This window comes from Amia ocellicauda, chromosome 10 (assembly GCF_036373705.1).
Source record: "Amia ocellicauda isolate fAmiCal2 chromosome 10, fAmiCal2.hap1, whole genome shotgun sequence".
Lineage (NCBI taxonomy): Eukaryota > Metazoa > Chordata > Actinopteri > Amiiformes > Amiidae > Amia > Amia ocellicauda.
The window spans coordinates 22,346,725-22,490,903 of NC_089859.1; the positions used below are offsets into that span (position 1 = coordinate 22,346,725).

Here is a 144,179-nt window from a genome sequence, read left to right on the forward strand (position 1 = left end):
GAGCTTCAGTTCCAGGATTTTCTGCAGTCCCAGGAGCTTCATTAAGGAAAGAGGGAGGACTTCCTGTCGAGGCCGCCATCTGCGCAGCTCTCTCCCCACAGCGGGAGCGTGAACCTGCTGCAGAATCGCAGACACCCGGTGTCAGGGCTGTCTGGACTACCAGAGCCTCAAAACAAAGCCACTGGAGTTTAGAGGAGAAAATCCATAAGTGTTATGGTTACAGCAGAGTATTAATCACACAATAGGAAACAATAGGGATGTTGTCAGACAGGGAGAGAAGTCCTGGCACTCGCGCAGCCAGGAAGCCCAGCCTGGAATGTGCAAAGATGGGGTTTGTAACACTAGCCAGCTACCTTATTACCCAACAGTAACAATCATTGCCGTTCTTCTACTTTCCGAAAATTTGGCATGCAAAGTTACCGTTGAAGTGCCTAAAAAGAGCAATTTTACCAAACAAAACTAAAATGTGTGTTTGGTAGAATGAGATTCCTGTACCAATTTCATAACAAATGCTGCAATTAAAGTATATAATTTTGTGAAAAGATCAAGCTATATGTATGGGGAAGTGACACACTCGCAAGCACATCATTCAACAAATCACTTGGTCTTGGGTCAGAGACAGCTATTTAATATCTCTGTCCTTGTCCAATTGCAGGGTTAATGTTTTTCGACCGGAACTTTTTTTTTAATTTTCGAATGAGACCCCATGGATGACTAAACTCTGAAATGTAATTCTGCAAGGAAATATTTCCTGACTGTCACAATGTCTCTTTTCCTTTCCTCTGAATCGTGCATGTTAAAAAAATAAAGCAAGACCTTATTCACTGTATTAACTAAAATTGCTGCGTAGAAATGAATTTGCTAGGATATACATAATAAACAATATATATATATATATATCTGTTTGTATTATACATCCTTTGAAATAAGTACATAAATACATGAATGAATGAATGAATGAATGAATAAATAAATTAGTGAATACATAAATAAATAATAAGGTTGCCAAAATTTGTCTAAAAAGGGGAAATTGTGTATAAATTGTATGTTTTTAGTTTTGTAAAAGGTATATCTTGCACACAATGACATGTATAGTTAATGAAATAACTACCTATTATCTGTTTGCTGTTTATTTGATGTTATTTGATATGTCAGAACAGGATATCATCAATATGTGATAAATGGAGTCTCCAAAGAATAGTTCAAAAGCACTATGTTAAATCTGAGCACTTTTAATATGCAGCTTACACTGTAGATTACTTAAATCCCCCCACCCCCAATGAAAAAAACTATTTTTAAGCAAGACATAATATTAAATTACTATTTTCACATCAAGATGCCAAACAACACACTTTAGTATCTCCCCCCATGGGTCTAACTCAAGACCATTAAGTTGTTTTTATGCGGGTGAAAGCTCAACTTTATGTGTTTCCCTGAATTAATCAGAGAGTTTCATGTCAAAGGTCTATAAGAACGACTCCTAATAAAGGAAAGATTGATTGAAGGAAGACATTTTTTCAATCATTAAGATTCAGGGTGTTTATTTGTTCTCCCAACCCGAAGGATGCCAGGTGGCTGTTGGCAAAATGAACAGGCTGCCCAATCCTGCAGCTCTAAAGGTAAGATTTGAAGCCAATGATTCTGAAAGACCTGTAAGCGTGTTTATGATGAAAAGACAATTTCATGGCACATTTTTCTTGTACCCCTTTAAACAAATAAACACTCTTTGTTGAGCAATCTTTCACATGCTGAGTTGCAGTTTCCCTCGCAGATGTATAAACCAAGGCGCGCTAATGAAAGTTGTTATTGTTGCCGCTCTCCCTACCATTTACGAATGCTCCGTAATCAGTCTCAGCAATTGGTATTTATTTTTTAAACAATTATGCCAAAAGCTCCAGTCAACAATCAGTCTCTGTGTTTCGTGTTGTTTGCATTTACTATATTAAACTCTCTCTTCCTCTCCACGAAAAGCAATCGTTAGCGTGACATGAATCATATGCCCAAAAATGTATGGTAAAGACTATTATTTTATTTATTTTTTAGTACAATTACTAATACAAGGCTTTGTGTAAAGTATTATAGACTTACAGAGATTAATGCAAACTTAATATATTTTTTATGTATATAAATTCACCACAATATAGCACACATATAGCCATATTCAAGTGGGAATCAATTGCGATTAATAACAATGATATGGATAGTTGCTTTAGCAGTTTCCTGTAAACATTTGGACAAGTTTATTCATGTCTTGCTGTCTTCAGACTTGTGACTTTGTTGACTTCACACAGAAACATTTTCCACTGAAAAGAGAAAAAAGACACAATAAATAATATTGTCAGGCAGTACTAACACAAGTGTGGGGAATGTCACCGATGTGATGGTTATATGAAGAGATATTGTATTCTGTCAGAAACTTTATACCAATATGTAAATATTATTTCTACTACTAGTTTGTATAATAATACTAATACTAATATAGTCTTATCACCGGTATGACATAAACGTTTAACATCTAGCTTCAGTCAGTGCATGCATTTGGTTATTTTGCATTTCAAACTAACTGACCAGCTTTGCAGATTTCAATGACTAAGATTTCATGCATGGTGGCCAGAGACAAAAATAAAAGTGCAACACAGAATTATTTGCCTAGAGAAATTTCTCCCTAGCAAAGCATTAAAAGCTCCCTAGTATATTGGGTGTTCTTGATACCGTTTTTTAAAAGTTTACCATTTCTTTATAAAGATCGCCAAAATCTTCTCCGTGCACTGTAATTGGTGAATAATTTCCACTCTGCTCTAGCCCTGATTGGCTGAGACGGTCTGGGAGGTTTACGATTATAAATAATGTCTTTCAAGAGTTGGACTGCAGGCAGAGGCTGCTGGGAAATGGGTTGGCAAACTTCCCTCTGGATTAGACGTCCCTGTACCACATATGGTGATAAGGGGTCCCGAGCTGGGGCACCGCAAAGCTCGGCTCTGTCCACATCATATTCGTGAGAGGTCCCGCTGCACTTTATTGTAAGAGCAGACACTTTAACTACTGTGTCAGGACTAAATGCAGCACAGGTTATAAACACACTCCTCTTTTCGGCCTAAATTCCACCATCCCCGATTTGAACTGGTGCCAGTTTCCTATCCCCTTCCCTGTTGGACCCGTTCCCATGGTTTTGCTGTTGTGTGGCCTCTCGCTTAACAATGGTCCATCCCAGAGGTGGCTGCACTCTACTGTGGAGTTGTTATTTCAGCTGGAATTTTATTGCAAGGCATATTTGAGCATTTGCGATCTGTAGTTTTGATGAAATATATATATATACACAAAAAAACATATTTATATATACAGTAAGAATAATCGCTTGGAAAAACAAGCATTGAAGGGAACTGAAATGTCCTGGTCAGAGTCAACGTGGGCATCGTGGTTCTCCGTTTCTGATCTCTTCTGCTCCGACCTCAGGGCGTTTGTTGCCACAGTCTCTGCAGGTTGTTCCTCAATCGTTAGACAGAGCTCTTCTATAACGTAATAAAAACGTGTGCCAGTTCCTTAATATTGAAGGATTTTGTTAGGCATAAATGTATCTTAAAACCCCAAATAGATGTGGCAGGATTGCTGACTTAATTCCTACTAGAATGTTATAAATAAAAAGACAATATTAAAATTATATATTTTACAAAATCAGTATTGTTTTTTTTCTAAATCCGTACATAGAATGTATTTTGGACCTTCTGGCAGAATAACTCAACATGAAAACTCAAAACCCTTTGTACATAGTAGTCGTTCCTCACTTCCTGTTTTGCTGTTGTTTGTGTAATCAAGCCCTCGTTGCATGTTTTCCCCGACAAACAACTTTATTGTGGAGTTGAACCCTCGGTGGAGATCTGGTGCGAATGTGGCATAGCTGTGGTGTCTCTTGTAAATAACTGTACGCTGCGAGCTGATGATCAAACACAGCAGAATCGTTCATTTTCCTCATAAATGAGCTGTAGCATGCAACGCCACTATGTTTACATTTCACTAGATTGACCTTTTATAGTGTCTGATTAGTTGGAAATGTGCTAATTACAAAACCAAAATTATAACATTCACACTGATTATTTTATATTTTACTCATGGCATGTTTATATGTCATAAACACTATGCGGCTTAGTCAGCGTTATCAGGACTTAAACGAATGAGCGGATGGAGTTCAAAAGTAAATATGTTATAAATCTATATCATGTTAACTATCACGTTGTTGTAAACAATTTGAAAATGTAAATTTGTGGCACCTTTGACTTAAAACAGGGGAAGCATTCTTTGAACTGGGCTGCTCTCCACAAGAAAGGAGATCTGGGGAAAGAGAGTCAGGGTTTTTATGGCCATTGCTATTTTATACCATCTGGCATGTTTTAATCAAATAAATTTCAATCACTTAAACATGTTAAAGTTGAAGGCTGTTTATGCCATTAAAGTTTCGTATCGCCGTAGCATCCACATGCAGAACTTTACTGCATTTTACTGCGCATGCATTTACTGCGCTCTGCTGCCAGAGAAGAAAGTTTAGCTCAGTAAAAGTGTGTTGATAATTATGGTAGTTTCATATTGAGTCTATACAGTTAGTCGTATCTGTACATTTGTATTTCCATTCCGCTGAAAATTCAGAACTTGAGGAAAACATGAGTATTAAATTAATTAAATTAATTAGTATTAATACATTAATAAAATTATGTGCATGTTTTCTTCCTCATTTGTTTACCTAATCCAGTACACAAGGGTCATAGATTCATAGCTATGCAAATTAGACGAAGTAATGTCTCCATGTTTTTTTGGGGGAAATTGTGATAATTAATGTCACATTTACATGCAGCTGGACTTGTAAATAGCTTCTGTTTCTTACATCACCATCGTACTTCTGTTAAAGCTGCCTTATAGCCTCGGAGGTTTTGATGTTTTATGAAGAGTTTTATACAGATATATTGCATGGATCACCTTTTGAGGTCAGAACACACTGTGCACTTAAAACGAACGTCAGGACAACAGAACAAGTCACCTGCATAGTTGAAAACCAAATACAGTAAATTAAAGTGTTCACATACTTCCTTAAAAACCGTCTGTACAGCGACAATTGCCTGCACAAAGCCATTAAGCATACGATCCGGCTGTGGATTCAAATCTGCAAATTGCTAGGCATGTACGGATCGAGCTCAATCAGCTATTAAAAACAATATTTGCCCATTGGATGAGTGAAGAACACATTTCTAAGTCATACAATCTAAAGCAAAAGCTGCTGCTGAAAAAGTTTACAGTTTGCATTACAGAGGTGTGGTTTACATTTGGCCTAAGAAGCTAACGACATTGTTAAACAGGGCAGAGTTACAAATGAAATAAAAAGTTTTAGTCTCTTTGTATATTTTATGCAATGGTGTACATGTGTTTCCTTTGCATTATAGACCACTTTATATATATATATATATATATATATATATATATATATATATATATATATATATATATACTTAATTGATTTGCTCTCTGGCAAACAAAATTTGAAGTTCAATAAAAAATATTAAGGATTAAGGTAAACCACAGCAGGATTATGGAATACATGGGAGTTTGTGGTTCAGAGCAGGGGAGGGAAATGTTGCCACTTTGGTGAATCACAAAAGGGAAGGGATTTCTGTCAGGTACACTGGTGAAGGAGAGAATTCAGGGTAGAGCCTCCACATCAAATGACAAGTAGTATCCTGGGTAGTCAGAAACACTATAGGACCCCGATACAGGTCAGGTAATATAGGATGGGTATTTATTTATTTATTCATGTGCAGTAGAGTTACTCACAATCGTAAGGAAATTGACAAGTTGTTTGACCAATTGACAAATGTCTGAAAGAATATTCTAACAAAATTCCTCACACAGAGAGGAGTGGGAATGTGCCCAATACACTTTAAACACATCATGATAAACTCACATCATCTGTTCGTTTGTGTCTTCTGTGGACACTGGTTTTCCGTCTCCGTGAAGTGGGAAGCATTTAAAAGCCTGTAAATATCGAGAACAATGCAATTAACCCAGTTTCCTTGTATTTGAAATCGTTTTGCCGAACATGTGTGAGCTGCGCTTGCAGTGGTGCCTGGTGTCAGATGAAGAATTTGTTCAGGTTGTTGTTGTGCCACCCAGAACACATGCAGTAAAGACTACAACAAATCAATGTCCTAATTAAAAGTTGGCATGAAAGTCAAGTTTGTAAGCCTTCTATTCTTCTAAAAAAAACAGTTTTGGAACAAAAGAAAGATTCTGCCATTAAATTATATATTTCCAATAATAATAATAATAATACTCATCTAATTACTTACAAATTCTTATTACATTTTGATAAATCTTAGCATTTGAAACAGACAATATCTCACCCCCTGGCCTGGCTTTTTTTTCTAGCATATATCCCCAGATTTATTACTGTGTGTAGGAGCGAGGGCATAAGCTATCCAGCTCTCTCTTCCTCTGCGCTGAACTCCTCTGATCCCCGGGTGCTGGATGTGGGACTCGTTGTTAGTATGCAGGGTCCCATTTTAATCCGGAAGAATTACACGGTCAGACATTACCACATCATATTTTGCGGTGCATAGTTTGGGAAGTGCTATTACATGGCCCAAGATGAATGTCTAATGACGTAGGGCCCCATTTCTTACATCTTTAATTAGATTAAGTAGAAGTCCCTCTATTCTCGGCCTTAAATTTGGCATCTCTACCTTCGCAGCACAGTAATATCTGGTCTCGGAGTAGGAAATGACATAGACATTGGTTAGAAAGTATTCTGTTACACCCAACAGTATGCTGACAAAATCATTTATATAATATAGACATTAACTAACTTACGACCTAGGATTTATGGCAAAGTTATATAAAAAGTACGCACCAGACCAAAACTATGCTGGCTGTGGCCTGCGAGACACGAGGACAGCATCTGAAAGACACATTGACACTGGGTCAAGTCAGGAACAGCAAATTAGAAGACACGAACCATAGGGGATCAATAAATTTCACCCAAGCACAGGACTACATTCAGGGTTGGGTAATTGTAAGGAAACTCCGTGCCGGTCCCGCAGTGGAGCCCCTGGAATATCTCTGGCTCTCTGTGTGGAATAAATTTCATCCTTACCCAAGTATGCTTCACCCACAATCACAAAGCACTGCTGCAGAAAGACATCTTTGTGTTGCAGGTGCGCTTTGGTGTAATTCCATTATTAGAGGCTCCTCTGGGATCATAATCTATCCTGTAATCACTAGAAACTGTTTTTATTGTAATTTAATTGATTTGTCTGCCAGAGCGTAGAAAGAAACAGATTTTTGTTATTCAATTACATTTTTAAATGCACTTTAACCATTTCTTGTTCAACGTCTTGGATCATGGCATCCTTTTAAATATATACAGCTCTGGAGACCACTGCAAAATTATCAGTTTCTCTGGTTTTACTATTTATAGGTATGTGTTTGGGTAAAATGAATATTTTTGTTTTATTCTATGAACTACTGACAAAATTTCTCCCAAATTCCAAATAAAAATATGAATGGAATGGAATGGCTGCCATACAGGTAGAGATGCTGATTTATGAAAAAATTGCAGTGGTCTCTTAATTTTTTCCAGAGCTGTATATTTACGTAAACATAAACGGCGAGGAAGTAAAGTAATAGAAATTGAATTAAAACATGCTTTTTGCCAGACAACTAATCCTCCTGCTTGTTCAGCCTATCCCGTGATCTGGTGAATTCTCTTTGAATAGCTATATCTTCCATCAGTGTTGCGGTGCAGAGAGGAGGAATTCTCTGCATGTGGAAGTCGCTTTCTGATGCCTCTGGTGTTTCATTGTTACTCACTGAAACAGCACTACAGTGAATTCACAGGTGACTGTAATAGAAAGTATTTATATTCAGGGAACATCCACGGGGAATGTGCGCATCTAAATAATTTTTCACCACTTACATGTGCAATGGGTAATATATTTTTCCTTCATGAAATAGCTGTGAGCTGGAGAAAAATGGGGATAATTGTTATAGAGCAGTTATACAAATCAAATCCTCAATAAACAGCACAAAATTGTACATTTGATATGAATAATAGAATGATATATAAATAAAATAATGTTTAAATGCTTCATAACCCAGAATAAATTAACAGAGCATGAATAGCATCTGAAGAGTTAGATAGTGACTGGCTTCTACTAATTATTAAAGGTATGTCTTCATTTATTTATTGATTGATTTATTAGCAGACGCCCTTGTCCAGGGCAACTTACAAAATATACATTACATGAATAATTAAGTACATTTGTAAACTACCATTTGTGTAACTTAAGCCTAACATGTAATTTAATTTATAAGATGAAATTGTCAGTGTTTTCTATTAATGTTGGAATAATTAAGAATGAATTAGGAAACAATCTAATATGTGTTTCCAGTGGACATTCTGGTCTAGTTTACTTTTTTTCTTTTTTTCTTATTTTCGTTTTTTAACAAGAAGAATATCCAGTTCACAGTCTGCAGTAATCTGCAGTAGTACCTTAATACCATACTGGAAATACTACCAGAAGTATTGGGGCTGCAGGAAACGAAAAAAGTGATATTGCTCCAGCTCAGCAAACAGGCAGAACTCTTCTCCGTCGATGATCTGAGGGGTTAAATGTGTTTTGGTGCAACGCTGAACAATTAGTTCTGTGCTGGGACTCGGTGGTTTCTGAAGCAGTGTGTGGGTGCTGTAATTGAAAGCCGGGGTGTTTTTTCCATTGTAGTGGCTCCATCGCTGCGCTGTGTGCACATGTGCTCCCCTACAGATGTAGAAGCAAATTAATGTCAGACTCTTTGGTAGGAGTTCAAATTTCCTGGAGGTGTTGGAATGTCTGTTAAAGAGAGAGAGAGAGAGAGAGAGAGAGAGAGAGAGAGAGAGAGAGAGAGAGAGAGAGAGTTGCACTTTCTTATTTTTTATAGTCTAGTGTGTCTCGTTTTTTTCCAGGATCATCCCGGGTTCGACTCCAGCATGACTGTATAGATTTCCACACACTTGATCAAATATGCTGATTTTCCCAGCGCCACCTCCACTTACACTACCACAAAAAAGTCAAGGATGTCTTTGTACTTTTTACAGGGAGGAAGTTGAAAATGCGACCGATCCAGGTCTGTAAATCACTCCTGGGGCTCTGCTGGTGCTGTCTCGGAGTCGGGACTGCTCCACTTTTCTCAGAGGTTAGGTTTGCTTCACTTAATGTCCACTGATATATATTTTCTTTCATTAAACCGGATGTTCACAGTGAGAGTAGTGAAGGGTTACCAAGCGCAGTGACAGTCGGACTCCAAGAACAGAAGTCTGACCTCTCATGTGTTAAACATATTAGTAAGACAGCAGACAGCAGACGTGACAGCAGTGTTGGGCTTTGAATAGGCTTGCTGTGGCTACCCCAAGTACAGTATAGGGTTCCAAGTGCTACAATGCCCAAGGAAAGATTTTGTAAATGACTTTTAAGTATTTACTTCAGACTTCAAAGAATCCATTTTATTGCTTTAACTACTGGGACTTACGCAACTAAAAACTGGATGGCCAATTGCCACAAATAAGGAAATATAAGATTTTCTTTTTTGAATAAAACCCATTTGTGATCGTTAATGTCGACAGTCAGATCTGTTGATAAAGTGTTGATTGAGAGTAATGTGTTTAGCATTTGTTTGTGATGGAAAAAGCATGAACTCTTACCTCAGTCAATGTATTTGGACCAGTAATACAATACAAAATGTATGCTTTGCCATCTTATAATGTAGTAATGGCTACAGAGAATTGTTTACAAGCCCTATTGTTTTAATACTGAAAAATAAGGAAGTCCTTCTAACAGACCTGTAACTCACAGGCACGTGTGAACTTCAGTGTTTGTGTGAAACGTTATTCATGTCATATCTCTCAGTTCATTGGTGTCCATCAACAATAACTGATCTACTCTGTCATGATACACTACTTTAATTCCTCAACAGGTCAAGAACTTTTTACCCAATTATGTTCTAGAGATCATTTGGAGCATTTTCATAAGTCTTTCATGGGTTATTCATTAGCTGGTTCCTGCACAATTAAGAGCAATTAAGGAACAGCATTCAGCCTGTATTGTAATTAAGAGGCATGTGCACAGGCCAGACTGAGACAATGTAGGACCGTCCGTGGTGTAAATGCAGTATAAATAATACTTGTCTTGACAGTGAGCAGTTCACTTGCCATATATTTTCCATTGGATCCTATTCTTCAATACAACACGCGTGTTCATGTTAAAAAGTGAAGGAAAACATCTCTCAACAATCTGCTTTGTGTCGTATTCAGAGGCACTTCACTTGCTGATAGGCTTTGTTTGTTACCACATTCAACGAAGCCACCCTGCCCACCTCTTCAGAGATTTTAGAACACAAATAATCATTCTCTAATGATACTTTATGCCACTGCGTGATATAATTACAAGCAAATGAGAAAATATAATTGGACCTCCTACCCACTGCCTAGGGCCAACCTGACACACCGGCTACAAATACGAGATGTTAAAAAGCCGCAGATACTGTGACAATAGCACGCTTTGCCCACTACCCACAGAGAGGTTGTCAGGTCTGATACCCTGCTGCTCAGCTCCTAAAAACAACAACTGAATAATAAAAAAAAAAATCACCTCACAAGTGGAATTGTGACAGCTTGGTGCAGAAAATGTGGAAAGGATTAATGTGGCATGCAAAACAAATCACTCCTTAAGTTGAGCTGAGAAAGTGTATTTTAAACACACTCTGTTTGAAGAAACGCAGGGGAAGAGTCGTGGTAATATACAGCCTGCATGTGTTGCTGGTAAACCCACAGGGTGTTTGGAAAAGGTAATGGCCCATAGGGTGTAAATGCTTTCAAGAACTTTCTTCCACACAGATGTTTCACCAGCCTGTTTTCTGCAGACAAGGAATTTCATCTTAATAGTTGTTTCAGTTCTTACATGTTTAGATTCATGTCATTAAGTATCACTGCCCCTCACACACACACACACATAAATATATACATAAATGCATTGAACACTTTTAAACTATTTTAATACAGTGCATTTATTCACCTTGAATATGATACTTAACACCTTTGAACAAAAATGGCTATAATGAATAATCATCTCTCATTTTTCGCAAAGGCGCAGTTCTTTGTATATATATCCAAGTGTAAGCATAAGAAAGTTAACTAAACAGTACTTACACTTCAGAAAAGTGCGTGTAGCACATGCGAGAGATGGCGCGCCGCCAGGAGAGCGCACGGAGGGAGTGAAACTCACAAACCATTAGTGAAGACTCCTCTGCATCTGTGTAACCCCAATTTCTGTTGAGGTAATTTTCTGCAACACTTTCGCCTGATTAATATGAAGCGTGCATTTTCTCTCGAATGTGGCCGAGTTAATATGGAAATCAATCTCAAAAGGCCCGGGCTAGAATCATGCATTTAAGAAGGAAAAGTTCCATAAACACAGTGTGATAGAAAACAGTGCGTGCATTGTGTGAAAAAGCACCCAACTTTGTTTATTCCTTGTGCTGTGATGAATAAGATATGATCCTTTCAATTAGACACTCTGATTTACACCCTTAAGACTCAGAGTACAATCTGTTCAGTTTCAATCCTTTTCAAGAACAGAAATGTGAACGATATCTGACATTAGGCATATCTGGGCCTTTTTGCAACTTTATTTTAACCAGCCTTCACTTGTATTCAGTGCTCTCAGCTAAATACTGTATAATCCGATTTGCCTTTTTAATTACTCCTACATTATGCCTAGATCCTGACAAAGATTAATGTGCTCCAAAAACTAAATCTTTTTCCCACTGGCCACTTCCCAATTCACGTCCAAACCCTTTATAATGATGGCTGACGTTTCCATTCCCAGGATGCAACACTTCATATTCATTGAAATTAATTAAACATGTCTCTACCGTTCTCATGTCTTTATCTCGTTGTTGTAATTTTTATGAACTAGAGAACTGACTACTTCTGAGGTGTCTCTTAAAAAAAGTCAAGGAAATGTATCAAACGATGGTTAAAAACCCACAACCAATACCGCAACTATGAAAATATACTTCCACATATTCCTTGGTAGTATTTGTATTATTGTAAACTGATTAAGTATAAAATTAATGGGTCTGTGATTCAATGGATCTATACAATAATCCCCTTTAAAGCCTTATTCAAACATTACACTCCTGTGGAAATTCAGTCTTTTAAACACTGAAAAATGACTTTGCTTTCTCTTTCAGAAAACATTGTGAAATGAGCAACAATAATTGATTCTTAAATACTGGAGCATCTTTTAGAATAAACATTTATTTTACATTGGATATCTAAAAAACTATCCTGTCCATAACAGTAGATGTTCTTAATCGTTATATAAAATATGTATAAAAATAATAATATATAAAATATTTCCCATCATGAAAATGTTGAAACGTCTTGCATTATATTTTATCCATTTATTTAATATTTTCAATGGATGTCCAATTGTTTGTCCATACTTTAATATGTCTGAATGTCTGCTGTTAGATAATTGAATTTGAATTTCTCTAAATGTAAGTGTTAAAATGGTTCAAAGAAATGGACATCATTATTCAAGTGATCTTGGGCCATATTCGTTAAACTTTTAGAGTTGTGCTACATTAACACCTGTTTCTGGTAATGGGGGGAAAACACAAAGAAGTGAGCAATCAAATCAACCTTTCAGAGTGCGAATGTAAGTGAACCAAAGTCAACGCAATACTTTTTGTTCCATTAGGTGTTTGTTCTTCATCTGTTAAACCCAGGACAGTAAATCGAACATGATGTTTATGAAGATTTAAGAATATGGGCCCTTGTGTTTCCCATATGCTAAACTGCACTAACATTCTCTACACAGACTTCATAAACAGTTCTCTTTCCCCACCATGTTTCCAATTCTGTTCTTTAATCCTGTAATTATCCTTAACTCACAGAGTCCGTGATTAATGTTTTGTATACTGGCATATTTATACCCACTTCATTTTTATGCCACCTTCTTTGAGAGAAAGTTGGGGCACTAATTTGGGCCCAATACAGATTAAAGCACATGTTTAACAAATATAATATGATTATTAGTGGTGATTATAAGTGCTATTTAAGGACAATTCCCAGGGAAATACATCTGTATTCCAACATGTGGTCTTAGTTAACAACAGCAACAATTCATCATTTGTTACAATAAATGGTATTGGTAGTAATATGTTAGAACACTCCTGATGCAAAGTGGCATAATTCCGTGAAGAATGAACATGTTTATGGTATGTATACAAAATTAAACTAAAGGCAAACCACGGTTTGAACAATACAAACCACAGAGAAAGATAAAAAGCCCTTTATAAAAACCCAATGTATGGGCTGTCAGATATCCAAAGAAAATACATCTCTCCATAAATTATGACTTTTAATAAAATACAGCATTAAAATGTATAGAATGACACGCATTGCTGAAAAGTATGATATACGGTATCTGCACGTGTTTATGTATTTATTATTAAGGTGGCTTTGATCTTCTCTCTCTCTCTCTCTTCGTCCACTCAGATCTCTGGAGCCGCACACACGAATGCCTTGTTAGCAGTCGCATGGATGGCGCCCAAAGAAAACGAAATCTTTCATTGCTGATGGCTCAGTAGGACCACTTGTCTTTCTGGGCAGTGCCCCGCTGTGGAGAACCGCACTCAGACACAGAGCTCAAAGGTCAACACACATTAAAGATGGTAATGTAGGGATCGAACGGTTTCAAATGAATTCTTATCCATGTAACCCAAATAAATCTGTTAGGCAACTTAGTTATTCTCCTCCTATAAAAGACTGAGCACACTGATTGCAGAGTAAATTAAGATCAGTATATGCGAGTACCCTGATCATCAAATCTTGCTGCCCATTTTCTGTTTTCCTAAAGAGAAGTTGATTAACGAGGTGTCTGTTAACACCAGAACACACCAAGCATTGTGCCTGTTAGTTTAATAAAGCTCAGCAGTTTCTCTTAGAAAAGACGGTATTGTTTTACTGCTGTTCTCCACTGCATTACGTTTCCTAAAGCCCATTACAGGGGAATCCTGAACGAGAAAACTTTCCATTTGTCTCCACAAAAAATGTGACCTAATACTTTCTAGTATTGCTTAATTCTGGGAATCCCTGATCATTTTCTGGCCTTGCTCATAGATTTTTGTAAAGAAATATTAGAAAATATATTAGAATCATTTAAAAGACAAAAAAACATTAAACAAATGTACAGCAGTAATAAAACATTAATATACACACTTAGTGCTATAGTATTTATCCCACCAAACATTAAATATAAAGTAAGATTAGAAATCAATTCACACAGTGCATTTTGAGTAAAATACTTCAAGATTCATATTTATTTGTAGGCAGATATACACTCACCTAAAGGATTATTAGGAACACCATACTAATACTGTGTTTGACCCCCTTTCGCCTTCAGAACTGCCTTAATTCTACGTGGCATTGATTCAACAAGGTGCTGAAAGCATTCTTTAGAAATGTTGGCCCATATTGATAGGATAGCATCTTGCAGTTGATGGAGATTTGTGGGATGCACATCCAGGGCACGAAGCTCCCGTTCCACCACATCCCAAAGATGCTCTATTGGGTTGAGATCTGGTGACTGTGGGGGCCAGTTTAGTACAGTGAACTCATTGTCATGTTCAAGAAACCAATTTGAAATGATTCGACCTTTGTGACATGGTGCATTATCCTGCTGGAAGTAGCCATCAGAGGATGGGTACATGGTGGTCATAAAGGGATGGACATGGTCAGAAACAATGCTCAGGTAGGCCGTGGCATTTAAACGATGCCCAATTGGCACTAAGGGGCCTAAAGTGTGCCAAGAAAACATCCCCCACACCATTACACCACCACCACCAGCCTGCACAGTGGTAACAAGGCATGATGGATCCATGTTCTCATTCTGTTTACGCCAAATTCTGACTCTACCATCTGAATGTCTCAACAGAAATCGAGACTCATCAGAGCAGGCAACTTTTTTCCAGTCTTCAACTGTCCAATTTTGGTGAGCTTGTGTAAATTGTAGCCTCTTCTTCCTATTTGTAGTGGAGATGAGTGGTACCCGGTGGGGTCTTCTGCTGTTGTAGTCCATCCGCCTCAAGGTTGTACGTGTTGTGGCTTCACAAATGCTTTGCTGCATACCTCGGTTGTAACGAGTGGTTATTTCAGTCAAAGTTGCTCTTCTATCAGCTTGAATCAGTCGGCCCATTCTCCTCTGACCTCTAGCATCAACAAGGCATTTTCGCCCACAGGACTGCCGCATACTGGATGTGTTTCCCTTTTCACACCATTCTTTGTAAACCCTAGAAATGGTTGTGCGTGAAAATCCCAGTAACTGAGCAGATTGTGAAATACTCAGACCGGCCCGTCTGGCACCAACAACCATGCCACGCTCAAAATTGCTTAAATCACCTTTCTTTCCCATTCAGACATTCAGTTTGGAGTTCAGGAGATTGTCTTGACCAGGACCACACCCCTAAATGCATTGAAGCAACTGCCATGTGATTGGTTGGTTAGATAATTGCATTAATGAGAAATTGAACAGGTGTTCCTAATAATCCTTTAGGTGAGTGTATAAACAAGTGTATAAAAATTTCAGATAGCAGTATTTATAGATTTATCTGTGGTTGTCTGCATTATTTTCAAAAGAACCGGTCAATAATGATATTAACAACAACAACAATATTAATAAAACAATGCATCTTTAACATGAGCAATCTGTCAAACTGCAAGAACTGAGTGAAACATTTCTGCACATAGATGTCAGTAGTTTCTGAAGGGGCTTATTACCAATAAAATACAAACAGTAAAAACATAATTGATAGCAGATTATAATTTTACAGATCCCCCTAACCTCCTCCTCTTTACTCCACCAAGCCAGAAAAGAAAATAAGGAAAATCACTGATATACAAACACAAGCCCCCAAAACGTCCTTCATATTTTCTGGGGCTTAAATTCAAACCCAACCAGCAGGCAGGAATGTCGACACCACCGTTTGGCAACAGTCTAACTCTCAGACAAATGAGTTTCCGCAGTCATACATTTCCACTAATAATAAGCTGTATAATATACCTGAGTGGAGGTTTTGATGCTGACACTCTGAATAAGTTGCTATAATGTGTTGTGTGCTGTCCCATATTTAGGATTAATTCATAATCGTCTCATTCTTCGCACAGCACACACTGTTTTATACTCTTGAAGCTTGTACTTCAAACGGGAGAGAGAGTACAAAAAAAAGGGAGAGTTTGGCTGGTTGGTGAACGACCCTGGATTAAACTGGCTCTATGTTTCTATGTTTTAAACTATGTGATGACAAAAAGTAAGACATTTGTTTGTAACATAAAAATAATGAATTTTTGTTTGGTTTTTCAGTGCATGAGGGGTAATGTCTGTTATTTTACATACATTTTTCTTGTACCTTCATGTTGTTAATGCAATGCACACAGCTGGACTGCAACACCGAACAGTCCAGTCCAAGGAACCACAGGTGAATCATTTAGACTCAATTCCTCTCGCCTACAAAAAACCCAGTAGCTCCAGAAACCAACTTTAAATCTGCTCAAGCTCTTGTGTATCTGACTGTACTAATAATCAGATCTTGTTTCACGATGACTGGGACTGGGCCAGAAGTGTGGCGTGACGGTCAGGGCTCTGGACTCTGGAGCAGAGGATTATGGGTAACATCCCAGGTGGGTTTACAGCTGTTGTACCCTTGAGCAAGGTACTGTACCCAGAATGCTCCAGTACAAACCAGGCTGTATAAATGGGTCATTGAAAGTAAGACTAATCTGATACATTGCAAGTCGTCCTGGATAAGGGCTAAAATATAATAATGAAATGTCTGTCATATCATCAAACTTATCCTAACATTGTCCAGGAGAAGAATCACAACATCGAGAGCTGTGACCACATATCACCCCTCAAATGAGTCTCTTCCTGACTATAAGACATCTCTATTGTGTTTGTCCGATGTACGCGGACTGTTTGGTTTGGACACTTCTGTTTGTTTTGTGTAACCAGGAAAACAAAACCAGTGTTTGAAGCTGTTTTTATTTTTTCCTTCAGCGTACTACTGCTTTGTAGTCTTTTTATATCCCTCCATGGCAAATGGGCATCAGCTGTGCGGACAGCAGCTGTAAACCGATTATCCGACGTGTTGGCAACAGCCGGGACTCTGGGGAGCGAGGCGAGGGCCGTGATCAATGACCGATCTGTGGTCCGGTTATGAAAACCATCCTTCAATGTCTAGACCTCGGAGACATAAATTCATTATTTTCATCCGGGCTGTGTTCTCACCACTACTGGAAATGCAATAAAAACCCCAGAGGTTATGAGGTGTGGTTGACTGGGCGACAGACATGGGCCGCTTTCAAACTGCAGTCTGAGACACAACACATGACAATGGCAAAGATTTCAGTCACAATCTGGTATGAGAAGATATACTGACTGTACATGGAATTAGATCTTACCTGCCAGTAAATATGACAAGAAACAGTCCATAATGACATTATAATCCAGGCAATTTTCATTTTTAACCCTGTCAGTTACAAATGATTGTTGGGGGGAATAATACAATTCGTCACATGGTCTATATTACATCATTCTCAACTGAGATATGTTTAAGCTATTTCATAAAATATTTACAAACATACATTATATACAGTGTGAATGGGCCACAAACCCTTCCTACTGTCTGTATAACATTGAAACACAACTGGAGTGCAATTCGTCCCCCCTGTGGGACAAAACGATACAGCACTGTCAGTTTGTCTAGTCTTTCTATGTTTTGACCACAAGATGGCACCAAAGTCTAAGAAATTAAGTGATGGAAGCCGAAGTAATGTCTCCCTTTTTGCTCAGTGTTTCCCAGCAAAGACAAAAACTAAGATAATAATGAAATAAACCTCTCATTTACTATCTCTGAACACATCAGAATTGCAGGGTCTGTGCATCAGGACAAGATTAAGTACTAAGATCAAGTAGATGTGCTTTCAGTTTAAAAAGATGGGAAACATGGTACTAGATTACTAATGTACACATTTACATGTTTTGCCCCGTGAATTTGCTAAATTAAATTAAGAGATCATACTTCCTGACTTTCTGTCATTTTTCCCCTTCTATTTTAGGTGATTATGTTAGTTTATTAATTGCTTTCAGACTCCCATTCTTTTTCTTTTTATATGCTCAACAAAACTATGCCATCGACACAATGAAGACCCGTCTGCCAGTGTTGTAAAACAAGTTCAGAAGAGGCCAAAGACGGGCAGCGCCGCAGCTTGCATATCCACAGGTGTTGTAAATCCTTCTAACAATGGCCAGAATGTGCATCAATTCCTGCACAATTGCTTCGGAACACTGTGACGGACAAAGGGAAAGTAAAAAAGCTGGGATAGATACTAAAGCTTTCACACGTCAATGTACAAATAGCCCTGCAAAGCTAGGAATTAAAAACCGGAAAACACGCTTCCTCACGGCAAAGCTGTTGGATCATGGGCTTTATTCAAATGCTTAAGTGAAGTGTGAAGTCTTTGATCTGATGGCAGATCTAGGGCATGTCTTAGAAACAAAGATTTGTTTTATTGTGTCCTGACTGTCCCCAGATAAACTGTTGTCTGCAAAATCGGGTAGATTTCTTTTACTTTTACATTAATCACTGAAGGCTCAAGTTATAATACAGCCACGTCTTCCTTAAAAAGAAAAAAGGACCAAAGACATAATCAGTCATAACCTCAAAATAGTCACCCCAAAAATGATTTTACCATTATGTCAGTCACCATCATTAAGGTCAAAAATGAATATATTGCCAGGCTGACAACAGATTAATTATTGGACCTATAGACTGCTGACTTTATGTTTTTGATAAGTGTGATATACTGTGTGGGAGCCTTTTATCAGTATTGCCCCCACATGCAAGAGATTAAATTCCCGCAAGTTTGGGCTCCACATTTCTTGCAGGAAACCTCATACTTCAGTCATTTGTGTAGGGTAGTGATGTATAAGAGATAAGTGATGTATAAGTGGATAAGAGAGAGAGAGAGGTTCTTGTCCACAGACAGAAAGAGAGAGATAGATAGAGAGAGAGAGGGGGGGGGGCTTAATTCCCCTCAGAAATAGACTGTGTCTCCCAACAGAGAAAAGTTTGAGCTCTGCAGTTCTTTTAGGAAATGCATGCACTCCTGACAATAAATGAGTCTGTTTGTGCATACGTAGATATGTGAAGGCATGCACTGCAACACAAACATGTACAAGTATCAGTGAGAGAGAGAGAGAGAGAGAGAGAGAGAGAGAGAACAGAGAAGTTTATTTTGTGCAAGAACACAACAGGTCCTATTCACTTTAGCTACCCAGAACATTATCTATGCACCCTAAGTGTGTAATTTGTGTTAATATATTTTATACAAATTCATTACCCCTACCTAGAGAATTAGAAGAAGGCTCATGCAGAAATAAAGTTAAATAGTACTTCAGTGATCTTAAACTCTGAAATGGGTCAATTTGGCCCACAACATAACACAAGGTGTAAGTCAAATCGTATTGGTAGAGATCCATTAATTCATAAAAGCAACAGTTCTTATACCTGGACTTTAAGAGAAAACATATGTATTTAAACAAAAACAGCAAAAAAGCATATAATTCATACAAATTACTCCTGAGGAGACAGTTATCACACATATATATATATATATATATATATATATATGTGTGTGTATATATAGTTTATTCAAGCTTTCTGATTCTCCTCTGTTTTTCTATTACATATTAATCCATTCCACAGTGATTCATTTGTTGTACTTATATAGGTAGTGAGGAGTGTGTGTCATTTGGACAAATGTGCATTAGATGTTCTAAACTGCATGTAGAATAGTGCTTCTCTCTTAAACCACTTTTGGATCAATTATTGCATACATTAATATATAGTGTATCAAATATAATAACTTTTCCAATTAGTCAATGTTCGGCAAATGTTCAGACTGGACTTACTTCACAGAAGAACCATTATCTGACTCTTTACCCCAAGTCTCAACATTCATGTACTGAAGAGTTAGATTTAAATAGAGGAACAAAATAAGGCATCCACATTCAAGACAACATTATATAATGACCAAGACTATGTAAAACAGTCCACTAAATATTAGATCATCTAATGCTTTTATACGACAAACATCTGTCCAGTGAGGGCCGCGTTTCTGTCCTTGATGAGAGACAAAGCAATGACAGAGGCATTTTCTACGGCATCGTTCCACTTCTCAGCATCCTAAAGAAGGAAACAACAACACAAGATTAAATTAGCAATACTTAAGGAAAAGTAGAGAGGTGTTTTCTCTCTCATACTTCAATATGTTCTGAAAACAGTTTAGATTCAACGGTGAGAACAACAATATGCTGGTAAGAAAATGTTGGCACAATTATTAACTTGAGCGAATGAGATGCGATTAATTGTGCTTAATGTTTTGGAGATGAAAACTATCCCTTATCATGCAACCTCCATCTTCCATTGTGGCCCTAAAGCTCTTGAAAATCCCGACTTCCAGGAACGAAAGGATCCTTCAAGAGATAATCCTATAGTTTTAAGTGTTTAATGCATCAGAACTGCAACATGCCAATAAAAACCATTTTGCATTCTAAAATGTAAAGATTATTAAGTATACAAACATTGGGTTTATCTTATATCCTATGGTATTTGATACTAAGATGAAGCAACAGTTGAAAATAGTAATTTCTAGTGTTTGGGGGCAAAAAAAAAAAGAAAAGGTTTTGCAAATTATAGCCCTTTAGGTTTAATCTGCTGTGTTAAATGAATGCTCCCTTTGTGGCTTTATAACATGAGAGGAATACAATTCCTTAAAGTTTACGACTCACAATATTGTAAAGACCTACTGAAACCACACATTTACCGCATTGTTTTAATGAGACAAGGAATGTTTGCTATCCCCAAAGGAGTTATTTTGAAAAGCATTACAACTACTGTTGTGGTCACTGTTATTTTGTTTAATTTAATGTTGTCGGGTTATTTTTATTTTCCTCCCCATCTGCTTGTTTTGGCAATGCTCCTAATGATTCACACATCGTTGCTGTAGGTTCAGATGCAGTTCTCCTGTAGTTCTCACCTGGATTTAAGAGTTCCACTCAATTTGAATGTGACCTTTTCCTTCTGTGGATGTATCTACCCAACACTGTTAAACCCGACTGTATTCTGCCCAGAATCAGTTCTGCTTTGTTCATAAACAATCCAATGTTACTCATTTTATAGTCAATTGATTATCAACGCTATAAAGAGCTTTTGTTGTGCTAGGTTCCAGTGCAGATTGAAACTGCTGAACTCTGAAAGAGACATGGAAAAACTTAATGTTTAAAAGAGACTATTCTCTCATTATGAATATGCTAACAAGTTAATTAACTGGGTTCAGTATTGCCATCCTTGTCAGGGGACACTAGTTCTCAGATGGGAATCAGCCAGTTCAGACTGGTCAGTGATGTCATATCCTATGTCCATCAAATCCACCTGTCGGTAAAATAATCTTCTCTACTTCATCCCTTCAATACAAACAATCAGCTTGTGAAAAGAACAAAAATATTCAAGTGCTTCATTTTAACATAGAGTGACGCAACAGAGTGCACTAGCAAAACAAAACAGCCTCGAACATCCGGATCATAACAGCAAAGTGTTTTGTGTTCGCTGTGTTGCTTTTTGATACTTGTACAAAGATATAATTATGAAACTTTTAATTCATCACACCAACACCAACCAACAAATTACTTTTAACATATACAAAACATACGCGGCATCTGATCACTGACACATTGTTTTCATTCTGTATATAATTATGTATTTTATCCATCCTAGTGGGTATGAAATTAAAAAAAATATTAAAAAGATTTCCAGTTGAATATAATTTTGAACAACTTTATATGTAATCAAACATGGATATTTATTTACTTTTAATATTTGACTGCACATATTCAGATAATCAAAGACTGGGAGCATTTACTGTTCACCGTTCCTCTCTTTATAAAAATCTATGATCATTTAAAACTACGTTGTGCTTAGTGCTGGGGGTTTATGACCATTAGAACTGTATCACTAGAATTAAAATAACTCTGTAAAATACAAAAAAAGAGGGTCCAGTACTCTTTAACCACTAATAAGAAACAGTTTCCATAGCTAAATGACAAGGATTTTCCACTGCTAAGACTAACATTTTAGTCAAAAAGCTGGATAGAACATCACCACTCATTTATTGATTAAAGAAATACAAAGTTATAATTGAAACAAAATATGATTGCTTTGAACAACATCCAGAATGTGTAATTTAGGAATTTCCTTTTCTTCAAAAATGTTTTTTGATTTAGATTTGGCCCCGGCATTTATACATCAAAGGCGACAAGGTTTCCTGTTTTCTTTTAAATGTATTGTAGATACCGTTCTTTTGCTAATTACTAGAATGCAACAATGGGTGGCAAGCCAATACATCTGCGAATACTCAACAAAGCATGGCGGCATTTAGACTCTTCCGCGATAATGTCGACTCAGTGTCCTCCATTACATAGGAGATCCACATGGTGTCTTGCCTGTCTGGTGCTCATGTTGCAGATCTCCCTAAACTAGTAGACGGGCTACTGGCCAAAGCCGGGGGAAATCCACAGGTCATTGTCCACATTGGAACCAATGACACAGGAAAAGAAAAGGCAGAGGTTCTGCAAGACAAATTTTAAGAATTAGGAAAGAAACTAAAGAGCAGAACCTCCACGGTAGTTTTCTCCGAAATACTTCCGGTACCACATGCATGGCCAGGGAGACAGGACCTGTACAAACTAGTGGGTCTACATCTAAACAGAAGGGGGGCTAATAATGCATTGGGAGAGCGTATGTGCAGAGAAATTGAGAATTATTTAAACTAGGGACCAGGGGGGCAGGGAGCTCTGACAATGGGAGATGTACCACTAAGGAAAGAAAACAAAGGGAAACTGCTAGTAGGAAAGTCCTGAAATGTTTGTACCTCAATGCCAGGAGTATAAGGAACAAGATGTTAGACCTAGAAGCCACAGTGCTGGCGGGTGACTATGATGTTGTAGGAGTGACAGAAACATGGCTTATGATGATGGGGATGAATACAAGTTGAAAGGATACACACAGTGTAGGAGGGACAGGCAAAATCAAAGCGGTGGTGGGGTAGCATTATATGTCAGAAATGGCATTGAGGCAGAAGAACTCAAATTAGATCCCAGTAATGAAACTGAATCTTTGTGGGTCACACTTTTGAATAAAGGATCCGGAGGATTAGTGGAAGGAGTGTGTTACAGACCACCCAACTCAACCCAACTATTCAGAAAGATGTTGCATTGTACAATGTAATCAGGACAGCATGTTGCAAGGATGTGTCTGTTATAATGGGGGATTTCAATTTCCCAAACATAGACTGGGAAAGCCCAGTTTGAACTACAGAAGCAGAAATAGAGATGGTTGAGATGGTAAATGACTGCTTTCTAACTCAATTTGTCAGGGAACCAACCAGAGAGAGTGCATGCATTGACTCGATCTTTTCAAATGATCAAGATTGAGTCAGAGGGACACTAGTTAGAGAACCAATGGCAAATTGTGATCACAATATGGTTAGCTTTAAGGCATTCTTTCAAAAAACAAGCACCAAGTCTAAAACAATGGTCTACAATTTTAGAAAAGCAAACCTTGAAGGTATGAAGCGGCACTTAGAAGAGTTAGACTGGGGCACACTGGATACAGATTCAGTTGGAAATGGATGGTTATATTTTAAGAATATGCTATTGGAAGCCCAAGACAAATTTGTACCAAACTTAGCTAACTGGGGACCACAAAACAGTGGCCAAAATGGTTTAATAGAAGTATGCAAAAACATATCAGGAGAAAGAAAATGTTGTATAGAGCATACAAAAGTGATGAAGACGAAACAAAATAGAGATCTTAAGAAAGGGATCAGGAAAGCAAAGAAAATATAAAGAAAAACTAATGCAAAGAGCTTTTTTCAATATTACAACAGCAAGCGGTCAATAAAGGAGGAAGTGAAACAGATAAAGGCAAAAATGGAAGTATCTTGGAAAACGAACAAGATGTGGCAAATGTTCTAAATAAATATTTCTACAAAATATCTGTACAAAAGAAAAAAAAACTATAACATGCCACAGGCTAACAACCAGTCCAGTCAAACCCTAAGAGAGATCAGGATAAATGAGGAGGAGGTACTAAAGGGACTAGCAGAATTAAAAACAAACAAATCACCTGGGCCAGATGGTATATTTCCAACAGTACTTAAAGAAATGAGGGAAATTATTTATAGGCCGCTAACTCTAATATTCCAAATGACACTTAGAACAGGGGATGAGCCAACTGACTTTAAGATGACAAATGTCACACCAATCCACAAGAAAGGGAACAAAACTGAACCAGGAAATTACAGACCAATCAGTCTCACCTGCATCACCTGTAAAATGTTGGAGAAAATGATTAGACAGAAAATCAAAGAGCATCTTAATGAAAACCATATTCATGGAGATAGTCAGCAAGGGTTAAAACGAGGCAGATCATGTCTTACTAATCTATTAGAGTTTTTTGAACATGCAACTGCAGCTGTAGATCAGGTGAAAGCATATGATATGATATAGTTTTTGATAAGCTTTTGATAAGGTTCCACACCAAAGACTGATCCTCAAATTGGAAGCTGTAGGCATTCAGGGTAATGTAAGTAGATGGATTATGAACTGGTTGATGTATAGAAACAGAGGGTGTCGATTAGAGTAGTTGCTTCTAACTGGAGTGAGGATGTTAGTGGAGTTCCACAGGGATCAGTACTAGGGCCTTTGCTTTTTCTAATCTATATTAATGATCTGGACTCTGGGATAGTTAGCAAACTTGTCAAATTTGCAGATGATACTGAAATATACTCGGCAGCACAGGTTATTCAAAGGGACTTAGATAACATTCAGTTGTGGGCCGACACCTGGCAGATGAAATTCAATGTGGACAAGTGCAAGGTATTACATGCAGGTAACAAAAATGTCCACTATAATTACACTATGGGAGGAATAGAACTAGATGAAGTAACGCATGAGAAAGACCTAGGAGTCTATGTGGACTCCTCACTTTCTCCATCCAAACAATGTGGGGAAGCAATAAAAAAGGCAAACACAATGTTAGGGTATATTGTCAAAAGTGTAGAATTGAGAACAAGGGCAGTGATGTTCAGACTGTACAATGCACTAGTTAGAGATCATCTGGATACTGTGTGCAGTTCTGGGCTCCACACTTCAAGAAAGATATCGCTGCTCTAGAGGCAGTTCAGAGGAGAGCAACCAGACTTATTCCAGGTCTGAAGGGAATGTCCTACTGAGAGACTGAGGGACCTGAACCTTTTCACCCTGGAACAGAGGAGACTACGTGGGGACTTGATTCAAGTCTTCAAAATCATGAAAGGCATCAACCACATCAAACCAGAGGAGCTTTTCCAGATCAGCAGGGACACACGCACCCAGGGACACATATGGAAATTGGGCTTCAAGTCATTAAAGACAGAAAACAGGAGACACTTCTTCACACAGAGAGTTGTCACAATCTGAACAAACTCCCCAGCGATGTGGTTGAAGCTGAAAATTTGGGAACATTCAAAAATAGACTGGATAGGATACTTGGATCACTTATTTATTAATGGACACCAAACGAGCACAGTGGGTCGAATGGCCTCCTCTCATTTGTAAACTTTCTGATGTTCTTATGTTCTTACTGGCAGAAGAAGGGTTAGCGGGAATCAGATGCCACGGGATATCACACAGGACTTGCTGAATTCTTTCTGTGAGTGTCTTTCTTGTTCAGTAATCATCTGCGCATTTGTCCCCTGAGAAATCTAAGCATGCAAAGTCTTTTCATCTTTCAGCTTTGGTAACATAACATGCAAAGAACAAAGTCTTACAGAAAAGACGAACATGAAATATGAAGGGAATGATAGAGAGGGAAATAACAGTAGTATACAATATTAATGAAATGTGGAATTCATTGTCATGTCTAGCTTTAGAGAAAATATGTTAATCAGCCAGTAATACATTTGTTTCACAAACATAGAAATCAGACAAATACAAATTATGAATCTGTTTATGTTAAGATGGTGATCACATGGTACGTACAACTTGTAACCCAGAGAAATTTAAAGAGATGTGTCAAAGCCCAAACCCCAGACCTCAGGATGGGGTCAAGATGGCAAGAGGAAAGGATCTAAGTGACTTTGAAAGAGGGGTCATTATTGGGGCACCATCGGTACTGGTCTGTGTGGAAAAAGGTGATATGGCCAAATGAGTAATCCTTCACCATATTCACAAGTGTGCGAGTGCATGTGTGGTGACACCAAGAGAACGGTACAGGCCTGACTGCTTGACCCCTACAGTGAGGGGGTCCGGAGGCTCTGTTATGCTGCGGGGGGCATTTTCCTGGCATGGTTTGGGTCCACTTGTCCCCTTAGAGGGAAGGGTCACTGCAAATCATTACAAAGTTATTCTGAGTGATCACTTTTATCCTATGGTGACACATTTCTATCCTGATGGGAGTGGTCTCTTCCAGGATGACAATGCCCCATCCACAGGGCACGAGGGCTCACTAAATGGTGTGATGAGTATGAAAATGATGTGAATCATATGCTATGGCCTTCGCAGTCACCAGATCTTAACCCAATTGAACACCTACGGGAGATTGTGGACCAACGTGTTAGACAGCGCTCTCCACCACCATCATCAAAACACCAAATGAGGGAAGATCTTTTGGAAGAATGGTGTTCATCCCTCCAGTAGAGTCCAGAGACTCGTAGAATCTGTGCCAAGAGCATTGAAGCTGTTCTGGGGCTCGTGGTGCCCAACACCTTACTGAGACACTTTTTTGTTGGTTTTTCCTTTAATTTGTCACCCGTCCGTATATATGAAGGTTGCCAAGAAAGTTATGTCCCACTTTTCTTCCTGTGGGAATTAATGTTTTAAAATGTGGGGGACCGCTGTCTGCGTGACCCTCGTATGTATTTAAAGAAAATAGCATGGAAGCGATGGAATAGACTTGTTTAAATAAAATAATGAAAAGAATATCACACATCTGTTGTTTCTAATCAGTGTTTTATACACCATGCTGATTAACACGGTTTTCTCTGTCTTCAACAATGGAAAAATCAACAAACCACAGGCAATGATCTACACCCATCTGTGTCTGTCTTCTCTAAACACATGGTTAGGAGCAGCCCTGGTGTAAAGCAGGTGGCCTCACAGTTGCTCCAGTTAAGGCACAAAGCAAAGTCCAACCTGAAACAGTGAGAAGCTACACACCGGCCCCTTTGCCCACAATATTGTTCTGTTTAGATCCGTGAAATGTTTTGGAGAATATTTCACTTTCTTGAGTGTCTCTGACAAGAGTTTACAGGTCTGCTTCCCATTCAAAGTCCGCTATTATTTAAAATTCCTTCCCAACATTGTTGCTGAGATGTACGACAAGGAAAAATCAAACGTGGATTTTAATTGTGTTATGTGTTCTCAAAACATTTCTCTGGCAATATACAAACAGGTAAAATTACAAACAGCTTGTTTAGGGGAAAGAGATTACAGAAACCCTAAATCAACACACACTCATACACAACCAACAACACTATTGTTCTTGATACAAAAGGCAATATATGTACCAATATTAGTTTACACTTCTCACAAAAGAAGTACAAACTGCCCGTGAATGGGTGTTTGGGCTGATCATTTTGTACTGAGAGGTACTTTATATATGTGCCTGTTTTTTAGAGACATTTCTCTTTCAGGGACCCTTCACTCTATTATGCCTCACAGACGATAAAATGCTCCCCAGACAAAAGAGCCGTCTACGACTCTGACTAGGAACCAAAAATAACCAAGCGCTGTGAATGGAAAAGACCAGGAAGAGCAAGTGGAAACACGCAGAGTGTCCTTCACCCCCAGCCGCCACTGAGCGCAGTGTGAATGGAAATGCACTCAACAACGAAGAAGAGGGAAGAGCTTGGGCTACATCTGATGTTTCTAGGCAACTCCAATCATCAACCATTCACTTACTCGTTCGATTACTGTCTCTCAAGTCTCATGAATTGCAATGATGAAGTTCTTATGAAAAATGCACTTCTCCGATTTTCCGAAGCCAGCAAGGGTCAAAATCAGTACCTTACTAGCCAAGGAATTGCTAAACATGCCTTCAGGTCACCTCCTCTACAAAGGCTTCATGTGGAAAATAGCACGTTTACACTCCCCACAACTTAAACAATATGAATATAGCGATCCAGTTCAAGTCCAGCCTTATAAATCACATTGCAACTGACCTCTGATCTTGCCTATTTGAAAATCATGCCGGCATTTTCTAAAGTGATATTTAATTAACTGATTGATGGTTTTTAAGCAGCACAATTATGCATAGTTAAGAGCAGCACAATTTGTAAAGTATTTATGTGTGTAGTGTTTCAGTGTAGAGAAACACAAAATACAATTTTACATGTGAGAACATCAGTTTGTTTCAAGTGCTCCGCTTAGAAACCGTTCACAACATAGGCAACTATAAGGTAGACCTTTGCTGAACTGAATGACGAATAGCTGATGATACAGAGTATTCTGGTTGGATAGAGACTGACTTCATAACAAGATTGAAAGTATATTTCTTCTTATTTAAAACCACCTGTACAAAAACATTGAACAATATTAATTTTCTATGAATTGGGATGATAGTTCAGTAGCTATCCATCGTATTTAATGTGAAGCTTGCCGTACAGCCTGGATATTTTCTGTCTGGTAAAAGACTGACATTCTTTACAGGCTGAAGTCACCGAAGGACCAATTATCTCTTCATAGTCATGTGCGATTTGTCTCTGAAAATTCAGCAGATTCATAAAGAATAAAAGCACAATGTTTATCCCACCCCCCAATAAAATCAGACACATGTTTGTATTTCGCCTTTCAATGACTTCTCAATGGCAAGTAGAGGAATGTCTCATTATAAAGGGTCTGTCTTTAATTACAGCGTTGTCACTAACAGACAGACGTAGGAAACAGACTGTTGTCATGACAATGAAAACAGCGCTGATGTAGTCTCCATAGGAAAATTTACTTCCACGATAGCGATTTAACAAAAGTGACAAGTATGGTATTCACAATTATCTCATCGACATGTGAAAAATGTGTTTAATCTTATTTTTTTCATGCTGACAATTAACATCTTCTGCGCTGCCAGATTACTTGGCCAATGTGAAATTTATTAATTAGCATGAACTGTGTCCACAGATCCTGTTTGTCATGGCTGTGGATGTGACACACGCACAGAATATTACAACCCAAAATGTCCTGATGTCTGGAAAATGATGCATTGATATAAAACTATAAAATATTTTTTTAAATAACAGATCTAAGTTTCCACATAAAATAGGTGGCCTTTGACTAATATTTTCACAATGCCTACAATGCACAAAACGCACAATGCAAGTTAAAAGTTGTTGTAAAGAAAAAGAAGAGGGAATACAGACCACACAATAAGCAGTCCTTGGTTTATAGCATTACTAAATGGCATATGTGCAATTATCTCTTCCTATTTTTCCCCAGAGACCTACAACAAAGATGAAAAATGCCAAAGTAGGCAGAAAAATCCTTATTATTAAAAGCTCTTTGCAACAATCTACATTTAAATCACTAGAGTTGATCACAAGTGTAGTTTTTTCACATCCAGTTATAATTGGTCTGTGTGCTTCTATGTGGCTGCTTCCCCACACATTATTACTAATTGTAATAACTACTATTAACTATTCCTGTAAAAACTGCTTTAAACTAAACCCTTAATAGCGATTGCCAGTAAGTTTATGGGGTAAAGCTCGTTAGTATCACATGCCAAAGTCAGAACAAATTCAAACAGATTCTTCAATATTGAATCAGAGGAACCAAAGCTGGGATGAACATTAACCTTGTAAGGGCAAAAGATCATAATCAGGATCAAATTCATTTTCCTCTTTTTAATGAAACTAATTATTTGGTTCTGGATACAACAGATGTTTACTGTGGTGTTTGGAGGATAAATGTTATTCTAACACATGAACAGAAACGAATAGCCCACATTATGTATGCATGTGCAACAAGAAACACATTAATTAACTGAAACAAAATGCTTCCCAATCCTCCTGTTTCACAGCACACACTCTGTAAACCTGTACCAAACCTTAGGTCTAGCATTTCAATGTATATTAACCAGACCTCTCTGTAAAATAAATAAATAAATAAATAAATAAACGTGGCTTTGCTTTTATGATGCCAAGACATTTGTATTTCTGGTCACAAGAGGGCAGTGCAATCCTTGAACAAAATACTAGACTAGATACTTTACTGTCCAGGACGTTCTGGATTCACAGTCCTAGGAGAGTCCATTCCCAACTGACTGTGAAAATCACAATATGATAGATGGATTTAATAATAATAATAATAAGAAGAAGAAGAAGAAGAAGAAGAAGAAGAAGCAGAAGAAGAAGCAGAAGAATTATAAGAATTATAATAAAAATAATGATAAGAACAAAAAAATAACAAGTACAAGAATAAGAATAAGATGAGGAATAAGAATAAGAACAAGAAAAATACAAGAAGATGACTCCTAAATTATAAATAATCTACAAAATATAGCTAAGTCAAATACCACAGACGATGACATCATCAGCTGGAGAGCAATAGAAATGATAACATTTAACAAGGGAAAACGCCTTTGTCTGTCTGAAGTTTATATGTTTAACGTGCGTACTCTATCATCCTGACAGGATGGGTTTCTCTCAGTCTTCAAAGACCCAGACTGTTTAATCTTCTCCAAGTAATTTCCATTTTCTGATGCATTAAGGAAACTCACTTTAATGAGAATCGCATAAAAGTTGACTGTGTTGGATAAACGTCATTTTAATAAAATACAGCCTTCGTCTAGGTTCACACAACATTGGTCCTACTATGAGTACAAATAACTATACTCACAAATGATACCATGTTAAAAGACATTAGTAATTGACCTTTTGGATATTTCCTACAAGTTTTAAAACCCCAAAGTTGTTTTTTTAAGCCTCAAAGGACATCCTACTAGTACAATATGTTCCATTCATTCACCTAGTGTTATATGTACCTTAATTATATTGTTATCCTTTAAAAGATACATTAGCTCTCGGAAAAGACGATATGCAGCAAAGTGTTTTGTTTTGGCGGTTTTGAAATCCAACTGGATGTGGTGCCTGTTTGTCTGTAATCCTGATTACCTGTCATTTCCATTCAGCCTCATTTCATCTGAAAACGACAGATTGTGTTGGAAGAGCCTTGTGCTCTTTATCCTCCTTTTGTATATGCACAAGGTACTTCATATTTCTTGGGCAGGATAAACGCTGCTCTATTGAGTGGGTGCAGTTGTAAAGTTGTCTATTGACACAACTGCATTCTTTAAAGATTAATCAGTCAAGGTGGAATGGAAATGCACTTCTACGGTATCTGAACAAGTTTCCGTTTTTTGTCCGTGCACATCGTCTGTCTATAGAAAGTGCGTCTGTTAAACCAAACAGAACAGTTATCTTACAGTACCTGTGATTTTAGGAATAGGTGCTCGCATTGTGGAGTACACTGCAAACATAACTTAATCCAACAAGTATTTCGGCAAAGAAAATAAAGGGAGCCAGAGTTTCCGTCTGCTCTTTTGAGGGAGAAGATCTCGCTTAGATAAATACTTCACACATTGTCTTCGGTGACTGATTGCTCTGTTTAAACCTGACACCAAGACAGGAGTGTTTTCCTTTACCCTTAAGTCTCAGTAACAATGATGATGATGACTAAGACTGCCACCACTACTACAAAAAATAATAATCATAATAATAATGATAATAGTGGATGGGTGAGTACCCATAAAAAGGCTTGATTCGTCTCTCTCAGACAGGGAAGCAATGAAAGAGTATCTTAAGAGGTCTCCCAAACTGACTTCAGTCATCTCCTAATACAGACAAATACAGAAACATCCCTGTGTACAACTTTGTATCAAGGCTATCAAAATAATGTTTATAACAGACCCAAACAACAATGTTAAAAGAAACACTTTGCCAAAAGGATTTAATAGACCACATGATGTCTAGTGTAGATTTGGAAAAACCCATTCAACAGCACTACTTCAAATAATGTGGTACAATACTTAAAATAACAATAATAATAATACAAAACATCCAAGAAACAACAAAATACATAAATGCAGTGTTCCAGAGTAAAACAAAATTTAAATGGAACTAAGATTATTGAGATAATATCATACATTTCTCAAGCACAATCTATGTTTGCTGAAAAAGTGGCATGGCACGGTAAGTAGATTATACACAATTGGGTAGATAGTAGGTAAACAGAAGAAAAAATGCAGACTAAACTACTGCTTTAAGAAGATGAAGCAAAACACACTATCAGTCGATCCCTGTCCTGAATCACAAATCCTTTCCATACATAAAGGGGAACCACAGCTGTCTCTGTACAACTGGATTGAATATGCGCTGTAACATCCTTTCTAGCTATTACAGTGACAGAGACATTTTAATTATTTGCTGTATGGCATAATTATTTGCATAAGAATCTGTCTAAGCAGAGGTTACTATTGCTTTTTTGTGGATATAAGGAAATAAACAGGCAGAGAGAAAAATAAAGATATATCTGCAAGCCTTGTAGATGTTTTTCAAATTGATACCAAAGTAGTATTTATTTGTGTATTTTTTATAATGGTAAATACTATTGTTGTCTTTTGTGGGTGGTCACATCAATGTCCAAGGAGTAAATATTTGTGTATATTCAGAAGACAAAACATACTGACAAATATATCTCTATGCGGCTACAAAGATAAAGAATATTTAGCAAAGGTTAGGTTTAATTTGTAATTAACGATACTGCCAATGTTAATATAAGTTTCTTTTGGAATGTTTTTTTAAATATAATTACTTTAGACTGTGAAGTTATTTTTTGTAAATGCTGTTTGGGTCTCTTTTTTTATCCAAGCAATCAAAGCTGAACAAATAGTACCTCAGACAGTACATATAAACTCATAGTTTAATTCAACACATACCACCTAAATACTTCACCAAATACAAACAGAACCGATCAAGTTTGATATTTACCAAATGTGACCACAATTGAATCCATCACAATCCGGAGTACAATACCTCACACACTGAGCGGAGACGGACGGAAAGTACCAGGATGTGCGCCTACGAGATTGCACTGGACATCGTCAGAGTACGACATTAGTCTGTAGGTCAAGTCTACGTGTTTTGAATTAATTTAAGCCGCCTGGTGAGAGAGAATGGGTACCAGATTTGTGAAGCTTGAGGTGACATCACCCAGGACCAGACCAGTTGTGACATCACCCAGGACCAGACCAGTAAGAGAGAAGACCAGAGTGATCACAGCCCCCATATTAGAAACATAGGGACTACTCACAATTAAAAACCCATTTCACTGAAACCTGTCATTTTAAAGCCCCTCAGCAGGCCAGGGATTCAGTCCATGTTTTTTTTAATTAGGTGTGTATATTTTTTGTGTGTGTATGTGTTATGGGGGGGTGGCATTCCTCGGCCCATGCTTTCAATGTTCTCGTGGCGTCCTCATTGCTGGGCCGAGCAGTGTTTCCACTCAACCGTCTCTGCAGCCCCTCAGGTGCGAAACTCGATCACCTCCCGACCGGCAGTGACATCAGGCCGGAGGCTCACTGCGGCCCAGATAATTAGTTGTGGAAGTTCCTCAGCTGTAGTGGAATGTCATGTTATTTATTTGAGGAAATTAACAGATAAGGGTGCAATCTGAAAGTAATGCAGTAGCTCTTCGTATCGAAAGTGTTGGGAAGCACGAGAGTGTTTGAAAATGTCCTCCCCCAAGCTTCGGTGTGTTATCATATTTAATTCCCAGGGAGGAATCTGAACATATTTCGGTGGTAACAGGTCAGACGCAGAGAGAGGTTGTGTTTGTGTCTCTGCACACACAAAGTACAGTAACCCCTCTGGAGAAGGCAGACGTTTGGGTGTTTCATTTCAAGAAATATCAAAATATGCCACTGTAGCGTGTTCACGGGCCAGCGGCAGAGAGCCACTGTAATGCTTTTTGGATGCTCTTAACCTGATCTCAAGTTCAACATTCCTCCTTCAACATCTCTGACAGAGAGGAAACAGCCATCAGGTAAACATCAGGGCTCTTAGGAAGAGGATTAAAGCTCTATACATCACTGTGACATCTCTTTTCACCTCATGACAGACTGCAATGTGAAGCGTGAAAGGATTGGGTGACGCTTCCTACAAGTTTGAATATAAAGCAGAATCAATCCATTGATAAGGGATAAAATCACTTTAAAAAGAAAAAAGAAAAGTCAAAGATCGCATTACTGTTCAGTACACATGACAAAATACAAACTGGATATGCAGGTATTAGACGTGTGTTTTCAATCATATTCTGATAGAATTGGGTTGGGTCAGTCTGTTCATTGGGTACATTTTAAAAGAGGGAATGAACCGGAAGGCTGAATACAATCAAAACACATTCATAAGACATGAAAATAAAAGTGTCTTAAGTCACTTTGAGGAGGATACAGGTATGGGATTACACAGTCAGTCTCACTCCATTACCCTGTGTTTAAGCACCAACCAAAACAGTGTCTGAGATCTCAAGAGCTCGGGAGGAAGAGAAGCTGAGAAAGGATAAGCCCATGTTGTGAAGAATAAGAAAGAGATACAGAGTCTGTATTTACACGCAGTCTTCAGCTCTGATTGTGGTTTAATGCTCTGTATATTGTCACAACACTGTTTTAACACATGTCCTGCACCATCATCAAACCCTGGCACTGAAAGTATAAAGGGATTCTTCTTCATAAGGGTAGACGTGAGAGATTAAACCAAGTATATACCTACAAAATAATACTTATTGAAAGTAAATCGTTACACGTACCATGTTCTCAACGCGGATCAAGAACACATGCAGTAGACTGGATAATTTACATACTGTTTCAGTAACTTATTTCTGCTACAATTTGAATTTTCTTTTCTTTGCTCGAATGGTTTCTTGACTAGATGCTTAGGTGCTTCACGGAGAGCTTTTATTCCAAGTAAGGTTTCATTTTTAGTTGAGGACCCGTGCATTCCTAATGTTCAATGAGCATGTAGAGAAAATTGATCTGTTACCATTAAACCAATAAACAAATCAAACAATATTTTAATTGGACATCTTGTATGTGCATTCTGGAACAAACAGGTTTCGATAAAACCTCAAGTATGATGCAGGCGAAGCACACGTGATGGATTAGCCGATAAATATACATATAATTTATATTTTTTACTTCAAACATCCCAATTTAGAGTGAAATATTAGACGTGGGTGTTTCCGAGGAATAATAAAGGGTTTGTTATTGTAAGATTCCTGGCTACGCATTGTAACTAAATGCATTTTCACATGTTGTGTAATCAAACTGTAATCCAATAGCTTAGTAAAAAGCAAAAATCTGACACTTTTCTCTATGCAATATAAATGACCACCATGCATTGCTATGAAGAAATACAGGTGGAGAAATAAAGGTTAGAATATAACCCACAAAAGGGTAATTGCATGAAACTATGAACCTAAAAAAACATACGATACTACAAAATGTTCGCTTATATATGGAGGAAATTCAACATTAAAATAATTTTTAGATACTTTTGACGCATAGATTTTTTTTATTTTTAAAGCATAAATGTTAATTCATTTGAGGGGTCCCAAGCTTTTAAGTCATTACTGCTGAGCTTTGAATTGAAAATTAAGTCAAAGCATGGTTTGAAATCCTCATTAATGTGGTAAACAGCAGACAGTAAAAGCCTTTAAAGGCTACACAATTTACTCTGCACTGACTCTGTTTATTTCTAATTGGGAGTGTTGAACCACAAAGGAATACCACAAAAATGCTTATAAAACTATGTTCTGCACTTACATGTTCCATAAATCTTGTTACATAATTAAAATAAAAAGCATACACATATATTTATATACATATATATGCAACCACTAGAAATCAATACAGTGGCATTACAAAAGGATACACAACCCCCTGTCTAAAGTCAGTTCAATCAACTGCAATTCTTTTCTCTTTCTTCTATTTCTCTTCGCTGAATCAGTGTCTACAAACTGTGGAAATATATCATTGCTAAATATCTATAGCTTAATTAACAGTATTTATGAAACTAATCACCGAAGTTTCAAACAAAGTGTAAATACTTCTGACTGCAGCTGTCTGTCTGTCTGCACATGCACACGCTGTAACATCCTTCTGGTGGTCTAAAAAAATGTGCACCATGATAAATCATAAGTGGTTGTAAAGCATTTTTAAACCCCGCTTAGACCTTATGACTCGAAAACATGGAATTATTCATAATTATAGGGAATAATTATCCCAACAGGAGTGACTGAACAGTAGTGATTTCAATAGATTTTTTTTTCCAAGCGTACAAAAGAGAGTACGAGCATTGCCTCCAGTACAGCTGCAAGAGTAGACAAGACCTCAGATAGAGGAGGTAAATGTTTTCTCTTTGTTGTGTCTTTGAGTCTACAAAAGGACATTCCTAAGCACTATTAATATAACTAAGTGTTTTCAAGGACTCTGCAACTTGTGCGTATAAAGAGAAATGCATACCTTAGTGTAATTAAGCAGCAGTCCATAAACTAAAATATTTCTCTCTTTCACTTCTTTTGCAAGTTTCTTGATGGCGCTCAGCTCATCCCAGGTCTTGCTGAAAGACATACATTCAGACAAGCTCAAATGCATCTATGGAAACATAAAAGCAACCAATTAGACATTTTTGCAATAGGAAAAAACAAAACAAAAAAAACACTTGAGGATTACAAAATGAAAGCCAATTAAACCACATTGTTCAAATCTCATATGATCATTTAAAACAGAGCACCTTATTTGTATTAGATGGTTGTCAGGGGGCTGTGGATGTTAAATCTGTTCCTGTTATGTTTTGATTGTCAAAGTCAATGACTAGCAAGAGTGTGAGATAAGATCAGTTGTGTCTTTGCGATAATCCTGCTTGTAAATTTTCATCCATGTATCTGTCCACACCACTTGTTTACTCAGGCGAATTTGCCCACATGTATATACATCAGCTCTTGTAAGTTTGACCTTTTCCTTTCCTGTCGGTTGAGGATCCCCTATAGCAGGGATATGATTTGTGAACCCTTTACAGCACAGACAGTTACAATAACTCTCCGTTAGATAACTAGTCGTACTGGTGTCTGATGATATTTTGTCATTAGTCAGGAAAAGGTTTATCCTCTCAGGTTTGCACTTTTTGCCCAAGTTGTTGTCTTCCAAGAACTGAACAGAAATTAATGTACATGAACTATATATAAATGGGAAGTATTTTAGGTACATTTTCCTCAAGCACATACAGACAAATATTGTTATAGTTGAGGTTAAAAGATTTCTCCACAACTTAATCATCTCATGATGATTAGTCTTCAGCCAATATTATGACAAGGAGGCCATATTATAAACACCCCCTTTGCTTTGTTTCAGGCACCCTTTCTAACCTGAGGAATAAATATACTCAAGTTTCATGTCCTGTGGCTTTACAATTGTTGTTGATACCCATATAATCAGGCTACTGCCTAATATCCTTCATTTACTGAAAACGTCCTGACCCTCTTCCTGTTTATGTGGGTGTGCTTTTCTGCCGTGAGTTACCGTAAAATTATGTAGGCTAGTTGAAAACTGAATTATTGTTTAATAAAATTAGGCATTTTCTGGGTTCTGACTGTTGCAGTACTTTTAAAAATGTATTCGGAGGCAGCACACATGCTTTCACTCAAATATGGCAGAAAGTCAAACCCAACTCAAAGTCTATAGGCAGGATGTGCATTTTTGCAGTGTTTTAAAAAGTTAATTAAAGTGCAAGCACGATCTTCAGCAAAGTGCAACATAAGCATAATCAATGTATACTGCATGACATTTTAACTGACTGAATTGTAGTTATTTCGAGGGAGGTATTCTGGAAATGTACCAAAAGCCTAATGCTTGCGGGTCTTTTGTGTGCTTTGTTTTGGTAATAATACTCTTGCAGGGTGAAAAAGTCACTTGTACATTAATAAGAAAATAAAGTGGTCTACACAACACGATCGCTTTTGTCTTTTTGTTATGTATATATGTGGGATCCTTTGAGAGTGTATGTGGAAACAATGTTTTCACTGTTTTAATAAGAGCCATGATTAGACCGAAACAGGAAGGTAGCGTTCTGATTTTGGTGGCAAAAACAACACTTAAATATATATTGTCAGGTGTAAACTGGAGATTTTAAAGGCTCAGAAGCAAAGTGGAAGGAATCTTCAGTCACAAATCTGGGGTATGAGAGTTTAATTTTTAAGAAGAAACTTATATTCCTGTTCAAAAACAGTATTGTGCCAGATGTTGCCTATTTATGAAGATGTACATTAAGGTGTAAACATAACGTGTGGGAAAGGAAGGCAAGGCACACAGCAGACTGTAGGTAAGTAGGCAAGTATGTTCTGTTTTGATAAGAAGAAAAATCAAACTTCACAGCATTCCTTGGGCTTTACTGGCTTTCTAATATATTCCTAAACCAACATATCTCACACAAGATGTAACACAAAGCAAAGCATGCATTCTTGGCCTCGACTTAAAGATTGGGAAGTCATGAAATGACATGTATGGACCTAAATTACACTTCACACACTTCCACAGGACTGCTTTTAATTTGCTCAACATGTTTTTGATTAACAAATCTCATATGTAATGCACTGTACTATTGCTTATTTTGCTGTAATTTGTTATCGACTGATTACCAAAATGTACTTTTCTGAAGGTATATCTTTCTGCTGAAGGATATATTTGAAATCAGACCACAGACCACACTGCATGAAGGATTGGTATCAGCGGTATCCAGGCATTTGAATAATTCTGTAAAATTACTGTTAGTATTACGCTTTATGTATCCTATGTTTGCTGCATCACACCAGCGAATCTTTGGTTCAGCTGAGTGATTTTTTATTCACATTCTCCAGTAGCTGGAAATGTCTTTCGACCAGAGCATCTACTTACCATGATAAGAACCACTGGATAGAGCACGGGCAGAGCTGTATTTCCGATAGTTTCCACTAATTTATTTATTTCATGAAAGGAAGAGCTATTTACCTGTGAGGAGGAAACAAAAATGTTTTGAATAAATGGAGAGAAATGGCTGATATTTGACAGATTTTGTTTGTGCATGAAATGGTTGTACACTTTAGCAAGCAAAATAAATCTCTCAGTCTCACAATGCTTTGTTTTTTTCAGGACTTTTAAGTGCTTTATTTGCTTGGGTTATTATAATGGTCCCTATTTTGGATGGTTCAATACAAGCCTTTGCCATCATAAATAATTGTGCAGTCTTAATGCATCATAAACAATAGATCGGTACATATTTTCGTGTCCAAAAAACTGTTGTAAACTTACAGATATATATATGAGATTGTAGTTCTCCAGCACTGTACTGGGAGAGGATCCATCGCTTCCATGCCACGTCGATACAGTGTCTACCTGCTTCATGAAGAGAAGAGAAAAACTACAATTTATTATTTGAATAGGAATAAATTAATATGCAGAAAACAAAATATGAATTCAGTGCATTATAGGAGTATTATCCTACTGCATAAGCCAAACACATTAGGTAACCACATTCAACCTATTCCCAGCACATGTGACAGGCCGGACTCACACATGGACCGCCACGTCCAACGTCTCCTCTGCAGGTGAGCACACATCTGTCAGATGCAGCAGTTTGCCTGAGGGAGGTCCGGGGACAGAGATTTCCTCCAAGCCTGCACTGCAGTTGCAAAATCTGTGAACTCTGTCAATGTCTTCATCACGATCCCCCGTGTATAACAGTACACACTCAATACCGTTAACATATGTGTGGGTTTGGGAATCATATGCAAAGGAATGCATGAGATAACTTTAAAGTAACCCTGTAGATGGAGGAAAACAGGCCCTTTCTTTCAATTTTAGAGCACATCTCTGCATTTCTGTTGTATTGCTTAACTCATGAAATAAACAGAGGACATGGATAGTACAGTATTTGCCTTATAAACGTATGTTGAGATGTAGGATGGGAAATAACTGGTAAAATGACATTCAAATATCATAATAGCACTCTTCTATTCTCCTGTAATGCTTATGTACTGGAAGTTATTTGGGAATTAGTAAGAAACAAAACAGCAAACTCCCTTAAAAAAAAAAATCTCTTGCAGGGTCAGAGAGTTTGGCCTACAAACAAACTTAAGCAACTACAACCAAAACAAAGTGGATTTAAAATATGGTATTTTAATACAAAACACATGGAAATCTTGAATTATTTTAGAAAGATAACAGCATATGGGTTTCAGTAAAAATCCATTTAAGCACAAAAAATGTAGATACATGAGATTGTATCTTCTGGCATAATTTAATGCAGGTTGTGTGGGGAATTGACAAAGAAAACAAAAACAAAACCTGTAGATGTTTCTTTAAAACCAGCTGGGCAGAGCACACATAGCAAAGAGAGGTCTGGGTCACCTTACGACCCAAATTAGTGTCTGAATTAGAACTTAAAACATCAAAGTTCGATGAAATTGCATTCAAAACCATCCTATGGAATAACCCCTGTCTCCCGTGCACAGAATGCTCGCAAAAGTCTCGTCTACAAATCCGGACAGAGGACAGTTGTCATTTACACTTTAGTGTGAAAAGACATTTGCCTCGTTTGTTAGATTTCTCAGTCGTCTATTGTTTCTACTGCTTAATTAAGACATTGTCATTATATTTATTTTTTTGTCTATACCAATGGATTGTCCCACAAGGGTTTCTGCATTGTCCTTCATATGCATACCAGAGTTGGGGTCAATTTAATTTAAATTGAAATTAATGGGCTAATTCCAACTCAAATCTTATACTTTTTTGAATTGATCAATTCCAATTTGAATTCTTAATGATTCTTGTAATTCAAATTCATGAATTGGATTGTGATTCTTCTAATTGGAATTGAATTGGAAATGTGAATGTTTCAGTCTTTGGAATTGGAATTGAATTGGAATTTAGACATTTTAAGCTGGAATTGAATTTGTAATTGTCAATATCTCATACTTCAGAATTTGGAAATGCTTTTCATGTGCCTTGTTTTAATCATTTTACCATTTTACCCTTTTTAATCCATTATGATTCCTCTATAATGATGTATTATCTGTTCTTAAACTATTTTATTATGTAATAATTGTGTTTTCATCACATTTTTCAATTATTTAGACAATACAATGTCTACAAGACAATGTTTTATTATTAAAATTACAGGCAAATGCTTCTCAGCAGCAGCAGGTCAATTATTCCTGGCCTCCTAGCAAATGAGGAATTTCTATTATCTGAAACTCAGCCAATGAGCTCCTCATCCACCTAATAGACACTCATACAAGACAGTGTCCTAGTCCTGCCCTCTTGTTGGGAAGGATATTTCACAAGAACCATCTCAATTACTTGCAATTACCCACTGTTCTAAAACGTACTATATAAGGACCTACCTCGCTCTCCTTGTTTGTTGGGTAGAAGGATTGTGGTGGTTTTGACTGTGTTAACATATAATTTTTTTAAGGATTGCTTGCGTTTTTGATTTGGACTGTTACTGAGAACCCTGATTTTGTGATTGAACCTGAACTGGTTGAGGACCCACTGCCTACCAATTTGGACAAACACTTTCACAATGTCAGAGAAGCCTCTGGTGTTTGATCACTTTGACAACTTAAGTGATGGTAACAAAGAAGGAAACCATTAAGGATTAAGGAATTGGTGTGGGATAAATATCGAATTGGAATTGAGTTTGCAGAATTGATCCGTATTTGGAATTGAGATTAATTGAATTGAAAAGGAATTTAGGAAAGTGTTTTGGATAATGAACTGATTTGATGGAATTTAAAGGGATAAAGAATTGAATTGGAATTGAATTAGTGGAATTGACCCCAACCCTGATGCATACAGCATAATCCAAAATTCATTTATCTTGTATTGAAGCAGACCATTTTTGTGGGACAGGGCGGGGACATATACGTGTTAGCTTTAATCCTACCCTGTATAAAAAATAAAAATAAAAGTGCTGCCTTATATTAACATTATAACATTCTTGGAGGGAGAGGGTGGAGCACCAGAAATAAATTACCCCTATCACAGAAAACGTTTCCCCAGGAAAGAGAGATAAATAACTCACTATCCAAAACAGATATAATTAGGTCAAGTGATTCAAGCAAAAACTAAGATAGTGGAAAAACTCTGCATTTTAGCGTTCCTTCGGTTCAAAGCCGGAAAAACACTTCGGTCACCCGACTTAATCACTTCTGGATTTAAGGTCAATTAACCCCAAACTACAGAAAATTATTCCAAACGAACCACTCTTCATTTCTGGATAAGACTCAGAGTTCGATGCAAGTTATGCTGTGCATCTATAAAAGGTACGCATTGTTTTAAAATGTGAACATACAGTAAAGAAAATGTCAGCATTTAAATACAAGAAGTCTTAATTCATTTAACAAAAACTGGCATTTAAATGAGAAAAAGGTTGACCATTTTTCAAAAGCATTGCAACACAAAACATTGAAATGAGCTTGTGATTTTTCTGGAGTGTAACTGGTGCAGCTTAGAAGATTTCTCACACACACAAGCTCGGCAAATACAGTTGTGGGTTACAGGTCCCAAGGTGGTCCGTAAAAATTAATAACTATGTCCTCCAAGGGAACAAGAACGTCCTGCTTTTCTGACCTGGGTCATGCTTTTCAAAGGTGTCTATTGTTTGGTTTCCTGGACCGGGTTCTGCCCAAAAAGCCAGGGATGGAGTTGCCGATATGTCAAAGTTGATTAACATCATTAAATTACATATGTTAACATTTAGAGGATGTGCCAATAAAGATCAATGGAATATTGCTGTGTGGAAAATAGTTTGCACGAGTTCGAATCATTGTGTGCCATGTGAAGACCTGATCACCGCAAGACATTAGCATCTATAATAGTCACTGTTACAAAAATGTTCAACTGACGTTCTTTAAACATGTTGCACAGGGATCTGCTGCCACCAAATATCAGTGTTTAGATCTATATGAGTGTCGTGTCTGTCCGTGCATTATACTAGTCAGCACACTTTTCATAAAAATATACTACATTCTCAAAAACAGAAAATAGTAAAACCAAAATCTGAATAAATGAGAACTCTGAATATTTTTTTTCCATCTAAGAAGAAGCTCATTAGTGTTGGAGCATGAAATAGCCGCATCTTCCAGGCTTTTACTAACTCTAATAATATGCAAGAGAAGGCAAGAGGAAGTAATCCTGATGGAGTTAGGAAGACTTAATTGGAAAATAAATATATTTAAAAAAAGGCCACAGATGTCTCCTGGGTAGCCATCCAAATCAGGCACACTGATCACAATATGTGGAATGGTAAACACAATCACCCTGACCTAATCGGAAAATAAAATAAAACAAATAAATAAATACTCATCATTGAAGGTATCCATACTATACCATGCTTTGTGCTAATGTCTTCTGAAGGCAGTGAGTCAAATGGACAGCCTCTTGGTGGACACCTGTGATAACACAGGCTCTCTGGGATAGATTTTCTGAAAGAGAACATGAATAGCTTCAGATGTTTCTGTGTTTTGTTTTGTTTTAAAGCTAAACCTCATTTGAGAAGCACATTATATCTATTTGATGAATAGAAGAAGAAAAACATTCCCCTTCGAGGGGACTGATAACATTCTGGCTGGGATTCCTAATCACCTCAAAGGTGAAAAGTGCAACGAGGTAAGTTCGCTTTTAGACAAATACAAATTATATAAAATTACAGAGAACGATGGGAAATTGAAATTGTGGGATCTTTATGGCATTAACATGCCTAATAAAAAGCTGTCCTACATTCCACAGTACCATAAGTCATATTAAAAATATCATCCAATTTGCATAGAAACACACAGAAACATATAATAAGACATTTCGTAATTATCCAAATATCCAAATACACACAATTGTTAACCCTAACACAAAGGCTGTGTATTGCCCTTCGGTATTTCCGTGGCACTTGTGTCATATGCTTTATGAAGAGTAGAAAGGGCATTCAAATACTGTATATAGTTTGAATCAGATCACAATCGGATGATTAATTTTCCATTTGCTTTGTGCTTTGAGGGATGGCAGCACCAGTAAGTAGGATATAATAAGCATATGGCATAGATATCTACAAATCGTCCACCTCATTATACACAATACACATCTGTTTGCGAGCACTAAGACTTAAAACTGCCTTCATTTCCAGTTCATAACATGTTTTAGCATTTTGTCTCCAGGCACAGGCAGATCCATTGCATGGACTTTTCTTTCCTGAAATCACTAGGAGAAGTTACATTCAGTTTAGTCATCAAAAGCACGAGAAACCTCTAATGTAAAGTACACATTGGACACCTATTTTGTCTGTCTGTCCCACTGACCTTTGTCCTGTGTCTTTTAACAGAGTGTATCTGACACCAACAGCGCTCTGCTATAACTGAAAAATGTAATTCAATGCTCTGCAATGTGAGTTAAACAAAATTGTATACAATGGTTGTAAAACTTGTTTAGTTACTCCAGCACTACACAAATCAATCTGCCTATCTTAGGTTTACACCAACAGGTTTTAGAAATGCGATTCAGGCCTGATTTAACTGCCTTGGTGTTTTCATACTGAAGGAAGCTGCTTTGAGAGGAATGTTGATGTGTTTTATATATTAATATATTCCTGTTTATCTGCTGCAAAAAAAATCTCAGAACCCATAAATGTAATGCAGTGCTTTATTCTTTCATTCTTTTGTTACTCCTTCACCTGAAGTGCATCGGTATACAATGGATGCCCTTATTTTATTTGTCAGGGTTTAGATGGATTTCAGGAGGTCATCTTAAATACAATCAGGGGAACAACTCAATATTACAAGGTGTTGAAACTTGTAATCGGTTTTGTCTGAATGTAAACGAGGCATAGCCACTCACTTAAATAAACGCAAATGCTTTTGAGCCCTAAACATAATATTAGCACTCGAATAAAAAGAAAATCCTATAGAACTACTTGAGTATTCACTGAATTGTTTCACACTGAAGGGTTTATTTAAATACACCTGGTTTCGTATTTTTTCTTTAAAAATATGTTACCATTTATTGAAATCAAATGAATATTTCTTGGTATCGGGGGAAGATACTGTTCTGTGCTCAAATGATGCGTCTCTCACTGTGGTTTTATCTGTATGTTTAAAATTGGCAACAGCTTCCCAGAGAAACCACTTTTAATTTCCCCGTCTTTAATGTTCAGCCAAAGGTAATTATGTTTTCAACAGGGGAATACAAAACTAATTTTAAAGAAAAAATTGTTAAGCATTTCAATAAGTCTGGAGCAATATTTACTTATAAAAACCAAAATGAACATTAATTATTGCCTGATTTTTTTTTTAATGCTTGTTGTCTATTGCATTTCCTTCATCTGTGGCTACGAGACCAATAAAAAAGTGATGTTTAATCTCACAGCAAAGGTCTCCCAAGGTACAGAGAGAGATGAGCATTTTTGTTTTGTTTGGTTTGCTTTGTAAATACCTGATATTGAGAACCATAGTCCCTGGTTCTATTACTGTTCTATTAAGTGTTGTACTTAAACGTGTCTTTCTCCTCTTAAAGCACTTAAACTGTACAGAATGAAAAACCCAAGCCCTCTGTCAGCCCAATACACTGAACATCTGAAATCATTTAACGGAACGGAAAATTCAACAAACGAAGGCATTTAGGAGGCAGGATTTCTGGAGCTGCATATTGATACAAACAGCATTGAAGACTTGATTAAACCATTGTAATTGGCAGCTGTTTGCTAAAATATTAATTATAATCCTGTAATTTAGTTGGATTGAATTGTTGCTCTGTTATGGTTTATGATTAAATGGTTCAGGTAAAAAGTTAAAAGTCAATCAATCATATAAGATACGTCGAAATTAGATATTGGTCTATTTTTGAAGCAGGTAAAGTGAGGTCGTCACATTTATTTGCAGATTTTACTTAATTTTTATGGGGATTGAAGTGTGTATTTGGAAATCCACACTTTTCTCACAAAACAAAACAAACTGTTCTCTCTCTCTCAGAGTAAAATACCTGATGTAAAATAGAAACACAAAGGTAAAAGCAAATCAGTTGTAGCTCCTATTTACTTTGACACCAATAACAACTTGTGCTTTAAGAGCTCATTTAATGTTCAACACTCAGAGAATCCAGTGCTGATTTTAATGAACAGGTTCTTCTGCTTTTAAAGTTGGCAGGGTGATAGTCTGAGAGTGGATCTGCGCACAGTTCGAGGGATGTCATCTCGCCTAACAAAGAGCGGCTGTTATGCTGTTGTCAGCCCACCCAGCCCTGCGCTGCGTGCCCGGGCACCCGCTCTGTAAACACGCTCTCGCGCTGCCAAGACTAACACTGTTCAGCTTGGTTTACATAAGGAAAATAATAAACGGGCCGTGCTGAGAGGACACCACGGGAACATGGAGCCAGAATCCTCCTCACTCTCGAAGTGGTTTAAAATTCTTCACTTGACGTCATCTTGTGTTTTATCTACCCATGTCATATTTGATGAAAGAGTAAATAAAATCAAGCTTTCTCATGCAGAGCCTTGTGTCAACAGCACCGCCAGGAATCCAGTTAAATTCTGATCAAAAGATAACAAAGGTAATTTCATATTAATACCTATGTGAGTGAAGAACTGGGGATATAGATGTAGTCATGTGGTGAAAGGTCTTGCTGGTCGGGGTCAGAAACACAAGCGTCTGCACCCTCACACTGACTGCATTTTTTTTATTAGACTTGTGTATCTGTGCTTTTGTCCTTTTGTTAAAATGTTGATGTGGTTTTTGTCTATTTTAATTCTAGTTCTAGTTTTTAATTGTTTTATTATTATTAACAGAAAGGGTTGCTGTTGTACAGAGCCTTGTGATTTCTGCATGAAATGAAAAGTGCTCTATAAATAAAATGTATTATTGTTATTATTCTTTGTCCAAAGTTCCTCTCTGAAATATATGACTTTACAGAAGTGCGACAAATAACAGATGATTGACATTAAAACACATACAAATCAAGCATATTCGATGAATAGCTCACAATAAATAACATTCGTATTTGTGTAAAGACTTTTTTTCCTCCAGCAGAAAAATAGTTTCACTGTCTGCAACATGTAGAATACACATCATCACACACTGACAGATGATATAATGACACATTGAGGACGGGATTAGTTGCACCCAACATGAACTGACAATCATAAACACAGACACGTACCCTTAATTATTGATTCAGCTGCGAACAGATCACGTATGTAGGTCACCTGAAAGGCAGACAAACCTTATTAGGATAAACAAGCCACACAAGTCAAGGGGACCAATATTCCCTGTGGGTAAACTGCAGGCAAAATGCCCAACTCATTCTTCTGCTATGGAGGGCAAAAAGGAGATCACAATCCCCCAAAATCATGTCCACAGCATTTGTTTATATGAAGAATGCAGTCAGAAAATAATGCTTTATCACACTCAAATATGTGAGCTGTTTTAAACACAGATTTATGTATTAAGGTAGTCTTCAACCTTTGCTTATAATCTCCAGGGGGTCACACTTTAATGATAATGAGGCAAATGGCAACAGTCTTATTATACAAACAATGATTGCATGCTTGTTTTTTTTAATCCTTTATAAAATACACAGTATACAAGGTTGCTATAGCAAATAAGCAATTACAAAGCTAACAATTCCCAAGGCAATAAACACTACTTTAATCTGGTAACAAAACATGAGAGCCAGACTTTGTGTTTTCCACTGAAGTCAACACTGTGCACCGTACAAGACGACAATCAGATTCTGCAAACGGCACAGAACTGTTTTGGTATTTATTTATTCTTTTTTTTTTCCCCGTGTTCATTTTTTAACCGCTTCCAGAGCACTGTGAAGAAGCTCCAGGCTTATGTAGGCTGGTAATGAGATCCTCAGCGAGATGCTTATCAGAGATGATATCAGGCATTCTCCCATGTTTCCCAGTGTCGGTTCAGTGCTTGCTTCAAGGCCCAGAACGGGTTCCTCGGTTTTCATTTTCACACAGTCGGGGCGGTTCGAAGATCATCCTCGTGTTTCGATGGGCAGCTCTTGGAAAATGGGTGTATTTTCAGAGTGTCGCTGCTTGTGTCCAAAGGTTGTGGTGTCAGTTTGTGGTGGGGCACTTTTGAATCTTTATTGTAGACAGGGGAGCCCGTGTGGGGTCCCGTACTCTGCTGAACTGTAGTGTTCTACTACACTGCCAGTATAGCGGTACAGATGGTCAAAGCTCCACCGTATCTGGTCGCAGTATCGTTTCACATTTATTTACATTCCCCTCCAGAATCCAGCTCACTCCCTTGGGATGGTAGACATCTACTTAGGGCCTCTGAGGTAGGCCAAGATTTCAGCCCTGATGCGTGACTGTGTGTTTCTACTTATTGCACCTTTGTAAATTATTTAAATAAATAAATACATTAATACAATCTGGACAAAATAGCATTACCTGCATTTCTAAAGGGAAACCTCTGCACTCGCATGTATGTAGGCATTATTAATTGATTGATTGATTGTGAAATATTGTAATTGTTAGTTTGTTAAATGAAAATTTGGACAACTTAACATTAACTGCACTGAAAAACCAAACCTTACCTTCCACAGGGTGGGGGGTCCCTCAACCAGTTTGGCGTTGGTGCCGCAGTACTGGAGCACGAGGTGCAGACACTCTGTCCCAAACTCAAAGTCATACTCGGTGCACTGTGAACAAACACAAATGCTGTGTTAGATCATTAGCCATTTTTGAGTGTGTATAGGAATGTTGATTAAGCAGCAGATTATTAAAAAGTACCATTATTAACCAGAGTATGTGGCCACCTTGTGGTGGGAGGACTGAAGTGTAGCCTAAGAAAGCAGGTTGCATAAAATACAGGGCCCTATATACACTCACCTAAAGGATTATTAGGAACACCTGTTCAATTTCTCATGAATGCAATTATCTAACCAACCAATCACATGGCAGTTGCTTCAATGCATTTAGGGGTATGGTCCTGGTCAAGACAATCCCCTGAACTCCAAACTGAATGTCTGAATGGGAAAGAAAGGTGATTTAAGCAATGTTGAGTGCGGCATGGTTGTTGGTGCCAGACGGGCCGGTCTGAGTATTTCACAATCTGCTCAGTTACTGGGATTTTCACGCACAACCATTTCTAGGGTTTACAAAGAATGGTGTGAAAAGGGAAAAACATCCAGTATGCGGCAGTCCTGTGGGCGAAAATGCCTTGTTGATGCTAGAGGTCAGAGGAGAATGGGCCGACTGATTCAAGCTGATAGAAGAGCAACTTTGACTGAAATAACCACTCGTTACAACCGAGGTATGCAGCAAAGCATTTGTGAAGCCACAACACGTACAACCTTGAGGCGGATGGGCTACAACAGCAGAAGACCCCACCGGGTACCACTCATCTCCACTACAAATAGGAAAAAGAGGCTACAATTTACACAAGCTCACCAAAATTGGACAGTTGAAGACTGGAAAAATGTTGCCTGGTCTGATGAGTCTCGATTTCTGTTGAGACATTCAGATGGTAGAGTCAGAATTTGGCGTAAACAGAATGAGAACATGGATCCATCATGCCTTGTTACCACTGTGCAGGCTGCTGGTGGTGGTGTAATGGTGTGGGGGATGTTTTCTTGGCACACTTTAGGCCCCTTAGTGCCAATTGGGCATCGTTTAAATGCCACGGCCTACCTGAGCATTGTTTCTGACCATGTCCATCCCTTTATGACCACCATGTACCCATCCTCTGATGGCTACTTCCAGCAGGATAATGCACCATGTCACAAAGGTCCAATCATTTCAAATTGGTTTCTTGAACATGACAATGAGTTCACTGTACTAAACTGGCCCCCACAGTCACCAGATCTCAACCCAATAGAGCATCTTTGGGATGTGGTGGAACGGGAGCTTCGTGCCCTGGATGTGCATCCCACAAATCTCCATCAACTGCAAGATGCTATCCTATCAATATGGGCCAACATTTCTAAAGAATGCTTTCAGCACCTTGTTGAATCAATGCCACGTAGAATTAAGGCAGTTCTGAAGGCGAAAGGGGGTCAAACACAGTATTAGTATGGTGTTCCTAATAATCCTTTAGGTGAGTGTATATAACAGCTCCATGAAATTGGCCCCCCAACTTACAGCACAAACAATAAATTCCATATAATTCGTTTGTGCTACGTTTGTGCTGGTTTGTGCCATTGAAATAAATGTTTGTGCTGCTTTGGTTTTGAAGATATTAACATTTATTTATTTTCGGCAAGTGACGTCACTCAGCCCCCCCACAACAACAGAATCAAACCAAACATACCTCTTTCGTTTGTGCTACGTTTGTGCCGGTTTGTGCCGTTGAAACTAATGTTTTAACTATTATGGTTTTAAAGTTATTGATGATTATTTATCACTCAGCCCCCCCACCACAACCGATTCAAACCAAATATTTCTCTATCATATCATGATATTAAAAATGTTAATTATGTATGTTTGTATTAAACAATCTAAAAGGGTACTTCTGATGCCAAGCTTAGAAAGAACTGACTGTCACTGTCAGGCTTTTTAACAGACATGCATCAAAACACTGATGTTACAAAAACAATCATCCAAACTTTCTATTGATGTACTTTGCTAATAGTAAAACACAACAACAGAATTGTCTGACATCCATATATTTTTGGACTTTTAAACTTGTCAAGAACTGTATAACAGATCTTAAAAAATGTCCAAAGAATCTACAAAACATTTCACTGTGAAACTATAATCTCTTCTTAACGTGAAGTTTCACCCCTTTAATAAGAGAGCCATTGAGCACAGAAGAAAGACTCAAGTGTTGTTAAGTATAGAATATTTTAAAGTAAACATTCACCTGAAAATCCTGGATGATGTACACTATGATCTAGTTAGTATCTAGACCTCCTGCTTTCCATATGTCTAACAGGTTTTAATTTTCCTTCCCTTAATTAAAATTTGGTACTACCAATGTACCAATTAATGTATATTTTTTAACAATGTATTTTCTTTGCTTTTTAGTTAAATTTATTGATTGGGTATCTCTCAATTTAAATGATAATCTAACTATGGAGTCTCTCAAATCTTCCATGTTGATATACCCAACCCAGCTTGGGCTGGATTTTGTTGGTAATGTACAGGATGTAGAAGATTTTTTTAAACGCACGAAGAAGGCTGCTGGAACAAAGTTCTTAACTAGTTCATCTGAAAACATCATAATGAACCTAAATATCTCAGACAATAATACAAAGAACCACATTTTATGTCATGTTTGGGAAGAAATGGATCTTTGCCAAGCTTTGTTACTTGTAAAACTTTGAAAAGATCTTGAATAGTCTTGCAGTGATTTAGTCTTTAGCATTTCTAACAAAAGATTTTGCTGAGAAGAGGATTATGTGTCTCCTTATTGTCTCTCTCCTCCAAGTACTTGTATTAGTGTCAAATACATGTCAGAGCTTTACACACCACATGTGCTGTGTATAACTCCTACTGAGAATTTAACATAAATGACCTGAAGCATTTTCTGACAGGTACCCTACACTTTTAATGCCTTCAAAGAACATTGTATGTCATGTTCTTTATAGATCTGAATTAAAAAGTAAATTTCACCTATATTAAAAAAACAAAAAAAGTGAATTCGTATTTATGTTGTATAATAAATGTTGACAATGTGGCAGCGCTCCAGTGTGAACAATTATATTTTCCTTTAGAAACAGTCAGTCATGCCTACACCCACTGCTGGAAGTGAGGTCAAGTAACAAAACATCCCTCACTGGAAGACTGGGACAAGACTCTCCCAGATGATGGCCATCTTCTGGGCTCGGTTGTGATGTTGTCAAGTTCGCGCGACATCCCAAGAACACATTCTTCTCATGCATTGACCGGCAAGATGAGGGTTCAGGGTGCTTTCAGACCGTGCAGAATCTTTCAGCTCAACCCTTTCTACTTCCCACACCATTGATAGTACATCCTAGTCTCTGTCTCGTTCCTCCTGCTCCATAAAGATGGTGTTTTATAAGCTTGATGGGCTTCTATTCTTATGGAGAACTCCAGCCAACTATTCTCCTGGGTGTAGCTCTCTCCTGCACTGTCATGGTCTCCTGCTCTGTGCTTCCATGCCAGCACCTAGAGTGGATTGATCAGCAGTACCACAATGCTGGGTTAAATCACCAGTAGCAGGTTCAACACAACAGCTGCGTATCTCCACAGCTGCGTATCTCCCCAGGAACGCATTGTTGCCTGAACCACCTACTCTGAGCTGCTTTACCTACATGAGGGATTAAATTCTCAGGGATCACACAAGTGGTTTCTATTATTCAAGAGCCACGAACAGCTGTCCCCCAGTCCTCACCAACAACATTATCCTCTCAAGACAAATCGAAACATAATATAATGGTCATGCAAAGGAAGAACTGAAACAAAATACTTCTGATGGGCAGTCACACACACACAGTCCCTTTTCTGAAGTGGCCCTCACTTTCAAAACAGTCTTTATTGAAGGGTTGCTTAAAGCAAACTCTTTTTGGAGTTTGAAGAAATGTCACTGAAGAAATGTCACTGAGCGCCTAAACCTTTCAAGGTTTTTTTTATTTTGTATGCCCTTGTTCTTTTGCTCTTTGCTGATGCAAAACAAAACGGGTTTTCACATCACATTTATGTTTGGTTTGTTCATTCATGTTCCCACTAGAAGACATCTACTTAATATAAGGCAGTTCTGTGTTTTTCTTTAATAAAGTTTGAATCATAAAGAAAGGCACTGCTAACTGTTTTTGAGTCATATTCATAAAGAACACATTGTACTATTTAGCCTAAGGCTTTTGGGAGTAACTAAATGTTTTGATTCATGTATTGATAGTTTTATATAATCTATGGCACTGCTGTTATATAAATGTATTTTGATGAACACCAAAGATAAATTCAATAACAACAGCTTCCAATAATCTTGGGGACTGGTGCATGCTGGGAGTGGACTAATGGCGGACGTTGGGGAGGGGAGTGACTGGTTGTAAATAGTAGAGGGATGTTTTTGTCCTGTGTCCCCTATTCCCTTCTGTGCTGACCTTCGTCTGTCCCACCCTGGCTGTGTCACAAAGCGTCTGATCCCCTCGGTCTGAGTCTCACAGACAGGAGTTCTTGTAAGAGTGCTAACAGCAGGCTGTGAATAAAAGGCCGTTCCCTTTGTGTAGCAGAGTGCGTTGTGTTCTTTGTCTTAGAACCGCACAGATTCAAACTGCTACAGTATAGTGTACCTCTGATTGTGTTTCTTCCCATCTGCTTAATATGCATCACAATTCCCAATCCATCTTTTTAGGTCACATACTGAAAGTGAAAAACTTTATATAACTAGTGACCCTGAATAAATAATGGCCAGAACACTTTGAGATATGAACATTTACTGAAAATATGAAAATATTCATTGCATACTCATAATATGCCAAACCATGTCCAATTTAAATAAATCGATGCTCTAAGAATGACTAGTATAAATGTATTCAGAATAAAGCAGATTTCAATGCTTCCTCAATATTACTGTTCAGACCAGCAACCACAGATGAATGTGTGTATGCATATACATATATCCACACACATAAATACATTCCCCTACATGACAGAATTCAGTAAAAGTACACACTAATCCCATCTTACTTTTCAACAAGGAGCCAAAAATAACATAACTTCCAATAACTACGATAGGCACAAAAATAACTGAAAACAAACTCGGCTGTCAAAATCTTCAGCCGTTCAAACAAACCAGGACAATCTCATTTCATGTTTCCGAAGCTGGAATTTGAAACCCACTTATCTGCGCACTGTTATGACAATATACATGTACTGTTACAACTAATTTTAAATTTTCTTTAAATTATTTTACAAAATCTCTTCAAAAAAAAAAGAAGAATCACAAACCTAACTTTTATAAAAGCACAAGCATTTGTTAAAACGAAATACTTCTGATAAGCATATAATGAGTTTTTGTTTTTGACCACACATCTACAATTCTGCCAAGTGTGAACAGATGTATTATTATTTCTCATAAACACAACAAAGTAGTGGTGATTGTGATAACAGTGGCTTATAAACTCACACAACTAAACAAAGAACAATGCAAGGTACGTTAGCTGGCACAGTATATATTTTCTTTTTCAAAACTAGTCTGGTTTGGAGACTCTTTTTACGAGCATTCAAAGAGGAATGTTTTGAAACGTCTCATTTAATGAGAGTTCATATGTAATGCTAGAGATTTTATTGATAACACTGAGTATGAAATGCTGGAATGTGGGACCTCACCCTACACACAATGTGCTTGTCATAAATGTGTAGGTGGATGGTATTTCTAAAGGAAGACTGAATGGTAGTCTGCTTAGGCGACCATAAGATTCCTCACTGAGGGTGTGCAGAGAGGTATTTTTTAATATTGATAATTGATTTCATGATTCTCTATCACTGTCACTTGAGGAATATGTCAAAACCTCTCTTTTACTTTCAGTTTCTGACAATAATGTCCTTTCACACCAATATCTGTTTGAAAAAAATGGCATCTAAAAAATGGCAACTTTTTGTGATCAAATTATTAATTACACACAAATTGTAAGGATTTCGCTATTAAAACTATCATATTTATTTCCTCATTTTGTATGCATGCTAAGAATGTATTTTAAGATATGTATTCATATAACCAAGTAGGTGATCCCCCTCAGTGGTGCATTTCTGTAAGAACGACCCATTACTCCAATCGTCGTACCGACTCACACTGAGTGTGGTGCCAAAGTGTTACCTGCTGATAAGCCTGATATATGGTGTCGAACAGGAAGGCCTGTGGCATTTCGCTGGCCCTGTATTTAGTGCGCTCCAGAGAGTGGTCCAGGTAGCCCTCTGATGTCGTGGCGATGACGGTGGACACAAGGGGGCGGATGGCTCCGGCTGCCTGGAACAACAACACACACCACGGATTCAGCATCAGCACTTCAGAAAACCAGACACTTTCAAATCAGTCATCTAAAAGGTCGTGAGAACTTTAAAGGACAAACAAGCTGAGGACACAAGCAGTGTTTTGAGAGGCCCATCCCTGAGAGAATCATTTGCATTTGTATGCTGGTTTATGGATGGCTTTCCTAATACAATTCAAGGTGCTTCCATATACAACATCAGAAGAATTGGTAAGGTCCAGAGATACATTCTTATCGACACTGATATATTTGACTGTGGGACAGTGCACAAAGATCTGACTTCATATGTAGCTGTTTTTCACTCTGAAGATGAGTACACATTTGACCCAGATTAGCAAATAGTCTTCCTTTCAATGTTGTTTTAGATACAGCAGTCCAAATCTAGTGCTTATTGAGGGCTGTGGAACCAAATGTAAATCACAGCCTTAGAATAACTCACAATCCTTAACTTCTGTACAATGTCATCTGTAAATGAACAACTACAACAGGAGGAGACTAGAGCAATACATGTTTGGCATTACTGAGACTGTTCCAGTTCTGGCAGTTCCATTCATTAAGTTAAACTAACGTTGTTAATATATATATTAAGATTACAGTCGAGGTAAAGGTAACCAACTTAAATGTTCGTTGGATGCCAGGGGCACCGACACATTAATGAAATCCAGGGATTCGTATAACTGTTCATTTCAGGATGAGTCATTTCCAAAATAAGCCAGAAAAGCACGGGATCACGCAGAATGAGTTTTCCAGTGTTGAAGCACCCTTTGCTCTTGCCTTGAACCAGAGTAACCACCCTTTTACAAATTACTTCCCGTTCCAAGATAATGGCATCAAACCACTAATGGCTTTCTGAATACTGATAAATGTCTTGCTAATTCTGCCCATTGTCCCAAAGGGGAACCAAACCGACCGCCACATCAGCCCAAGAGTAATCCGTCTATATTAGCTAATTCGTGGTGTACAGTCTGTTTTAGGCAATACAATGGTAGAATATCAAGAAGCATTCTTTAAATGGTTGTTTTTCCTACAGTAAAAAAATGTAAAAAACTGAAAAGCTGCATTTTAACAGAGAAATCAAAACAAACTACTCGTGAAAAACATGACAAGAACTAAAAAAGCAAAGTCTGTCTCATGCCATATAATTGATACCAGCCCATAATGGCCAATATAAAATCAAACACAAGTGCTCCCTAATTCTCAAGTGTATATAGGCTAAATAAATAAAAAAATACAATACAATTGCCTCACATGTATTATGCTACTTCACACACATGGAACAGTTTTATATTCTTCAGAAAATGAAATTTGAAACCTTTGACACTGTTCAAGTACTGAAATAAAACAGAACAGATTAAACATAATTATAACTACTTTTTATTTTGACATCATATTTATGCTTTTCTTTCTTAAAGGAGACTGGCAATTTAAATCGAACTGTAGTTGTGTGTTTTCACCAGTAATTTGGGTTGTGGTCTTTGCTGTACAAATCTGTCTACAAAATGTATACCAATAGAAAGTGAAGTTGAGCCCTGAGTGTTTCTTCTCATTCATTTTTACACCATAAATAAACTAAATTAAATGCAGAGAGTGGATAGATACATGATAAACCCTTTAAAAGAGGATTATAAAGTGGCCCAAGTCAAGTTTTAGGAAAACATAACGTGTTAATTTTGTTGAAAAGCATGCAATCTGTGTCACAACATTGATCTGAATCCGTCACCATTTATTTGAGTGTCTCCATGCTCCGCTGTTAATATTTATATTGCTGCAATGTTCCGAATCATTTCTGTATTGGCAGATTATTATTTTCTCCTTGTCAAATTATGAAAATTGTTACAATTTTTTCCCAGAGATTAAGAAAAGGTTAGTAGTCACGACTGTCTCTTTGGGATTCTGATTTGGCTACAAGCCTGGCCAGAGTTTACAATGATGATGATTAATTTTTCCTCATTCGAGTCTATGAGAATTGTTACCACATGTAAATGCCTGGAAAATATGTTGATACAAGTCGGCCAGCTTCGCAAACGGAAGGCATCCGAAGCTACACAAGTTTAAAAGCACAACCTGTCATCCGCTGAATACTTTACAGGTATAAACGTGCACACACATTCAGGGATCTGCAGCAATATCTAATTAAAATATTAATGTGAGGCACAGAATCCCTAATCCACATAATGACTTACTGTGTCTCTGAATTGTCTCTGCCGAAGGACCACAGTACCTATCAAAAATCTCCGGAGCAGCGACTTCAAAAGAAGTCTGATTACAGGTAATTATGAGATTAAAATATTTCGGATTTCTAAATGAAGTCATGATTGCTTTTTAAAGTAAGAGTGCAGGAAGACATAAAAGTCTACTAGCTCAGCCCCACGTAGGAAAGATGGAGCACAGTGCTTACAGGATGAAAGGAAACGGTTCCTGTTGGAGAAACGAGAAAATTAGCTTGAAGGCAAGGGAGCCCGTCTCTGTCCATTGAAAGCTGTGCAGATCCTAATTGGCAACATCTCTGTTTGATTATGCTCTACGGCAGGCGATGCATTCTTCCCAGTGAGGTAGTCTTGTGTGTCTTGTTTCCCGGAAAGAGTCAGGCTACATCAGGGCTAAACTTCATTCCCCATGTAAACATCAAAACCGTCATTTGAGTCCTCATTAAGTCTAGAAGACTAATGAAAGCCAGAACAGATATGTCCCTAGTGAAACCTTTTACTTTAGTAACCAAAAGGCTCCTATTGTGTTATGGTCACCAGAAAAATAAACGGTTTTCACAGACCTTAACAGAGGTTTTATAATTGTATATAATGTATAGCACAAAATATTGTATAATTCATACAGTGGTGTTTGAATATATGTATACACTTCATTTAAATGTTATTTGGTGATTACTTAATAAATAGTTAATTAAACTATACTTTAACTATAAACTATCCTGTAGCACTGTTAACGAAAGAGGGCTGTTCATTGACCAATTCCATCACAGGATATACACATCTGGTCTGGGCCAATTCATCCACATTACAGAGACTATGAATGTGTTGAGTATAAGAAGGTGTGTAAGGGACCTACCCCGTGCTCCTTGGCAGCATTTGCGATCTTAAGAAGAAATTCCTCCTCCATGAAAGGCCGAACCGCATCGTGGATGACGACAACCTTTGGCTTTGTGAGCTGGGAGTCGTCCTGGCTCTCCATGAACACCCGAAGCCCGTTGAAAATGGATCTGTGTCTGGTCGGGCCTCCGAGAACCACCTTTACCTTCTTGTGACCGTGTTTCTGGATAATGTTCTTCATCAAATCCAGACTTTCATTTGCTACCACAATGACAATGTTTTTCACCCACGTAACTCTGTAAGAAAGTAAGATAAGATTAATATGAAACATGCTTGCATACCCACAACACACACAACATAGGTAACTCATGTCATTTTAGACAACTGTAATTGATATCCAGACATGTGTGATATTAGACACTTTGTCCTATTTGACACTTTTGGCTGTATTTTCATAATTTACCTACAATTTACAGGTTAAACACAAAAATTGCTTAATACATTTTGTAAACTAATATTTGCATTTTATAATCAGATGCATACTTTCATCTGTTCACAGTTTTTGATTGATGATAAAAGTTGTCTTTGTCTGTCCTGTAGGACACACAACCATTTTCTTTATTTTATCTAACAATCAAATCCTGCCACTTGCCCATGTGTAAAGACTAAAATCATATCCCATTCTGCGTGTATCTATAATAGATATATAATTCCAAAGCAACACATATATATATATATATATATATATATATATATATATATATATATCAGTACTATAGTCATCATCAGTTAAACACCTGTGGGTACAAGGTTGCCCAAGTAAACCACCCAACAGATAGGGGAAGGGAGTGCGCATGCGTGTTAAATGTTAAAGCTTGTCTGATTGTATCCGTTAATAAATGGATTAGTACAGGACTAGTGCTTTGCATGAGAAGCAAAACAGAAAAACATTCAATTTGAAACATGCAAACTTCAAGTTCTGTAAAGTAAACGTGCAATCAGTGCCAAGAAATGAAATCACATCTTGCACACCAGACAAACAAAACAAAACGTCATGTCTCCGTAAACACGCCGCGTTTGGTCCCGTTTACCTCTCGAAAGCTTGAATCGTGTAGCTGATCAACGGCCTGCCTAGAAATGTGCAAAACTGTTTCGGGGTCGCTAGTCCCGTTCTTTCGCCGGACCCTCCCGCCGGAAGCACCACCGCGACCGGGAAATCCAGCCTCTCGCTCGTCGGGCAGCTGGCACTCGAGTCGGCCTCGCGTAGAGGGAAAGACTGGGGATCAGTAGGCCTGTGGAGACCTTCTCTATCGGCTTCCATCCCGAAAAGACGTTCAGATATTTGGGATTAATCAAATGCTGGCCTATTCTGCGAGGGCTCAGTTGTGTTTTAACCTAAGAATGAATACGAGTATATACATAATAATAATAATAATAATAATAATAATATGTAGCAGCACGGCCCGCAGCTTGTATGCCGGCTGCTGTAGTGAAAGCAGGGAGGCACTGTGGGTTTAGTGTAGCTACTGCGGCAGACGAAATGGCATTACAATGAATTAGACAGGTTTTGCGTTAAAGCACCTCGTTTACCAGGAGGGTTATAATTTCAAGATATGTATTTCACTTTTAAATTGATGTCCTTTTCAAATGCTTAAGGCATTTTATTGGCACAGGTTTTCACATGCACCATGTTGTCTGCGTAGCCCACATATTTCCTTCTGTAGATCTGATATAGATTTTAATTAGCCAAGCTTTAAAATTAGCCATGTAACATACCTCCACCATAGCCAACAATGAAGTGTGGCCTAAGGCTACAGTCTCAGTTGTCTGGGTAATCCAAGCTAAATCCCAAACCCTTGTCCTGGTTTCCCTTAGAATAAAATTTTAGTCCCCAGGTTATGACTAGATTAGGGTCAGAAAACCTAGTCGACATAAACGTCCCTATTGTTGGGGTTGCATTTCTACTGGAAATAATTGAACAATATGTGTAACAGATTGGGGTAACTTTGGATGTTGTTCTTGGATACGGTTGGGGGTTCTGGATAGATTTATTTGGATGTAGATAACTAATATTTTATAGTCTAACGTACGTAATAGTAAATACTCTTTTGGTGCATTCTTTCCACATAATTACGGTAATAAAAACATTGAATGTGACATCATAGCTATAAACACTACACAGGAAAATAGCTAAAGTGAAAGAAAATTATTCTGACGGAATGTCTGCTCCGGTCGTAAATCTTAACAAAAGAGAAGGGGATCAAATAAACCTCGGGCTACAGTTTTTACTGTTGAAATTGAAGCTGAACTGTTAAACCTATTAAAGACCAACCTTGATGCCTTTCAACAGACATTTCTGACTTTCTCTTGTATTAAATGAAAGTATTCATTTTTTAGTAACAGATTGCTTGCAATCTTTTGTAAATATGAAGATAATGAATGGATGTTTGTTCTAGAATTATTTAAGCACTTGCTATGCATTTTAATTCATGAAGTACAATATATTTGATCTGAGTGGCGTGTGAGTTTCATGTTTTATGTGAGTTTGTTATGATAATATCACTTCCCTAGATGTTTGTTTCTTGTTTACCTTCATATCTCACATTTTGTTTTCATGTTTTCCTTTTTGTCTTTTTCTAAAAAGTTATTTATCTTTTCCTATAACTCTCAGTGTCAGATGTACACACTATCAGCTGTTCCTCCCCCCCCCCCCCCCCAACAAAAAAAGAAAATATGCAGATGATAATGTTGAAACTGAAGTGGACATGGAGGGTTATTTAAACTCAATTAAATCCAATATAACATAAATCCATAGTTAATTTGCACTATTTATTAATGCAGAACATGTGACATTGCAGAATTATCAAACAACAACAAAAGTACAAAGTTAGTCTGTACATCACATCATTTCTGATCAGTGTATTTTAAAAATACCACCAGTACTGTGTTGTCTTCAACATCTGTATTTGAAGATTACATTGAATTAATATATTACAAAAAGAAACATTACAAAATCTATCAAAGGCATTATCATACAAATATATATTACAATATATACAGCATTTCATTTCATAATTTCAACAACAAATACTTTGTACTATATCAAACCATTAGATAGCTTTTATGTGTAATGTGTATTTTTTCTCCTACTTCCCTCATTTAGGCATTTTTTCATAATACAATGGCTTCCAACATGATAATGATAATGACACGATTTATAAAGATATATAATTTTCCTGTAAACAAAGATTGAAGATTTGTGCATGGCTAAAACAAGTGACTAAGAACAAGGTTGCAATGAAAAGTGGTTGATAACCTCAAACAATAGTCTTTTATACAGTTCAGAGAGCTGCATACTTCGTAAGTTGTATCACTGTGCAGTAATGCTGAAAATCAAGAACAGATTATTATAAAAGCATGAGACATTGTCATGCAGACAATACACATTTTGTGAACTGAAGGCTTCTGATAAGGCTGTGTTTGAGTTGAACCGGTTTTAAAATGATCTCTCTATGCTGGTTACATTGCACTGTAAGAACCTGTCATTCAAAGATTTAAGAGCATGTTCTGATTATACGAGTTGATTCAGGTAGTGTTTGATCTTACGTCCCACAGAGAAGCATGCTATTTGTAAACTTATCAGCCAATAATAAAAAAAAGCTTTCAATCAAAGACTGCAGCTTAATAACTCTCGGTGTCAGATGTACACACTGTCAGCTGTCCACACACAATGGGTCTCAAAGTCATTCCAGTATTTGTAGGGAAAATGTACAAATCCAAACCACAGTGTCCATTTAGTTCTTGGCTTCCAGTTCATGCCAGTTCACGCTGTGCTTGCTGTTCTTGCCTTGTCTTCTCTTGGCTTTATGATTTTGGACAGGCTTTGGTGGGGACACTCCTTCAGATTTGTGACTGGACTCATTGTGCTGCCGGGAGTACCTCTTGCACTTGCAGGAGGTGACGACCGTGATTTTGTACGTTCTTGCGCTTCCATCTTGGCACTGGAGCTGGATGCGCTGGGTGCGAGTCTTGTCGTTCACGCAGCGCCACTCCTGTGCGTTTCTGCGACTCCAGTACTTTCTGCCGTAGCCCCCGCCAATCCAATTGGGCAGCATCTGGGCTGGCAGGCACTCCCCGGCACACACCAGCTCCTTCACGGGGTTGATACTGGTGCATTGGCCGTCCGAGATGTACTTGGTGGATCGCAGTTCTCTGCAACCAACCTGACCTCGATCTGTGGGTGTCAAGTAAGAAATGATCAGCGAGTTCATTTTTAGCTTTCAATTTTTAAACAAAAAGCAAAAGGGCTAGCTTTACATGGGTCACTTTGTTATTCTGTTAGGTAGTTCTACCTAAATGACACACAACAATAACTAACATAAAACCAAGTGCGTATTTTTGTATATAGAACTTCATAAAACATGGGTTTTACAAAATTTTGCATGAAAACAAAATGTACTATTGTTTTGTTTTGTTTTGTTACTAATAGACAGATAAGTGTTGAAATCATAATATGTAGTTTTAGAATGATTGCAGGAAAAATCTGGTCCATTCTGGAAATCATGCTTTCAAAGCTAAATTCTCAGCCACGTTGAGAATATCAACACAAGCTTTGCCTCGGGGTCGATCCCTTCACACTGTAATCCGACCCTCTGCTCAAACACAATGCAGGAGATACACCTCGGAGATAATAAAGTCCCATCTAAATGACAGCTCCTGATGAATGAAAGCACAGTGTTTCTCCTCGAGGTATTCGGCATTCAAAATAAACACTGCTACATAATCTGAGATTTCCTGTCCGGCTAAGTGTACTTGGTTTCTGTCTGAGGGCAGACACACCCACTCTGGGTGAATGCTGTCTAAGTCACTTTTACCTCTTCCTCACACCTGGGTGTCTGCCAAGAGGATAAGTAATGTGGAGGGGTTTGCCAAGGTTTACTTCATCTAATTTTCTACTGATATCTGATCTTATCGGTCTCCCTTGTGATAGTGACCTGGGTTATGTGCACAAGAAGAAGCCACCCAGACACACACAAAAAGGGCAATATATGTACAAACACAAACTACACAGAACTGCAGCTTTCACAAGTATACAGTTTGGGAAACGTGCAAATGCAATGCAATGTTTGAGAAAACATCCTACTGTAATCACCTACGGCTGGATAGCAGTTTTGCAAATACCAGTCAGTGTAAAGTTGCAGATGTCTATTGTCAGTATTTATGATCATAAAGATTTATACAAAATGTTGCATAGTCCCGTTATAAAATAACAATAAATATTGTAGTGCGTTTGGCATTTTAGCATCTGTAGAAGTCACATATATGCTAAGTATGAATACGTTTATGTGTGTGTATAGATAGATAAAATAGACAGAATAGACAAATACAATCTATCATACAAACAAACAGATTAATAAATAAATAAACTATCTTACCATTGCGGGCAGATCCAGCATTGCCCCCGTTTCTCCCTCCATTCCTTGCTTGATTTAACGATGTATTACTGGGGGTTTCTTGCACAGGATCAACCACGTGTGAATAAAGGATCTCCGTGGCATCGTTTTTGAAAGCCAGGCAGCTCCTCATGAGGATGCACCCTAGAAACAAGATGTGGCATTCACCGGGGTTCAGGAGCATGGCTGCGGCTTTGCAGGAGAGATGCACATAGAGAGAGGGAGAGAGAAACACTGCGGTGCACAAGCGATGCTGAGCTGCTTCTTGCACAGGAGCTACTGCGATGCCTTCACCTTGACTTTTATACGCGCGGCTCCGCTCTGGCAGCGGGTCAGGTGTAGCCGGTGGAGAGTTTCTGAATGAACGGGGGCGTGGCCTCGCACACCGACACGCCCCCTTCCAAGCGTTAGTCAAGACCGCAGAATTGCTCTACGGGATGGGTCCAAGACTTGTGTATTATATGCAGAAATACGGGTTATTGCAAAGGTATTTGGTTCATGCAAAGCTAAAATCAAATAAGAAAGCGAGAGCGTAAATTGTAACTGCAATTTAGGGCTTGACAATTGTGCCTCACTGTGGATACAATTTAAATCACATAGATACTGTAAAAGTTATACCTGTAACTGATCCACTCTGCACGTGTAATCAGATAAAGGACAGAACAATATCATATTTTTCTTTCCCATTTTTTTTAAAGATCAAAGTAATTCATAGAAAAACACCGATGCTTTCCAAATACAATAAATCATGCATATCTCAGATCCAATACAAGTGTGCAATAAGAAGGAAAATGCATGTTCATGATCAGGGCAGTTTAATACTGTTTTGTTCTTTATCTTCAGATGGATAAAGCTTCTAATAGTAATTTGTCTACCCTTCAGCAGTACAAAACAACTTGGCAAAGGTGTGAAAGTGCATATTTAAGAGGTTCTTACTTTACACACATACTTTGGTATAATTTGGTTTTCTTCAGTTTATATTTCCCAGTGGCTGTGGTAAATTCCTATCATGACTCCGAGAAAAGCTGCCTTCCCTATAATTAGCAAAACTAACCCTACAATAGAAGAGCTTTTCGTGAATACAACCAAAAAAATAGCATAGAGTGTTATTGATTCTGAAACTCAAACCAAAAAGGCCTTGAGGCAACATAAAATAGGTTCTGTGCAGATGTAATACACTCCTGTTGTATATTGACTTGTGACAAGCTAATAACTCCACATGGATGACTTTAGAACGGAGTAAAGTGAGCTTTTTGCCATTCGATAATAAACAGTGCCAAAGCCATTCCAGATGAAGGTCAGAATGCGGGGGCTTGTTTACTCATTACTGGTAAGCATTAGACACATTCTGGTAAATAGCAAGAGAACCGAGGAATGTACATTGACATACTTATTGTGCTTTGAAGACAAGAGACCGACCAATAGTTGCAACTGTGATAAAAAAAAATACAAAAAATAAAAGCATCTGACAGTTATAAAGCTGTAATATGTTTAGTCTTACATCTTGTATACATCTAGATGACCAGAGCTTGTGATCTGCAAAGGACCTGCTAATACTGTCCAAGCGAGACTTCCAAGTCAGTGGTCGTCTGTCAAAAGCTGTATTTGTAGAGAAGAGGGTTCCCAACTCCCTGTGCTGGAGCAAAGCACAGCCCGTCCCTCCATGGTCCATCACTAGAGAGGAACCCCATTAGACTGTCAACTGGGTAAAACATTCCACTAATGCAGAATCTGTATGAGGAATATAGGCTGCAATCCTCTTCACAGGGATCGTACATCCCGTCCACACAATGCTTGTGACAGTGTGACACCACTGTTTGTTTTTCTGCTCTTTTTTTAGTTAGTTATACACACGTCTTACTTCACGAGATCTGGAAAGGTATGAAAGTTATCAGAAATGTTTCTTCTCTGACTCACGTGAAAGGGAATCCGCATGAAAGCCATTGTGCTGCACTGTAATAGTATATCTTACTTTTTGTGACATTTCATACCATCACTGTCTTCACCAATCTTCTATTATCCACGGAGATGTGTAACTTTTTCTTCCTGGCTTCCGAAAAATAAACTTCAATTTCAGTGAAAAGAAAAACCCACGTCCCCGGAGACCAGTCTTAAATATGGATGAGAAGGCCCTTTGCATTCAAAGTAGCCTGAAATGTCTGGGTGACAGGCTTAAATAGAACAATATCTGAGCGCAGTATATCTGATATGCTGCAGCGTTAATTTGTACATCTCAAGAACTGGAAATATGAGCTTGCTCTTCTAATGTGTTCGCTGACCACAATGGCCTTGACATATAGGTCTAGAAAGAGCGAGATAATAGACGGCAAAATAAAGAAGGTTTGAGTTATGAATATTTCGACAAGATACATGACAAGAGCGTGTCTATTACCAGGAAAGAGAGCACACTCGGATACAGGGTGTGGCTGTGACTTGGCCTGGACAATGGGACTTATAACATCTAGAACAAAAGGAGAAGGAAGCTCACGGGCCTCAGGAGTTCTACCAAAATCCCCAAGGAGGCACACAAGGTGTTTCTCCTTTCAGAAGTGAAACAGAAAGCATATGTTTGTACCTCTGTTTCCATGTCATTTTAACAGGTAACCATACTGTACTAGTTTTTGTTTTTGTTTCTGTTTTGTTTATCCTAAATTAAATTCTGTCCTTAAAGAAGATTTGGTCATTTGCCTATGAATTGAAGGGTCTTCTTGTTTTGCGTTTATGTGTATATATATAAACTGACCTGCTTAAATTGTGTACCTCACGAATTTTCTTATCGTTTTATCTCAATACCCCAGTTTTATTATGCAATAGAGTTCTCACTCATCCTGAATATCGCCACTCCCAGGGAAGCAAATAAGACTCTATTTGCATGACTACGATTCATTCCAGGTTTTTATAAGCTGCAGGCTCTCATACACATTACTGACAGAAGACAAGATAATAGAGCTTTAGTTCACAGAAAGATGTATGAAAATTTACTAAAAATAGGGTAACAACCTTGAAACATCCAGCAAAACTTAAATCACTATACAATGCTTCATACATGTGAGTTGCAAGTTCAGATCATTTTGCATTTTGTGAAACTGCATGCATTATATGGATTCTATGGACCTGGAATTGTGGAATTATTATCATCGGATTTTACACAATTTCCAACAGTGATGCTCATATTCCAGGAGGGAGCATACGGTACCTGCTGAAACACTAACAGGAATGGAAATTACATTTAAAAAATGTCTGCTGTATTCCTCATAGTGCTGTACACAGACATGCATCACACTGAAGAAGACAGGATATATTATAAAGTATATATTTTTTCCTATGGACTTTTTGAGTGCTTGGTGTTCAAGAGTTGGACATGTCTGAACATCCCTGACTGTCCGACCTTGTCAATGTGAGACCATTTAATCACATTTGGGACACATCTGGATATGAACTGCAACACCATTCACTGACGGACAATCTTTGGCCACTGCAAGCCCTTCTTGTATGAGTGATATAGGATGCATGAAATGTTTGGTCTAGTTTGGGCTAATTTGATCAGTGTTATGGCATTGTTTGAACAGCTACCATAGCATCACATGTACTGATGCTGAATTTAAGAAACTAGGTCTTATAGTTTTAAGATGATCCCTGGGAAAGATGCCTGGGTACAGGTGTTGTGTCATTACCATTCCACACTGGCTTAAGTTAATTACATGCTTTTGCAGGTACGATACATTAGTATTTGTCCATCATCAACACAAAGATGTGGTGTGTTATTAAAGCTTGTCAGAATGATTTGCTTTCTGTTAAGATTGTTTCTCAACAGAAAAGAAAAGAAACAATTGTTCATAAATTAGCAAGCAGTTGCTAAGCAAAATAAGAAATGGACTGAAAAATGCAATTTTACCACTAATTTCAAAGTCTGTCGAGATTCTGGCAGCGTTCCAGTCTTTTGGGAAAGCCAGAAGTCCATAATGATGGGTTAGCTTTCCAAATGCTTACTTCAACAACTGTCTGAATCATGACCTGTCAGTAAACTGAATCTGAACAGGCTTTCCCTAAAATCATTCTAGTTAATCCTGTTATATGGTATGACCATAAAAAAAACACATTTGTACATTTTAGGTAAACATGACTCATCCCATTTAGACTGTAGTTTTGAAATATTTATTTAGTAAAAAGCTCTTGAACGTTCAAAGATGATAAACATGTTTTTACCTAGTCAACAAAATATTTATATTAAAGGAAAAACTGGAATTTTCTTTGCTGTATCATTCCTGTTATTGATTTTGAAAAATAAAGTCATTATAAAGGAGACACTCCAATTGGCATTAGGATCATGCATACTAAATCATGGATTACCAAATAAACACAGAAATTCTTTGAGGATATTTGTTTTGTATATGATTTTTTTGGAAAGTGGATTTAAACTGCATGTGTGGGTATGCTGTGCAATACTTACATTATACCCAGCACTTGATATTTATTGTAGCATTTTAACTGTATATGCTAACCCTTCTATATTGTGTAGGATGTTTTATGTCACATCAAATCAACGTTCAATCACAATAACTGAACACTATTTAGTGTTTTTTTTTAATTATAAAAAGAATAAATGAATATTAACTATGCGAAGAAAACTAATTAATCAGGTGAAGGCACATGGAGAGATTACTTCCTTGAATTGTGCTCTATGAAAACTGAAAGAGAAATCCTGCCATCTAGTGGTTGGTATTGTACTCTCTGGTCATATTGAATTGAGTCTATTTCTTAGCATTTTTGTTATTTCAAAAACAATGTTAAAAAACAGGTAATGATGGGGCCCTTCCTTAGCATTTTATAATTGATTTTAATTGTTTATGATGAAGTTTCTACTATTACAGAAATTATAACACAACGCACTTTTGAGTTTCTTGTTTTAGGATTTTTTCAAATAAATGTAATATATTGCTTGAAATGAAAAAAACAACAACACAAAAGCAAACATCTCTTAGCGTGGATGACGTCATCTCTACGTGTTATTGTTCTCCTTTAACAAAGAAGGGGTCAAAGGTGACGTCTCTCGGCAACAGTCAACATCCCGTCTGCGCAGGTGCGGCGGAGTTGAAGTTCAGACATGTGCGAAAAGGTACGGACATTTATTTACAAATCCGCTCTATCAGCCGCTTCCCTCAATGGATCAATGTTTGGATCGTGCCAAGTAAAATTAAACAGTGCAGCTGTCATTTCTTCTAAGATATTTTACGGGTCTCCGTTTCTTTGTGACTTGTATTCATCCCACTTGACATAGACACACTCCGGATTAGCTGCTATGTACGACACTGTGAATGAGTTCAAGCCTGAAAGGTTACATATAATCAGTCGTTTTCTCCCCAGGCGATAGAAGATATATTAAAGAAACATGGAATTACTAGAGCCATCGATGTCAGCGAGCTTTATCTTGCTAAGAAGTAAGTAAAACCCCAATATATAACAGTATTATTACTATACCTACATTTGTGACCTGACAGCTACTCGGATCTCGTTTCGTCCAGAGCTCTCGCCAGTGTCGCTGATCTCTCGAGATTTCCCATGATGACGTACTTATGGCTTAATGACAATAAGGTAAATGTGAGAATTGCTATGTTTTTTTATAAATGTATTTATTTAGTGTAATGCTGCTCAGGTTGCTATTGAGGTCTGTGCCCAGGGTTATAATCCTCACTACAGCTATTTCCTCTGCATTTGTAGTGTGCTCTTCCCTCTATTAATACTGCATTGTAAAGTCTCATCACTATGGCTAATAATACTAGTAGTGTAATCACATCACAGTAGAAGTAAAACAATTAGACAATGGCATTTTGAATTGTTTCGGTGTCATGTAATTCAGAGGTTTAATAATTAATTTCATTGTGCAGATAAGGGAAGTTTGCTGCTTGAGACATAACTACCGATTGACTGAACTGTACCTCCACAATAATGACATCACCAGCATTACAGGTATTTTGTAATGCTTCTTTCAAGTTCCAGCAAAATTGTAGGCTTTTGTCAATGAATTGAAAGCTGTACATCACAAACCTACCATTAACATGAGCAACAAGATGAGGCTTCAAGTTTCAGATACCTTCCCTTCCTATCGAAAGCTACTAGCATTGAATAAAATGGTGCCATCTTGATTACACTTATTTTCTCATCTTGATGGATTTCTCATCTCAGATTGATATTATTTGCTTTTGTGATGCACGTTTTTGTTATTTTCATCATTTTGTAAAATAATTAGATAACTTTTGTATGGGATAGATGTCAATATGAAGTTTCCTTTCAGTGGAACGGTGCACAGGTTGGACTGGCTGTGTCTTGTTTTGTCAATTTCACCTCGTTTATTCTCTTCCCCAGGTTGTTTGAGACATCTGACATCCTTGCAGGTTCTGTTGCTTCACAACAACCAACTGAAGAAGCTTGGAGAGTCTGTCTCTGAGCTCCGAAGAATGCATTTCCTGAGGACTCTTAGTAAGAACTTCAAATTACCGTGCTAAAGAAGGTCAAAGCAAAACCAAGGCCTTTCTCTGTTCAGTGCAAAATTATTATCATGGTATTTGAAGTTAAATAGTTTAACATAGTGGATAATTTATGAGAAATTAGGTTTTGGTAACATCGGTTTCTATCTGCATTCTCAAGTGGTGACCCGTACAAACTGTATATTTTAACAGCGTTTATAATACACCACATATGTTTAGGTTCATGAAGCTGTATTTTACATGTAATTGCAGTAATTCAATTAATAACTGGGAGGTAACTAAGAATAAAACCAATTAGGGATCCAGTGATGGTTCAGTCTTTCGTCTCCATATGGGTGCAGTTGTAGTAGCAACCAAAGATTAGGTTTTATGTCCCAGTATGAAATCCACTCAATGGTTTCTGTCGTGAGAGTGCATGTCACTTGGGGACAGTGGTTTAAGATGAGTGTGATTATCTAAACACCAATAATAATGTGTTTGTGGTTTCAATTTGTGAAGAGAGGGATTCCTAACCAGAGTGTATTTTAATTTTAAAAAGTGCCTTGAAATCATAGAACATTTCTTGTTGCACTTTTCTATGTTAATATGTTCTTAGAAAATGTTGTTTTACTGTTTCTGATGTTCTTGGCTGTTAAACAGTAATAGTCTTCATGCAAGGTATCGGAAGTATGTTCAGCAAGCCATAAAGTTAATGTGATTCATTTATTCATTAAGTAAATGTAATGCCCCCCCACACACACTCTGTTTTCAGCTTTTTTCCTAAATCCATTTGCTCAAGATCCGGGTTATCGTCTGTATGTCATTCATTACTTACCATCAGTAACGCTACTTGACAGACGAGGTAAGTTTAAACAAATTCTATGTATAAGTATGAATATCTGTTGACAGTGCAACATAAAACATGAGTAAATGTAATTGAAACATATAACATACCTCTGAATGTTACATATATGTCAATGGCGCAGTTTATCTCTTGCCTCAAAACTCTGCAACATCTTAACACAACAGTTCAATAGCGGGAACATCTAACCAAGAACGTTTTAAACTGTTATGGGGGAAATTATATTTGGTTGTGAGGGTTAGCTTTCTTTCTGTTTCTGTTTGATATTGCAAAAGGGAAATTGGTTTAATATTTAATTAAAAGGCAGTCACCCTCCCCAAAATGAATCCCTTTAACTAGTTTATCTGCATACTTGTTCTTTGTAGAAATAAAGCAAGAAGACAGAAGAGCTGCGTTCAATCTGTTCAATCCTGAGAGAAACCTCGTCCTTCAGTCGCTGGCCTTTGGGAGACGGGCAGAAGCCACACCGATTGCCAAAACCAGCAGTAACACAAGAAAAAAAAGAGACCCTCACTCTTATGGTGGTGAGAGATTCTGTTTTGTAGGTCATTCTCAGATCGATATCAGTCTGGCTGCCAGTCATCAGTGACAATCAAAATTAATGGATCAATATAAAAATGACTATGTGAATTAAAGCGGCTCAAGGATACGGCTCAAAAAATGTGGTTATGTAAATCATTTAGAAAAAAAGTAAATTCAAAGTAACAATCTAATTATGCGAGTTAGGTTAGAGACTACAATAATTATTCAGTGAAACGTGTAACAGAAGATAATTTCTATCAAACTGAACCTCTCGTATATTTTCAGGTAGATACAGCTCAAGAAGACAGCAACATATGTAAGTACAATAACTGATGAATGTGTTAGCATCTGGAACAAAATGATATTTCTTTCTGAAACAGCTTTGTTCTTAAAGTATGTTTGCATCACCAAATATTAATAGCACATCGTTCTCACCTTCCTTGTGGTTGATACAGATAAGATATTTTTTTTTGTCGATGTAGATAAAACTAAAGGGACATGAAGTTAAAAATATGTGCCATGTTATACCAATTTGACAAAAAAAAAAGTTAAATCTGTCAATATCCACAGAAGCCCAACTGAAGGCCCTTGCGATTCTTCCAGTACGAGGTCTGTGCAGAGATCAGTGATGCAGTTCTCTTCAATGGACTGGGAAACAGTACCAACTTCACAACAGAGACACCTGGAAGATCAGCCTGGTCCACACCCTCGGATTATTACTGTTCAATTCAGATAGTTAAGAGTCAGTTTCCTGTAGTGCCATGCATGACCTTATGGAGATTTGCAATAAACAAGACACACACAATTGAAAATGCAATTTTCTTTAAACACAGTTAGTTGTTGGAGACGAGTATATAGTTAAAATGGTCTCCGATTGGACAGCAACGATCAGTCAGTAAGTGCATGACCATTGGTAATGTTTTGAACCCTATGAGATGGCAGCTTCTCACTTGTCACAACTGCACTGAGTTTACATTCAAATGAAAAGTCTCCGATCACATTTCACACATCTTACAGCTACTACAAATATAGATGCATGAATATCACATTGTGTATAAAGAATTAATGTAGAAGAATATATATTCAATATTACTCACTAAACACAGCAGTGAGATCCAAATATCTACGCATACAAAGTATTGAAATACATAAATAACAATTGACAATTAATATACCTCATAGTTTGAGCATTAATCCACTGTTTGATAATGTACAGCATATGGAAAACACACAAGATGTGATGTGAATAAGACATGTGAATCTTAACACAGATCATTTGGTAGGTGTTGACAAAACAACCTACTCCTTTAAGGTCACTTCTGTACCTATAATACGTTCAGTGCAATGATTTGAAAACTAAATGATAAAATATGAATCGGATGCATTTCCCTGCCTGCACCAACCGTGTGAATCAAGTGTTTTGTTGAATTTATGTTGTTTTCACATTTCTAACAGGCCGTGAATACTTTCAAACACTGAACGGTGCTTCTAAATGTTGTAGAATATACCCTCCTTTGCGACCAAAGCATTAAGACAAGTAGGGTCAGATTTATTCAAGGTTTTCAATAAAGAAAATAAGAACCTGGACAATATAGAGGGAGACACAAAGTGTTCTTTTGACAAACTAAGAAGAAAGAAATCTAGGTTTGTTTTTGTAGCATCAACCAGTTAACCACCTAAACTCTTGTTGCAGGCTAAACTGGTAAAATGCCTTGGATATCTTACACCTGCATTAGTTTACTATTGTATACTTACATATATAGACCTATATATAAAAAAAGTGTTTACAACGAAATCTGAAAGAACAATGTGTGGCTACTCTAGACTGGTCTATTTACAGCTACTATCTGACTGACAGACTTCCAGCACAGAAACGACCTTCCTCGGCACAACTCCGCTCCCTTCCCCACGCCGGACTGCGGACCACGTGTGCGTGGATTACAGTTCACAAGGGCGGTGTTCGTGAAGACTGAGGTCACTCTTCTGAGGTCTGAATCGAGTCGGACGCCGTGTGGTTCGACTGGCTGTCAGGGAAGGCTTCAGTCTGGGATTTCTCTTCTGTCGCATGCTCCGCAGTAACATCTTGCAGAGAGATCGAGGGCTCTTCTGTTGCTTTGCTGCCGTCAGCTGCAAGTAAAAATATATATATTCATTCATTCCAGCTTTAATTCCATATGTAGTAGAGAAATACAACCACTATAATAGGAAAAGGGTGAAACCACATCTTCAATACTCAATGAAAATGTACCGTTTGGTTTTTGCTGCTCTAGTTTCTCCTTGTGTTTCGACGATTCCGCCTCTTGTTTCTCTCTCTGTTCTTGTAGTTTCTTGCAAGCCTTTTTGTGTGTAAACCAGTGGGTTTTTTGACACGCTTGGCCACAGTAGATCACCTAGAAAAAATAATCATGGAGTTATCATCCGTCTCATTGGAAATTTTCATCCCTGGCCCTGGAGGCCCTCGAGGTCCCCTGGCGTTCATTCTGATCATCGGTTTGCTCAGGCGTACTCAACCCTTTCATGGGATCAGTTCCTCGATTCAAACTTTCTTTGAGCTTTTTCCATTCTTACAAGGCTGGATAGTGGACGGTGCGTCTTGAACTTACCTAACCCATTACAAACATTTTAGCTAGGGAACCACCCTCCACAACGAGTTCATGACACCGCATTGAAAATAGCAGAAAACACATCTAACACTAAACCCACATTATGAGGAGTTAAATTGGAAAGAAATCATAATGCAAAAAGCAGGGTTTGGCAACCCTGGTCCTGGAGTGCCTCAATCCTGCAGGTTGTGTAGGATCTTAATCATCAATCGCTAATTACATGGAACAAGTCATAATTCTGATCAAATACTAATCATTTAATTCAAGTCGAGAGAACGGACAGTTTGGACACTCACCATTTTGCAGACTGAGCACCTCTTGTCCGCGCCCTTCTCTCCACAGGTGGTGCAGAACTCTGCGTCCATGAAGCCGACCTGACCAGTGATGGCTTGGGTCAGCACAGAAAAAGCAGTCGGATCATTTCCCTGCGGAGATCAGTGGGATACTTTGACTGACTGAGCGCACCGCAAACTACAACAACAAACCTTTTGAGGAACAGCCTGTCCCGCCTTTCAAGAGCAGGAGAATTGGAGACAGATTAAGCCAAGAAGTGTATGACTGTGGTCCTCACTGCACATCCCCCAGTGTGTTTCTTGACGACATTCATTGTGCAGCTCTGGTTTTAGAAGTACAGAATCGCTGCGGTACAACAAGCAAGAGGCAATATAAAATGGTTGGCTCTCAAAGATGATAATATAATGCTTAAGATCCCTAAATGTAAACGAAAACCAATCAGGATTAGGATATTCTGTATTTAAATGTCTCCAAGTCAGGAAAACCCACATTTAAAACTGATCACTTAAGGGCAGTTTCTGTAAGACAGTTATAACTATATGCATAGTGGGAAATGTAGAAATATAAATACACAATTTCGAAGGCCTATCGTCAAATTCATAGATTTGCTGTCAACACAGCAAAGAAGTGCGACCTACAATCTCCACAGGAGCGATGCTTCGGACCAGCTGCTGTAGGAGTGTGGCGTCACAGTAGGGGAACTTCCTGATGCACTCTCGGATAAACTTCTCCTGGTATGAAGGAAACCCATCGCTCTCTCGCCCTTTCAATAGGCTGTACAGTACAATAAATATAGTCAATGTCAATGCACACTCAGGAGTAGAATATAGAGAAAGTCAATATTAAAAAATAAGTGAAGACGTAGGAAATGTGTGTACAATGAGTGTTATGAATTATGGATGTGATGAATACGTGGATACCTTTTTATGAGTCCATCCAGCTTGTCGTCCCGTTCCTTCAGGAAACTGATGCACTTCTGGAGGATGCAGCTGATGTAGTGCATCTTCATGGCCAGCACTTCGTTCATCTCCCGCTGCTTCACACACTTCTCGCAGATCAGGTCCATGACCTTGTAACATTTTCCCAGGGCCTCCACATCAGCCAGCAGAGGGTTCTCTTTCACCAGCATCACGATCTGAGGGAGTCAAACGGCAAACACGCCCAAGCCCGTTTAGTGTAAATGAGCCAGTTCACTAGATCTGTTTACCTCAGTGCAAGGAGAAGGAGGTCTCTTGGGCTCTCACCAAAAACAATCCCAGTTGATACTTTGCCTTTCCTGGACCTGATTTGATAATCATGCAGCATTTATTTTTGAATGTGAACGCTGCAGCTTACAGACATGTTTATTGATTTCCTTACCAAACATATCACCGCCATTTCAGCAAACATGTCTCACGGATGTACGGTAGGAGGAATTTCATTTTCCCTGTCAGTGTTAATTACTGTTACAACCTCCTTGTGATAACAGCTATGTAAACCAGCTGATCTAGCAGCATTGTCTGCATGGTGACATGGTTTACACCAGAGCTAAATTTAGCCCCCTGAGCTTTGTTTTTGGCTGGGATTTGTTGTGGGTTTTTATACGAAGGATGTACTTCAGAACTTCTTTAGAGCGGGCAGTATTCCAGGAATCTCACTCTGTGAATGTCAACCAAATGGAAACAACTGTGCAGTGGTAAACCAAATTAGCAAGGTTAAACTGAATTTAAATGGAGACAGTTAACTAGCAAACTTAAAATGGGCAACACCAAAATATCACCCCTAATCTCATCATAGCCAAACACTTCTATGGGCAATTATGAAGTGTTGAATTGTATCGGATGGGCATAGAAACTGCCCTACAAAAGAATCAAGTAGGCGTTTTCTACAAATCTTTGTCCGTGGTCTGCACTGATACACAGGAATTATTTTTGCACTTTTCTTATTGTAGTTCCTTTCAGGTGATCCGTAAACTGCCCAAATCAATGAAAACATTAATTTAGGAAAATATCATGCAGACTAACTGCAATCTAAAACACAAAAAAAGGACATCCATGGTGGATTAGGGATTTCACAGAAATCTAAGAATACGAATTGACCACCTATTGAAGAGCATATTTGAATATCATCCAATGCCCATAATATGACAAGGACTATATTTGTCAGGTTTGTGAAAATTTGACAGGGTTTGTTTCAGGTCTCACGTCTTGGACCAGACCTTCAAATTAAGCTTGAGTTTCCAAAGCTGGAAGGAATTCCCTCCGGAGTAACTAAGGGTAGGAATTTGTTTATTATAGTCACTAGTAACTTACAGCTACTCAACAAAACGGCTGTGAAAAGCCAACATAAATGGTTTTAATTTGAACAGCAAACAAACCTTGAGCGGTCACAATCTATAGCCTAGAGTGACCCATATAATAGTGACTTTTCTAGCGATGACGATTTACTACATGGCCGTGCATGGGATGAGAAAAGCAATGAGAGAATCCACCTGCGCATTTCCAAGGAACAATAAGAAAACCTGCATCAGCATGTATCCCAGCATGCAACACGGAACCTGAAGATGTCACCTGCAAAGGTCTTTAAAGTCAAGCGCATTAATTGTCACTGTGCACGAAGGCCTTACCTTCACCGGGTTGAGGTTTGTCGTCATGATGATCTTATGCAGGGGGCCGGCCAGCTTGGCGGGAAGCTTGGCCTCCTTCTCCAGACCTTGAGGCTTCGTATAATATTCCAGTCTTTCTCGGGAGAAGAAGTTGTTGATGACAGTCACACAGTCATGCTGGCCTGCAGGAAGGAGTTCATATGTCAAAGTGAGAAACATTATGGTATCTTTCCCCACAATGGGTTAAATCAGAATTGTGCTGGTTCACAATCTGATGAGTATTATAAATACTATGATTAATGACATCGCATTATGTGTAATCCATTTTTCGACTTTTATTTCTCAGTAGATGCTCTGCAATGTTGTTTCAAAGATTAGCAGCTTTCTGCAGGTCACAAACACTGAACGAACGGGGAAATGACATCCAGGCCACGATAAGAGACACTCCAGGCTGCAGGCCAACCTACCAACAAAGGCTGCCATCTGTGCAGCTGTTCGGCCGACCGAGTTCACGACGTCGGTCTCTGCTCCGGCTTCGAGCATCATCCAAGTGATGTCCGTCTTTCCTACAGTTTCACAGAGGAGGAATACACACACACAGTTAACAGTTGTATAATCAAATGATATACTGCTCACTGAAGGTAGGAGATATTCAGCTAATATCGGGGGACAAAACTAAAAGTATGTAAATTAATGTGAAAGCTTCCCTGCAGCTCTTCACCTCACAGCCCTTGGTCGAGGTCAAACCCCTACAGCATGGCTCGAGAGTGATGCTAGGATGACAGCACAGAGAACAGAAGGGCCTCCTTGCGGAGATACGTACCAGAGAGTCCGGCGAACATCAGGGCTGTGTAGCCATGCTCGTGCTGGTTGCAGTTCACATCTGCGCCGTGCTGAAGCAGCAGCTTGCACATGTCCGCCTTCCCCTTGTAGGCTGCGTGCATCAGTGGGGTCATCCCATACTATGAGAAGAAGCCAAAGCAGACAATGTGTATGGAGGAAAGACCCCTTCTGGTAAAACAAGACCTCAATTCAATCAATCCATGTTTATGTGGTATAATGCCATTCACCAAGCTGGCACAAATAGATTTCAAGGACTTTATTAATGCTAGGAGTGCATGTGCTTTCGTTTGACTGTTTTACCTTGTACATGCAGCTGCCCCCTCCAATGTATTTATTAACAGCATCCAACACTTCATAACTGTTGGACAACTTTTGCTTTTTGACAACAAACATCAAAGCTGCTTTCCAGGTATATGGAAATCTGTTTTATTAAAAAATAAATTTTTACTCATATTGCAGGTATAAAGCAGGGATTCCCAAACCGGTACTGGAGGACCCTGCTGGTTATTGGTCCAGCTGAGCTCTAATTTATATAATCAATCCCTATATTGCATTGTAGGCCGCAATCTACAGATTCCTCCTGCTGCCACGTTCGACAGGTCCTCGCCAAGCTCAAATGGCCATCTCTTTCCTGCATACAACTTACAATATTTTCCTAAATGTAACATGCTTGGAGTCTAAATAACAAAAGGACACTTACCAATATGAATATTCATACAATTCCTCAATGAAAATAAAGCCTTCAATTATTCTTTATTATTATGATAAGGTGGTTAAATAAATTAAGCCTAAAGTGGTTCACACTTCTCTTTTAACGCTAAAGTTTTTGCAATTCATAAAGCATACAATATCAGTTTTGGTTTTCCCCTTTCCTGACCACACATTTTTTGCTTGTTTCTACCAATTATATTAGCCTGGATGAAAGCAGACAGTTTTCTAAATAATATTTCGACATAATAATCATGTCAATTAATCCTATAAAATTTCCTAACAATAAAGGAACAATAAAATACTTTAGACTACACACCCATTGTGGCATTGGAATAATTATTCTAAAATAAATGAAAGAACACAAAACACCAGGCCAAGAACAGAGAACAAATGCAAACATAACCGCTAAACATCTGATTTTGACAGATGAGGAACGATCGCCCAGTGCTGTCCTGAACAGATATCCTTGTGCTTCACAGATGCACCTGGAGCGATCAGTACATCTAGTGGCACATTGCGGTTATTACCATTCTTTAAGTATATTATCCTGGCCCTTAAAGTCCCTGCCATATGTCTCAGAAGAGAAAGAAGGAAAAACAAATGGGACAAATGACCATAAAGCGTAGACATCCAGACATACAATATAGCGGACACCTACTTGTTCTGTTAGTAAAATAAACTAACTTACTGTGGCTTTGTGTTGTCTAATGGATTTTTTTTTTCTCAAACAACACTTTCTGAACTATAAGACGAGCCTACATCCCCATTAGAAGCCTTACTATCTATACTTTCAAAATTGTACGATTTTGTTTCTTTGCACAAGTTTCTTGCCCTGAGTTTAGATTGTGTAACTGATGCTTCAGATCCTATGCAGACACACCTTTCAACTTTGGATCCGAGATATCTGTGGGCAACAGAGCTCTCATCACCCAGCATCGTCTCCGTTCTTACCTCATCCAAACAGTTGACTCGGACATCTTTGCAGCCCAGCAGCCTCGAAGCCTCCTGGACATTACCTGCACCACACAGCAAAAGCATGGCACACATTTAGAAAGTTTCCAAAACAAACTATGCAATAATATGAGTGCATTGTTTCATTATTATTAGTGTTGTTGTTGCTGTCAAACTGATACATTATGTTGTAATTTCAAATGTTTCTTCAAAGCTCTGCTCATTCGGGCAAAGTTTTATGGTATTGAAGCCCAATGAAATTGATATTCAGAAGAGTCTGGTTTCACACTCGGGCTGTGCTGTACATCTCTGGCTTCTCTTTACATGTTAAAGCAATTCTGATTTAAAAGCTGCTATGAAATATTACTATATACAGTAGAAGGAGCTTTCCTTACATTATGATCAAAGTTATCCATGTGACAATATCTGCAATAGTATGCTTCCAACAAATTGAATCTCGAAATCAATACTGAAAACATCCGTCAGAAAAACACATATTACCTCAACTAGCCACAGATGAGAAGGGTCGTATGGGACAAGAAGTGCAATCTCATATTTGGCACATACATATGCAATTTTTATTTCACCACTGCATCAGTGCATTAAAGCAGTTTCGTTTCCCATGATGCATTTGCAACACCTTTAAAAAGTGAATACAGTATTGGGGGAAATAAAGCAGCCTGCAGTCATCCACAGCACACATCAGCGACATTATAATGACGCATTTCCGCAGGAGACGCGTGTACCGGTAGAGAGCGATACGTCAATTTAGACACAAAACACACCGGATCAATGGCTTCAAACCACGCCACGTCTGAGTGCTATAATACATCAATATATACAATACAAAATATAATTTCCAAACTGTTACACAGCGTCACACGACATCCATCCCGGCCTAAGCAGAGAGAGGCGCAGCACTTTCCCTACAAATCTGTCTCAGGCCCCACTGACCCCTGTCCCTCACGGCACACACCCGTCCTGAGACGCCGGCCACCGCGCTTGAGACTTTACACTAAGAGTAGCAGCAGCGGAGGCAGAACAGGGACACGTTTACCTGCCGCGATCACCTGCAACAACTCCTTCTCCGCCTCGGACACATCCCCCTTCCCCGGAGAAGCCATGCTTTCAAGACCAGCTGTGCCCCAATGCGCGATATTGAGTCCTCGCCGCGGTTAATGATTCAGATGTCTTTGGGGTGGGGGGGCAGCATAGCATCAACGACGCTGTTTCCTGCGCAGATCAATCTGTCTCCGTCCGCCGCCGGCGCAAGTCCGACGAGTTGTAACACTGTAGCGGGTCCTGCCTTCCGTCGGCCTGTTCCATCTGAAACACGGGCGGGGGTGGTGTGCCCTTGGTGTTGTCATGTAAACCCATACTGTTTCGTTTTTGTGGATGAATTTGGTTAAAATGAATACTTTGCGCTGCTGTAATATACATTGTTAGGAAATTATGACTCGGGATATTTGAAAACCCCACGAGCAAATTCCTCCTTGCCTTGCCAGCCCCCCTATGTCCCCCGGTGCTGCTGCAGCCCTGGGTATTTGAGTGCGGCGCCCGTGTGAGTGTGTCAGGGGTTCAGGGCTGTCTTCACACTCCGGGGTAGCAAGGACAACACAGAGAGGTAAGGCGCTGCCACAGCTGCCAGGGTATCTTCTCTTTCGTCTTCGTCTTCTTCTTCTTCTTCTTCATCATCAAATCCTAAAGGCTGAGAGTTGATTAGTTTTGAACCAGAACCTCCTAGACAAAGACAGGAATAAAGTGCACCGCTCTGTTTGCTTTATTAATTGGATTATGATGGTGATGCTCTGATTTGTGTCATTAAGTTAAAGTAATGGCATATTTTAGATGCACGGAAATAAATGATATAATAGGTGTGAAATAGATCATAAATACAGTCTATTCATTGGACATGCATTTATTGGGTGGTTAGACTTTTTTTTTTTTTTTTTTAAACTATTGTAATCAAAACGCTCCACAGTATTGTAAGTTTTTTACATGGGAGACTAACGGATGCTTCAGTTTTGCAGGTTGTAGAAGTAGCCTCATCCAGTGTGCAATAAAAATCTATTTCTGCCTAATTTTTTAATGTAAGCCTAGCCTACATGTTGGCCTTGACCTTGCTCCAGCTTATTTAGTAAAGATCACCAACATCTCTGTAAGAGATTTTATATTGTTGTAAACTCACTTGAAGTCCACTGGGTTATCTGATTGTTGCCAAACCCCTGGAATTTGCAAATATGAACTTCTTAATGAATCTGAAATGCATCCAGTACTTTTCAAAGTCTGTCAATAAATAATAAATATCTGTTATATTACTGGTCATTGTTCACATTTTATGGTTGAAAAAAGACCATCCCATTGCATGTATTGCAAAATGATGATCTCTTGAATCTTGTGTGTGTCCGTGGGCCTGCATCTTGTATGAGTTATTTTTCATGCTCCTCCTGTCACTAAGGGCCACTGAGTTTAACTCGGTTCTTCAATTAGCTGTGCAGAGGATGTGGCTAAGACACCCATGGTCTTCTCCATGAAACTGTAAATACACCTGTTTGATATTAAGCAAATGTATTTAATCAGTGTGAGGCATTTTTATAATTATTGTTAATGTTATACCAGTCATATCTTCATTGTTAAGTATCCAAATATATGGTATTTTGAAAAGTTTTGAGAGAAAATATTCCTCTGCAAGTGACTCTGCAATATAAAATGCATCGTTTGAAAGGTTAATTATGTGGCAGTATTGTCAAATTCTAGATTAAAGGCAAATTTGTTTGAATTGCAGTGTTCATTTGCTGGGGGATTACTGTGGCTCGCACTGCAGTTGGCCTGACACTGCCACTGGAGGTGTAATACTGGCTTTATCCAGGAAATGGTTATGGGTAATGCTGACTACTTGAAGCCCATGTTTAAGATGACTGCACTTGCAACCAACATGCACTGTGTGGTATGGGTTGAAACAAAACGATATACAAAATTGAGACCCAATTGTTTGAAACTATGTAATTCACACCCTAGCCGATGGTTCTTGTTACTGTTCACAATGTTTCTGTAAGAACCCTCAGGTCTTTACTTGCGGACTAGTAATGTGAAATCTTTTCCTCAGCTGTGTCTGAATTGGGTATGAACTCGAAATCATTTTATTTATATATGGTAGTTGTTGTTTCATAATATACTTGGCTAGATGGTGACCATTTTGCCTGCAGCATTGTGGCGCTCTTGGTATCTTGAGAGGATGGATTTACCAACCCTCATCCTCATTAAAGAGAGAACCTGATGACATTTGCAAGAGTTGTATTAATCTGGTAGTTGGGGAAAACTATTTCACACTGTCAGTGTTTGTAAGTTGTTCATATTAAAACGATTAGGTGCAGCATGGACATTTTTTAAATGTGTGAAGTTGTTCTTCATTGTATCAGCTCCGGCTTCCCTGCGACCCTCACCGGTATAAGCAGTTTTGAAGATGGATGGATGGATGTTCCATTAACATGCAAATCAATTTATAATGTTTTTCTGGATTTTTTGTTTTGTTTTTCTGTCTCACTGTTAAAATACACCTACCATTAAAATTATAGACTGATCATTTCTTTGTCAGTGGGCAAATGTACAAAATCAGCAGGGGATCAAATACTTTTTTCCCTCACTGTAAATGTGATGCATTGATGTATTTTTATTTTTTTAATTGAATGTTCACATTATTGGTCTAGCTTGGCAAGTGCATCCTCCTTTTCTCTAGTTTACGAGTGATGTGTACAGATATGTAGATACTTATTTAAGTAGTTTCAATGGACCTCTGCGATTAGTTAATATCAGCATTAAGTTTAAGTTTAATAATGTGTGTTATTATGTCATATGAATGTTCAGACATAGATTGGATGTTTGTTTTTTTTACATAATATGCACGTAGTTTACCAATTTATATAGATTAAATTAATATGCAAAATGGAGTTGACAGCTAATGCAAATTCATGGCGTCTCTGTCCTGGTTTTAGGCAGCATGTAAACTGTCTGCCAGTGTGTGACAAACCCCAGTCCTAGCTACAGTCCAGAACTATTTCAAACCACTTATTTCCTTATACAGTCAAGAAACACTGTGCAGAACTTAAAGGTCTTCCTATTGTAGGGGGAGTATAAGGTTAGACATGATTGGAAAAAAAGAAAGGGAAAAAAAAAAAAGAAATCTCACTCTAGGAGAAAAGTCAATATAACCACTGTAATGTAACATTGATTACACCATGCTCAATACGCATGTTTTTGTAGAGGTTTATAATAACAGAATGCCAAATGATCTGGTTAAGTATCCCCTCATTTTATATGAGGAGACTGCAATACTTTTACATAATTTAACTGACGCCATTGATGTGATCTGAGCACCGCTTGCACTCTTCTCTTGAAAAAGGGATGTAAACTGCCCTCAGGAGAGCTGTGTTTGGGTTTGTATTTGTGTTTGTAAAAGCAAACCTCATATTAATTCACTAAGGTAAGGGAAGTGGTTGCTGCAGGTTTGCCTGTTTAGTACAAACCCTACCATTACCCTACTTGTTGTTTTTTCATTTGGCCTTAATCCAAGGTAATTTACAGGCAACACTACTATATTTATACCACTATACAGCGAGTACAACACCACTATCAGCTTTTTGCTGAAGGAAAGTCTTGTGTTATTTTGTGGTAATGAGATGTATATAATTCTTTCAGGGTTTTTGATTTGTGTAGGTGAATATTGTATGATTCATGTGAGTTACTAATTTCCATGCTCTGTTTCTGTTATGAATTCTGTCCTCATCCACTAAATTGGACTGAGTTGTCTATTTCTGAAGAGCCGAGCTTCTGTGCATCTTAAGTTTTAATCTGAGATGCCATATTTATGGTGAATGGAAAGCAGCCTTTGCGTTAAGTATCCTCTCTCCTCAATTGGTTAATTCCTCCATCCTGCTCCATCCAATGAAGTTACAGTACCTACCACTCGTATCAGAGCTACAGAGCCTCGTTATTAAAGCACATCTGATGTGTGGTTGAATTTACAGTGGAGGGGACTGTAGCCAAGCCTTTTACTGGTTTCTTTTTCACAAGCACTTTATCATCTTGATGTATCTCCATTAAATCTCACATGCATAGTATTCCCCCCCCCCCCTAATTAATATCTACTTCCTCTTCTATTCTAAAAGTCTAAAAAACTAGCACCTGTTTTGCAGACTTTTAAGCTATAATGCATGTCTTCAATTTTGAGATCCCATTTCACATTTCTCTGGTAGAAATTAACAGGAAACCAGGTATAGACCTAAAATTAATTTTGCTCCAGCAAAGTGCCTCCCACAGAATCGTAAATCATTCTACCAGACTTGGGCCGTAATGTAATACGTTTAAGACCTGTAAGGAAATCTGTTAACTGGCTTGCGTATGAATCATGCCTTCTCATTCTCGCAGTGGGTTTTTGTGTGAATAAATGGAGAATAAATCCTCAAGTAGCTATATTAAACCATTTCCCCAATTTATCCTATTATCATAACTTGTGTTCAATCAGAGACTTCTGTGTTGATATCTTTATCAAGATCAGACAAAAAGCTGTTTTAAAGGCATGTACAGTGGGGGAAAAAAGTATTTGATCCCCTGCTGATTTTGTACGTTTGCCCACTGACAAAGAAATGATCAGTCTATAATTTTAATGGTAGGTGTATTTTAACAGTGAGAGACAGAATAACAACAAGAAAATCCAGAAAAACGCATTTCAAAAAAGTTATACATTGATTTGCATGTTAATGAGGGAAATAAGTATTTGATCCCCTATCAATCAGCAAGATTTCTGGCTCCCAGGTGTCTTTTATACAGGTAACGAGCTGAGATTAGGAGCTCTCTCTTAAAGGGAGCGCCCCTAATCTCAGCTCGTTACCTGTATAAAAGACACCTGTCCACAGAAGCATCAATCAATCAGATTCCAAACTCTCCACCATGGCCAAGACCAAAGAGCTGTCCAAGGATGTCAGGGACAAGATTGTAGACCTACACATGGCTGGAATGGGCTACAAGACCATCGCCAAGCAGCTTGGTGAGAAGGTGACAACAGTTGGTGCGATTATTCGCAAATGGAAGAAACACAAAATAACTGTCAGTCTCCCTCGGTCTGGGGCTCCATGCAAGATCTCACCTTGTGGAGTTTCAATGATCATGAGAACGGTGAGGAATCAGCCCAGAACTACACGGGAGGATCTTGTTAATGATCTCAAGGCAGCTGGGACCATAGTCACCAAGAAAACAACTGGTAACACACTACGCCGTGAAGGACTGAAATCCTGCAGCGCCCGCAAGGCCCCCTTGCTCAAGAAAGCACATGTACAGGCCCGTCTGAAGTTTGCCATCATCTGAATGATTCAGAGGAGAACTGGGTGAAAGTGTTGTGGTCAGATGAGACCAAAATCGAGCTCTTTGGCATCAACTCAACTCGCCGTGTTTGGAGGAGGAGGAATGACCCCAAGAACACCATCCCCACCGTCAAACATGGAGGTGGAAACATTATGCTTTGGGGGTGTTTTTCTGCTAAGGGGACAAGACAACTGCACCGCATCAAAGGGACGATGGACGGGGCCATGTACCGTCAAATCTTGGGTGAGAACCTCCTTCTCTCAGCCAGGGCATTGAAAATGGGTTGTGGATGGGTATTCCAGCATGACAATGACCCAAAACACACAGCCAAGGCAACAAAGGAGTGGCTCAAGAAGAAGCACATTAATGTCTTGGAGTGGCCTAGCCAGTCTCCAGACCTTAATCCCATAGAAAATCTGTGGAGGGAGCTGAAGGTTCGAGTTGCCAAACGTCAGCCTCGAAACCTTAATGACTTGGAGAGGATCTGCAAAGAGGAGTGGGACAAAATCCCTCCTGAGATGTGTGCAAACCTGGTGGCCAACTACAAGAAACGTCTGACCTCTGTGATTGCCAACAAGGGTTTTGCCACCAAGTACTAAGTGGAAGGGGTCAAATACTTATTTCCCTCATTAACATGCAAATCAATGTATAACTTTTTTGAAATGCGTTTTTCTGGATTTTTTTGTTGTCATTCTGTCTCTCACTGTTAAAATACACCTACCATTAAAATTATAGACTGATCATTTCTTTGTCATTGGGCAAACGTACAAAATCAGCAGGGGATCAAATACTTTTTTCCCCCACTGTAGTTATACAATAAAGTAGCTTTAGCATTAGTTTGGTATATTTCTTACTTTCTTCTCTGATTTACAAGTGGTTAATCTTTTATTCATTTTTGTTATTTGTAGATCATCTGAATCCCAAATGTACAGTTATCGTGGTTTTAATGATTAATCATGTTGCTAACATGGTAAACACGGTATATCCCCATGCATTTAGGGCAGAATAACAGGGAATTACCATTGAGGTCCTATGGGTTCAGCATCGTCATATATGAATTCTCAGTGTTTGTGCTCTTTCCCAATGGGACTCTTTGAGCTCCAAGGTAACGCTGGTCTTGCCTGGGGATTCTCGCATCAGATGCACTCCCTCTGTGTCTACAGGGACGGGTAATGTCAGAAGCTTGCTATTCCTGTAGGTAAATTGTTGGCACTAACTCTTCATTCTGTTGAGCTTATTTCACCAACATGTTCCTGCAAAAACAATGTCTGAAAAGAGATCTCTAATGAAGGTACAGAGAGAGTATGTTTACGTGACATTTTACCTTGGCCATTTTGGTAAACTAATACGGTACAGCTTTACAAATGCAACATTACAAAAAACAATTAAATTAAATTAACCGTTTTGCCTCATAAACCATGCAGGACACTGGAACTGCTGGCTGGGCTTGCAAAGATCACCATGGACTCGGAGAGAGCTTGCAGAAGCACTAAGTTACATTATGTAGTTAGATTTGGTTTTATTAGAAAACCAACCAATTTAAATAAGCAAAGAAGTATGCCAATTAGGAACACAGCACCTAGAGGTTTGGTCAGGCTTTTGGTGTCATTTAATGAGGAGGCAATGCTATGTGTTGCTGCAGGTGGGCATCATGACCAATTGCATGGGGATTAACCATCTGAAACATTGGATAGGGAACACAGAGGTTGTCTCTGCTGCAGGAGTTCATAAACTACATGTAAGATTCAAGCTGTGACACAAGCAAGTCGTATGAAGTTTGTTTGTTTGCCTACTTGTGTAGCCTCTAATAAAAAAATGAAACTTGTCTCCTCCTGCCCCATGCTGTAATACGATACGGGTATAAACCCTGACCCAGTCTCTGAAGTTAGCTTTGATGAGCTTTCTAAATATAGACCAAACCAGTGGTTGGGAACAGTGCTTACTGAAAAGAAACATACCTTTCGAACTGATAGGCCAAAACTTTTAGCTGGTCTGTACTTTTGTTGATCACTTTTTTGACAAGAAACAAACCAACAAGTGGCTCATCATAAAACGCTGTGTGGAAATGATGAATTTAAAAAGGAAATGATACCCTGAGAAAAGGTCATTCTTTCTGATGAAGCTTTTTTTGTAGACTACACCAACCAATTGTGCTTTGCGAAATGTATATCGGTGTGTTTTACTACTAATCTTGCTGCGCCCACAATCCAAGAGCTGTAATGATTCTTGGGAGTCATTTTTCTAAATTTGACAGGACATTATTTTCTTCTGGATATCCAGTCTCTTGATGAGTAATTGGGTGGTGGTAATTGGTTTAGCCTTGCTTTAATTACAGTTTGAGACGTGTTTGTGTGTGTGTGTACTGACTCATTCAGTGACTTTTATTAGATGTAGCCTATTCTTTAACATAACGGAGCTCCACTTTCTTGTTCTACTTATTACAGCTCGGTGAATGTTGATGTGAGCTCTGTACATGTTTAAGGGTTTGTTTTATGTCTGTGTTTTGCAGGAAGTTTATGAATAAGCAGCAGAAGCCAGTGCTAACAGGCCAGCGGTTCAAAACCAGGAAAAGGGGTAAGAAACGCAGTATGACGCTGAGTAGCTGACTCTTCATGGCACGGTTTGATTCATTAAACAAAATTGATACCATTCATTTACCTTCTTAACTACAGTAAATGCTTGGGAAGCCTTTCTAATGGTATTCAATAACTTCAAATGGATGAAACATCAAAGTTGGAAGGTGTCGTATTTTATTATTATTGATTACCAGAGAATACTTTAACTCTAATTAGAAAAAAAAAAAAGCACTCTTCAAAGTTCTATTTTATTTTTTTAATTGTAAGAGCATTGCTAATTACCATGACAAAGGGTGCTTTGTGAGATTACTGGGGACTTCAAGATCCCTTGAACTGCTCTGAAATTGACTTTATCTTTATCCACTCAAAGGAGGTCTACAATTGCTTGCCTATCACTGTCCAAAATGTGTTCCTCTCCCATAATTGCCATTTAGTTTTTATTTGCATGTTATTTACATATTGGAGTCCCACACTCGTGTATATCAGAAAAAGCATTAAACAGGTGCTAAATCCAGTGTTGCATCCCATTTTATTCTTTGTTTTCAGATGAAAAGGAGAAGTTTGAGCCTACGGTGTTCAGAAATACTATCATTCATGGGCTTAATGAAGCTGGGACTGACCTGGATGCTGTAGCCAAGTTTCTGGACGTGACCGGGTCGAGACTTGACTATCGCCGCTATGCAGACACCCTTTTCGACATCCTCATTGCTGGAAGCATGCTGGGTGAGGAAAGATTTAAGACCCTGGTTTTAAATGGTTAAAATATTTTCCAGTATTTATCTTGCCGGGCCTGGGAATATATGAGAACAGTGGATGCCTGTACCTTTCTGACTCAGTTTGCAGGCTGTGAAGGAAATGGCCAGATGCCCAGCTGTTATATGTATGCAGACTGAACTGCCCTAAAAATCTGAGCTTCAACTGGTACAGCTGTCATATATTGATGTCACAGGAGCATTGCTGTCTTATAATGCATGTCATATGGAGTATATGTTAGTGGAGCCTGGCAGAGATGCCCTATCTTACGGAATTGTGAAATGTTTCGTTGTAAATGGATAATATACTTTCTACTGTTGACTGGCATGAAATCCTCTGAAGTTCATTCTTCCTTGAAGTTGAGCAACAAGGGATACATTTATCAACCGAGTTTCTCAAAACATTTGTGATGGTGTGAGTGTGTTAGAATGTGTTGCCCAAAGTTATTCTACATAATTGAGAGCAGAAAATGTACTTTGTTAGTCTTAAGATGTCTTGACAAAGGCAAACGCATCTCTCTCGCACACAAAAAACCTAAAACCTGATACCAAAGCCATTTGCTTTTAGTTCATTTCAATTTAGTAGAAGACTGATGTCCAACATGTAAGCCTTTTTTCCTGGGAGCCCACTATATGTAAGCAGTTGAGATAGTTGAGCCATTAATCTGTTGTTCAGTAAGGCAAGGGCAAAGTGATTGTTGCAGGGTTTAAAGGTTTACAACACAAATCCCTTTAATCAAAGAGATTTCCTTGTCCCCATCCTGAACAATTATTCCGGGGGCAGGAACTGTAGCGTGGATATAAATATAAAGCGCTCCATAGTTTCACGTGATGCATTTAATTAATCCACCTTCGCTATACCTGTACACATTTGGAAGGAGTTCAGTGTCTGTTTTATCTGAGTTATTATAAATCACATGAGACACCAGGCAATCACATCACAGATTTCCAAAAAATCCTACACCTCTAATCTTGTGTATAAATGTCATCCTGTTCAAAGAATTATCAGTATTGAAAAATTCTTCTGTTTCCAATGATGTTTCCTGGCACTTAATGCTAGTAGTGCAAGTTTCACAGGATGTACATTTGTTTAAGTTTTTCCTCTGAATTATTTAAACTCCTGACATTTGCCACCTAAAGACCAAATACTAGGGTCCTGAGAAAAAAAAAAAACGTTAGCATCACTATATGCTGCTTCCACTGTTTAAGACTTCCCTTAAAATCTGTAATTTCATCCCCCTTACATCCCTTGTAAACATCTCGAATGCAAGATGTCCGCTTTCCCAGCTGCTGGAGAAACACTAGCCACAAGTGCCCCCCGACAATGTGGTTCAAAGAAAGGCGTTCCTCCGGCAGCTTTGAGACCACAGGTTCACAGCAGCCTCCAGAAGTCTCCTGTTCAAAAGAAAGCTGACCTCTCAAAACCAATTGCATTAGATGTATCTTAGGCCATAAAACACTTGTCAGGATGTGTGTGAACAAATTGGAGAGAACCCTGAAGGCACATCACTCAGACAGTTGAAGAAACCTATATTTGTAATTTGTGCTTTTAGCTTGAAGGAGTTAAATCTGTTTTTCCCCACAGAGCTATCGGGCAGTCCCTGCAAATTCCACTTAAGCTAAAAGGCTTAGTGTAACCCTATATAAAGGATCTGAACTTAAATGATCTCGCCTTTCAGATAAAAAGAAAAGTGTCACTGGCAAGTCTGATATCCACCACGTAGATTGAAAGGAGGTGTGATAACTCATTCTAAAGCATGTCTCTGAAGCAAAGGTACATCCGCCGGTGGGATTTTGACTATACTTTAGTGCGGCCTTTGTGTTGGATGTCGTTTGGCAAGGTCAACGCTTTCGTTTTTTTAACGACCATCGAGAGCCACTACAAAGTGCTCTGCATCCGTACACTTGGCTAAACTGGCACAATGTGCAATATGTCAAGAGCCAGAGATAAGCCTGTCCTGACATCTGTCTGACTGTGTCGGTGAGAGAGAGGGAGTCAGTCTGGTTTATGAGACCCTGTGAAGCCAGATCAATCCGATGGGGTCCGTTACTGTCGCTTGGAAACATCGGGCAGTGTCGGGCACCCTTGGTTTACTTTTGACAACGATGAGGTGTCCACAATACAAAAATATACTTTCCCTTAACAGTATTGTGTGAGCACAGTTTTGTGTTGTTAAATGACAGCTTTGTTTTGATATGTGAACAATTATGTCCTATCTATTCTCCGTGCAGTATTCATTGTGTGGAATTCATTTTCTGTCTTATTTTGGTAAAATAGTCTTCTGTTAATAAGGTATGATTCAGACAGTTCTGTTCATAATAGATGTACATTTGGCACAGTCTGCACAATTTTTTTTCCTTGGTGTCAGTGGGGTGAGTGAGTTTGTTTTACATTTCCTGTGTTTAACCTGTGCAAATGTGCATACTGTTATGTTTAAGGTTAAAGCAGCCCTGTTTGTTCCCATTTGAAGTTTTTGCACATTTACTTGAGGAATACACTGGGCCTAATGTATTGTGTAGTGGTATTTGTAAGTGCAATGGATGTACATTATTGTACAATATAAAATATTAAAAAGTGAGTTCAACTTTGAAAAATAAGGCCCCCAGTCTCGCAATTTGTTTCTTATTCTTGTGCTGTACATCCTTAAAAAAACATCTTCTGGTCTTTTGAAAAGCACAGCAAGATAAATGCCAAACCTTTTTTATTTTTTCTGATGCATTTTACATTTTCCCAAAGGCGGTTTCCTTTGTGCATCATTAGAACGTGGATGGATGGGTAATTAGGTGAACTATGTGCTGTAATTGAATTGGGTATGAAGCAGTTAAAGCGTGTGCCAAATGAAGTGTGAATTTCATTCTATGGGCCCTATACCAATAGTACTTTGCACATTGTGTGGGACCCTATTCCCTGTCCCCCTGCGGGCTGTGTAGTATTTGTGTAATCAGTGTAATGCACTCTCAAGATTGTCAATCACAGCTTCAATTATTGTGACATACTTGCCCCCCAGCATTATACAATCACTGTGCTTATCAAGGTCACAACCCTGGAAGCATATTGCCATTTTTGAAGCTCAATAAAAACATCCTTCCTGTCTGGTACTGTTAACCTTTTCAATAAGGGGGTCTACCACACTGACCCGAACAAACTGGGGTCCCAACTGACTCAGTGTTCCTGAAGGTAATTTAAACTGGAAATAATGTTACGGCCTTCCCCTCTCATCAATGTTAGCCTCCACAAATGTGCAGCATTCAATTAATTCATTACATTCGGGATGACAGATGGACATGCAAGAAAGTTCAAGACCGGCGCTCATGTCGGTCTGTGAAACTAGCAGTTTTCTTTTGTGTGTGTTTAACACACGTGGTGAAGACAACTGTTAAAACTGTCCTTGTAGTCCAGATAATTAAACGCACCTTCTGCCTTCTCTGCAGCCCCAGGAGGGACGCGCATTGACGATGGCGACAAGACCAAGATGACCGATCACTGCGTGTTCACTGCCGCCGAGAGCCATGCCACATTGCGCAGCTACGCTCAGGTGAGACTGGGGGAGGGGCGCTAAGGAGACTGGGAACTGATGTCCGTGGCCAGTTTAGAAAACCCATTAGAGCTGCTAATACCAATAAATCCCCAACGCACTGACCTTGTAACAAGAGCTCTATCATTTTAATGTAATCCCTCAAGGATTACAACTCCCAAGGATAGTGTTGCCATCAAGCCACAAGTCTGCTGGAACCTGACGGAGAGTTCCTTTTTTCCTCTTTTCATTAATCTTTTATTTATGAAATCCAAACAAACAAAATGGACATCCATAACATAAAAAATGACTTTGTGATCAAGTGGAATATATATTTTTCTTTTGTTGGGAGTCCAACCACTAAACTAACCTAAACTGATCAAACCAACATTACTGTGTTGTTCTTTATGATCTCTAACAGATAGGGAAGTGATCAGGCATGGATGCCGTTCTTCTTATAAAGGCCAGTGGATTGTAATGCATCTTTTCTTGATTTTAAAGGTTTTCAATAAACTGATCAGGAGATACAAATATCTAGAAAAAGCCTTCGAAGAAGAAATCAAAAAGGTAAGGGCATCTTTAAGCAGTTAGTTATTTTAGTGAATTGAGTGTCATCCCATGCTGCCTGATCCCACTAGATCACATCATAAATAAATTAATTGTTCATGATCTACAGCTAATCAGGAATTGGAAAAAGTATTGATTTTCATAATTGTTCTACCTTCTGTAGCTGTTCCATTTCAGCTGTCTGTCTGCGCACGCACACACACACACACACACACGTCTTCATTGATGTGTAGGGTCTCCATATTGAAGACAATTGTTTTAAATCCATAGAAATCGAATTAAAATGTGCTTCACAAGTTATATTTCTGAATTCTGCTAACGAAGCAAAATAGCCAGCAGTGCGTACTTTTTGTGTGCATTTTAACACCAAGGCAATGTTGCTCGATTTGATAACCCCTGTGAGCACAATGACTTCTTCTCCGCAGCTTCTGCTGTTCCTGAAGGCCTTCAGCGAGTCTGAGCAGACCAAGCTGGCAATGCTCGCCGGGATCCTGTTGGCGAACACAACCCTTCCTGCCACCATTTTAACCAGCCTCTTCAGCGACAACATTGTCAAAGAAGGTGTGGCCATTTTGTTTGCTGTTTATAACCCATGGCATCCATTGATATAATCACCACCCTCTTTATGGCTGAAATATTGGACTTCTGTTTTTATTTTATTTTAAATTTATTTTGTTGAGCTCTGTCTATTTTGATTTTGGTGTTGGAAGTGATGATGTGGCAAGATAAACGGATGACTCAGCTGGTCCTTTGATTGATCTACTGCATTATTCGTCTGGCTGTATTTGCATTGGCCGTTTGTGTTCTTCACCATTCTTTATATAATCCTCTTGTCTGATTTCCAATTGACAGGAATCTCTGCATCATTTGCTGTGAAGTTATTTAAAGCATGGATGGCGGAAAAAGATGCCAATGCAGTTACTTCAGCTTTAAGAAAAGCAAACTTGGACAAAAAGCTACTAGTAAGAAATGTTGTAAAGTCTGATTGCTGGTTCACATAATCCCATGTCAAAAGCAGTCTGGGAAGAGTTCTTTACTTTTCAAGTGCATTTGTCCCTTTTTGGTGAAGTATTAGTGTTAAAACTGTTTTAAAATTTGGCACAATTGAAAACGTGAATAACCCCCGAGAGATTCTTCAGTGATTTCACATTGACTACTTTGTAAATTATTTTAAAACCAGCGGTGGACAAAAGAAAACCATGAATGAATGAATAACATTAATGTGTAATATATAGATAAATACACAATTATATTTTTACCATAATATACATTTAACAATAAGATGTCAAATTGTAGAAATCTGAAATATATAACTCCTAAAACACCGCATAATGGTAGGGTCAAGTGGCTGCATGTGTGTCTTTCCCAGCATTTGCCAATTTCATTAATTTCTGTGCTGAAAATCCAGCACCTTCTCACTTGACGTTCCCTCCTGTGTAGGAACTATTTCCTGCCAACAAGCAGACCGTAGAGCACTTTTCGAACTACTTCAACGACGCGGGTCTGAAGGAGCTCTCTGACTTCCTGCGCCTCCAGCAGTCTCTGGGGACCAGGAAGGAGCTGCAGAAGGATTTGCAGGAGCGCCTGTCCCAGGAGTGTCCCATCAGGGAGGTGAGACGGCTAGGACCCAGGGCTGTGCTTTCTCTGTAATGCAGAACTGATGGAGGTGGACTTTGGTTGGCAATGGTCTACAACAAGGGTTCCCAATGAGTAGCAAAACTATTAACATTGCAATCTTGGTTAGTATGTTTGAAAAGTGTCTGTGCTGAAGTGATGTTCACTACCAACTATTCACGGCCTTACCAGTCTTTGTAACCAATAAGAGCCCAGACAGTTGTCATGTCTTCTGACACAATCCCATAATCGTTCCACAGATAGTTCTTTATGTTAAAGAGGAGATGAAGAGGAACGAGCTACAGGAACAGGCCGTGATCGGGCTCCTGTGGACCTGCGTTATGAACGCGATGGAGTGTAATAAGAAAGAAGAGCTGGTTACAGAACAAGCACTCAAACACTTGAAGGTAAACCATATAGGATAAGATTTATTTTAGTTTTCTGTACATATGTGTGTGTGACGCTGTTGATTATTTGCGCTTGCTGTTTTTACTGCTTGCAGTGTATTGATGCTGTGTGTACACTGTTGTTTTTTGTTTGTTTTATATATATGAAGCCCCAGTGTGAACTGAAGTGCTATGCACACTTAATTTACATTCAAACTGATTTCAAGTGTTTGCCTTTAATATTACATGCTACGTGACCTCAGCTGTGACGTTTCATTCCTATATGTCTACACTTCTGACAGACGTGTAAGCTTAAATTAATCTGCAGAGGCTCGCAAGCAGTTTCTGTGCAAGGTTACATTTCACCAAACCGGGATCCTATCAAAGGCAGTGAGACGGTGCCCTCTGGTGGCAAATCCTGCAAATTATACTTCATCTTGTGTGCTTGTATACATAGATGTCACAGTTTGAGAATTACAACCAAAGGAGATACATGAAGATATTACATTGTGCTTGAAGCTTGTTACTCTTAATGGCTTCAGTTCAAGTTGGCTCCTGTGACCTATTTTTTCCACAGAGAATATATACTTCTAAACTAACTTTCATATGAAAATTGACTGAATAATACAGACAAGACTCGAGAAGAGAAGACAAGAGAAGTTTGTTGTCCATCTCTTGTCAGGATTTCACATTTCTTGCGCTAACAGTTTATCAGAAACGTAATAATAATAACCTTGGTGATCAATGTTCATCGAGTATCTTGTTTTCCAGCACTATGCCCCTCTGCTGGCCGTGTTCAGCACCCAGGGCCAGTCCGAGCTCATCCTTCTGCAGAAGATCCAGGAGTATTGCTATGATAACATCCACTTCATGAAGTCCTTCCACAAGATTGTGGTGCTCTTTTACAAAGGTGAGACTTCAAGCTGCATCTTGAGTTACTCTTGTAATCTCTCCACTTCTGGAGGGCCCTACTCACATTATCAGGTTTCTATTGAAGCTACAAATTTCTCAAATGGCACAATGTTATTTTGGATATGAAATCATCTTTTTGGTGTTCTGTTTTACAAAGGATTGGTATTTATTACTGAAATAAACAATTCATACGATTTAATTAAACCAGAGAAAAGTATGCAGGTGTATTATATAAACAGACAACTAATTCCTCAATATACAGATTAAACGGACACTTCTGCCTAGCAAAGATCACCAATCTCTTCAGTTTAAAACCCATTTTCTATTGTTATATAATAGTGAATATATCCATTGGTTCCTGTCAGTGAAACAAACAAGTGTGACGCTGGCTGGCATTCTGCCTTGATCAATTATAAAAGATGTGTTCAGTGACTTTCACACATCCGTAAGCAAAGATCAGACCAAAGTGGGTTTGGATTGTGTTCCTGGGAGTTCGGTGCATCTCTATTTAATTGTAAATCCCCTGCCTTTGAGTGATCTGACCAAACCGATGCTCTGATTTGTAGCCGACGTCCTGAGTGAAGAAGCCATTCTCAAGTGGTACAAAGAAGGACATACGGCCAAAGGCAAGAGCGTCTTCCTGGAGCAGATGAAGAAGTTTGTGGAATGGCTTCAAAATGCAGAGGAAGGTAATGCAAATTTGTATGTATTGATTAATTCCTCCACAAAGTTGTAATCGCTAAATTTAAGGGTGCTAAACAAAGCACTTAATGTTTCATTAGTCTATAGAAATAAATGTCATAAAAAATGTATTTGTATGTGCTTTATTTGCCTCGGCAGGATATAGGGATTTAGTGACAGATCCCTTGTATGTTGAACTGCTTTCAGCAGGAGGGTGAACCCTTTTGTCCTGAACCGTGTCCTGCTTTTCAACAGGATTTTGACCCTAAACAAGCACCAGTCCTTGCACATTGTATTTGGGAAGTGGGCAGCGCGATACTAATTCGACTGCCTTGCCTTTCAGAGTCTGAATCGGAGGGTGAAGGCGAGCACTGAAACCCAGGCTTCGTGTCAAGCAGGTTCCTCTGTGGTCGAGCGCTGCGTTAATGGCTTCAGTGTAGTTCTCCAGGAGAAAGTGAAGACTAGGTTTTTCCTTTGTATAACAGCGTAAAAGATGCTTGTGAAGCCCTCTGACATCGGCTCCATCCTGTGGGCCTTTACAGCTCGTTCCGTGAGCTTAACATTAGAAGTAAAGTCAGCAGATGTTCATGTAGGAGCCAACGGGGAACCTGCAATGGCATAACTATGGACTCCTGTATCAAACTCTCTCTTCAGGTACTGTGAGAACACCCGAGTGTCTACTTTGCTTTATTTCCATATTTATAATTCAGAATTTACTTGTGTATTTTACTTGGCTATTAAGTTTTTCATTTTTTTAATAAAGGGGTTTTATTTATTAACCCCCACCCTTTTTAAAATATTTTACACCACTTTACTGTTGTGTTCTAGAAGATATTTTTATACACTTTGAAATCAAGTGGATTATTTCAATGACAAATCAGGTTTGTCCAGTTGTTGTACCTGGAGGAACAATATTTTTAACAAATCCCATTTGCTTTTTTAATTTTGGAAACGTACAAACTTTTTAATCCCTTTTGTTTGATAGTAAGTGGTCAGACTGTGTGACTTTCCATTCTTGTGTAAATTTCAGGATATGCTACAATTCACAAAGTCTGTAAATGAAAACTAAAAAACCACGCCATGTTGTTAATCATTACATGAAATGTAAATGTAGCATGTTACCACTTCTACAGGCATAGTTTCTATATGTTTAAAAATGTCACAAACATTCAGACCTTGTGTAAATAGAAGTGTCCTTATGGATAGTTTTGTTTTGTTACAGAGCATAAAAAGAAAGTAAATAAATTAACCCTTTGATGTATTATGGATACATTCTTGTAATAAATAATGAAGAATGAAAAGCAAGATTACAGAAATGTGTATGAATACAATTAAATTTTGTTTTTTTTCCATGAGTCCCTCTTCTTTCACTGAATACATTGATGGATTTATATGAGCTTCAACAATCATGTCTTAAAGGTAGAGCTGTTCAGTTTTATACCAAAAAGTTAGTAATCACAAATTAATTTTTTCCCACAAATAACTAATATTGTTTGATTTCCTGCTATAATAATATTAATACTACTAATAATACCTTGTTTGTATCTCACCTTTTGGTGATGCTGTAAAAAAGTATATAAATAAAGTTTATTTAATGCAAAAAAAAAAGTATATATGGGGCTTTATTATGAATCACTCCTCTGACTACTTTAGGGCTAAGAAGAGCATAGCATTCCCTGTATGCCATAAACACATTTTTTGTTTTACATTATCATTACAATACTACTAATAAATGCTCATAAAGCTTGATTTAAATTGGTATAATTCCATCCTGACAGTTCCTGTCTAGTCATGTTTCCCACTTGATGAAACTAAAGTGATTCTAAATCATATACACTTGGTTGCTCGCCATTCGTTCTCTTTCACTCAATGCCAATACTCGATCACAAAGCTGAAATTTGTAAAAGTGACGTCTGAGGCCAAGAGCCGACCCGGATGGGCAAACGGGTAGGGCAAAGATGGGAGAACCGGAGATCAACCAAGAACAGAAGAAGGCCAAAGCATGTGCCACACAGGCTACTGAGGCTCGACCCAAGAGAGGAAGCCGGCCCCGTCACATCCAGTCTATAAAACCGAATGAAAGTGTCAGTCTGTCAGGGGCCCAGGATGAAGCCACAGCATGAGGAGATTGCACCATCAAGTGCTCGCACACTAGGATACCAGCAGCCTTGTAGGCCACTACATCATCCTCTATGTGGTAAGTATGCAGGGATGAGAAGCTGCCATATGGCATGATCAAATAGGGGTGTTGATGCATATTGGTATTAAAATGACAGTGTAACCAAATGACTTGACCTCCAGACAGAACTGTAATACATATTGAGGTCCAGCTGTGATTTGATATTAAACCTCTAAAGAACTAGATGCATTTTGCCTCCTCTTTTCCTAACAAAGCATAGACAGGGTCGTCTCCTGTGTCATTAATCTGAGAGTTAGGCTTGTACTTGTAATACGGCAAAGACAAAAGCAACTACAACATGTATTTTTCAATTATGCTTTAGTGACTGCATTCCTCTATTCACGTATATTTGCAGTTAACATTAAATATTGTTCCAGATACTGTTTATAATGTTGCACAGTTTTACTATTTAATATGTTATGTAAATACTTACTAAATAGTAATAGTTCAAATGTGGAGTTTAACTTCAAGGTCAAGTGCACACGTTTAGAGGAATCTCTGCAAGCAGAACCCAGGTACATGGCCCCTGGTTTCAGGATGCATTCTCTTTGACTCTTTAAACTGTATAACTTATAAAAAAGATGGTTCCTTAATAATATAATTTCCTTATACAATTTTATACTTAACTTAAAACCCCTACTCTTAAAAATATTTAAAAGGCTCTGATTTAGGAAATTATTAGTTCAATTAAGGGTTCAATTAAGTTATTGAGAGTTTGGTTGGATCAAAAACCAGCAGGATAGGTGGTACTCAAGGACAGGTTTGAGAACCATTGAACTAGAACAATTAGTTGTGGGTGGAGATTGAAGATTAAGATTGATTTTCCTAGAGGTAGTTTAAAGAGAATGTTGAACACTTTTGGAAAAATATAGCTTTCTGATGCGACTGCTACTTAAAGCTGCTATGGTAAATTTCCTTGGGATCTTTAAAAACACATTCTGAAGTTGTGTTTAATTAATAACTACAGTAGTAGGAGAAGCTTCTACCCAGATTCAAACTTCCTCGCAGTACGTCCCTGACTGACCTGCGCCAGGCTTCATAATAATTTTTCTTCCAAATGTGATTGTTGGAATGTGAAAATGTAAAAAATAGTGTCATCATCACAGATTATATGTTAAGAAAGTTGCCTTTGAGCAATGTGGACATAATTTTTCATCCAAACATTTTGTTTTTATTAAGAATATGAACTTACTTTGCTGGTAAACTTTAGTGTTAGTCCCACGTTCATGTTCCAATCCTTCACGGTTATCTCTCTGCCACATGGTTGTTAGGTGTGACAAAACCAAGAGGTTACTTTGGGTCATATTTCTAGCTCATTCTGTCTTTGCATGGATAGATTTGTAGTTTTAGCTCAGTAAGTTTATTTAATGCAAAATACATTTCCTTGACTCTGAGACTCGGACTGGGACACTTGCCCTTCCCCACCTCATAAACCAGCTCAGTATTCTGGAATACATGGGGACTTGCTTTGATTTGTGTCGGTGTTGAAGAAAAACATCTTGAGCATATCTGCTAATTATTTTGCTGTTGTTCCATGAAGAGGGATAAATTAAATGTCCTAATAAATGGACTCTGCATTAAACATGGCTCCCACTTGCAGATGGGCTGGGGTCAAGCTTTGCATAAAGACAATAGCTGGGTACAGCTCTTGTCCAGAAACAGGTTTTGCCAGTCACGTTTGCAGACACTCAAAAGTCGGTATAACTGTTGCTTGATTGTCTGCATAAACACAGCTCAAAAAGATTAAGGGAACACTTAAATCACACATCGCATCTCGATGAACGAAATATATCAAAGATCAAAATCTTTACTGTACATTGTGTATTTCGTTGAGAACAAAATGACGTAACAACGGTCAATGGAAACCAAAATCACCACCCAATTGAGGGCTGGATTAAAACTCACACCGAAAATCAAAGTAAAAAATGTAAATCACAGGCTGCTCCAATTCACGGCATATGGCCCCCACGTGCCTGTATGCACTCCCGACAACGTCAGAACATGCTCCTGATCAGACGACGGATGGTGTCCTGGGGGATCTCCTCCCAGACCTGGATCAGGGCATCAGTGAGCTCCTGGACAGTCTGTGGTGCTACTTGGCGGCATCGGATGCACCGATATAACGTCCCAAAGGTTCTCAATTGGATTCAGGTCTGGGGAACGTGAGGGCCAGTCAATGGCATCGATGCCTTCGTCATCCAGGAACTGCCTACACACTCTGGCCACATGAGGCCGGGCATTGTCCTGCACCAGGAGGAACCCAGGGCCCATTGCACCAGCGTAAGGTCTGACGATGGGTCTGAGGATTTCTTCCCAGTACCTAACAGTAGTCAAAGTACCGCTGGCTAGCACGTGGAGGTCTGTGCGACCCTCCAAGGATATGCCTCCCCAGACCATCACTGACCCACCGCCAAACCGGTCATGCTGGATGATGTTGCAGGCAGCATAACGCTCACCAAGCCGTCTCCAGACTCTTTCACGTCTGTCAGATGTGCTCAGTGTGAACCTGCTCTTATCTGTGAAGAGAACGGGGCACCAGTGGCAGACCTGCCATTTCTGGTGTTCTCTGGCGAATACCAATTGAGCTGCATGGTGCTGGGCTGTGAGCACAGGTCCCACTAGAGGACGTCGGGCCCTCATGCCACCCTCATGGAGTCTGTTTCTGACAGTTTGGTCAGAAACATACACACCAGTAGCCCGCTGGAGAACTAGAGAAAAATCTGTCAGGAAGGATAAGGAGAGAGCGATTGTCTGTGGCCACCACCTGCAAAACCATTCCCATTTTTGGGGGTTGTCTTGCTGTTGCCTCTCCAGTGCACCTGTTGTCATTTTCATTTGCACCAAAACAGGTGACATTGATTCACAATCGCTTAGGCTTCCTAACTGGACAGATTGACATCCCTGAAGTTTAATTGACTTGGTGTTATACTGTGATGATTACATGTTCCCTTAATTTTTTTTAGCAGTGTATATAACAAAGGAATCCTGACACAAAAGGATAAAAGGATGTAGATATTCTTCTACTGTTGGAATAAGCTGTAGTGCCATTGAAACAGCATGCAAATATGTAAATTAATCTTATATACTGTATTTATCTATAGTAGCTGCAGAAATTGTACTCATGTATTTACACAATTTATTTGAATGTATTATTGTCCTTCAATTACTACTGTTCAGATACATCTCAGGAAATAAATACACTTTCCTATGGTTATATGGTGTTGGCTAAAGTACATTTTCACTGGTTGAATTTGTGCAGTTTCTTCTATGTAAGCAATTTATCCAGGAAATGTATGTACAAGGGGAAATAATCCTCTTGTGAAATGACAATGTGGCTGGGTGGGTAGGCAAGGTAAATCAGGTATCCAAATTAGTATATAGGACTGCACTATAAATGCAGGTGAATATAAAGCAGCATATTCTGCCTTTTTGCAAGACTGCATAGTACTTACTGAGAAAGCAGAACTATGAGACATTACATGTTATGTTTTGTATTATATTATGTTGCAGAGATATATCAATAAGGTTGCCTTTAATTAAATACAAAGAGTCATTCACCAATAGAAATATTTTCCTAGTGTTCTTGTATAAATTAAATAATGTTTTTTTTAGAATTATTATCACCAAGCATTGTACAAAACAATATGAATGTAAATCTAATATTACTCATACAATCATTATTATGCTCTTTATATAATATATAATATACAGTGGGGGGAAAAAATATTTGATCCCCTGCTGATTTTGTACGTTTGCCCACTGACAAAGAAATGATCAGTCTATAATTGTAATGGTAGGTGTATTTTAACAGTGAGAGACAGAATAACAACAAAAAAATCCAGAGAAATGCATTTCAAAAAAGTTATAAATTGATTTGCATGTTAATGAGGGAAATAAGTATTTGATCCCCTATCAATCAGCAAGATTTCTGGCTCCCAGGTGTCTTTTATACAGGCAACGAGCTGAGATTAGGAGCACTCTCTTAAAGGGACTGCTCCTAATCTCAGCTCGTTACCTGTATAAAAGACACCTGTCCACAGAATCAATCAATCAATCAGATTCCAAACTCTCCACCATGGCCAAGACCAAAGAGCTGTCCAAGGATGTCAGGGACAAGATTGTAGACCTACACAAGGCTGGAATGGGCTACAAGACCATCGCCAAGCAGCTTGGTGAGAAGGTGACAACAGTTGGTGCGATTATTCGCAAATGGAAGAAACACAAAATAACTGTCAGTCTCCCTCGGTCTGGGGCTCCATGCAAGATCTCACCTCGTGGAGTTTCAATGATCATGAGAACGGTGAGGAATCAGCCCAGAAATACACGGGAGGATCTTGCTAATGATCTCAAGGCAGCTGGGACCATAGTCACCAAGAAAACAATTGGTAACACACTACACCGTGAAGGACTGAAATCCTGCAGTGCCCGCAAGGTCCCCCTGCTCAAGAAAGCACATGTACAGGCCCGTCTGAAGTTTGCCAATGAACATCTGAATGATTCAGAGGAGAACTGGGTGAAAGTGTTGTGGTCAGATGAGACCAAAATCAAGCTCTTTGGCATCAACTCAACTCGCCGTGTTCGGAGGAGGAGGAATGACCCCAAGAACACCATCCCCACCGTCAAACATGGAGGTGGAAACATTATGCTTTGGGGGTGTTTTTCTGCTAAGGGGACAAGACAACTGCACCGCATCAAAGGGACGATGGACAGGGCCATGTACCATCAAATCTTGGGTGAGAACCTCCTTCCCTCAGCCAGGGCATTGAAAATGGGTCGTGGATTGGTATTCCAGCATGACAATGACCCAAAACACACAGCCAAGGCAACAAAGGAGTGGCTCAAGAAGAAGCACATTAAGGTCCTGGAGTGGCCTAGCCAGTCTCCAGACCTTAATCCCATAGAAAATCTGTGGAGGGAGCTGAAGGTTCGAGTTGCCAAACGTCAGCCTCGAAACCTTAATGACTTGGAGAGGATCTGCAAAGAGGAGTGGGACAAAATCCCTCCTGAGATGTGTGCAAACCTGGTGGCCAACTACAAGAAACGTCTGACCTCTGTGAAAACAAGGGTTTTGCCACCAAGTACTAAGTCGAAGGGGTCAAATACTTATTTCCCTCATTAACATGCAAATCAATGTATAACTTTTTTGAAATGGGTTTTTCTGGATTTTTTGTTGTTATTCTGTCTCTCACTGTTAAAATACACCTACCATTAAAATTATAGACTGATCATCTCTTTGTCAGTGGGCAAACGTACAAAATCAGCAGGGGATCAAATACTTTTTTCCCCCACTGTATATGCCCGCCCCACCGAGCACATACTGAACTGTGTAATCTTGTTAACTCATTGCAGTAGGATGTATGCAGAATATACTGATTGTGTTAGTAATAATCACGTGACTCAGTTGTGGTTAGCTGTGCAGCTGTCCTCCGTGTCGTTATTTTGCTCAGACAGTAATGGCGTTAGGCCCGTGTTGTTGTGAAATAAACACTGGGGAGGAGAGTCTCGCCGCCAGATTCAATGACAACCCCTGACTCAGCGGAGACCAGTGTGTCGCATTAAAGCCTGTGTTACCGGCTGCCATGTGTCCTCTTCGTGCGGCGCGTCCCGCCTCGCGCTTCTTTCGCGCCGTTTTTCTCTTCGCTTTCGCGCCATTTGCGGCTGAAAATCCGGACGACGGAGGAGGAGCAGCTCCGCGATCGCGCATGGCGGACCTGACTGCAGTGACGCCGGCATCACACTGCATGCACTCGCAAACAGGATCCCGACCTCAGAAGACCCTTGTTTACATCGGAAGAAAGAGGTGGGTAAAAATGTTTCTTGTAAATCTTAATTTGTTACAATAAGAAGACAAGCGAATGGACAGCATAATCTCCATTTTGTGAGTCGCACTCGATTTGTGTCGTCGTGATGAGAGTGATGGCGCATACTGAACTGGTAAACATGTACATGTTTTAATCGTCATTTCAAACACTGTCAGCTGGGGGTCACACGACACGATTTTAAGCCCGATTTGGCCTTCACGACAGACCGGCACTAATCGTCACGACGAGCAGTCGGTACCGATGGCCGCTGCCCTCCGATCTGATTGTAAGCTCGTCGGAGCCGCTACGATCTTTAAAACATGTTAATATTTACGACTCGATCGGCACCGACTGTGGAGAGTGACGTGATTTCCGCAGTTTTGCACAGATCTGCAGGAATCCGCTGATCCCATTGGTGGAGCAGCGCAGATCTGCGCACAACGGCGGACATCTGCGCTACACGTACGTGACCTGTAAATGCCCAGGCCCGTGTTTGTGGACCTTTTATCCGGGTGGATCACGCGTGTTTCCGGCTGTGTCGGAGCTCCCCACGACACAGGGCTTCAGATCAGTCGGTAAGTGTGTGCTCTCCTTCACGACGCAAAATGCATGAATTAAGTGCAAAATAGTGGTTAAGTGTGAGCTGCGCACTGTGCACAACATCGGGTCGGATTGTAGAAATCGTGTAGTGTGACCCCAGCAATGCAGCATTAAAATCAGCCGATAATACATTACATTCAATGGTCTCTAGACCAGGCTAGTCAATAGCAGCTCCGGAGAATAATTTTGGTAACATAAAACCAGTCATGATAATAAGTCAATGTTAGGGGTGTGTGTTGCACTCAGTGCTTGTTATTGTGTGGGAATTGCTGGAGACATTGGACTGTGGGAGGAGTAGCTGACAATCATTTTGTATGCAGCCAATAACTCTTTGCAGAAAATGCTTGTCAATCACTTTTTATGCTGCCAGTCACCTGCAGAAGATACGTGTCAGTCATGTTTGATGGGAGAATCACCTTCTTCATGTCTTTTAAGCGCTTCAGGGAGGAGGGAGATGAACAGTCTTCCTCAGACGTGTTTACACGGTGGATTGGTAACTTGACAATATTTGTTTATGGTTTAATATGATATACAATTACGATAAAGATGCACATTACATGACACTCGCTTTTGAAATTCATTTTGTATTATTATTGTTTTTAAAAAGGGTTGGCTTTGGTAAGACAGCAGTTAACGTTCTGTACGTCGGGATGGATATAATGAACTGTAACTAACCGGTTAGCTAACATTAAACGTTACTTTTGATTATAATGAAATGTATACAGTTAAAGATGCACATCCCACCACACTCGTTATTGTTTCTTTACATTTTTGTATTGTATTAATACTGAGATAGCTAACACGTTCACTTTCTTGCATGATGACATGTATCCGCTTAGCTAACATGAAACTTGTTAACTTCACTTTGATGAGTTTTAATCGTGGAAATACATCATGTAAATGCAGCCCATTACATATGTTCCGAGCTGTAACGCACAGCGTGGTTTAACGTAATTTCCTTTGACAGCGTTGTGTGTTAGCTGGGTTATAGGTACATTTTCTATTCCACATTACACCTTCTGGTTAATATACGTGAACGTATGAAGATTAGCTCATGTGCCTGATTCACTTTTCACATACAGTATTGTGTGAACTGTAATGTTTTAATCTTCAGTTAATAAAAGCATGATGTTCTTTAATAATTTGTAAACAGTCCCCTTATTTCTGTGTTAACATTGGCCATCTGGGTTTATAGTTTGCAAAAACTGTTTTCTATATTTACATTCGTTATTGTTTCTATTAACTGAGCAACGCACCTGCATGGTAATTGCTTTAAGAAACACTTAAAGTGAGCTATTTTTGGTTTATAACCTATATAACTAGCTGTCTGTCATACAGTATACAATTCAAACTAATTACCGTTAGGCTTCAATTAATTACCATTAATGTGAGAAGTGATTTGGCACAAGGGCTGCCATGTTTGCATGCTATATTAACAAGTAGGTCTGGTTTGGGATATGAGATTATAGGACCTACACTGGAGCTCTATACAGTGTATTTACATTTTATTTCCCTCTAAAGTGTTTACGGTGAGGGTCAATATGCTTTTCAAATCTCAACTAGTCAAAATGTAATTTTAAGCATAACGTCACATTATTTTGTTTGTCCTATAGGCAAGGAGCTATACAGCTCTGGAAAAAAATGAGACCACTTAAAATGTATTTCTGAATTTGGAGTGGTCTCCAGAGCTGTATATGTGTGTGTGTGTGTGTATGTATGTATGTATATATATATATATATATATATATATATATAATATACATACATACATACATGTAATACATATTGGGAATGATTGTAAAAATAATATACAAGTTATTAAAACCCATCCAATTGTAAGAATAACATGCTGCTTTACAGTTGCCTCTCCTGATTAACGACCTCAAAACTACTAGCTTTCCATTTACTAACATCAATGCAATTCATAGAAACACCCGGACCCGTTCCTCGCAGCTGCTAACCGAGATAGCCAGATAACTTTCAGGATAATTTGACGGTGTCTTTTCTGTTCCTTAAAGCAAGTTTAAAGTCCAGCTGAGTAAATGACCATAGAGATAGCTTGACTTAAATGATTGTATTACCTGAATCCGGCTCATTACCCTGAATTAGTTAAACCAGGTAGGAGGAGTGGGGCCCAGGACATATTTGTATCCTCCCTCCTCTTTGTTTCTCCTCCCGCCTTACTTTTATAAATGAGAGAGACGATTGGTCGCATACAAAATGACTGACAAGTATCTTCTCGCATCAAAATGACTAACAAATATCTTCTGCAGGTGATTGGCTGCATAAAAAGTGATTGACAAGCTTTTCTGGTAAAGTGATTGGCTGCATACAAAATGATTGACAGTTACTCCTCCCACATTCCAATGTCTCCGTGTCTGCAGCAATACATACTTGCATTTTCCAGGGCCACAGAGAGATGAAGACCAAACTTTGACCTCACCACCGGCAGTAGCGCGTTTGGGTTACTGGATCAGGCAGGGCGGTGGGTAGAGTGACTGCTAGGGCTTTTCCATCTGCAATTAGTCCTATTTTTTGTAAAATTGTTGCTTAGTCCCAATAATAAGTCTTGTTGGATTTAGTTTTTGATCTTGCTCTGACCCGTCTGTCTATCCTCAGAACAGGTTCGATTTCCAAGGGAATCGGACCGAGGACAGTGATGCGAATCCCCAATACCTGTTCTTCTCCGCTGTGTGTGGTCTGTCCGTGGTGGCCATTGTCGTGCTGAAGACGGTGTGAGGCCACGTGTTTGTCAAGGTAGGTCCTTTGTGTCCGTCTGTCCCTTTCAACAACTTGCCTGCTGCCGTTGCTCTGCTTCAGGATGCTTCTAGAGATCCAGAGCAACTCTCTAGGTTAAAGAGAATACTGTTTTTCATTATTATGAAAATGTGTTTAGGGTTTCAAGGCTTTGTCTGTCTCCCCTGATGAAACCTTGACAAAGTAATTTTAGCTGAAACGCACAGCTGTTAATACTAATGAAAACCTTTCCCGTTTTATATGTATTAAATAGTCAAAGAAAACTGATCATACTTCAGAGGTGTTATGTGAAAGATTTGTAGGAATGCATGGTTTTTTGACCTTCTGGTCTCGTTCCGTATCTAGATAAGAGATGTCATTACTGTTACATGTATGTGTATATATGTTTAGACCGCTGATAATGATAGCTCTATATGTCTCTCTGGCGTGGAGGGGGTTAATGGTCCCTTCCTGCCTGTTCATGGACTGCAGGTGTTTGGAGTTGATTGACACTAATTGATTAATCAATCACAGCCACCTGCTTTAAAAGGAGGCCTCAGCCTCACATTAGAAGAGTTGGAGAGCACAAGGAGAGCAAGCAAGGTTTGTTTGTTCTGCTTGCAGTTTTGGTTTGGGGTTTTGTTATTGTTACGCAGTGGAAGACTTCGGCCCTGTTTTTTGTACCTTGTTTGAATAATTCAGGAATTACCCTGACTTAAATAAATCGGACTATCTCCTGTGGTAATTTAGTCTGTTGGACTTTAAGCTTGCTTTGAGGAACAGAAAAAGCCAGACTTCTGTCAATTTATCCTAAAAGTGATCTAATGGGGCCTGGGGCTCAGGGCCCAGGGCCCTGTTGCTCGTACCAGGTTTAATTCAGGTTAACCAGACGTTAGCCTAACTTCAATTATTGGCTTAATGGAATCTGACTATCTCCGTTCCTCGAAGCCGATCAGAGGCTTAAACTTCTCGTTAACTGGATCCGTGCGCGTGTTTGTGCCGCCTCATAAGGGAGGATTGCTGAGAACAGAAACCCTGATCCACACCAGAGATGAAGGCAAAACCGAGCAACTTGTATCAGCCTGACTAAGACCTTCTCATGGGAGGTTTTGAGGAATATAAAGGCATTTTTGCAGATAAACACAACACTGCTGCCAAGTCATCGCTTGAAGCATGGCATCGCTTCATTTTAAATAGCCTGTGTAATAAAAAATAGATATGTATTTACCACATTATAATTTCACAAGTCCAATTTGAGTTGGCATGCTTGTAGTAATGGAATATAACATGGACTGAGAGTTGGCTACATCAGAACCTTTTTAAATGTATAATATGTTAGTATTATGCTGCACTAAATAATCTGTGTGAGATAAATGGTTTCTTTGCCTTTTTTTGCTAAATTAACAGGACATTTATCAGATCATAGTGACCTATGAGATGAACACTATTAGATCACTTCATAAAATAAATATTTAAGCAATGATTTCTGACAAGTAGGATTTACTACACCTTCCTCAAATCTCTGACACAATGTAGACTATTCTTGAGTCGGACAGAGCCTGGGGCCAGTTGCATAAAACTTTATTAGACTGGTTTAAACCATTAGACTGGTCTTAATTTGACAGTTAGACTAGTCTATGCAAGTTAGTCAGTTGCATAAAAATTAAGACTGACTAAGACTTAGCCTGAAAAGTTAGCCTCATCACCCCCAGGCTAACTTGGAACTTAAGTCTATCTTTCCATTGAAAGTGCTGGCCGAGTCACTGCGACGCTGACGCTGACAGGCGGAGCCTCCAGCCAGCTCACACCCCCTGTCCCGATCACTGTGATCACCACAAACAGAGACCCCTCCTGATACACTTCCAACTGTATATTTTACCTGCACTTCCGTAATTTCGAAACTTTAATTTGTATTATGACCGATTAGTAATTGTGTGCTGTATTTAGCACTTTTGTTTTGCTATTTGATATCTTAATTTGTCCTGGATAAGGGCGAATAGCAAAGGAATACATAACAATAATAATAAAAAACTCTACGCAGCTTGGCGTTTAGTACGCGGATGTTTCCTCTTAAATTAGCATATTATTTAATCGTTTCTCCTGTCTTTTACAGACCTCACAGCGCACACACAACGGTTTGACGATGTTAACTTTTTCTTCATTTTCTTCATTGTCAAGTTCCAGCTGGTCAATCCTTTGCTTTTGATCCTCAGCGGCTTCAAGATTTCCTTCTTCCTGGAGTCTTCAAATGAATATAAAACAAAAAAGAAAAAACATAGCTTGAGGAAGTACTTCTGTACTCAAAGCTTATTTCGTTGCTAAGGGATGTCAAAACACACTAAGGAGGATGGAGAAACGCATGCTTTTCCTGCATGGTAAGGATACAGGCTCGCTGAACCATTTTGGAAGACTTGCAAAGTGTTGAAATCTCATCTGACCACTTTGTCATGCAAAGGAAGGCTGGTGTGACCAGTGTTTCGATTTACATTCATCAGTGTAATCATCCGGTAGAGTGCATAATGGCTTCTCAAATGAGACCTTATATTGCTTCCAACTAAGAACGGCCATGCACCACCACTCACAGAATCGAGAGAGCTATCAATCTGTCAATCCTTTCCGTGTCCGGGACGGGTGAGGTTTCCCGTGTTGAGTCAAATTAAGCCGCAGGCTCCACTCCTGGTGGTGCCCCTCCGTCCATTCCTTTAAGTTTCAGGTTTGCAACCATACTCCCCACGGAACCCAAAGACTTTTGGATCTTGCCTGCTCAGCTACGAAACGAAAGCCTTTGTCCTCTTTGTCACACTCAAAGGTTTCTCCCAGCAGGGGACTGAACAGCTTGCATTCAGCTCGATAGTAACTAGCTGCGTACCCTGATTGACTGGCGAAGGTTGCAAAAAACTCCTGGAAATGGAAGACAATTATCATTCCCAAATCGCTGCTCCATTGCTTCAACAAAAGTTTTGATTTCCAAGCAGCACTCTGATAAACTGCAAGCAGTGTTTCTCTGATTGGTCATACACGATGCAAATGATTATTTAAACGTTTCAAATTAAAACTGGGTATTAAATCTGCTATCATCGCCGCAGTCAGAAGTGGAGTCTGAAGATAATGTAAATTGGGATGTGCTAGAGAGAGATGCATGGAATTACGAATTGGGTTCCGAATCCTTTGCTGCTCCGATCTGTGGTGTAAACACCCGTGGGGCAGTCTGTTGCAGTCGAGCGTCATAGCCCCCCCACCTCACTTGCTCAGTGCTGCTTCAGTATGTATGCTACAGGCTCAGTCTTCATACACATCCTTTATCTACCAGCAAACTGGATCCGGAGTCCTGTCAGTTGGAAAGCCACTGAGAATCACTCTATATTCACCATGCGCTTGAAGGGGTCTTGTGTCTGGGCAGCTTATTCCAGAAGCTCGGAGTATTCCAGTTCCTCGCACTGGCATTGCAGTGTGTTCAGCGGCTCCATGAATTTCACGGGAAATACAATTTCATGCCGCATCTTCCCAATACAGCTTATCATGTAGTTTATAAGCTCCTACGTTTTTCTTCGGTGCTTTGAGCAGGCAGGCACTTGTGTTGGGTCAAAGGCTGTGCAACATTGGGAACAGGGCCTGAGGAACAAACAGAAAGCCACACGGAGGGGTTGACACATCCACTCATTAGCTATTTTGTTTGATTATTCAGTTAAAAATATGATCTGTTAATCTGACGTTATGTTGAATTCAAAACACACAAGAGCTTGGCTCGAATCATTCAGTGGAGGGAATTAAAATCTCTTACTTCTGTTCTGCTGTTCATTTTCAGCGTCATTGCTTATGGGGTCTACTGAGGAGTTGCCACTGACATCCCTGATGTATGAGCCATCATCAGAGGGCTTGAAGAGGAGAGAGATATATTATTAGCAATTATTAGTAATATCAGGCTATTAGTGCAGCTCACATCCTTTGCAAGACAGATAAAATATGTCTTACAGCAAAGCCTTTCATTTATCTTGCTAGTTTTCTAACTCAAAAATTCTCCGCTTCATTAAATGAATTACCCTGTCTTGTTCCAACTGAAAAATACAATACAAAATACAAAATTATGAAATAACAATTAATTCCATAAATAATAATAATTATGAAGGTCGATTTGATAAAGCGTCTCTCACCTAATTTCTGAAGGAACAGTCAACTGAATCAACAGCGTCCAAGAACTCTGAGGAAGAGTCGGACATCTCATTGGGGTTTGTGTGCTCTGACAGCGAGTCTGTGACTGACATCTTTCTCTCACTGGAAGTCAAGTGAACCAATATCCTCTGTCTATCAGCTGATTCCTGCTTATATGAGGAAACATGGAGACAGTTTTATTTTTTTTAATCTTCAGCTGAGACACTGTATTCAAAGTTTTAGAGGGAAGAGAGGATCCTTACCAAAATCAACCAGTTGGGACATTACATATTTTTCTAAAACAATGTAGACAATTTCTACCCCAGCAATATATACAGAGATCTTAGGGAAGGCTTTTTCAGATCTTACAGGTCTGGTAACCTAACTCCGCACTATGAGGTCAGCACATTCTGCATAATGGCTTCTCAAATGAGACCTTATATTGCTTCCAACTAAGAACGGCCATGCACCACCACTCACAGAATCGAGAGAGCTATCAATCTGTCAATCCTTTCCGTGTCCGGGACGGGTGAGGTTTCCCGTGTTGAGTCAAATTAAGCCGCAGGCTCCAATCCTGGTGGTGCCCCTCCGTCCATTCCTTTAAGTTTCAGGTTTGCAATCATACTCCCCACGGAACCCAAATACTTTTGGATTTTACCTGCTCCGCTACGAAACGAAAGCCTTTGTCCTCTTTGTCACACTCGAAGGTTCCTCCCAGCAGGGGACTGAACAGCTTGCGTTCAGCTCGATAGTAACTAGCTGCGTACCCTGATTGACTGGCGAAGGTTGCAAAAAACTCCTGGAAATGGAAGACAATTATCATTCCCAAATCGATGCTCCATTGCTTCAACAAAAGTTTTGATTTCCAAGCAGCACTCTGATAAACTGCAAGCAGACAACTTTTTATGTGTTTTACAATAATCCCCCCCAATAGAAGCAAAATACATTATACATAACCACCAATAAAATATATAATATACCATATAAGTGGGACATTGTGAATAGAAACTAAAGCACTTTGAGCTGCTTGCCTCAGTGAAGGGTTAGCACTGTCAGTTCAGCACTGAAGACCGAGATCACCTACAATACAAATGAACATGTTTAAACACAGAGGTTTGTATTGACTGACCATTTAACATAAATTAATAATTTAAGAAACTACTGTAATGGTAGACTTCATTCTCTTCCTTCTCTGTTCTTTCCCAGGAGACGGGAAGTGAACATTTCCTGGTCAATCTCCTTGGAGGACAGTATTACTTGAAAATATTGTGTCACTGTAAGCCATTGCAGCTGAAAACAGTAATCTTAAACAGTTTTACTGCAGTTTTTGATTTATTATCCAGATTTGCTTCCAAAAGTTTTTGCTTTTAACAAACCATTATAGTATGCATGGAATCTGATATATCATGGCCTGTTTGCCCCCTCGATAATTTTCCTGCATGATGTACAATTGTGGGAGATTAATTGTCATACCCCTTCTGTCATTGGTGTGACTGGATCAGCAGAGCACTGGGGGGTGTAAATTGGCAAAGCCTGCCTCCCTCCTTGTTCTTCAGCGGCTTCAAGATTTCCTTCTTCCAGGACCTTATAATGCTTCCAACTAAGAACGGCCATGCACCACCACCCACAGAATCGAGAGAGCTATCAATCTGTCAATCCTTTCCGTGTCCGGGACGGTTGAGGTTTCCCGTGTTGAGTCAAATTAAGCCGCAGGCTCCACTCCTGGTGGTGCCCCTCCGTCCATTCCTTTAAGTTTCAGGTTTGCAATCATACTCCCCACGGAACCCAAAGACTTTTGGATTTTACCTGCTCTGCTACGAAACGAAAGCCTTTGTCCTCTTTGTCACACTCGAAGGTTCCTCCCAGCAGGGGACTGAGAGGCAGGGGCAGGGGGCGAGAGGCAGGGACTGGGACAGGCAGTAGCTCGCCTCTCGGCGGACTGCCAGCTCGATCCCAAGATCCAACTATGAGCTTTTTAACAACTTTAATATATGCTATTGGAGCTGGAATTACCACACCAGACTTGCCCTCCAATGGATCCTTGTTAATGGATTTAAAGTGTACTCATTCCAATTACAGGGCCTCGAACTCTGATTCCCTGTTACCCATGGTCACTACGGTAGGCACAGAAAGTACCGTCAAAAGTTGATAGGGCAGACATTCGATTGAGTCGTCACTGCCATGTCCCGAGGTTATCTAGAGTTACCAAAGTGTCCGGGGGCTGGACCTCGGATGGGTTTTTGGTCTGATAAATGCATGCATTCCTGAAGGTCAGTGCTCGTTTGCATGTATTAGCTCTAGAATTGCCACAGTTATCCAAGTAGACTTGGAGCAATCAAAGGAACCATAATTGATTTGTGGTCTTGTGGTTTCAAGTCTATTGCAACTTGCACAGGTCTGTTCCAGAACACACTATAAGCAATTGCCCAGTACATTCTCAGATTTGGTTAAATCCCTGGCCAGTTCAGCTCCTGAGCTGATTTTTCTCAAGATCTAACCAAATCTGAGGATTTTCAATTTTCTAATTAAATTGCTAAAAATGTGTACAAGTGATTTAAGCTGGCTGCTACTGGCATACTGATGTCTGGGGGCATGTAGGCTATCAGACCAGGGGTCAGATATCCCCACAAGGGCTTCCAGTGCAGAGTTGAGTAAGCAGAGTTCAATTCCCTATAGAAGTACTAGCACTAGCACTCTGGTCTGCTGCAAGTCTATTGCAACTTGCACAAGTCTTTTCCTGCCTTCAGAACACACTATAAGCAATTGCCCAGTACATTATCAGATTTGGTTAGATCCCTGGCCAGTTCAGCTCCTGTAGCCGGTTGCATAAAACTATATTAGACTGGTCTAAACCATTCGACTGGTCTTAATTTGGCAGTTAGACTAGTGTATGCAAGTTAGTCAGTTGCATAAAAAATAAAACTGACTAAGACTTAGCCTGAAAAGTTAGCCTCCTCACCCCAAAGCTAACTTGGAACTGGTCTGTCTTTCAATTGAAAGTGCTGTGAGTCTACTGCAACACTGATGCTGACAGGCGGAGCCTCCCGCCCACTGCGATCACCACAAACACCGGATCCCTCCCGATACACTTTAATAACCAACTGTATATTTTACCTGCACTTCTGCAATTTCAAAACTTTAATTTGTATTATGACCGATTAGTAATTGTGTGCTGTATTTAGCACTTTTGTTTTGCTATTTGCTATCCTAATTTGCCCTGGATAAGGGCGCATGGCAAAGGAACATTATAATAATAATAATAATAATAATAATAATACATTCTGGGCTGTTTTGCGTTTAGTACGCAGATGTTTCCTCTTAAATTAGCATATTATTTAATAGTTACCCCCTTCTTCTACAGACTGCACAGCGCACACACAACGGTTTGACGATGTTATCTTTTTCTTCATTTTATCCCACACCTTGTGTTTGAATGTGTTAGTGAAAGTTTCTGAAAATGGTGCCCAATTGATACATTTCTCTACATCATATTTAAATAACTAGGATAGATTCTCCGTTAACTGTGATCATCGCTGTTTCAGAGAAACGTCCGCCATGTTTTTTTTTTTTTCTTCAGGTGTTGTAAATTTCCCAGAGTGCAATGCGAGATTGAGTAAGTAAGACCAGTCTTAGACTAGTCTAAGGAAAGACTGTTTTATGCAATGGTCTTAACGGAGTGTCTATCGTTAGTAGGACTTATTATCATACTAAGACAAAGACTTAGTCTATGTTTATGCAACCGGCCCCTGATCTGATTTTTGTCTAGATCTAACCAAATGTGAGGATTTTCTGTTTTCTTTTTCTGTTGCTAAAAAATATAAAATGTGATTTAAACTGGCTCCTACTGACATACTAATTTCTGGGGGTCAGACATCCCCACAAAGCCTACCAGTGCAGAGATCAGCAAACAGTGTTGATCCCCGGGCAGTTCAGTTCCTGAGCTGATTTTATTCTGGATCTAATCAAATAAAAGGCAATTATTTGTAAAGACAGATAAAGAAGCTTTCTTTTGAGTGGTCACGTGTACAGAAGTACTTCCAGTGCCAAGATATGGATGGAAACGGTCCATCAGGCACAACTCAGAAATGCACCCACGAATGAGCACTCAAAATTGGCTTAAGATCTGCCAAAGCACCTTTGAATTAATCAAGAAGCAAAATGGGTAGAAAAAGATTATAATCGACACATGCCCTGAAAGAGGAGGAAAGTATCCATCTAGAATAGGGTCAAACTTTTCTGTCTGCTCTAGCAATGCAGAGAAATCTAATTTTACAATGAAAATGAATCATGGCTCCACCCCCTGTACAGCAAGCAATCTTCCTCCTGTACATGTGCACTCTGAAGTGGGCTTGTGCTCCATGACAGATAGAGAGAAATTACCTGGGGGTAGGAGGTGGGGAAACCACATCTTGCCCCCTGTCCGCAGAGCTCGGGCCCCTGCGCCGGCGTCTGATGGTGAGGAAGAGGAGGGGGAGGGGGCCCGGGGATGCCTCTCCGCGGGCCTCCCTCTCTGTCCCCTAATTGTTACAGCCAGCGGTAGGACAGAAGTACCGGCAATCATTGGCCTGACAGAGGAGACAGAGGGGCTAAGGGCTAGGTGGAAAGCAGGATCCACTGAAGCCCCACCCTTGCTTGGAGAGGTGGACAGCCTTACGACACGGCGGCGACGCTGGCTTCCAGGACGTGACTGGGACTCCACGCTCTCCCGAGCACGCCCCTGAGCAGACCACGTCACCACTCCAAGCAGGTAACGTGCGGTGGCCACACATGGCACAGCGGCGGGGGCGGGAGGAGGAGGAATGGGGTCTCTCCATCCCGTCAGTGCCGCGTTCGTATCGAAGGCTCGTACCAGCAGCCGAGTTGCTCTCGTGACAGTGGAGCACCTAGCAGGACTTGCCGCTTTAAGCGCGTCTCCACTGGCAACGCAACACAACACAATACAGTGGGGGAGGGGCACTACACACACGTTACTGCACTGGGGTACTGGGGATGAAAAACCAGAGACACATCTACCAAGTTGTGCCTTTTCTTTTGTGGCAACAACATGGGAGGTCCCGAGGTGTAACACCAAGCACCGTCAAAGTGCGCTAAAAAAGCACTGCACACTGCAAGCACCACACAGGTCATACAAGCCTAGTCGCACCATGTGTGCCGGTGTGGGGGGTACTGGGGACACTGGGAGCAGTGCTGTTCAGAATCCAGAGGGCTCACGGTAGAAAAACCACCAGCCGAAGCGGGGCTTAACACACCAGAACCACTCCATGGATGAGTGAGTGCAGCAGAGCTCAATCCAGTAAACTGGAAGAGCAAGACCTCCTACAACTGCGGGCTGTAGTGCGGGCGCAAGCCGGCGGAGGAGCCCCCCTCGTGGACGAGGTATCTTACGATAGACCAAGGCTTAGGGGCGGCCAACCTCAGCTATTACTGCTGCTGTGTGCGCTCTCGCTGTGGAGGAAAAGTCCTGTGGACAAAAACCAACACAGCGAACTAGCTTGAATAATAATAATAATAATAATAATAATAATAATAATAATATAAATATTATTATTATTATGTGACCACCATTTGCCTTCAAAACAGCATCAATTCTTCTAGGTACACTTGCACACAGTTTTTGAAGGAACTCAGCAGATAAATGCACCTCAACAAAGTCAAAGTAATTAAACTGTTCAGCATTGTAAACCTCATGCATTCTCAGCTACACACACACACACAAACTTACACTTCAAGCTGCTTTATTTATTTATGTATTAAAACCAGACTTGTCCAAGGTTGCAAATTGTAGTTTAAAGTATAATGTGTTATACAGTAGAAAAATGCTTCATTTTCTCATTTGGGGTACTCCTGAATTACACATCTTAGAAAGTATGTATATAAGTAATACTAGTGATAATAGTAACAATAACAACACAACAATGATAATACTAATAATAATAACACAATTAAGTGCCAATATTCTCTCAAACATGTATGGTTCTTTAAATCTGAAAGTATGAGAACATATAACACCCTACATTGCTGGATGAAGACACGGCTTCCATGTTACCAAACACACTGTGAGAAAATGAAAACCACGATGTTATCACGTAAGTAGCTGGAAGCAGTTTGCAATATAAACATTTTCAATGTGACATGGAAAGGAACACAGAAGCATCACTCAGTATTTATCCCTGCCTACGCAGAGTAAAACACATTCACAGATCCCACTAACATGCCCACAAAGACATCTTTCTGAGGTCAGCCTTCCAGGGCTGTACAAAGAGGATTAATACAAATACTACAACTGCATGCATTTTTTTCTGCCGATTAATTTTTCACGCAGATAAAAATTATTTGTAGGTCTTTTGTAAATAAACCATTGCATCAAACCTCCACATACAACAAATGTCAGGTTTTTACATTTGATTAAACCTGTCATTGCTCGGTTTGAAATAGTGAAGCAGTGGCAGACAAACCAAATTAAATACAGTGGAAACATGTTGAGCATTACCCAACATAAATGCTACTCTTGTTCCCTTGTTGTTCTGTCAGGATGACAAGTTGGTTTTCAACAGTCATATACACTTGCAATAAAGATGGCAACTAAACAATTGTTTATCCAGGATTTTAATGGGCAGTTTATTTGACCCATCTGTGGAAGTAAAGTTCGAAATTCCTTTCACACAATTGTTTTACTTCATGTACACTTAAGAAAGATAAGGTCAAGCCAACAGTTAGGCCAGAAGGTAGCATGACCTCTGTTTGTTATTTACGATGAGCATTTTCGAGACAATGACAAATGGTATGATTTGAGTGTCTGCTCCCTAATCCTTGTATTGACCTATGAACTCTGTCCTCTAATGATATATATTCTGCTTAGCTAGCTTTTAAGATAATGACTTGTAAGTAACTAATTACTTGTTAATTATAACCAGGTCTTTGATTTCTGTGTGTATAAAAAGCTCTGAGTTTTAGTATGGAGTCAGAGCAACTTTGGACTCTCCTTGATTCACTGTTCCTCTCCACGCTGCGTGTAATAAAGGCATTGCAACGAACGTTCCAACCTGACTGAAGACTGAGTTTCTTCCACATTACCTGGCATTCACGGACAGGATCGCTAATCCTGACGGAGTGGACCGGAGTGGGCCAGACCAGTGACCAGCAAAATCCGCGCCGGGAAAATAAAAAGGTAAAGGAGCCTTTTAAATTCCCTACTGCGGTGCTTTGCTTTCACTTGTCTGCTCGCCTGGCCCTCTGATGATCAGGTAACGCATTCTACATTTTAAATAAACGTCGTTGCTTGCCTTATATCAAGTACTTGAGGCAGGATTTGTTTTCCTGTTTTGTTTCTCCAAGCTTGACTGTGTTTTCTTGCTTGTAAAGAAACAAGTTTTTTTTTTTTAGTTTTTTTTTGGGTTACTACAAACTTGACTTTGTCTTCTTGTTTGTGAAGAAACAGGACTGTGTTTTCCTGTTTTTGGGGTTCCCGCAGACAAAAGATCAGCTTTGTGTTTGTAAACTGCAGTGTAGGTTTGACCTACTAGAAGAAGAAAGAAAAGAAAGAAACAAAAAAAGGAGTATGAATAAGCGCTAAATATTGTTTGTGTTTGTTTTTTTATTTTTTCCCGTGTCGTTTTATAGTTATTATTATTGTGTGGGCCTTAGTTATTGTGTAAAATATGATAAATTAGATAATGGGTGGGAACGGCTCCAGTAAAGCGGACGACCCGCCACCAAAAGGTACAAATGTAAGGTATATGTATGATCATTATGAAACTGAAGCAGTGTGCGATTTGCAAAAGTGGCTTAGTGGACAGCCGCTGACAGAAAGTTAAGGTTTCCAGAAGACGTGACTTTTAATTAAGACAGAATTGAGCACCTGAAAATGGTTTTGTAAAATAGGGATACAAATCCAGGAAAAGTAAACTGGAAAGTGTATATGATGTGGAATGATGAATGTAAATTAAGAAATGAGAAACTAAAGCTAGCTATCTTAAACCATTCATTAGAAAGAAAAAAAAAAAAAAAGAGGAAAAGGCAAAATTGAATCTAGCCTAAGCCGAATGCCCCAAAGACAAATAAATATAAAAATAAGTCTTCAGTGTTAGTGAAAGCCCTCAAGATACTGAAGGAAAATTAATAGATAAGTAATACTAAATAAGGGTAGTTTGAGACACTGCAGGTCAATAAAACATGCCAACCAAAACTGGTATCCGAATTTACTTTGTATATAAATTAGTATGCGTCTCTTTGTATGTTTGTAAGTTTAGAGTTTGCGCAAGGTAAATGTCTGTATTTTGTTTGTATTTTTCATTTATTGCATAGTCCAGAATACGACTCAGAGAGTCATAAGTAACAAATAGTTACAGAATGATAGCTGAAAACGCTACAGTTAACTATCTTGTAATAAGACTTACAAGAAAGTAAGCATTAACTGCATACATAATGTTAATAAAAAATAATAATAAATAAAGGTATTTAAATAGGTCTTACAAATAGAGAAATTAAAGTAACATGTTGGAAATTGAATTAGAGCAAAATATAGAAAGAGGAATCCAAGGAAACCATCATTCATCATTCGGTGAAGGTTTCCTAGATATGGAGAAATAGATAACCAGGTGCTCCAGGAAATAAAAAATGTGGTCATTTAATTGTGAAATCCCCAGAAATAAGATCCCTAAATACACTGTGTAGGTAAGCAATAAACTATTGATCAGTTGAAGCTGGCTTTGGGAACAGTTCTTCTGAACCTGTACTGGTGTAGATTAGACTTCAGTAGGAGGAAGCTGACACAATAAAGACCTATGAGCCGCGCAGGCGGACACAGTATTAGAGCCCATGCTGACTCTTCCTTGGGGAAATAATTGACTGGACACATATAGTGAATACTTACTTTCCTGAAGTACCTGGAAATCATTATTGAGATAATTGAAAAGGCTTATTTTCCCAAGATGAAATACATTAATTAATTCTCTAAAGGAGTGACATATGTACAATTATAAATAATATACATTGATAAACAAACCTGAATATATTTATGTAAAGAAATTAGGAAGAGGGGGGTGGGGGGCAAGGGCAGTGACATTGTGTGCTTTTCTGCTCTTTCAGACAAGCAGCCTGAGAAGGCAGAGACTGTAACTACGTGTAAGGGTTCAAAACGTACTACAAACAGACCAAGAGTGTCATACATGGTAATATACACTGTTTGCATTAATAATGATAATAAGATTTATGTTAATACAGACGAAAAAGGCACATCGTAGATGAAAACCATGGGTACCAAAAAAAGCAATCTGAGTTGCACTGTAACAGCTCCAGGAAATTGCAACTGGCCACTGAACCTTCCATAAGAGAGCTCAAATATTTGCTAAGGCATTGGTTGACCCACAGGTGCATGTTGTTGGCCACACGGGCAAAGGGGGGATGTGTGCATCAGTCTTTTAAATTGGTTTGCCCCAGGTTTTATAGTAACAGCTCAGCTATATTGTAGAACTTGCCACATCTGTCAAGCTCATAATCCTGGGAAGGGAGCTAAAATCACAAAATCATGCCTTTGTTCATATGCAAATAGATTGTGTTCAAATGCCTAAATGTTGTGGTTATGAATATATACTTGTAATAGAGGTTACGTTTTTTGAATGGGTTGAAGCCTATCCCTGTAGAAAGGCTGATGCAGTAAGAGACTGTTAAGAGATGTCATATGTAGATTTGGCATTGCAGAGAAATTTCCAGCGATAGGGGCACTCACTTCACTGGGAAAATAGTTCAGGAACTATGTAAAGCCCTGTAAGTTAAACAACATTTTAATTGCCCCTATCATTCTCAGTCAGCTGGAACTGTAGAAAGACAAAATGGGATATTAAAGAATAAACTGGCTAAAATATGCGAACAAACAGGGCTCAAATGGCCAGATGCCCTTCCTATAGCCCTAATGACAATGAGATCGTCAGCAAATCGGTAAACTGGCCTTTCTCTGCATGAGATTATTATGGAACGACCCATGAGACTTCCTGCCTCTCCTCCTTTGTGAGTAAGAGACATGGACATCCACTTGATGGATGATACTATGTTGTCTTTTTGTATGGGATGAACACGTACAATCGAAGCTGTCCATTCACAAGTAAAAGATGCCTGGACTGAACCAGCCCAGCAGGATTGTCACCCCTTCCAATCAGGTGACTATGTGTATATCAAAGTACACAAAGAAAATCCTCCCAACAGCCCAGGTGGACAGGGCCCTACCCTGGATCCTCTTCTTCATCGCCTTTTGGGACCATCATCTGCACCATAGCAGCCTGGGAAGAGAGCGCCTTCAACTCCAAGCTGATAGGATCATTGCTGCCTGAAGAAACCAGTCCAGAAGAAGCTGACATCGACATCTCCCTACAGCTAACAGCACAGGGCCGGAGCAGTGGCCCAAAAGGAGCAACAGGACGCACGGGTCCATAAATACTGGGTGACGTGCTAGTAACCTCTCCCCTTTTGCATATTGACACCCCAAACGCAAACATATACACTGATAAAATACGACTGAGGATTCGACAGCGATGAGACCGACACCTGACCAGAGGAAATGCCTACCTCCAACTGTCTCATCAGTTTACAAAAGACTTGAATCTATCAAGGTGCTGGGTGTGTTCACATGTTCATAATGCTGACGGAGGCATTCCCATGATCCCGGTTCCCTTGACCGCGGAAGATAACTGTGCTATATGGAAACATTATAGGATAGATATAAGTATTTGCAATACTGTTGATGCATCTGCCTCAAAGTTGACTGGACAAATGCCCTGTTTCCGCCCATATAATACCTCCCAGAGGCCACCTTCTATCCTCTTGGCAGACTCTGTCCCTGCACTAGCCTGTCAGTATGGTACAGGAAATGTGTTTGTAGGAAACAGCTCCTGCAATAGCTCGTGGGGATATGGTAGGGTGGGGGGTTTCAAATGCGGGAATTGCCACACTTGAAGGTACATATGTGATCTGTGGAAATCGTGCTTATCCTTGGCTCCCTGACAGTTGGTCAGGTTCTTGCTATATTGGCTACATCACCCCCGCCATGAGATCTCTTGCAAAACCCCCTAAGGGCCATTGGCATAATCAAAGAGATATCTTTGAAACTGAGCATTTATTTTCCATATTGATCTCCCCATATGGTATTGGGCGCTCTATACAGGAGGTTCAGATACTGGCCTCCATCCTAGAAAAGTTACATGTTCAATAAAGTTGATTTTGCATTGTTCTCAGAATTTTCTTTTTTTTATTACACTGATTAAGTTTGCAATGGTTATAACTGCAATGAAAAATTATACACAGACTTTTCATACATAACCTTACTGCGGATTGATTGTGATCAAAGTTAATGTGGTCACTTATCACAATATTTATTTCTGGTGATTTCACACAGCCCTAGCCCGAACTTTTGTCTCCCTCTATTTTTGCATTAAGATAGAGTCTTCAGTACTGGAGGCAACATTTTTTAAATGTCTCAAATTATCTGTAAAGCTATTGCGATACTGATTTTTGTTGATATAGCCCAGCCCTACTACAGCCCACTTTGATCTTTCAGATTTTCTAGAACAAAACGTCTTGCATTATAACATCAAAACTCTTGGATCTATAACCCCTGTGTGGCAGGCCACCCTGTCCCAGCGCAGGGACTCCTGGGCTGTGATGGCAGTGTGGCTCCTTCAGAGCTGTCCAGCTGACGACACACTGAGCCAGACCCCAAGCCCTGCCCACAGCACTCTGCCTCCTCATTTCAGCCCTGCAGGACCCACGTCACCCGGTCTCCCCCTCTCCCCGCATTAACCTGCTGAGGAACAACCCTGTTACTTCACACCCAACGGTGTCTTCGCTTCCCAATACTCTCCATTGGGGTTTGTTTTCTTAGTTTTTCGTTTGTGACCCTATATGTGCGTCCCTGTAAATAGAAAAATAAACATAGTTAAAAGGTATATAATAAACTAAATCTCAGGAAAAAACTGCAAATTTTTAATTCTGTATGTAGAATCAGTCACATGCATATTTATTTATAATGTGTTGATGCACATTATTTTATCTAGTTTGTAATAGACTAAAGCTCTTTTTCATTCCTGAACTGTTACTGTGTTGTGAGTTAAATTATTGCAATTGATTCAGACTCCATAAGAGCAGGAAGTTGAATAGAAAAACATGGCACCTTTCTTAGTGGCAATCGGACTGTTTATTATCGGGCAGGAGTCCGGTACACACAGAGGCCTGCCATAAATAGTCTTTGAGACACGTTGCAACAGACTTAAATGCTATATTGCAGAAATGGAAAACATTAAAATGACAACCCAACCCAACCCTATCCACCTTCTTGCTCCCAGCTCTTCTCTGTATAAACTCACTATTCTAACAGCACTGTACAGAAAAGGGGCAGTCAAGTCAAACCAGTGTCATAGACATACTAATAGAAGCGCACAAATATATGTATATTGCACTCTGTATATGGGTTCATTACAACTCTTTACAAAGGGACATGATCTGCCAGCTGTTCATCCTAGTGAGATAAAAGCATGTGTACTGTGGGCAAACCCTTTGGTTACTTTAATACTTGCATGGCAATGGACAGTAATGTACTCCTATACTACTGTCACATACTATCACTTATGCAAAACACTCAAATGAACACACAACCACATATTATCAAATAACATGATGTGGAATCTAAAGGTTTCAAGAAAATAAAAATCAATGTAACAGGTTCAACTGATTAGTTTAAAATAAGAGGTACAGTATTTTTGTTACCACTCTTAAAGCTACTGAAAATAACTTTTTGTGTTTCAATGTTATAATTCAAAAGTCCAGCAGGGGTCTCTGCTGCAGCACTTGTAGCAAAACATACCAAACTAGTATGACCAGTGCTCAGCCATCAGGCCACAGACATTGACCCTCTATTATAATGACAGTCTGTCCCAGACTAAAGTGATGAACACTGCAACTTGAGAGAACAATGGTCAATTCATGTTCTATATCTGCTAGTACCAGAATGCATTGCAAATGTTAATATTAAAATTTCTGCACATAAATGAACAGGGCTTTAACAGATGTATTTATACCTCACCATCACATAATACTTAAAATCTTTCTAGAAAGCATAGCTCAGTTTTCCTTAGACTATGAAGTAGCATTGCTGTTTCTTTCCTTCATAATTTTCATATTAAACTACTATAAATCAGTTCACATTCATGTTCTATCCTGTCATATTTATCTCGCTGCCACATGGTTGTTAAATGTGACAAAACAAGCAGTTATTTAGCTTCATTGTTCTAAGACTCCATTGTTATTCTATAAAAGCCTCTTGCTGATTCTAAACATGGGGTTTAAACCAGGCTGTGACCATGGTGAATAATTGATGTTTTCCCCTCTGTTTTAATTAGTGTGATACCTGTTACATGACCTAGCGCTGTAATGGGAGATTAGTTTTCATTCTCCTCCTCACAACTCTCTCCTGTAGAGGCCTGGCGATAGAGGCAGGTTTCCTTCTACCTTATTTTCTTTCTGTATTTTATTCTTTGGGTTCTGCTTTTGTTGGCAGTGCAGTGTATAGGACACTGAATTGTTTTGCAGTTTTGAACAAAATGAAAGACCACATTTACTTCTTCAACCCCACTTGGCCCACTGTGACTCACTATATGAGAACAAGCAACTAGTTGTAAAATTATAATGTAGCATACAATAGTGGGGCTTCAAATATGCACTATTTTGCATGAATCTGCTTTTATAAGTCTTCCGTCATCAGTAAGAATAGACATACAAGTACCTGCCAGCAGTACTAAAGGCATGCAATAACTCGAGATCCTGTTTATTTTGGTAAATTACAATATCAAAAAAAACATTCAAATTTTAATACTCGTTATTAAAATTTATCAAAATCAATTTCTAAAATCTTCTAGACATGAAAATACCTGATATAAATCATAATCAGAACGAAAAACAAACCCAAAATGAACCAAATACATAAAATCATCAGTGGATAAACGCAAACCTCAAAAGAACAATTAAAAATAAAACTCTCTGATATATTGTAAAAGAACGGAAAATGCATTAAACAAATTAAAGAGCATAACAAAACCAAAACATCTGATGCATTTTTAAGGGGGGCATAACTACAGATAATATCGGCGTCGCCCATGGCTTCCGCCTCGCCTGGCTGACGTCACTCCCTGCCCTTCCTGTCCACCTGACTCACCTGCTGGACAGTGACGTCCACACACCGGATTGGTTGCGTTCGTGCAGCGCAGCAGTCCGCAGCTCTGCGCGGCTCGGCCAATGGGAGCCCTGGGTTCCGGCAGACCTGCGCAGAACCGCGGACATCTGAGCTGCAGGAATGCGCTCTCCCCGTGCCTCTCCGCAGTGATTTGCATATGACGAGGGACCCGCCGCCGCGGCCAATCAGCGCGCAGTAGATGGTTCTCGGTGCTCTGCCTCGAGTCGGCGGCTCAGTGCCAGTGCAGGCGTGAGGACGGCCGGCGTGCATGCAGTAGGCTGAGCATCTGGAAAGATTACTGTAATCAAGACAGTGAGTTAATTGATTGCACGGGCGTGTGGGATCGACAGATCAGCGACCATGGTGTGCGGCGGGTTCACCTGCTCGAAGAACTCCCTCTGCGCCCTCAACATCCTGTACGTGGTAAGTATGCGGGGATGAGCAGCTGCCATATGGCATGATCATAGGGGGTGTTGATGCACATTGGTGTTACAGTGACATGCACGCATCCCGGCGTGTGCGGATGTCTCCCGCTGCTCAGCGCCGTCTACCCCGCCGGCAGAAACAATGCAGCTGGTGTGAATTATTGAGTGAAACATGAAGGCGTCAGATCGAGTCGCAGCACCTGTCTGAGGAACAGGACTGGCGTCGGAGTGAAGGATGGGCACAACTTGTTCCCATAATGAAAGTGAAATAAACCGGCGCGGCTTTGGAAATGGTTGTTATCCGGTGTTTGTTTTCTGTTGCCCTCCTTTTACAGTGTAACCAACATTTCCTCCTCCCACCTTCCCACCGTGGGGTGTTGACTTCAGTGTCGGCTCCATACAGGCACGATTGAATGTGAAATTGTGCAATGAAATCAGTCACTAATTGGATCCTACATCTGAGCCATGGTTAACGCATGTGTGACACTCTTGTGTTCAACAGGACTTCATGGGGATTTGGGAGCCTTCCTGCTCGGTTACAAGTTCACAAGGGAGTCATAGCCAATTGTCATTGTAGTCATGCAATTATTGAAGTGTAACCAAACAAACTAAACGTTAAACCGTTTGGTCGCCATGTTGATATAGTCTGTGTGAATCTTCCCTAAATGCTGAATTTTCTAAATCAAAATAGAGAGCATATGTATTTACATGGAAGGGATAGATCAAATCTAATATGAGATTCCATCAAAATTAACCAAAAACGTTTACAGCTGGCCAGCCTGATTATGATTTTGCTACAGGCAGAAATGTATTTATTTAGGCTCCGGGTCTGGCCTATTTATTTAAACGTTTAAAATGGTTTTGGTAGATGCATTTAGTGTATTGTTATATTTGTGTCAGCTGTGCTAAAAGATCACAGTTAAAGAAATCTGTGACTATCCTTAAATGTCTCTCATTATGAAAAAATGGCATTAGAGTTGAAGATCAGATCAGATCAGATGATCTTTGCGCTGGTGTGTGTTTGTGTGGAACATGCTGGCCGGAGTACAGGTTAGGAGGGTATTCTGCTTCCCTGACAGGCCAGGGATAGAGGTGTGCCGAGACCTGGAGGAAAAACTAATGGGTAGTGGGTGTAGAAGATTGGCATGCTAATTTGGACTGGCATTTTACCATCATGACAGTCTAAGCAGATATTCAAGAGAATAATGTTATATATATGTGTGTGTGTCTGTGCGTCTGTGCACCAGGTTATGGCAAAATAAACAAAATAAAACAAGCAAAACACAAGTTAAAAGGTTTCCTTATGTTCTTTATAATTTGATTCACTGAGATGGATTTCTGCAATACCTCTGTTCCTTCTTTGACTTGCATTGTACAGTGGTTTCAAATCCCTTTGCTCTTGCCCCACATCACACGGTTTCTGGAGCATGCGTTGCCTCGACTGGTGAATCCCCCTCGCAGGACCTGCGTTCTAGAAATATCACTCCTGCTTTGACTCTGCCTGGAAACAATTCTCAAAGAGTTTATTTTTAATGCAGCCTGGAAAACACTTCAGAAATTGAGCCTAGGTCATTGAACTTACTGATGACGTCAGGCGCATCCTTCACTCAAAATGTATGATTCACAGAACCGAATTGTTATAAGGGCCGGTGCAATAGTCAGAAGCCAATGCAATTGATACAATGAATTGTATGAATCTATTAAAATTAAAACCCTGTACAGGAATCTGGGTACAGCTTGTAAGGTCTGATCTGATATATTGAGTTCCAGCTGTGATTGATATTAAACCTAATGAACTAGATGCCTAATCTTCTCCTAACAAAGCATAGACAGGGTCGTCTCATCTGAGAATTAGGCTTGTACTTGTAATACGGCAAAGACAAAAGCAACTACAACAAGTATTTTTCAATTAAGCTTTAGCGACTGCATTCCTCTATTCAGGTATATTTGCAGTGAACTGTTCCAGATACACATACATCTGGACACAGATTTGATGTGCACTTTTCCTATTTAATATGTTATGTAAAACCTTACTAAATAGTAATCATTCAAATGTGGAGTTTAACTTCAAGGTCAAGTGCACACGTTTAGAGGAATCTCTGCAAGCAGAACCCAGGTACTGGGTACATGGCCCCTGGTTTCAGGACCCACAGGACACAAGCAGCACGGCTTTTAGTAGCATCATGAGTGCCTTGAGTAATCATCTCCCTTTCTTCTGCAGATGGTGAGCTTACTGATGATTGGGATTGCGGCCTGGGGGAAGTGGTTTGGCCTGGTCTCAAGTTTCCAGGTGGTTGGAGGAGTCATAGGAGTCGGGATCTTTCTCTTCTTTGTGGCCCTTGTTGGTTTGATTGGTGCCATGAAACATCATCAAGTGTTGTTGTTTTTTGTATCCTTTGACCTGAAGTGGTGAAGTGGTGTTTTCCTAATCATTATTCTTCCAAATGTGATTGTTGGAATGTGAAAATGTACAAAACAATGTCATCTTCAATCTTCACAGATTATATGTTAAAAAAAAATGCTTTTGAGTAATGTGGACATCGTTTTGTATCCAAACATTTTTGTTTTCATGATGAATATGAAGTGAGACTTACTTTGCTGGTAGACTTTAGTGTTAGTCCCACGTTCATGTTCCAACCCTTCACGATTATCTCTCTGCCACATGGTTGTTAGGTGTGACAAAACCAAGAGGTTACTTTAGGTCATATTTCTAAGACTCCATTGTTATTACACAAATAACAAAATAAATGCCCTTATTCTGTCTTTGCATGGACTGATTTGTAGTTTTAAGCTCCAGCTTATTGAATGCAAAATGAATTTCCTTGACTCTGAGGCCAGTACATGATCATTCTCTTCATGGTGTTCGTGGTTCAGTTTTCAGTGTCTTGCGCTTGCCTTGCACTTAATAAAGAACAGCAGGTACGTGTACATTAACTGCATCAACCATTGGAACACAACTGACGTTTCAAGTCATGGTTGTGAGCATTTCTAAATAATTTGATCTCGGCATTAAGCAAAGTGAACTGAATGCTTATCCTAATGTTACACAGTGGAGGATGATGGTGGGATTGTTTACATTGGATTAAATCCAGGATGTGATGTGTGCAATCATTAGAACAAATCTTAAGTGCCTTCTGAAAACTTTAAAAGTATTACAACAAAATGTACAAAATCACTGTGATTGCATTTCTGGTTGTCCCCTGTTCCAATGTGTGGTTTTTTTGGTTTCTCTGAACATCTCCTCTTCATAAATAGACTGCTGGATATTGTGCCTCACAGACCTGAACACGTCCTATTTATTGTTGAATCATTAATGAATAGACCTTTGTCCGTTTATAAAAATATCTAGCTTTTTGCAATCCGATTCAAGACTGTACAAAATGCTCTTACTTCACTGTGTAAATAAGTCTGCATTATTCACAGTACAGGTTTATTTGGACAAAATAAATATCTTTCATTCAGCTTTAGTTTAGGACCTGTACTATTGTTTACATTTCACCACTTTTTAAACACCACACTTTATAACCTTGGCAACAAATGTGGCTGCTGTGAGTGAAATTCGTAAGGCTAGAGGATTATTGTAGTTTTAATAATGCACTTAATTACTACTTAAACACAACATGTGCACCTCTATAGCTGATGGATTGATTTAAAACGTGTACTACAGAATTTCACAGTTTGTTCCCCCTTGATAACACATAATTACTTATTAACTGAATAAAACAGTAACTGTATCTTGTTTATTAGTTGCTGTCTGCTGAAATACTATAAACTTTTGTACTAGTGGGTTTCAGCTGCTGTGTATAAAGAAATTCTGTATTTAAAGATGGTGTTTTACTTTCAAAACATAAAACCTGGTTCTAAATTTCAACCCCCAGCCTAGAGACATTCTTCTTGAGGATAGTGTCAGGAATTCAGATTAGCAAAGATTGTACAAAGCCTGCTTTTAAAATGTTCTTATTCCACCATGAAGATATTCTATAAGTTCATGTGTCTAGATTCACCATTTCATTGTACAATAGTATTTTTTGCATAGTGTTAATCTTATTTGCAAGCTTCTGTAATCAATAGAACCTGCATTGTTCTCATTGTTCACAAACAATGCGATGTGTAGTTTTGCTACTTGGGTGTCAATTAAATACTTTCATTTCTCGTAGGATCACCTCTTAGAAGTAGGGTGGAACAATTCTCAAATCACACAAATGGATGTCGAAAAAAGTCTGAATTGCTGTGGGTTTTCAACTTTCAACAATAACCAGACCTGTTCTGCTGTAAGTCGGATGTCTTTACCTTCTATAAATGGTCAGTCATTGAACGCATAAGTAGGCTTGCTCCTTCTTAGCGTTTATTTTTTAGAAGAGGAAAAAGGACTCCTAAAAAAAAAAAGAAAAAAAAAAAAAAAAGCGAATTGTTTTATTACCTAATTCTGATACCAGTGTTGCAGGTTTGGTCAGAGAGCTTGAAGCTTATCTTTTCATTTGAATAACTTTGAATGAATGAACCATTTCTTCAAGCACCGAGCTGAATGCTGCTGAATGAACATTTTCTGAAAATACCAATAATTGGGACAGAAAATGAACACAAAGTTCTTTAATTGGGATAATGAGAAGGGGGCGGGGGGCAAAGATTCACATAGATGTTGCAGACAACATAGAATGAAGACCTTTTATTAAACATTTATTTATTTATTTATTCCAAATGCTGTTTTTGTAAATGTGTTTCCTCATTTTCACATTGTTTATAGTCTTATTGTTTTACGATCTGATTGCTGTTGATAATCGGTGCCTTGCCCTCAATCGTAATAGTCTTATTTTCCTCCTCTGACTCCAGCTCTGCTTTCAAAACAATTCCTGCCCGACTTGTGCATCTAAAATCCAGGAGCATGCAGGCGAGGTGCTGAGATTCGTTGGGGGGATCGGCCTGTTCTTCAGTTTCACTGAGGTGAGGAGCAAAAACAATGCAAAAAACCAACACAATATATATGTCTTTCCACACAGGCCCGCAAAACAAGTAGCAGAATACTGTTCATTGCAAGGACAAGTACAAACTGATTATCTTTGTTTTCCTGTCCCTTCTTTAGTTTTGTAATATAATTCAGTATTTTGTTTTTCTCACTTTATTTCAGATTTTGGGAGTGTGGCTCACATATAGGTACAGGAATCAGAAGGATCCGCGAGCAAACCCGAGCGCTTTTCTGTGATTTAAAAAAGATTGCTTGCGAAAAAGAATGCACTACGTGATTTTAAAGACATTTGGATATTTTCAGTATCTCAACGAATTAACTCTGTAAAGGGACATGATCTCCTTTTCCCCCCTGGATCGGGCTATTTTTACCTTCACCATCATATGGAGACTTGACCGGTCCTTGCTGGAAAAATATGAAATCTGCTGAATATTTGTGAACACACTGCTGTCCAGTACTCTACTGTCTTATTGTGTTCTTTGGGGCCGATTGCATGACATTATATTAGACTATTCTAATGCAAGTTAGTTGCACAAAAATGAAGACTAAGACTTATGCTAAAAAGTTAGCCTCCTCACCTCTGGGCTATCTTAGAATTAAAGTCTATATTTCCATTAAAACTGCTTGCCTGAGAATACAGCGACACTGTCAATGATGTTGATGGGCGGAGCCTCCCATTGGCTTACACACACTCCGCCCACCGACAGTCCCCCAGACAGAAACTCCTCCCCAAAGAGTTCAATTACCAATCCTGGGGTCCGTTTCAGTTCTGAGGGCAGTCCTCCTCCAGTACGCGAATGTTTCCTCTTAAATATTTATTTTAGCAGATTATTTTATTGTTTCTGCTTGTCTGTTACGGACCGCACACGCAGCTGGTTGACTCTGTTAACTTGTGTTTGAGTGTGTTAAATTTCCCCCCAAAATATATTTTTCTGCATTGTATTCCAGTAACATGCACAGATTTTCAGTGAACTGGGATCCTTGCTGTTTTAGAGAAACATCTACCATATTTTTTCTTTTTTTTTCTTCAAGTGTCTTAAAATTCCCAGAATGCCTTGAGTGATTGACTAAGACCAGTCTAGAAGGACTGTTTTATGCAACGGTTTTAACTGAGTGTCGATCGTTAATATGACTTTGTTTATGCAACCAGCCCCTGGATCTTTATTCCTATGTACATCCTTTTTCATGAGTTTCAGTATTCCTGATGATGATGGTGTGAAATGCAGGATGTTGTCTCTGTGTCTCTCCAAAGAAAGCTGTATTTTATTGATGAGTCTGCAAATACTCTTCTACATCTAGACATATTTATTACTTGAATGTATAATTTGTTCAGAATGCGGTGTTGTGATTTCAACTTAAGCATAAAACAGCCCACTAGGGCAAATAATTGATTCATAATTGATTTTAATATGTATGTTTTATCTTGCTGTTTGGCTAATATAATGCATAATGTGACCACTACAATGAAGGCAGAAGTATAATGATTTGCATGTTGGCTTTAAAGGTCTGCCAGTATAGAGAATACTAAGTAATTGTCGATGTGCAATAATAAATGAAGGAAAACTACGTGCTATTTAAATGAAGTGACTACATTGAGAAGAACTTTAAACACATGAAAGCTGTTTTGTTAGCTGATGCTGAACTAACAGATCTGTTTTTTCTATATTTACATTTTCAGATATATACATACACACACACAAACAGGCTATATATTCAAAAAGCAAAAATATCACGTTCGGTGTGGCAAGTCTTAATTTATACCTTGAATACAAATGTTTTGTGGGTTTTTTACAGCTCTTTCTATTGCTCAGTGTTTTTCGTTACAGTCAGTGCTGTGTAAATATGGCAACGGTAAATTGTATGTGAAGTGCTTTTGCAGGTGCATACATTACAGTAATCACCCTTCTCAAAAATAATTTGAACAACGGTAGTATTAAGAAGTATATGGTTCCGTAAATGAAGACATATCTGTACATTTGGATCTGTGTTTATACTTGATTTCGAAACCCTTTGTAATATCCTCAGTATTTTTACTTCTAGATTTTGATCTGTAACTGCAGGGTGCATATGTCACCTTTTAACACCTAGTCTAAGACTGAATGTGTGCTTGACTCTCTTTATGCATGACCTCTACGAAGTGTGTGTTAGACTAAAGGATTCTGTGAATGCTGTCTCTGTGATTGAGCATTTGTAAACCTAATAAAATTATTTGATACGTTGTTTCTGTTGCATTTGAAATATACAGAATACAGAAAATATAAAGTCAAAGAGGTCTTACATTATGTTGACAGTCATTTATAATGGATGGCTTTCAGATGTTTTTGTTTAATTTTCCCACAGTGCAGGTAATTGAATCCTAACCATCTACTTTTATTATAATGAAAATGTATATAATTGTAATTAAACTGCCTGTTTAGTAGAAATATTACTTTTTCATTATGAGGCTGATTCTCATGTACACATATAAAGATGGGAAGTATGCATGTATATATATATATATATATATATATATATATATATATGAGAGAGAGAGATAGATTTGTTATATAAGTTTTCACAAATAATGAGAATGCAATTCTAGCAAATAGACACATCCAAATAGATTTAGTAAACTGCTCTTACATACTGTAGGCGCCCTTCATGAAATTCTCACCATAGATAATACAGTAAAACAGTAGAAGCCTTGTTCAAGGGACTTCAGAGTATTATGTCTCTCTTTCTTGTTTTCATGCTCATTCAGTCTTTATCGCTTGTTCCTGCTGAGTCAAGGACATCCGACAACACCAATATGGGTGAATACTTGTGATTTAAACAACTTGTGCTTTTCTTTAAGGGAGAAATCTGTTAATTCATTTTTCCCCTCTCGTTAAAATAATATCACCTCCCAAACAAAGGACCTAAATCAAATCACCTATGATGTCAGACCTCACTATCAGAGATGGGTTGAATCTGAAACAGGATCAGATGTGGAGATGGTGGACACAGCACATTAAGAAATAATGTAATGAAATGTGTGTAGAAAGAAGAGGGTTCCTAGCAGAGCCGACGGCACTATACACAATACTGGATGGTACTACGTTGAGATATATCCTTTACTGTGATCTGCATTGTAAAACCTCTTACCTTTATGAACAGTAACCTTCAGAGGACAGGTTTCTGTCTGGAGTCTTAAACACATAAATAAATAACTAATATTGACAAGCACCTATAACATGTGTAGGTCAGCATGATGGTAGATAGGTTGTTGTGTGTTTTGTGTGTGCTGCTGAAGGCCCCTTGCTGTAGTGCAGCTCTCACCACCACAGCGCGAAAGCAGAGAAGATGTTCTTGTGTTGTGTGAGCAGCAGCTGCCATTGTGTATTTCCAAAGCTGTTTCTTGTTGTCGTGCTGGTTTATATCATGCCTGTACGCCTGTATGAAAAGCTATGAGCAAACTGCAGCTTGACGATCCCTCGAGCAGCGATCTCAACGTCTCTGGTTGCCAAGGAAACCGACGATTCTAGGACAGTGCTGTTGTATTCAGACTCTTTAACTGTCTAATCTGAAACAGCGTGAATTATAACATATGAAATTGCTGCATTGCATGAAAACCATAGAGGGTCGAGTATCTGAGGGCTGTATCAGAGAACTTTGCTGTATGAATATGGCAATGCCCCAACAAAGAGGAGGATAAAGTTCTCGTCAGCCATTGTCTGAATCTCAGTATTTACTTTTCTTTAGACCTTCACACGATCACTTGCTTTACTCTACACTTACTGAGGTCGAAAGTGTGCTAATTCAGTTTGAAATGCTGCTTCCTCCTATGTGATCTCGTAAAAAGCAATCATATACAGCATGTGGGGTTTCATACTCGAAATGGGTGTGATTTCGGCTTTCAGGTTCACAGAGTCAGATCATTAAACTGATAAGCAAACTGGGCAGCTGTGATGCACATAAGTTCCTCCCATTCCCCACATTGCAAAGGATTGTGATCAGAGTTCAATTAAGGCAGCTCTGAAACCTACAACAGTACTTAACCAGATCTTTGACCAACTGCCAATGTACACAAAGCAATACATATCTTGAAATGAGGCCTACCTCTATTATTTTTTAAATTACAAATGTTGCCTCAATAGTTCAAACGTGTCTCCACTTTGCAAGCTTCATTCACACTGACACTGTTTCAGAAGAGGTGTCCATATGAGGTTGGTCATTCATGTGGGAACCAAAGACTCACAGACTCTTATGTTGCAGTTGCAGGATATGAGCAGGAGTTCGCTTCATTAGCAGGTAGCCTGAAGCTGCCTCATATGGTTTATTCCCTTATAAAGTTATTGGCCTCAGATAACCTTCCGTTCAAACCCGAAACCGTTGAAAGGATATTTTGGTCTCAGTCTTTGAAGCCTTGATTATTAGGGCATATCACATCATCATTAGAAACAAGAATGCCTTCCTTTAGAGCTAAACATTAACTGAAACCTGAGATCACGTCTGTGTGATTGTTTACAGTCAAGTTCTAGAATGGGTGAACATCATTTGTTACTGTATGTGTGTATGGAGAGGTTGGAAGGGAGGCTTTTTAAAATGTCAAGTGTATTTATATATATTTTCTGTTGTTTGCTCAACATTTCCAAGCACGTTTCCCCAGCTTTATTATAAATTCACACAGGCATTGTTGAACACCGCTATGTTTATTAAAAAGATGAGAAAGTCGTTACATTCAGCATTCCAAACAGAGGTGAACTGAGAATAAGAGGATCCATGAAAGCAGAACATTTTCCATTGCAGTTGAACACACAAACACGCACACACACACACACACAAGTCCAGTGCTTCACTTTACAACAGAGTAGTTTTCCAGGATGTGTCTGGTTGACTCTAAGCTCCTGGCTCGGCGAGAACATCCTGGAACCTCCCAGAGGTCAGACGTCTTTCTTCGCTTTTTACAGTTCGGTCTTCAGCAGCTTCTTGGCTTTAATCATGTTGCTATGCACTAATTAGAGAAACAAAACAACAACTGGGGTTAAATATAAATGCGTCACAATAGATACATTCTAGATTCTGAAAAGTTTATTCAGTGCCTTTTGCATTTTCTTCCTGTCCAGAATTGAAAAAGCAAAATACAAACATGCCGCCGTTCAATTTCACAGATTCATACTTACACAGGTCGATGTCTGAGGGCTCGTAAGCGTACAGGCGGTTTGCATATCTCCCAGTGATGTCAGCCCTGACTGTCAGAGAGGGATCTGCAGTGAAGAGAAAGACAGGCCAGTCAGTGTCAGTGGATACAGAACATGAAATAGAGAGAAAAAGAGAGAAAAGGGTGCCGAGTAGAGACAATATCTCTATCCACTGGACTATATTGAGATATATGCTTGACTGTGATGTAGTGAGTGGAAGATGACTTTGTGCCTCTATGGTCACACAAGAGAGCCAAACAGGAACCTTCTGGAACGTATGGAATTACAATTTGATTTCCTTTCATCAGAGTTGTTTTTATGAATGTTATTCACTTACCTACAAAAATAACTCTGGGCACATACTGACCATCGGGAGACAGATGCTTATCTGTAGTTTCATACTGTTAAAGCAGAGAAAAAACATTGTCACACAAAACAGCTTTGGAATATTTATGATATATTGTTTTTCTTGAAAGTGATGTGCTCCTAATATTCCATTGGTCTTAATTAATTTTGATCTAAAAGCATGATTAATAAAATATACCCTTATCACTGATTGCTTTGCTTATGTAACATGGCTTTAATTAGGGGAATATGAAACCAAAGTATGGAACAGATTCAATTCAAAACTGACATTTTAAACCAGTTCTCCCTCAGCAAATTTCCAATTGATCATATGATTGGGACTTTCTGTCTGTAAGTTGTTATTGGTAGGTGAGTTTAGATTTTTTCCATGTTGTGGCTTTAAAATTGAACTTCCCATTTTGGAGTTTCTTTGTTTCCTAAAGAAGCAACAATAAAATAACCTCTTAATTTTGTTCTGCTTCTTGTCTTCATATCTAAATCATGTATTGTCTTTCTGTGAGTTGTATCCTTTCCACAGCCTGCCATATCCTGCACAACAGAGCCATTCAAACTCACCACGAGGTTAATCAGGATGAAGTCCTCATCGGCCAACTTCTGAATTTCCTTGTTGGTAGAAAATGCTTTTTTCAGAGCTAAAATAAACAAAATGTGTATATAGCTTTTAGAAACATGGAGTTTGGTGGCACTTTGTATATTTTCAAGTGAAATGAACATCAGTCAGATTAAACAATTGAATCAATTCCAAATAACAGAAATCGAGGAATGTAACAGTGTTGCGATTCCCAGAAACTTTTCAAGTGAAGAAATTGGTGTTTGAAATTAAAATCGCCCAATACTGGGTGTTCTTGTGTGTTCTTGATAAGGGCAGATGTTTGCACACTCGATTGTTTGCAAAGGGTTGATCTATAACAGGAAAGCAAACATTACATGAAAGCAAGAGAACAAAAGTAAAACAATGTACATTACATTACTGTCAAGAAAAGGGGAAATAAAGAGAGAGTGTGACATAAAGGATCTTTAAGGCTACACACAGAGGAGTGGAGAAAGAATAAAGCAAGTGAAGTATTAGACTTACCAAGACTGTGTGGACAATCTTCCAGGTGATGGATGACCATCAGGGGTTTGTTGCTGTGAACCCAAAGAGTGATTTTGTTAGATATTTGAAGGAGGAATATAAAATGTCCAGTGCTGGATTTGAAAACAATAAAGTAAGTACAATGAAAGGGTTCCTACTTTGATTTGGATCTGAACAAAGCTTCCTCGTAAGTCTGGACCCAAGTTAGCTCATCACCCCATCCTAGAAATCGGAGAGATTAAAGGTGGTTGAAGATTGTGAAAATAAACTAAAGTTAAAGTAATACTGGTATGTGGCTTTGGAAAAAAAGTGAAGAATATTATCATTTCATTACAACAGCACTTTGCTCCCCCTTTTAACGAAATGGCATGGAACAGATTCCCCTTGTGCAGAAAGACAAAAAGAAACATTATCTTCCTCTGCAGTGAAACCTATCAAGCCGTCTACCTGAGAATGAAAGAGTTAGCAAGTGAATAGTGCTGACATGGGTCAGTGCCAAAGGAATGCAATTATTTTCTGCTCTATAAACTCTGTTATTAACTGAGAAATATCCACTAAATATAACAGAAGCCAGTTTCTTTTCTTCTCTATAAACAACACAAATGCACAATGAGAGAAAGTGTGTCTGATGTCGAAATATATTTATATATTTATTTTTTGTCAGCATTTTCGGCGCAGTGATGTATATGGTAGCATCAGGGAGAGATGCAATAAAACATGCTTACCTCTGGACAGAGTCTGTGGAAGTTTCTTGGGTTTTTGACTCACAGCTTTATCAGGTTTTCCAAAACATGAGGAGATGGCCACCAATACCACAACCACAGAACACAAGCCTTTTGCCATGATTATAGTTTACTGCAAAAGAAAAGAATAGAAACTCACTGTGAAAAGCAGCAACTCTCAGCCACAGCATTCTCACTGATTTTCCCAACATTACCAAGGTAGGAAATAATGATTTTTAAGAGTAGAACTGTAATGATTATATTTTGGGAGTTTAGCAGTTTTTATCTAATTTGTCAAGTATATTTTCCATGCATACTTCCAGTATGTAACTGAAATTGGAATTGGAAATAACTGACAATTCTTGATTTAACATTATTAAAATGATGTTGGCTTTAAAACTTGATAAATTAACACTATATTATGTAATACAAGAAAGAAAACTTCAGATACATTATTTTCCCAAACTCTTGAAATGCATTGCAAGCAAAACATTCTCATACAATTCAAATGCAGAATTATTTTTCAACATGCACATAATCCTTTGCAGAAATAGCAAAAATAATAGCTGAGAAATCTTACCTGTCCTCCTGGCTGCTCTTTATCTTGCTCTGAAAGGTGTTTCCAGGTACTAGTGCATCTCCCCAAGCACAGACTCCTGGATTTATACACCTGTTTGGCTCTTAAGCCCACCCCCTACCTGGAGCAGGAATTTGGGAAACAAATGAGAGTTACTAAAGCCATTCCCTTGTTAATGCTATTTGTTCTTGTACATATTCTTAAGTATGGTTTCAGATTTCCTGCCAGACAAACAACATTTTTAAATACTTTAATTATCTGAGTTTGTTTTGCTGCAAGATGTGGTTGTTTAAAGTCTTGGCAGTTATCCAAATCCAGGTAATTTTAAATCAAGCTTCCTGATTGGCCAAGAAGCTGATTAGTCTTTTTGCTATTGGTTAAAGGATCAAAGCACATGTTTCTTAGGTTTCTAGAATGATTTTTTGAAATATTATATTAACTAACTTCTGTAATCATGTAACATTGGCTTTACTTACTTGTTAATTAATTATTTTTTATTATTAACAACAACATCAATAATTATAATGTCAACAACACTAAAATGCATGTCTACATTTATTTTATATTTCTGCTTTGCTGTAGGTTTTGCATTTTGTATTTTGTAAATGATCTATTCTGGTTAACTGTACATGATTAATTAATTATCTGCAACTTAAAATATGTTTGCAGCATTATAATTAAATATAATATAATGTAATAAGACATGAAAGACCACTAATTGTATTTTTAAAGATGTTCATGACTTAATGTAGGACATATATTACATTAATTTATTAGTTGAGTTTTGATTGGAAGAGTATTCTTCAAAGGATTTTTTAATTAATTAGAAATGTGTCACTTACAAAGCTGTGACATGACAGTTAAAGGATTCTTTTCTGAAGCCCACGGATCTGTCCTTTATCAAACTGCCCCCAGCAGCTGGGAAGCTGGAGATTTCCTTACAGGAGAAAGTGGTTGTTAATTTAAGTAAACAGTCTCTGATTTTCAGGAGATTGCTGCGGCATGAACTCAGACATTCAGCTCACTAGTAATTTCCCTTCATCCCTTCGTTCTTCCTGCCGTGCAAGTTAATTCTTCTCGAATGCACTGTTTGTGATGGTTTCATAGTTTAACATTCTGTATTTGTGTTTGTCTCATTGTTTCCTCATGGTTACCCACATATTAAGGTGTCATCTGTTTGTATTTTGCATTAAACTTACTCTGAAATGTTAACATTAAATAAAAGTCACTTACTTTGCACTGAAAGGTACCAAAGTTAACCAATCTGACCAGCTGTTTTTTTCACTTTACAGATTTGGTGAGGGGAAATAATATCTCAATTCAGTTCCCACAGAGACCTCTTCCTCATAGCAGGGGATACAATGACTGGGAATGAATGCCCGCATTGTTTGGGCATCAATCAAGACTGGATTACCTTCATAGGTTATATGTTTCAAATTTTAACATGCAGGATGAATCCCTGTCTTTATTATACAAATGCTCTCTCTCTTTTCTTAATTATATAAGGTTCAGAGTAGGATTAAAATGTAGAACAAGCAAACATGCTTTGTAAATTAGAATAAAGGACTGTTCTTTATGTATTCACACCTGTGGTTGATCATAATAAAAGTGATGATTTTAAGAATAAAGAATTGTGTTATGAATAGGTCCATACATTTCCAATATCATTAATTGCTTATTAATGATTATTTTATTTGATTTTCTTAAGAAAATTATATTTTACAACATTTGTACACTAGCAAACAACAAACTGTTCAATAGATAAAAGAAACACAGGGTTATTGCAGTTTATCCAGCGAATTAAAAACAAAAACTTCCCTCGCTGAAAAGGATACGTGTACTTTTCCTGCAGGAAGACAGTCAATGTCAAGACTTGGCCCTGTGCTCTGTGATTGGTCTAGTTACTACACTGAGTCATGAACAGTGTGGTCCAAAAATAATAATGAAACAAAATAACAGGATGACCAGACATTTGTAGTTGCGCCGCAATTATATCTCTTCTTGTCTTGCTCTTCATAGAGTCCTGTAAACTGTGCCCTTCGGACACAGTGCCCAATTGCTCTGCTCTGGGCTCGATTGGACAGACTCTCCTGCAGTGTGTGTTGTGCTTGGCCTCGACCCTCCAGGCTTCACCATGCTCTGCAGTACTGAACTTTACAGCGCTTTAGCATGGTTTACCACAGAAACCCTCGCAGCAATATTAAATTTTGTTTGAGCAGCAATATTCAAATCTTCAGACGAATCATCAAGAGAACCTAGTTGACAGATCTGTTAACTCACTGTATGTGTACAGTCAGCAATATCACTACTACTACTAATACTTCTACTACTACTACTACTACTACTACTACTACTACTACTACTACTACTATTACCACAGAGAGTGTCTAACAGAATGTGGTTATTAATGAAACAGGAGAGGGACTGCAGGGTGCCAGGATTGATGAGGTGTCCTTAAGTTTGGTGCTGAGTGCTGCCTTGGGGGGGCTGCATTGTCATAGCTTCCTGCAAATATTTGCCATTAACAGAAAAGGGGAAAGGCCTCTCTTGTTCACACATTGGAGAGACCAGTGGGGCCAGGCGCCCCGCCTTTAGATCACGGATGTGAGTAGGAGGATCCTGTTTGGAGGATATCCTGGGTCCTGCCGGCCCTGCAGGGTGTGTGACGTCCACCTGAGCTTGTTTGTTGAGCAGTCCTGGCCGGCATGCAGATGTGGACGGCCTGTTTAAATTAAAGGCGGGGCAGGACAATGAAAAGTCAACTGTAGAAAAAAGAAAAGAAGAGAGAGAGAGAGCATTTCATAGGGAAGGTGAGAAAGGATTAGCTTCTCCGTGTTTGGGGTGCACTGCCTGTGTCTCCTTGCTGCAAAGAATTGTCAGCTAAGTAAGTGCTTTACATCCAGGATGCTGAGATCCTTGAGGTCAGAAACCGTTTTGTTCTGTTTGAAAAGCACCCAAACAAAAACATGTGTTTCCCAAAACTAAACAACAGCAGCTTGATGATGCAACAGTATGATACAAGTGCACTTTAGATGATTTATCCAGAAAACGTTGAATGCACAGGTGAGAAACTTCAACACATCTCCAATAGTTTGTTACGATTCCTCAGAAGTGTCTTCTCCTATTATTTGATTAATTTTGTGGTGTTGCAGGGATTTGTTTCCAAATGGTATAGTGACTAGCTTGTCTCCTTCTCCCATGAAGGTGATTTTCACACCTTCAGGGGAGGGAGAGAGCAGAAAACAGCCACATACTGTTGAAAGTTAATTTTGGGTCTAAATCGACATGGGACAAGTTCTATTGTTGGGACTTTGTAGGTGTGAGACAGAGGATGATTCACAGCCGTGCATTTCTTAGACGGATGAAGAAGACAGAGACACGTAATCAATTCAACAAAAGAAGAGAAATGACCTTGTGAGCCTCAAGTGGCGGTTGAGTAAAAGCCAGTCCTAGCGATCACAATGCCACTAGTAAACACACGCAAGCAGGAGACGTCTGTGCTATAAAACACTCCTCCCTGTTTCAAATGTACAGCGTGGCGTTCACCGAGGTGTTGGGTTAATGCATGTGTGTCTCAGGATGCTTTATCAGTTTGGGGTAGGTGTGTCGGTGCTCGGACCAGGCGTAGCGCCACTCAGAGAAACGATGAGCCATCACTGTCAAACTGCATCACAGCTGAGCAGAGCAGGAAGGGCCACAGGCGACTTGTGCTCTTCACTGTGATCGAAAGTTCGGGACAAAGCAGAGAAAGTCACCAAACGTCATCTTAGTTCTGGGAAATGCAAACACGGACCAAACTATTTATATTGCTGCCACACCCTGACTGATGAAAGCCGCACACTCGGCTCATTGTACTGGTACGTCTGTCACTTCGCGCTCCCTCCACACCCTTTGGCTTCTCCTGGAAAGAAAGGCCTGTGCTGTTTTTATTTCCTACAGCAACTATAGTGCCACCTGGGGTTCATAAGCGCACATGAGGATACATTTGATTTGAAGAGACTTACTTTTTTAATAACACAATATTTGGTTTATTTTTTGTGCATTTTGGTTTATTGTCTGTTGTGCATGAAACGTACAGATGAATATGTATTATCTATGTGTTTCCATATCTATCAGTCTGCAAGTACCTATCTATTGACCTCGTTACTTTAGTACATGATTTTTAAAGAAACAGGCCTTCCTGCAACCTGTCAAAACAGGCCAGCTCAGCTAGGAATTTTGTTTTCCCCAAAACAAACGCTGGATCATTCCCTGCCTTTTCTTCACACACTTTAGCAAGACATTTCTCACAGTTTCAGTCCTCAGGTGAAACTGACGTCTG

The 144,179-nt window shown here is 39.0% G+C and overlaps 7 protein-coding genes across 11 annotated transcripts; 3 read left to right on the plus strand and 4 right to left on the minus strand.

The window, feature by feature from the left end:
* Positions 1-19,349: 19,349 nt before the first annotated feature.
* crppa (CDP-L-ribitol pyrophosphorylase A) lies at positions 19,350-59,772 on the minus strand. Of its 4 annotated transcripts, none has more exons than XR_010820184.1 (10): positions 59,336-59,772; positions 58,264-58,540; positions 55,029-55,178; positions 48,844-48,948; positions 47,449-47,494; positions 43,642-43,736; positions 39,562-39,648; positions 39,169-39,261; positions 36,742-36,838; positions 19,350-20,322 (listed from the first exon to the last, which is right to left on the minus strand). XR_010820184.1 is itself a non-coding variant. In XM_066715546.1 (10 exons), exons 1-10 carry the CDS (start codon positions 59,563-59,565, stop codon positions 20,218-20,220), a joined length of 1,317 nt encoding a protein of 438 aa, XP_066571643.1. In that variant the 5' UTR covers positions 59,566-59,769; the 3' UTR covers positions 19,350-20,217. The 4 variants fall into 4 exon arrangements, 3 of the variants coding, with proteins under 3 accessions (XP_066571643.1, XP_066571642.1, XP_066571644.1); XM_066715546.1 differs by having other exon boundaries at positions 36,742-36,873; positions 39,562-39,645; positions 59,336-59,769; XM_066715545.1 differs by having other exon boundaries at positions 36,742-36,873; positions 59,336-59,768.
* Positions 59,773-61,054: 1,282 nt separating this feature from the next.
* Positions 61,055-64,012, minus strand: sostdc1a (sclerostin domain containing 1a). The gene is made up of 2 exons (XM_066715552.1): positions 63,680-64,012; positions 61,055-62,478 (listed from the first exon to the last, which is right to left on the minus strand). The coding sequence occupies exons 1-2, from the start codon at positions 63,879-63,881 to the stop codon at positions 62,039-62,041; spliced, it is 642 nt and encodes a 213-aa protein (XP_066571649.1). The 5' UTR covers positions 63,882-64,012; the 3' UTR covers positions 61,055-62,038.
* A 4,725-nt stretch (positions 64,013-68,737) lies between these two features.
* lrrc72 (leucine rich repeat containing 72) lies at positions 68,738-72,350 on the plus strand. Of its 2 annotated transcripts, XM_066715550.1 has the most exons (9): positions 68,739-68,813; positions 69,062-69,135; positions 69,220-69,289; positions 69,583-69,664; positions 70,061-70,174; positions 70,934-71,023; positions 71,389-71,547; positions 71,831-71,861; positions 72,116-72,350. In XM_066715550.1, exons 1-9 carry the CDS (start codon positions 68,802-68,804, stop codon positions 72,279-72,281), a joined length of 798 nt encoding a protein of 265 aa, XP_066571647.1. In that variant the 5' UTR covers positions 68,739-68,801; the 3' UTR covers positions 72,282-72,350. The 2 variants fall into 2 exon arrangements, with proteins under 2 accessions (XP_066571648.1, XP_066571647.1); XM_066715551.1 differs by lacking the exon at positions 70,934-71,023 and having other exon boundaries at positions 68,738-68,813.
* On the minus strand, positions 72,351-80,812 carry ankmy2a (ankyrin repeat and MYND domain containing 2a). The gene is made up of 10 exons (XM_066715548.1): positions 80,589-80,812; positions 79,532-79,596; positions 77,850-77,988; positions 77,494-77,592; positions 77,048-77,208; positions 75,363-75,577; positions 75,081-75,216; positions 74,445-74,573; positions 73,794-73,935; positions 72,351-73,672 (listed from the first exon to the last, which is right to left on the minus strand). The coding sequence occupies exons 1-10, from the start codon at positions 80,653-80,655 to the stop codon at positions 73,521-73,523; spliced, it is 1,305 nt and encodes a 434-aa protein (XP_066571645.1). The 5' UTR covers positions 80,656-80,812; the 3' UTR covers positions 72,351-73,520.
* A 246-nt stretch (positions 80,813-81,058) lies between these two features.
* Positions 81,059-98,246, plus strand: bzw2 (basic leucine zipper and W2 domains 2). The gene is made up of 12 exons (XM_066715549.1): positions 81,059-81,155; positions 88,398-88,462; positions 89,011-89,187; positions 92,649-92,752; positions 93,233-93,298; positions 93,724-93,859; positions 94,151-94,260; positions 94,739-94,909; positions 95,173-95,319; positions 96,070-96,208; positions 96,777-96,899; positions 97,235-98,246. Exons 2-12 carry the CDS (start codon positions 88,405-88,407, stop codon positions 97,264-97,266), a joined length of 1,263 nt encoding a protein of 420 aa, XP_066571646.1. The 5' UTR covers positions 81,059-81,155; positions 88,398-88,404; the 3' UTR covers positions 97,267-98,246.
* A 28,548-nt stretch (positions 98,247-126,794) lies between these two features.
* Positions 126,795-134,179, plus strand: tspan13a (tetraspanin 13a). Its single transcript, XM_066715553.1, has 6 exons — positions 126,795-126,994; positions 129,218-129,385; positions 129,835-129,915; positions 131,154-131,267; positions 131,827-131,937; positions 132,122-134,179. The coding sequence occupies exons 1-6, from the start codon at positions 126,932-126,934 to the stop codon at positions 132,194-132,196; spliced, it is 612 nt and encodes a 203-aa protein (XP_066571650.1). The 5' UTR covers positions 126,795-126,931; the 3' UTR covers positions 132,197-134,179.
* A 2,431-nt stretch (positions 134,180-136,610) lies between these two features.
* Positions 136,611-139,986, minus strand: LOC136760247 (anterior gradient protein 2 homolog). The gene is made up of 8 exons (XM_066715554.1): positions 139,862-139,986; positions 139,285-139,414; positions 138,718-138,781; positions 138,560-138,612; positions 138,040-138,116; positions 137,456-137,519; positions 137,101-137,184; positions 136,611-136,931 (listed from the first exon to the last, which is right to left on the minus strand). Exons 2-8 carry the CDS (start codon positions 139,400-139,402, stop codon positions 136,882-136,884), a joined length of 510 nt encoding a protein of 169 aa, XP_066571651.1. The 5' UTR covers positions 139,403-139,414; positions 139,862-139,986; the 3' UTR covers positions 136,611-136,881.
* Positions 139,987-144,179: the final 4,193 nt, after the last annotated feature.

Bases quoted from the DNA above. Each gene is read 5' to 3' on its own strand.
- LOC136760247 (XM_066715554.1), bottom strand. From the start codon at position 139,402: ATGGCAAAAGGCTTGTGTTCTGTGGTTGTGGTATTGGTGGCCATCTCC. The intron at 138,782-139,284 runs GTAAGCATGTTT...TCCGATTTCTAG, and splicing joins TCCACAGACTCTGTCCAGAG to GATGGGGTGATGAGCTAACT. The intron at 137,185-137,455 runs GTAAGTGAATAA...TCTTCACTGCAG, and splicing joins GCCCAGAGTTATTTTTGTAG to ATCCCTCTCTGACAGTCAGG.
- ankmy2a (XM_066715548.1), bottom strand. From the start codon at position 80,655: ATGGCTTCTCCGGGGAAGGGGGATGTGTCCGAGGCGGAGAAGGAGTTG. The intron at 79,597-80,588 runs GTAAACGTGTCC...TGTGTGGTGCAG, and splicing joins GTTGCAGGTGATCGCGGCAG to GTAATGTCCAGGAGGCTTCG. The intron at 74,574-75,080 runs GTAGGTCGCACT...TGATCTCCGCAG, and splicing joins GCATCGCTCCTGTGGAGATT to GGAAATGATCCGACTGCTTT.
- sostdc1a (XM_066715552.1), bottom strand. From the start codon at position 63,881: ATGCTCCTGAACCCCGGTGAATGCCACATCTTGTTTCTAGGGTGCATC. The intron at 62,479-63,679 runs GTAAGATAGTTT...TGACACCCACAG, and splicing joins TGCTGGATCTGCCCGCAATG to ATCGAGGTCAGGTTGGTTGC.
- bzw2 (XM_066715549.1), top strand. From the start codon at position 88,405: ATGAATAAGCAGCAGAAGCCAGTGCTAACAGGCCAGCGGTTCAAAACC. The intron at 93,860-94,150 runs GTGTGGCCATTT...TCCAATTGACAG, and splicing joins CGACAACATTGTCAAAGAAG to GAATCTCTGCATCATTTGCT. The intron at 94,261-94,738 runs GTAAGAAATGTT...CCTCCTGTGTAG, and splicing joins ACTTGGACAAAAAGCTACTA to GAACTATTTCCTGCCAACAA.
- lrrc72 (XM_066715550.1), top strand. The intron at 69,136-69,219 runs GTAAGTAAAACC...CGTTTCGTCCAG, and splicing joins GAGCTTTATCTTGCTAAGAA to AGCTCTCGCCAGTGTCGCTG. The intron at 71,548-71,830 runs GTGAGAGATTCT...GTATATTTTCAG, and splicing joins AGACCCTCACTCTTATGGTG to GTAGATACAGCTCAAGAAGA.
- tspan13a (XM_066715553.1), top strand. From the start codon at position 126,932: ATGGTGTGCGGCGGGTTCACCTGCTCGAAGAACTCCCTCTGCGCCCTC. The intron at 126,995-129,217 runs GTAAGTATGCGG...TTTCTTCTGCAG, and splicing joins CCCTCAACATCCTGTACGTG to ATGGTGAGCTTACTGATGAT. The intron at 131,268-131,826 runs GTAAGTCGGATG...CTCTGACTCCAG, and splicing joins ATAACCAGACCTGTTCTGCT to CTCTGCTTTCAAAACAATTC.
- crppa (XM_066715545.1), bottom strand. From the start codon at position 59,565: ATGGAAGCCGATAGAGAAGGTCTCCACAGGCCTACTGATCCCCAGTCT. The intron at 47,495-48,843 runs GTAAGGTTTGGT...TCTGCCTTTCAG, and splicing joins GACCCCCCACCCTGTGGAAG to GTGACCTACATACGTGATCT. The intron at 39,649-43,641 runs GTATAGTATGGA...CTCTTCATGAAG, and splicing joins AGACATTAGCACAAAGCATG to CAGGTAGACACTGTATCGAC.